Consider the following 144,179-nt stretch of genomic DNA (forward strand, 5'->3'; position numbering starts at 1 on the left):
ACTCTTTTCAGCAGTGTGTGGAGACAGGACAAGGGGGAACGGACAGAAACTGCAGCACAGGAGGTTCCGCACGAATGTGCACAAGAACTTCTTTACGGTGAGGGTGACGGAGCACTAGCACAGCTGCACAGGGGGGTTGTGGAGTCTCCTTCTCTGGAGATATTCAAGACCCGCCTGGACGCCTACCTGTGTGACCTGGTGTAGGGAACCTGCTTTGGCAGGGGGGTTGGACTCGATGATCTCTTGAGGTCCCTTCCAACCCCTGTGATTCTGATTCTGTGACTTTTATGCATTTCAGTTGCCTTTAGTCTGTTATTTTTTTCTAGCATCACAGGATTTGTCTTATGTTCATACACTGAAGGATCATCTGGCAATTTTTTTACATATGGTTTGGAAAAAAAAAAAGGTTGTGCTCATAGGGAAAGAACAAAATGAGGAGAAGAAGAAAGACCATCAAAAGGAAGTAAGTTGAAAGAAGATTCTGTTTGTGAATTTTATGAGAAGATAAACCAGTGCACATAATTAGAATGTTTTGATAAAATCCTAAGGTACCATTTTAATTTCTTAAATGAAATTAAAATCTTTGTAATTTAGTTGTTGCTTTTACCCTTGCACAATGAGAGAAGCATATGAGAGCTGCTCTGAAACAAATTCCTATCTTATTACGTTGGCCCATAACGACATCAGAGGCAGATGTTGGTGGTATGACAGTAGAAGCAGAACCATCCCACCAATATCCTACTGCATTTTGTTGCCATGCGACAGATGGCAGCAGAGAGGCAGTCTGACAGAATGGCATCTGATATAGAAGTGTGTATGAAAGTGTCCAGAGTGAGTGTGAGTACAAAGAGATGGTGGGTGGTATGTTTCAGCAGTGGCAACAGTGGATCACCTCTGCTGGTGCAGATTGCTATGAGTGTGGCATGCAGGCTCTTGTTTGTCTCTGATGAAAACGCACAGCTAATGTGGGTGTTTAATAGCTAAGAATTTTCTCTAACAAATAGTGTAATTGTGCTCTATGCACAACATTGTAGTTTCTATGGAAATAAATAGGAAGTACACCAAAAGTGGTGTGACCTATGTATATGGATTTGAACAAAACTACATTCAATGCATGTTGATCGTAATGAAATTATTCCAGAAAACTTTTTGTTTCTTCTTATGATTATTCTAGCAAATCAGCTCTCTTGCAGTATCTGTAGAAACAGATGAAGGAAAAAATTACTGGAAAGGTAAATTTAAGCCTAAATATTCACCCTAGAAACTTGATTGACTATATTCACCCAAGTAAGGGGCAGAAGTACAGTATGACTTATACAGATAATCCTCATCAACAGATCATATACTTCATGTAAATCCACTCAGATAAATACATCTAAAGAGACACTGCTCCATGCAGTTTCCTTTGCTGTTCCTGCAGAGAATTTGAATTTCCTGAGTATTAAGATCTTTGGTCTTTTTTTTTTGTCTTCTGGTCTTTGGTATCTTTAAGGTCTTTGCTTTGTTTGTAACTATTTATTCTGCAAAACTTTAAGTGCTTATGTAGAGAACTGAAAATAAGCCAGCATTGTAGTTACATCTGAAAATTAAACCGGAAGGCAGAATGGGTGTTCAGAAGCTCTGTTTAAACTTCCTTTATCAGTTATTGTTGTCATTCTTTTTTAACCTTAAAAAAAAAACAACACAAAAAACAACAGAAAAAAAAAAACCAAAACCATTGTACTTTTGCACCACTTCTGAACACAGCAGTTATTACATAGCTTTTGTATAATTCCTAGATTTCAATGACATTTAGCATTTCTTACAGATTGGCTTCCCTCACTTTTCCCCTCTGTACAGCTCCCAGGTATACGCAGCGTAATCATGGCAGCTTTGTCTGCTAATGATGGATCACTGTAGAGATGGATCAAAGCCTCTGCTGAAAGATGTTTTAGCCACATACATTTGCCCAAACTGGGACTTTTCTTTGTGCCTTTGTGGGATACAAAGTCTGCAAGAGTTTGGGGCGGGTGCTGACTTCCCAGAATTGTTTTGATCTCCATTGAGCCTCAGTGAAATTTCAAGAAACAAATGCCACAAGCCTGCATGTTCATAGCTCCGTACCTTGGATGCAGGGTGTGCAGCTTTACAAAGTACACACAGTCTGATCTTGCAAATATCTAAGCTGATCATGAAGTAGAAGGTGATTGAAGTAATGCCCCTGAAAAGCTGTTCTTTATGCCTCTTAGTCTTGTAATGCTCTGTGCATGTGAGGAAGGGAAATCTACTTAGATGCTGTGCTGGACAACTTACATGCATAGTGCCAAAACACTCCAGCAGCTTTCAAAGTACTTCACTTCCGCAACTGACAACATCTCCTGTGAGAAAGGTGGTATTTCTAGCAGCTCGGTGCTTTGTTCTGAAGTTGCATTAAGAGTGAGGTTGCCACAGCCCCAGTTCAGTTCTGCTAATTTTGGTGAACAAGAATAGGACAAGTGATAAAACACAATTTTGCCAGCATTTTCTGGCCATTAAAGAGGAACATGTTCACAACAATCACAGCTCCAGAGCAATGAAGAACATGTGCATCTTTTGCATCCCATAGGCACAGAAGAACCTTGTTTCTTCAGAGTAAGATGATCTCTCATTCTGTTTGCTTCATGCCAGAGGGCCATTGGGGAATGAGGATCTGCATGAGGAGTTGCTGTAGGTTATAAATGCATTATTTCACAACTTAAAGCCAAGACTCACACGTCTCTAAGATTTCAGCACATCATTTTCCTTTTAAATGCTCTGAAATTGTGTTACGTTTCATAATAAAGTACAGACCAGTAAGACTCTGGAATAGCAGAAAAAAAACTTTTTATTGCATTCAGTTCTTACTTTCCTTGTAAGCAAACCTCCGTCTATTGCTATATTTCTGCATGTTTACTCTCATCCTCACCTTCTTTCTTCTGGCATTGTCTAAGCAAGGTGCAAACAACACTGAACACAGGGAAGAATTCCTCTTGCACTTTATTTGTTTCAACTCTAATCTGTGAAATTCTGCACATGCCTGTTTATAGGAAGATATTTCCTATTTTTCATAATACCCAAGAATTTCCCGACAAAAATTATAAAAACAGCACCTTAAAAAAATAGATCAGACCTGAACAAATGTATAATTTGAGTATTTTTAGGAGCTTTGCAGCTTAACTTTACTGAAACATTTTTCCTATGAGTTTAAAATGGTTGATGGATTCTAAACAGGCTAAATTCAACTCAGCACACTGACAAAACACTTGCGTTTACTACAATTTCTCTAAAATGAAGCGTGTACATTGCCTGTTAAGAGACTGGAAGACCTACTGCCAGCATTCTCTAGTTTATGTCAGTCTGATGATTTCATTCACTTAAGCCTGATGACACTTTTGAGTGTCAGTGAATCTAACACTTCTTGCTAGTCCCTGAAAAACAGGTACTTGGATGGTCAAGATGACAGCTGAGTGACAGAAACTCAATTATCAAAACTGAGAATGTGCCTTTCCCCCTCTTCAATGTTCAGATCAGATTTTTGCCCACTTGGTCAGACAGAAACTATCCTTGCTTCCTACTTAATTTCTTCCACTTTCAGATGAATGTTCCTTTGCATCAGCCAGAACAATGACTAATTCATTTCGAAAGCTAAGGTAAGGAGGGAAAATTTAATATGCTATTTTGCATTCTTGCAGAGCTAGCTCTACATGTCAACTATTCCAGCTATAAGTATCCAAATTATTCCCTGATTAAGATAATGTAGTGATTTTCCAGCTGCGGCCAATAGACTTCTGGTGCTACAGGAAAAACTTAAAATTTGTATATGAAGAAAGGCTCGACCTAGTTACGTCTACAGCTTTTAAATCATGGTTTTTAAAACCCACACTCTCTTTTCCTAGTTATTTACATACAAGCTTGCTGTAGTAACATTACAAACGATACATAACAGTGGCAAGGTCCCTCTGCAAGGCCTTCAAACATTGAAGAACCCTCCCACAAAGAGAAACATTAAATCTTACATACATCTGGATTACTGCCAGAAGGCAGAAGGCTGAGCAGTTACAGAAAGGACTATGGTTAAACAGTACAGTTGCTAAGGAATAATTTTACATCATTAAAGAAGACAGAACATGAAGAGTAAAGTTAGATTTAATGATTAAATTATTACAGAACCCATCATTTCCTTTTCTTTCTCAATAGTTACACAAAGCATCAGGTTTCTATGTTTTGGTAATATATAGTATATATGAGCAAAAAAATATACGCATTGCACAAAGATACAAGGAACACTGAAATTCCAAAAATAAAAAATGTCACATAGGAAATAAAAATGGTGTATTAGTGGCAAAATGTAAGTTGGATTATTTTAGTAGTCAAAATAAATAAAATGCACACATTCATGACAAATTACCAAAACAAAGAACTTAGTATTCGGAAGAACCTTATCCAAATTTCCTTGCATCAAACATTGCTGAATTCAGTGGTTTAAGTATTATCAAATTGCTCTAAGCAATCACTGCTTAAGTTAATGCTGCAAAAAGTCATGATACTAAAACCATGTCCAATGAAAAGAAAATCTATTATACTAAACAAAGAATTTCCTACACCAAGGAGTCAAACCACAGTCATTGAAACACAGTTCACAAGAACTACTGCATAGCATACTGGTTACTGTACCAAAAGTGCATTTGTCAGTATTCAATGAACTGGGGAAAAAACAAAACAAAACATCTTTTCTTTGTATACACGTATATATCTGTATATTAAAAAATAAAAGAAAATCCCAAACCCCAAACAACCAGATGTTTGATAGTAGAAGAAAAAACACACTTTTTCTTTAGAAGTAAAATAGACTCCAAAGATCTTAAGAGCACCATAGGAGAGTTATCAAGTATAAAACTTTGCAGTAAGTAAAGAACAAATGAAATTATTGTATCACTCCATATTTAGAACACAACTGAAAATTTTAGTGTTGTTGCACTGTCCTATGGTCTAACAGATACATACTACGACCAGTGGCATTTTACTGACTTTTTGCTAAGCTCTGGAGGCAAATAAGACAAAGAAAAATGCTTTTCTATGTGGAGCAAAGGTATAGAAAGATTTAAACTGCTGATGTGCAAATGGAAACGTAGAAAATGTTAATACAAACAGATTTTTATGGCGGCAGTGCCTGGCTTATCCCATTAATCTTCCACTCAGTTATTTTGCTGACTCTTTGAAAGTAGCATTCCTGAAAATCCCTGACTTACAAATAATTTTTGAGTGTCATCTTCTCAATTTTAAATTTCTGCATTTAAAATTGTTCTCAGCCCATTATCCTTCAATCCCCATCCATCCCCCTCACATTTAAAAATTGCAGTTTTGTCACACAAGACATTACAGTGAGTTTTGCTTCTTGTTAAGCGATATGCAGTCAACATTTTTCTTTTTGAAAATACTGAAACCACCTTCCAGTTGGTTCATATATTAAACAACAATTGAAAATAGTACACCCCCTTACTCTACTGTGACATACTAAAGACTATTCACCATTTAATATACGTTCAATCTCTTCTAGTCTTTTCAAAGCAGCAACTCTCTTTTTCTCAATATCTTTGATTTCCTTTGCAGATTTTTTGGGAGTCTCTTTTTTTTCCATACTGTTTTTTTCTGCTTGTTTCTTATTTTTTGAACGTCCTCTGTTGTTAACAGCTGTTGTTTGGGAGGGTTTCTCCTTATTTTTTTGTTCTTTTGAATTCTGAAATGATTTTTTTTTTCCTTCTGCATCGGCAGTTGCAGTATCACCTGCTGGAACTGATGACTGCTCTGGTGCACTGAGTGATGCGATTTTACTTCTAACTATGTTCAGATGACGCTGAATATACTCTTCGTGAGGTGCCAGTGCTAGAGTTTCCACCAAACATTTTTCTGCTTTTATTAAGTCTCGTTCTTCAAAGTAAACTACACAAAGATTATGTTTCCCTTGCACATTGTTGGGATCCAGTTCCAAAATTTTTTCAAAACACTTTTTTGCTCCCACTATATCCTTCTTTTGGTTCATAAGGATATCTCCTTTCAAAATTAGACCTTTGGTATGATCAGGGTAGTATTTCAGCAAGTCTTCCAGTACAGGCAAAGCCATCAATTCTTTTGCTGTCTGAGAATAAAGCAGTGCCAAATTGAACAAAGCACTTCGAAAGTTTGGCTGTAACTTTATGGCTTTCTTCATCCATGCCTCTGCTTCCATATCTTTTTTGTCATCCATTGCCAGCATACCCAAATTGAAGTAACCATTTGCATCCTGTGGTTCTTCTTTCACATAATTTAACAGTCTTTGTTTAGCCTCAGGTCTAAGGTGTGCATTGCCTAAATGACAGAAAGTACATTTAAGTTTTACTCTTAACACTTTTAGGCCAGGCCTGTAAATTGCTAATTGCTATACAAATTAAAATGTAACATCTGTGAAAGGGAAAGGGTTTAAAATACTGCTTTTTATACGTGTTGTGTAACAGCAAACGTAAATGACAGTTACCTACTTTACAGAACAAAACTACTTACAACTGACTTGTAGCCAAAGTAAGCATCATTATCCTATTATCTTTTAAATTATACTTAGATTCAGTGCAACAGATACAGAAAGTGTCTCTACAAGATTAACAGCAGTTATTTTCATGTATGAATGAGCAACTGGAATGCAGATAAGTCAGTTCTAGCTAATCACTTTTAACAGAGGCAAACTTAGAATACATCCTATTTTGTTAAAGACACAGAATCAAAGAATCAGCAAGGTTGGAAAAGACCTCCAAGATCATCCACAGTCCAATTGTAAACCTACCATGAATATTTCCCATTAAACCATGTCCCTCAGTACAATATCTACATGTTTCTTGGACACCTCCATGGATGGTGACTCAAACACCTCCCTGGGTAGCCTATTCCAGCACCTGACCACGTATTGAGAAGAACTACATAGAGTGACATTAGACTCAGCCAGGCTACCACATATTCTCACTATTTCATATCAAAGATTAAAAAAAAAAATATTCTGTCTGATAAAAGCAGCAGTTCTAGCTTGTAGCCTATGGTATTCTTATGAATACTTCAGTGAACATATTCTCGTAAGGAATTCCAGGCACAGGCTTAATGAAGGATGGGGGAATAGGAAGCTGATTTTAACCATCTTCTTCCACCTCCTCAAACAGTTCTGTACCTTCCAGTAGGAGTAATGCAAAACTAGATAGCTAATACTTCTGCTCCTTGTACTACTTCAGACAAGAAACAAGGCGTTTCTTGTACTGCCTAACTTACTATGTGAAAAGAGATGAGGAATAATCCATTTGGATCAGCTCCAATCAATTCTATTATCTCGCTGGGATGGTAAATTACCCCTAAGAAAAAGGGAAACAAACCTTACTCATCACTTGCTAATTACTTTCAACAGCCTTTTTTATGTCAACAGTCACACATTCACTCATTAAGCTAGAAGCTGTACACATGAAAAGCAAAACTAATGAAACTCCAGCTTGATCCATAATAATTAAAAATACTGCAGAGGAAACTATGAAAATATTTCCCATGGCTAGATTTAAAACCCACAACAAACAGCTAGATTTTTCAGTCAATAAGGAATGGATGAAATAAAAAAAATGCAAAACATTAATGTTACACAATTCACTTTTTTTTTTTTTTAAGATTATACAGGAAAAAATTTTGAAGAAGAGTTTTGCGTAACACTGTTCTTTACAAGATGTTATAGAATAAAATAGTTTTCAAGGTGTTAATTAGAAGGTATGTACACTGTGCATATTCTGCATGCTAACAATTGATTACAAATATGACCACTACAACAAAATTTCCTTTATAATACTATGAATACTACTGCTTTTCAAAAACACTTCAATTAACTGAAATCTTACAAACACAAATACACAATAATTACTTAAGGAACAACTAACTTACCAGATTCCTGCATTAGCAGGGCTGAATTGAACAATGCCAGCTTATGCATTGGGTTGAGTTCTAGTGCTTGGTTAAAATTCTTCAGGGCTTCTGTTGGATCTTTCAGTTCAATGTAAACAATTGCCAAGTTGTACCACAGGTCTGCATTGGTTCTGTCTAGTTCTAGAGCCTTAAGGTAAGCTTCCTTAGCTTTCAGAGGCTTGTTCATTTTTAAAAGTAACTCTCCCCTGTTGAAGAATCAAATGTAACCTTCAGCAACTTTAACTGATAGAAGTACAAAAACAACTGACAGTGTTTATTTAGAAGTTAAAAAAAATAACACACAAAAGTCATCAAGGACTCCTGATATAGGCCCAGCAACAGCTACTGTCAAGGCATCTCAGAGAATCGTTTGAGTGACTTCAAGTCATTTAGTTCAAGTCCCCTGCAATGAGCAGGGACAGCTACAGCTTGATCAGGCAACTCAGAGCCCCCTTCAGCCTGACCTTGAATGTCCCCAAGGATGGGACATCCACCACCTCTCCAGGCAACTGGTTCCAGTGCTTCACTTCCTCTATCATAAAAAACTTTTTCCCTACATCCAATCTAAATCTTCCCTTTTTTAGTTTGAAACCATTTTCCTTTGATCTGTCACAAATGACCCTTTCTGACAGTTTGAGAGCTATACGAAAGACTCTGTCCCTTTCTTTATTATAGCCCCTTTTAGGTAATGAAAGGCTGCTATCAGGTCTTCTTGGAGTCCTCTCCGCTCCAGGCTGAGCAGTCTCAGCTCTCTCAGCCTGTCCTTGCAGAGGAAGTGTCCCATTTCTTGGATAATTTTTATGGCCCTCTTCCATTCTCCAACAGGTCCATGTCTTCTCTTGTACCAGGGACTCTCACATCTGGATGCAGTACTCCAGATGACATCTCAACCCAGCACAGTAGAGGTGCAAGATCACCTGCCTTGACCTGCTGGCCACATTTCTTTTGATGCAGGATGCAGTTGGTGTTCTGAGCTGCAAGAGCACACTGCTGGCTCACGTCCAGCGTACTACGCATGAGTACTCCCAAGTTCTTTTTGACAGGGTTGTGCCAAGTTTTTTCTTTGTATTGATAATGTGGCCTGCGGAACCCAGGTGCAAAACTTCACACTTGGATTTGCTGAACCTCATGAGGTTCACCTCCACTCACAGCTCAAACCTGAGGAGGTCTCTCTGGATGGCATCTCAACTCACTAAGTACCTCAGCACGTCACTAAGTCCTAGAGAGAATAATAATTAACAAAAAAGTGAACAAAAGCCTCAAAACCCACAGTCAAGTAACTTCTACTTAGCCTCCTATTTTCATGTTTCCCATTTCTTTAAGTCTTGCATTTTCTCAACTGTTTAAAAAATAAATAAAACTCTACAACTCAGACTAATCAAAATCATTTTAGTTCAAAAGTAAACAAGGAGATTAGAAATCTGAGTTTGAGATTCATGAAGAAATCTAATGGAAGCATCTTCCTATATAATGTTTGAAAACACAGTGTATGTGGAATACAGACACTATCTGAAACAGAAATTATAACAAAAGTTCTTGCCATAAATAATGGCTGCTCCAAATTTTTATCATCTTATTTGAAAATAAATCAATTCCGACCGCTACAGAAATTGTATGAACAAAATACTGTTCCTAGTACTGTAAATAAAACGTAAGTATATTCAAAAATACATATATCTGAAATTAGTAAAGATACCTGCTGATGTAAGCCTGCTTGAAATCTGGCCTCATACTAATTGCTTGTCGATACAATTGATCTGCTTCTTCGAGGCGAGATTCGTTTGCTCGAATTAAGTTTGCAAGATTGATATAAACATTCAGGTGGTTAGGAGCAACTCTTGCTGCGTATTTTTTACCTGGAATAATCTGTCAAAAAGAATATATGTTCCAAATAGCAATGAGTGAAAAATAGGAAAAAAAATCAGTACAGATCTAACACTCCAGTCTGCCACATTTCTTTCAGGGTACCATTAGAAATAATTTGTCAGACTCTTCTCTCCAGAGAAAAAATCATACAAACATCACACTATTACTTCTTAATTCTATAAGCACATACCATATCAAATTAAATTTGATACAGATGTTATCAGATAATTGATCTCTGCTATGTTGCGATGTGACTTTCACAAATGACCACTGACTTTTAATCGACCTGATCTTGGTCATACAAAGATCATCTCTGAAAGTCTAGGCTGATATTCTATGGAAGGGAAGGGAAAGGGAAAGAAGGAAAGGGAAAGAAGGGAAGGAGGAAGATTCACTAGCCACTGATACAGCAGATGAAAAATTTTCATGAGATATTAAAATGCTATGGCACTGTCAGTGATTTATTGTTTACCAGAATCTTCACATTGCAAATGTTTTAATGCCTTATTGTCTGCTCAAGAGATTGCTGATTTTCCTGTCAGTCTAATCTTGCCCTTAACTGCTGCTGCTTTCATACAAGATCCAAAATATTCCTCTCCTTTTCTCCTGAACAGCTAAAATAAGTAATAGATATTAGGTATCCTGACATATAATAAAGGTAACAGAGCACATGTTTATGAAAGCATGCTCAAGCAAAGGTTTTTTTTATTTTTGTTGCTGTTTCAACTGCCCTCTCCCATCTCCAATGCTGTTCTTAAGCCTTATCCTACAGGATCAAACACTAAACATCATCAGTGTATTGGCTGGATGTGAAAATAAAAAAAAGCTGTGATTAGAAATTTTTAATTTGCTTCTGTTTTTGTATCTTCAAAAATAAATAAATCCAGAACAGTATAAAAAGCAACAAAATATTTTTTTTAAACAAAGGAAGTCCAAGTTAGTATTTTATAAACAGTGATATAATGTAATAAGATCTCATTTAAGAGATTCAATCTTCAGTAATAAGGTTTACAGCAACAAGTATCTTTAACGATAAATACAAAAATTGTATGATGAATGTAGGTCTGAAAAATTTGCCCCTCTCCCCCATGGTGATTAAGTTATTAATTACCTGTGGCATCAATGATTTAGCAATCATATATGATTTCTCAGCTTCTTTAGTTTTGTTTAAGTTTTTGTAAGTTCTTCCAACATTCATGTGAGCACCAATGTCATCTTGATAAAGAAAAGAATGAAACTTCAAATTTTTCATGCACTGAGTAACACGAAAAAAATATATGTGCTTTGAGAGTAATGTTAAGAACAGGTTCTGCACAAAGATCAGCAAAAAAAAAAGCAATTCTAATTTATTTTTCACCTTAATTATGAAGCTAGTTATTTAACTATAAACCAAAGATGTATTCTAAATGCATTTGGCCAAAAATTAGTGGTCGTACTTTGATGTAACTGTCTGTGATCTTCCACTGTAGTAGAAGTACATTAAAGTTATTTATTAGATTTACAGAACGAAAGGCTCTCCAGCACCACCTAGAACTTCTTTTGCAACAGTATGCAAAAAAAGAGTAAATGTGCAATTTGATATATTGACTGCCTTTCCTTAGTATTAAATAAGAAAATTAAATAATAGTTAATCATACTTAAAAAGGAATTACAGGTGTGATAAAGGTTTTCTTGAACTAATTTCACTAACAGCTTAAAGTGGATAGTCTTCATTTTTGTATAGATAGAAATTTCTATTGAGAACTTTTTTTGGAGGTAAATTTATTATCTCTTAACAATAACTTTTATCATACTCAGAAACTATGGATTTGGGGCAGTTTGTTGTTCAACCACTGCAAAACAGAACATTAAGTAATCAAAGGAGCAGGGAAAAGCCATTCAGTGGCAGCTGTTCAAAGCTTCTACCTGGTTGTACTTGCGTGGCTTGTATGAAAAACTGCAAAGCTCTTTCAAAATTCTTTTCATTTTCTAATGCATGCCCCACATTATTCCATAGCTTTGCATTGTTCTTATTTACCTAAAAACAACAAAAAATATATAACTTTATAATGCATGAGCCCCAGTTATGTAACACTTGATTTTCTTCTAACTACATAGAATTACAGAATCAGAAAGGTTAGATCATCTAAGATCATCTAGTCCAACATCTCAAGGTTGGAAAAACACAACAACAAATCACAGATCAAGCTGCTGCATGTCAAGAATAACACCGTGTACAGAGCAATTGCATTTAACTTGTTGCTTGACACACATTTACCTTAGCTATTAGTGCCTAAAATTTTGCAGAATTTTAAAATTCATTATAGCTATAGAAAAATGAATAGATGGCTGTTCAAATTATCCTATCATGCCATATGCCCATAAGGAAAAAATAAAAACTATTTTATGGATTTTTTTTGTAGATTCTGTATTCAACCATATTGTGCAAGCATCTCAATAAAGAGAATACATTCAACTGTTTTAACACATCAAGAAAAAAATATCCTCTGTTTCTTGCACATGAATCACACTGCTGTTAAAGCATTCCCAAAAGCAAGTAATTGATTTAGATACTGTCAACACAGAAATCAAAGTGGCAGAACAAGCGTAATTTCTCTTCATTCTTATCATGCACTAACAGTCAACTTTTTTGTGAACAGCAACATAAATTTTCCTTTATCCTTTTTAATTAAGATACAATACCTTTAAAGCTGACATAAACAATGTGTACTCTGATTGCCAATCCCAGTTTCTGTGCAGTGTTTTCAAGGCATGAGTGAACAGTACCATAGCCAAACAAACCCAAGAAATTTTTCTTAACACACTATTAGAAAGAAAAAAAGCAACATAACAAAGAATTGTTAAAAGCACATAAACAATTCTAATTTACATTAAATGAAGTACCTTATATGCTAGAAGACAAACTATGAAACAAACAAAAAAATATATCATCTCATTCTTTTATTTAATATTCCATATATGTTACTTGCTAAACATGTTACTGATCTTTTCTAACTATAAAATACATCTTATCAGAGAGGTCTCCTGTAGAGGCCACTCAACACTCCATAAGCAAATAAAACTCTAATGAAAAGGGGAAAGATTTAACGTTTTAGCAACTTGCTCTTTATTATGAAAACTGCAAATCAGAATCATAGAATCTTCAACGTTTGAAAAGATCTCCAAGATCACCCAGTCCAACTGTCCAACTTACCTCCAGTATTTCCCCATTAAACCATGTCCCTTAATATAAGATCTAAACATTTCTCTAATTATTAGGAGCAGAAATCCTGCTCTGACCCAACTGTCAGTAATATCTTCTATATTGTATTTGCAGCTTATTTTCTGGAGTTAAAACATCATTTGGTTTAACCATACCAAATACAAAATAAACTTTAACAGATGGATCCAGATGAATCTAACTGATAACGTATACTAAATACCTAGCCTCCCCCGATTATGAACATCACTTTATTAATAAGCATTAAAAACCTAATTCTCAAGCAGCTATTCTGTTATTCACCCCTTACCAACTATTTCTTGGTCTTTTCAAAAGCTGTTCACAGTTTGGTGTACTTCATAGAGGCTTAATAAAAAGCACAAGGTTTTCCCCTCACACACAGAATGCTGTACATGTGTGCAAGACAGTGCTTGGCTGTATTGGTGTAATTTTGTTTTTTAAATAAATTAATACACAGAACAGCAGAATTATGAGAGTATTCCAACACTTAAGCAAAGCAATTAGTGAGAACTGACACATGCACTGATCCATATCCCCGCCAGGCTCATATGAATCCTTTTCTTTCCCCAATCGTATTTCTGAAGTGAGGTACCTGTTCCACATTGGAAGACTTTTTAGAGCACTGACTGCCTATACTTTCATAGTAAGCCACACTGCTGCCTAATTTTCTTCCCTGCCTGTTGCCTCCTGGATCCTTGTTTTCTGTCACACCACTTCTATTTTTGCCGCTTCATAGTGGGATTGTGATGATACTTTTCTCCTCACTCCCACAAGGTATCATGGATTTCTTCTTATCCAGTGCTGTCAGCTTTGGCAGAACCAATTAACACAAGATGTCCTGCAAGGCCTCACATCTAATGACAGCAGACAACATAGACTGGGAACTCCTGCCTTCCAGTTGTACAAACAAGCAGTAGGATGGCATTTGGTTAACAAGGTTAAAACATCCATGTCAAGGAGAAGCACTCACAGATCACTGTAGAAGACAGCAGAAAACTGAAGATACATTCAAAATATGAGCAGAATTTCCAAGGGAACAATTCTTATCTAAAACATTCTTTAGTTAAACAAATAGTGAACAGCTCTGATATTCATTCTTAGAACTTAACCCCTGAACATTTTATCAGTAACTAAGATGTTCCTTTACATAATAGAGATAACTAAGCAGTCCATTTTGTAGCAATGTGCAGCTTGCATTCTAAAATGTTTGGTACCAGAAGTATTTCAAACATGTATTTCCTTTTAAATTAACCTTGTAATAGCCTCAGAATAAAAACAACAATAGCTTGTCCTGGGGAGGAATCTCAGTATTTAGTATTTAGACTATTTTTCTTGAACAGATCAGTGCACTAGGGTACACTTTCTATGATCCTTGAATTCCTTCTGCACTTTATTCATTCGGTTTATGTAGTAAAACTACAAATACAAAAAATAATCAAATTTCTGAAAACTTTTCTTAAAATTTGGCTCTCTCTCCAAATCCAACCTCTAAAAATTTTTATCTAATTACTTCTGAATAATTACAAAAATCTCTATTTGGCAAAACTGTCTCACCAAGCATGGTGAGTTGCTATCCACTAAAATAAAAACATGCTAAAAAAGAAGATTAAAGGCCATGAACTCATGATAAAATCTCATTAATCAAGTTGCAAAAATTTCACAGAAAGCAATATACTTCATATGAAAAGTACTGATCTTCAGCAAAACCACTGACACGCCTGAAGGCTGTGCTGCCATTCAGCAAGACCTGGACAGCCTGGAGAGCTGGACAGTCAGAAACCGGATGAAATTTAACAAAAGCAAGTGTAGAGTCTTGCACCTAGGGAGGAGTAATTGCATGCACCAGTAAAGGCTGGGTGATGATGTGCTGGAGAGGAGCTCTGTAGCGAGGGACCTAGGTTTCCTGGTGGACGATAGGTTGACCATGAGCCAGCAGTGTGCTCTCGTGGCCAAGAGGGCCAATGGCATTCTGGGACGCATTAAAAAAAGTATGGCCAGCAGGTCAAGGTAGGTGACCCTCCCCCTATACTCTGCCCTGGTGAGGCCTCATCTGGAGTACTGTGTCCAGTTCTAGGCTCCCCAGTGTAAAAAAGACAGATCTCTTGGAAAGAGTCCAGCCAAACAGGGCCACAAAGATGGTGAGGGGCCTGGAGGATCTCCACTATGAAGAAAGGCTGAGTGGATTGGGCCTCTTAAGCCTTGAGAAAAGACGAAGCACTGGCACAGGCTGCACAGGGGTGTGGAGTCTCCTTCCCTGGAGATACTGAAGACCCGCCTGGATGCCTACCTGTGTGACCTGGTGTAGGGAACTGCTTTGGCAGGGGGGTTGGAATCGATGATCTCTTGAGGTCCCTTCCAACCCCTGTGATTCTATGATTTTGACAAAAAATCTAAATCTAAAAACTCAGTTGAATAACTGAATTAAATACATTATCCTCTCATTTTACAAGCTGTACATCACTGACATTTCACAAGCAAGAATGAGGCACAGGCTGAAAATATTGTGAATTTACCTGCTATGATACTATGGAATTAACCCACAGCACAGTAAAAAGTAACTTCTAATGTGTCTTCTTTGTAGCACTAAGCTCAACAACAGTTAATTATTAAATAAGTAACAGTATTTAATTAGAAGAATATCCTGAGAAGTCAAGCACCTGACTGCACATCCAACATGCATGTGGACAAATGCTACCAACATATCTGCTGATGTTGAAGCGTTTTTCCTAATAAACAGTCTAGCAAACATTTATCCCTTAAAGCAGCACTAAACTCTTCCACAGGGAAAACAGCTCATGTACCATTCTGAAAGCAATGTTAATGATGATGCATGTGTGCTTATAAATGAAAATATCCACTGGTCTGGTAAGTTCCTTGCTGTCATCTCTTAACATGACTGCCAAGCTGTCACTACTCTACATTCAATAATAAAAACTTGACAACACCAGTAGAAAGTCTACTGGGAATGCCAGTACTGATAAATTTGTTAAATTAAGGGTAAGACATGAATTAAACCAGTTATGAATAGATCTACCATACCTTTTATTTGATAATTTCTTCCATCCATGTGCTACTAAAATGCAGAATCCCATGCTAGGAACATATAACACTCGTTCTGCTACTACAAATCCAACAGGAAAAAAGAGGTTTGATGCAGGAATGAATGGCAGCACTATTAAGCAGAGTGCCTAGAAAAGAAATGCAAATGAATTAGTAAGCAATATTAGGTAGTGACAGTTTATGAAGCAATTACAAAAAAAAAAATCCAGAAAATCAGACATAGATGACAGATCTGTTTTGTTCTTTTAAATCTAGTATATTAGATTTACTAGATCTGCTTCACATCAAGACCATTCTGAAAATGGAAACTTATAACTTGCAAATGACACTCCTCCTTATTTAACAATCTATAAATGTATTTGGTTTGCTATACTACAGAATAGAGCAGCTGTGTAGCAAAACACTAGGATGAAACGATCGAGCACAAAACAGGGTTTTAATTAAGTTACACATACAAAAACATGTCAGTCCTACAATTTTGGACATAATCTTCTATAACAATGAAAATATCAACTTATACAATGTAAGAAAACGCTCTTACTTTTACAATTAATTCAATTTTCAGTTTCTCTTCAAAATATGAATAACAAAAATCACAATCTACCACTGCAGTAACATCTGTGTTAAGATACTGCACTATAGACACCCTAAAATATCTAAAATGACAGTGAACAAATCAACTTCCCTAACTGTAGCTTTTAGGTTGTGTAGATAGAAAACTATCAGCTGTGAATGAAGTGGATACAACCTTTTCCTTTAAGTTCTGAGTGACCAAGAGCTTTACAATCTCTGATATCATCAAAAGGTTTAAGTAGTTACTTCTAAATACCAGGTTACAACTAACAAAAACAAAAATATCTGAACTCCTACAGAAACTGAATATTTCTTTGAATAAAACAGTAGGAATTTTCTAGAAATCTGTAATTCACAGACTTGCTGTCATCTTCTGTCTAGGTAAGTATAATTCTAACAGCCTTCTCTATGCTACAATAGTCAATGTATCAGTTTGAAAGTCAATCTAGGATTTCATATACAAAATGCAATACTGATGTAAGGATTTATGTCACATTTCATAGGGCCAGGTGCGTGCATATGGGTCACTAACATGGAGCAGGTGATCCACCAGAATTCATGAAAGTAGAGGAAAAATAACTGAACCTTGAAGAAATTACAAGCACAATACTTAGACAATATGGTGATTACTTGGGGACAAAATTGTTTTTAAGGCCATTTCACATTCCTCTCCCTTCTTCCTTTACAGCATACTCTACCTAAAAAGCATCCCTCAACCTATCCTGTCAGCAAACAGAAGTCCCAAAATTGAACTCTAATACTGATTTTTGCAATCCACTCTAAAACACAGGAATCCATCATGGTGCCCCCAAGACAGTCTTCTGTTATCACTCTTTCATTCAGTTTCAGGAAATGCCTTCAAACTTTTTTGGGATGGAAATAAGGGTTAATATCATTCTATATTACATTGTTCTCAATAGCTAAAAACATGCAGTAGTACAAATGAAAATCTACAGAAATAATCTTCCAAGCATACTTTCACAAAAAAAAAAAAAGTGCTGTTTCGCCAATCTTTTAAAAATAAGTCATTCACAATGCAGTACACTTTACAGTGTATAAGACCTGTACGTTTGTTTAAATGAATTAACTCATTTTACAACACTGAGGAAGACATCTCTTAAGATTTTAAGGAGTTAGTTTTTCATTATTGCTATTTTTTTTTTCTTTAATACAGTAAGGACATTGGTCTCAAAGCCCCACGGTTAACAAATGTACAGAACAGTGAAATCCATGGTTTTCCAGTATGAAGGATCCTGCAGCTCACATAGCAAGTGCCTGGTAGCACTGAGTGCTTACAATCTAGGCACCTAATAAAAATAATTGTCCCTAGGTAACAAAGGTTTTTCCATGGTCTATTCCATTTAATTTTTCTGATGGAAATATGTTACACAATGTTTTGCTGAAATTCTCTTTCAGTCCTTTTGTATCTCCTTAGTATACTGTCCTTCAAATAGATTTTTGTAAGTGACAGGCTCAAATCTCCAGGGGACAAAGATGTCTTCTCTTCTGATCATTTACTCAATCAGTCTTTTCTTTCAGCAGGTGTAGAGGCTCAGTTGAAAAAAAACCACCACAAAATCTTCCAGTCAAGGCAACTGAAAAACCTAAAAGAGGCAGAAACATATAGAGTATGCAGAAAGCACAAAGGGCACGACAAAACTGAAATACAACATAAACTATGAAGAGAACTGCCAGATTATTTTTCACAAGGAAGTATTTCAAAGACTGAGATATAAGAAAGGAAGTAAGTAACAAATTTAAAATTACTGATGTCTTGATACATCACTTCCAAGTTCTAAAGACTTTCTCTAAGAACCCTAAGGATACCCACTCTGCTCCTGACATCTGCACAGTGAAAAGACAACAACTTTTTTGTCTGAGTACTGTCTAAACATAAGAGATGTATGAGAAACGATAATAAAGCATCTTTATTTGGAACACTTAACATTTATTAAGACATAAACTTTTATTAAATTTTGGTAGCTAACAAAGGCACAAATATATCCAAAATATCTCATTCATAAAATAAAAACCCTGACCACAGCTTGACTCTGAAATCTAGTGAGAAGGCACCAAAGTAATTCTAGATCTGTGCTATTTTTAGTACTAAACATTTTCAATACTCACACTGCAACTTATTTTAAAAGGTCACTCTGACAGTAAGTTATCAAACTGTTCACAGGGAGTAAGCAAACATCAAATTTAAGAGAATTTGGTTGCTCGTATATTGTTTCTAGTGCAGCAACCTTCATTAATATCAAAATGATTATTTCAAGCAGCGCAATGACATTAACATGACAAAGCATGAGTTCTGATTTCTTACACACCACCCCATTTTTTGTTAGCTTTATATTATCAGTTGATAAAATAAATTAGCTACTTTAAATAACCAATTTATCTGTTTGGATCTCTCCCAGTTCTGTTATTTTGAGAAGGCTATTTTAGGACTTAGTGCAAAAATAAAAACATGATAAAGGAAAATAGAATGCATTCACTTACCAGAGTTATTCTTCATGGAGATAACCGGTTTTAAACAGATGATGGTAGAAAATGGGTCCTTCAACTTTCACCTCTCTTGTTACTTCATCCTGTGAGAGTACTTGTAAAGAACTGTGGGATGACCACAGTCACTTGTGGAAGTAGAAGGAGGAATCCATTCTTTTGTCTTGTCTCGCAAAAATACAACAACCACATCCATAACCATACCAGCAATTACAGAAAGGCATGCTAAGACATAAGTGAGGTCTCCCTTCTGTCTTACACTCTGGTGAAAAGTAAAAATAAACAACTTTATTCTTCCAGGAGGCTTAAAGTCATACCATTTCCAAACTCATAAATGAAAGTTACTTGAGAATCTACCTTAGGTCAGGCTTTAGCATCCAACCTGAGAGTCTCATGGGGATAGCAGAAGAGACACGATATGCTAGAGACTGGTAAAGAAGTTCTCTACAAAGCCCTTTATAACTACATTAGAGTGAGACTCATTAAGGGTTCAAAATAATCAGTGTGAACAGTCACACTTTCAATTGTGTTGCACTGAAAGCACCTTTATGTCAGGAGGCATCCATGCAGACAATACACAGAACTTATACCTGCCAGAGAAGTAATTTATTTTGGCTAGCATAAATACAAGCTTGTATTGGAAGAACTGAGTGTCGAATAACAATTTAAAAACAAACAAACAAACAGTATTCCAACATAGTTATCTGGAAAAGGATAAATTGTGTAAGTTGGTTTCACTAAAGAAGATTCAATGTGCTCATTTTAAAGATGGTATTACAAATTTTCTAATAGGTAAAACTGAAAAGCCACAGGGAAGAAACTGTTCTCTCCCTTTCACCCTCCATGAGAGAAAATCCCGTCTACATCACAATATTAATGATTAACTGGAAGACAGTATGAATTTTGGATTGTATCGTTCTTTAAAGTTTGTTACTTCATAAGCTGTTTCCAAAGTCAGAACTACAAGCATCACCAGCATCATTTTCACCAGTTTTCTAGTGAAACAATTTGCCTCACTCCAGTGATGAAGCAAAGAAAAAAATATAACAGAACTGTGTTAGCTCATGATATGAATCAAAGTTTGCCTGCTGATTAGCAAAGAAATTCTTAGTGTTAAATTGTGCATAAAAATTCCCACTCATTTGAAACTTCTGTTGGCTAGTTACACATTACAAATAAAAGCACATTACTACTAAGGCAAGCTCAGATTATGCGTGCAGATCTGTAGCAAGCATAACTGCATCACTGACTTAAAGAACATGCTATCAGCTAATCGTTCACCTTGTAAGATTTTGCGGTGGCAGCAATCAAAATTGTGAGTTTTTACATGAAATTTTTTTTTCATTTGCTCCATTTCCTCCAAAATACTCTTTCCTGAGAACCTATTTAAATTTCAAGGTCATATATTTGCAAATCACTGGGAGTGATTTTACAGGTTGACAAAACTAGTTTTCCTATAGAAAACAGAATAAGGCTAAAGAGGTGTAGTTCTATTAATTCTGAAAACTCCAGTTTTCCATCCAACTTCTGAATATTTCAAAGCAGCCACAATGCAGCTGGCAAATAAATAAAAGCCGCATTTAATCCCATTTATTTCTCCCCATCTCATCCCTGACACAAAAATACACTTAACTGGAATTCAAAGGGCTTATTGCTAGAACAATTTTTCTCTTTTCTTATGTGTTCATTCCAGTCCAAGATACATCATAGTGTAACCAAAGATTAGGTAGGTGATCAAACATCCTGAGCCAGTCACACTAAGGAGGAAGTGGACAGGGGAGAGGGATAAAAAATTTATGAACACATCATTCATACCATGAGTACTGTCTTGGAGGAATCCCCAGGATATCGGAGACTGAAGACAATCAAGGATCCCAGAAAGCAAAAGAATGTAAGGGTGGCAATATTTCTGACGTCCAACAAAGACTCCACAAGTGGGATAGTCCCCATTGTCCAGTCACAGCATAACTCTGAGGGGTTGAGAAGAAGCCAAGCATTTACAGGCAGGAGGTAGTTGAAAGTCAGCTGCCTTGCAGGAGATGGACTTACGGCAGCTGGGTTATCAAACCTAAAGCAAAATAAAGGAGAGAAATAAGCCTTTAATGAAAGTAAATAACGATCTTCATTGATTTTACGACCAGAAGCAAGCAAACTCTAGATCACAACTAGAACTTCCAATTACAGTGACATAGTCAGGTCACTCTGAAAGTTATGTCTCCTATTTATTTCCATGGAAGATATAAACAGCACAAAAATACTGTTTGACAGAGTCAATTCTCAGCTACAAAACACTCTTTTTCAAAATCATCACCACCATCAGCCGATTTGCATGGATAAACTGATTAAGACACTCTTCATTTTCTCATGTAACAGTTGTGCATGGCCATCTGGAAGTGGCTTGTCTTAAAAACTGTTGTCACCACCACCTCACTACGCTCACATCCACTGTTTGATCTCTATAAAATGTTCAGTGAGTGCCATTTTTTCTGCATGGAGGAATTCAATGACACCTTTGCATCATATGCACTTCAATGTCAGATGCCATTTTGTCAGACTGCCCCTCTGCTGCTGTCTGTCACACGACAACAAAAAGTAATGAAATACTGGTGGGAAGGTTGAGTGCCTACTGCCATACTACCAACATTTGCCTCTGATATTGCAGACAATAGAAAAAAGAGGAAGACATTAGTTTCAGAGCAGCCTCTGTACAACAGCCTACTCTGTCTCCATTTCTAAGGTGTCTAATTTGGGGACTCATGCATGATGTTGCATCTTAGTGCTGCAGTACTCCTCTGAAGTGCTTACAGATCTGGGAATGTTTAGGATATAATCATTTTGTTTCAACAAACTGAATGATTGCTTAAGGAAACAAACTGTTTGCTGATTGATTGAATCAGCAAACAGTGATTTACAACTCACTTCCTAAGAGTTGTTTCATTTTTCATTTTAAGTTTTTGAAAGTTCTTTTAATGAAAATCATTACACTTTTACATTACTTCACATTTTCACAATAAATTACAGTTTTTCAGTTCATATACATTTACCCTAGATTCTGTGTTTGAAGTTATGCATATTTTCCCACAGTTCATAAAAAAATTATTCATTTGTAGATAAATAAATATTTGTTAAAAGTTCTGAAGTATCCAGCCAAAGTTCAGACACAAAGACAAAAATTCCATAATGAAACTTAATTTCTAGATCATTAGAGCTAATTATCAACCCAAACTTTTTTTTTTTAAATAATATCTCTTTAGAGACTCCAAGTAATGTATCTTCAGACACTTTATTCAGATATCAGTAAGTTTCATCTTATGTATCAGTACCTGTAAACAAGATGCACTTTCCATTACCTTGTAAACACTGGAAGTTGAGACTGGATAACCTGGACTCTGACAACAACAAGAAGCAGTGTACTAAACATCAGGACTATAAGCTTCAACAGTGTTTGGAGCATGGAGAAAGGAATACTGCCCTTTCCTCGAAGAATCTGAACAGCTGTATCCAACAGCACTGGCAAGGTATACTGCAAAGGAAAAGGTGCTTTTAATCAGTGTATTCATTAATGTAGCTAAATATGAACTACCTCATCTCATTTGACTTGCATGCTCCAAATACTTAATTCACGTTAGTATGCATTTCACATGCCCCTCCCCCTAAAACCAACATTCCAATAAAAATAATTCTACCTAGATATTATTGCTGTCACTATCACAGCAGAACTCACTCAGACAGGTGAAAAAACGTATACCAACTTCAAGCATAGAATTCATTAAACAAAGTATGACCATGAAATAAATTTGGAAATAGTTTTTTCTTTTTTTTTAATTTTTTTATTTTTAGCCCCTTTGAAAACTTGTCCCACGAACAAAATATCTGGGTACAGCAGAAATAATTTATATCTGATTAGTCTTGGCTTTCTATTTTATCCCTCTACTGCAGTAACCTACCTGTCCCTGACTCTTGTGCGTTACGATCTTGTACGTTATGTACCCTGATCTCTTCCCTGATTGCCAGCTTCCTTGCCTGTGCCTTCATGCCTTGTGCTAGGGACAACTGAAGTACAGACAATGCTCATGCTACACCTGTGCTCTCAGCAGAAGCCCTAGGTTAGATTTTCTATATTCTACTCAACTGGCTTGCACAAACTTGTTAAAAATTAAAAAAAATGCATTTAGATAAAAAGCTACTGTAAGAAAAGTAATGGTTTAAAAAGTACAGACATCTATAGGTCATTCCTCTAGAAATCCAGTTTGTAAATGACATGCTTATTCACTAGACACATAAAGCCAAATAGATACCAACACAAATTTCCTCTAGCAGAAAAATATATCATTTTAGCATTGAACACACCAAAGTAGACAATCTTTCTGCTTTTACAAAATAACAATTCATAATTTAAATAATTAAGGAATAGTAAATTTAAAATATATTTGTAGACTATTTAACTAATTTTCAACTGCTTTCAATTTGAGTATTAAAAAGCCAGTAATTCTTTCACTACAGGAAAAACATGTTTCTCTAAAGAAAAGTTACTATTAATGTATAGACTTAGTAATGTCTAGTAATCAGGATGAAACTGATTCAATTAGAAACTGAAGTTACTCTCAAAGCAATACTGACTCAAATAAGACTACTCCAAAACATCTGGTTACTCAAAAGAAATTCATCAAGTGCATTTTCAGATTTCATGTTCTCTACTTTTAACTAAAGGATTTAAAAAACAACTCTGCATCTTTAAGTATCTCAATACTTTAACCAAGACTGCTACATTTCAGTCTCTGCAAACCTTAATCAATTAAAACATGAGGTTTTCATTAACATATGTGATTCCTTCCTCAAGTAATATGGTAATATGTTTGCCACGTAAAAGACAACTTAGAAGTTTCATGAATACCTCTCCATGAAGAATGTATTTTAAGCATCAATTAAATAAAAAAGAACATCAAAAAATTTTAATAGAACTACAGACTTAACGACCTGACAAAAATCAGTAATGAAATATACTTTAAGTATTTAATATCTCTTCACAGAACTCTTGTGAACAATTTGAATTTCAACCACATCTTACCCCCTGAGCAATGAATACTTCATAGACACAGCATATCCCCACCACTGTAATTCCTTGTTCTTTACACAGTGTTGCAACAGCTACCAGAAACACAGTCAACGCAATTGGAGTCCACACTGCAAATCAAGAAGACACTATTGAAAATGTTTCATACTACAACACAAAAACTTAGTCAGTTAACCTGAGAGATTAAGGCTAATACTTTATGTCTGAACATGCTCTATACATTTATGCAAACTGTCATTTGTTATTAATGGCAACATTCCTAGTCTTATTCTACAGAAAATTACTTCCAAGTTACCAGTTTTAAAACCATCTCCCTTAAACTGAAAGAACTAATTAAAGGCAAAGGTTGTTTATTCTGATAAGAAAAAAAAAAAACAGTCATTTGTAACTCACCAGGATACCTTTTCAAATGTATGTTTTAAAGGCTGTCATAAAATTTTCATGAGGTCAAACTGACTTTGGAAAAGAGATAAGCCTCCTAAATCTCTACTGAAACTGTGCAGCTTATGTGGGGCCAATTGAAGCATCTCAGAATGCTTTCACATGCATTCACTGGAGTTGGTACAAGAATCTCCGTCATTAAAGAATTCAGGGTTTTACAAAACATCTTAAAAACTGCTTTAGACTTGAAAATGAAAAAAAAATTGTGACGAAAAGTACTGCTTAAGAGACATTATATGGCTGATGGTTTTTTGGTCATTTTTTGACATTTGAATATTTGAATAACCAGCTTATCAACATTGCTATTTTAAGAGCTCTATTATCACTAACACAGAAATTAAGTTACATATATTTATCAGTCATTTACCTATGGTATTATCTGGTCCTTTAGATTTAGTGTATGATAAAAACGCAGCTAGAAAAAAGATAGATGATAAAAGCTCTGCTCTGCCCACAACTCCAGTTACCTAAAAGAAAAAGAAGAATAAAAACAATATTCTAGTATTAGACTAATGCATACCAATATGCTACCTGGATATGAATAAATACAATCTCTAAAGTAGCAGAAAAGTCTAACAGAACAAAACTCCTTTCAGTTCAATCACTGCTGAAAACAAGCACACATGATATAGGCAGCCATCAGACACCTGATGTGCTTTTAAGTACCACAATAAATGAGATAACTGAGAAATGCTATATTGCCTTACCTTCAGTAATACCAGTCACAAATAGAATTTCGGGCAGAGGTTGAATAGAATAATGACTTTATTTGAAGTAGGACTTCAAACAAACTGGCTTTCATCAATAAAAACTGCAAAAAAGACCTTGTCACGTTCACTTACATACACACTCTGAAACAGTGGCATTTAGAAACTACAATTGTTATTTTTATCCATGCCTTTTTAAACTGACTGAATAGAGCTAAACCTGAAAGAAGTGCTCACCTAACAGGTGCTGTGGCAGCTCTAATCTGAGCAGTCAAAAGTTATCAATACACTGACGGCAAACTCTGAGCAGCGAAGTTAAAGAATGGCTCAGGCTTTACTTCAGGTTTGGCAATTTTCTGAATTATAATTTCATTGGCAATATTAATAGTACTGCCCTCTCTTGGTAGCTGAGGAAAAGATTCTATGAAAAATGTGGAGAACACTATTAGCATCTGCTGCAGTAGCCACTGTTCTAACTGCTGTACCATTTAGGACTGCCTTTCCTCCTAATTTGCCCTCTTCTGTAATGTTTTTCATTACACTTGGGTTCTTTTTGAGTTAACTGGCTGAAAGCATACTATAGTATACCACAGTAGACAGTCAAATTTGGCTATGAAAGTCTCATAGCTCACCATGTAATTATGATGATGCTCAAATATGACTCTCAGCCATTCATACTGCGCTTGAAATTTTTATTCCTAGGCACATTCCTAGTCAAGCACGATTGAGCCAGCACAGCATTAAAGAGAAAGTAATTCAAATATCCAAGGTCACGATGTTCAAAAATTAGTCATAACTGAATTTGAGATCATTCTCAAATGATCTCAACTGCTTCTGTTGGCAGTACAGTTTATCAAGTTTAAATTTACCAAAGGATTCACAGAAATATGCACAGTCACAAAGCACATTTCAAAACTGATATGGCATCAGTGACTGTGTTAACATTTTGAGTAGAAAAAAATGTATCTGTTTCAAAACTGTTTGGTCTCAGAGGTTTCAAAGATCTGCACCACAAAATTATCCAGCATGAAGTAGAATTAGATCTGCTGAAAGAGATCATAGGAAAAGCAAGTGTGCTGGTACACCTCCACAATCCTGAGCCAACAAAAGAGACTATTTCTGGATACAAAGGTGACTTATGAGAAGACTCCAGCATTTACAAGGTTACTTGACACTCCATTAGCTCAATGGCTGGTCAAAAGGCTTCTGGCCCAAATGGTAGCAAGCTAGGTAGAATGTCTGAACTGGAACTCCAGAGACGAGGACAAGTGAGATACATTACATCTTTCAATCATTTTTCCTCAGAAAATGATATACTACTTTCTCAACAGCCCATTCTCCCTGTGAAATCAAATAGGATTTTTCCCCCTCTATTTATGCTGTTCCATTACATTTTTCCAAAAGAAATCCATTTGTAGACAGGTAAACATCTGAGATTTGCATGTGTTATATCTCCTATTTCAGACTGTTCTGTAAAATAGTGAGACTAACTTGAAGGAATTAACTTCAGATACATTTCAAATATCAAAAGAAACAAGGTATCATCAAATGATACAAAAACTAGGAATGCAAGCTTTCTGGAGTTCTTATTAGAGTCCAAATAAGCCATTTGACACTCAAGTCCAAGATTCTAAAATACAGTTAGTTATAACCTCATTTCTTTATGCACACGTACAAACTACAACTTTCAAATATAAGAATTTTTTCTTAGTTGCAGGTTACATTTTATTCTTCATGTATTCTCCATGAAAACACTTGAAAGAAAAAAATACACTATGTCAGAAAATAAGAAGGCTTAAATTTAAATGTGGGGAGGAAGAAATTACTTTTCTGTTGAGTACCTACATACAACAGCAGGGGAATCTCAAGAGTATATAAAGGTACACCACTAAGTCCTAGTAATTGTGTGGTCTTAAGGTGCCCTCCTGTGGCTAATATCTAATACTGCACACATTACTATATTATTTTGCTTAATAACTGCACTTCGTAACTTTGTAATATAGAATAAACTTTCATGGCTTTACAGGCTTTATTCAACTCTGGTAATTTTATTGCAAGGTATTAAAAGCAGTTAACTGTGTTACAGTTACCTCATAAAGGATCTGACAGTTCAAGCAAGATAAATAGTAACGGATTCATATAATCATAAAATGAAAGAAGTGAAAAATTTATTAATTAAACACAAATCAGTAATCTAAGTCAGTAACAACTTGTAATCCTCCTATAAAGATGTTTTTTTTGCTAAAAAAAAACATTTGCTATAAACAAGCAAAGCCAAACTTTGAAACTTAAAGTATGTTTTTTTCAAAGAAACAGATAAGCAAGCAGAACTAACAAATAGTTTAACCCTTGCTTTCCCCAAGAATTTATTTTGTAGGTAATTTAACTTTTTTTAATTTTAAAAATGCCACTGTCTTCTTAAAGGAAGGACACAGTAGTAGCCATTTATAAACACTATGAACTTACTTCCTGTAAAGATTTGCTCAAAAACCATAGATGCAGGCTTCTGAATTTCTACTGAGAGATTTCTGACTTAACAAGAAACAAAGATTAGAACTCTGGGAGAACACCTTCAGAAACAGGAACTTGTGTTAAAAAATGGCAAACCAAGGGACAAGAACAGATGTCCACGTTGTTTCTATGCTGTAATAATTACAGGATTATTATCTTTATGAGATATTCACTCTTCACCAAGAAGGAAAGCCACAAAGGACAAGTTTCCTTGCTTGTGCTCTAGAAAAATTCATTCGAGAAGTACAGGCTGTCCAACCTGGAACCCAAAATTGCATCCACACCTTTGAATGGTGATGGGCACAGCGGTCATAGGTGAGTAGTTGGACTTGATGATCTTAGAGGTCATTTCCAATCTTAATGAGTTTATGCTTGTAATATTTTCAGTTTTTTGAAAATTACGTAAGAACACGATAGAAAAACAGTTTTGGAATATGACTTTGCAATCATTGAGAAATGAAATCTAAGTAAGCCAACCTACATGATATGGAAGTTACAGTAGACAATTCTACTTATCTGCTTTATTACCATTTTTTCTGGAAACCTGATGAATCACATGATGAATTACTTCAAAATACTGCAAGAAGACCGGTAAATATCAAATAGCATATAATCAGGCAGTTTGCATAAATAATGCTTTTCACAGCAACAACAACAATGTTCCTAAAGAATCAATTGAAAGGTAAATAAGACAGTCACCTGTATTTCTTCATTCTGATATTGGTTCAAAGAAAGAAAGTAAGTTAGAAGTAGCATAGCAGTAGCAACACTAGCAAGCGTCTTGCCGGGATATACCAGCATAAAACCAACAGAACAGGTTCTGTGATTAGCTTTAAGTAATTGCTTAGCAAATGAATAGAATTCATGAAAATGAATTAAGAGGTATTGTTAGTATTCATAAAATGCTATGTGAAACATCACAAAACACAAAAAATTATGCAAGCTAAAGTAGTCATCATTATAAAACTGAAGAGACTCAAATCTAAACGAATCTCTATTGAATTATTTCTCAGTAGCTGCATGGAATGTCAAACAACTCTGAGCATCGGTCATCTCCATCACAATTTTCAAACAGCTAAGTATACAATAAAGAAAAAAAATCACACACCTTTTGGATTTAAAATATATAACTATTTATATAAAATATAACATCTAAGCTCAAAAATGCAGTTTGAACAGATCAAGCAAATAGCAGATTTACCTACCGCTTCAGTATGTATTGGGTGCACTGCAAAGAGCAGGGATGCAACTATGCTGCTCTGGTTGTCCAGGAAAAGCTTACAGACTTTGAGAAAAACTACACAAACCACTCCATGAAAGATAAGATTTAGGAAGTGGTAAGAAACTGCATTTAACTCGCTGAACAAGTAGTTCAAGCGAAATGTGAGAACTGTGAGGGGTCGATAAGATTTATGACTCCGCTCCTGAAAGGAAATAAAAAAAAGCAGTCACCAACATTTTATAACAGTATATTTATTCCAAAATATCTTTTTCACAATCTGTGCTTTCAAGATTTCCCTCCACTATTCTCAGACATCTACCTAAAAAAAAAATAAAGACATGTAAACTAGTAATACTAACAATGAAGTATAGTGAATGAAAAGTAAATTGAAAATACAGGTGTCCAAATGGAGGAGTTAACTCCTATTATTTTTTCCAACTTCCTCATACTTTCGATGTATTATTCAAAGTGCTCTGATCAATCTGACATTTCATATTTTTAGAAAATAAGAATTCTAGTGCACTCAGATAAATGTATTGTCTACCAGGTCAATGTGCTCATATTAGAGGTTATTCTCCCTCCAGAAGCTTTTTTAAAACTAACACCTTCATTCTGTGTGGGACAAGAAAAAAAGTATTTATTAGCCTATAGCTTACTGATCTTTTGTTGATCATGTCTGTATAACAAAAGTAAAAAAAAATCTAAGAAAAAATGGGAGATGGAGGGAGAAATTGCACACATACATGAAAAGTACTGAAACTGCAGAAGACGTGGAAAGTAATTCAAAAGTCATGAACATTCAAATTAATCTGAGTTGTGTTCTTATGTACTCAATGTCTGAAAAGGTCTGGAAGCTTTCCTTATTCAAAAATTATGTATCAAAGTCTATTTGTAGATCTAACAATTATTATTTGAGAATAAACTTGCTGTGTATTACAGAGACAAAAAGGTGAAGTTTTCAAGGCAGAATGTCTTTTAGGCAAAAGGCCTATGACAGTCATTTCTTTTTTTCCCTTTTGTCAGCAATCGTACCATATGTGACTTCCTAAAATTTATGTATATCCCTCAAATACTGCTGTTTAAAGATGTTTATTGACACCTTTAATTCCAGTGCAGCTTTTCAAATAAAAATTTAGTGAGTCAATATAGGCTACTAACCAAAAACTCTCAATTCACATCAAGACACTTACACAGATGAGCTTAATAGATTAAATCCCTATTCTCCAAATCCTAGATGCGTTGTTTCGGTGTTATTTTTCTTTCCAGATAGGCATTAGAAGTAAATACTACTTTACGTGAATATATGTAGCTTTTGTGGGCGAAGGGAAAACTGTCAGACTTCACAAATTTTTGTACTAAAATTAGGTAACACAGAATCTTGAAGCATTTGCTGACAAGCTCTTTTACTAAACAAAAGGAAAAAATACAAGCAACATCTACTCCTAATCTGATAGTTCAAAATATAAACATCATCAAATTCCATCCAATTGTTTTGTTAAAACCGCATTAGGGAAAACCGCATTAGTAAAAATGGTCTGTATTTTTTTTCCCTCCAATTTCCTCAAAGATTTCCACAAACAGTTTACCTCAGACATTGGAGTCCCCCAGAAGTCATTCTGAAAGAGATTTTTTAATGGAGTAGAAGGATGCAAATCTTTGTTGTCCAAGATCGCTGAAACATCATCAAAAACAAAGCCACAGAAGAGACTGTTCCAGTAGCAGGCTGCCACCACACCAACTATTAGTGCCACTTCCTTTAGGCTTATTTCAGCCATCTTCTCTACGAGCTTTCATGGACAAAAGCTGAAATATACAGACAGATAAATGGGTAATTTCACTGATAAACACAATATTTGGTAAATAGAATCAAATTAATAGTTTCAGTATTTTATAAGTTAATTATGTTATACACCTAAAAATCACTAACAGATTTTTTTCTCAAGTCTCATTCACTTTACATAATTCAGTGTTCAAAATAAATATTTTAATTAGAGTCCCACCTCCTAAAAGCCCTCACACAAACTTGATATTTGTATTTCACATCAATACTACTGAATTTCACATTATATTAGTAAGAAGTAAAACTGTAGGTGACTCATGATGTAATTTGTAGCAGAATGCTGTGCAACTGAAGTGAATGCTGGAGAAGTGAAAATGAGGTGCTTTAGAACCCTGAGTAAATTAACATACTGATGCTCACAATATCAAAAGGGCAGACAATGTGTTGGTAATTTCTGTTTTTTTACTTTAAAAGATGTTTCTCACAAAATGTTTCAAATGTAATTAAAAAACAAATTACAAACATTCTGAAAGACAGGAAATCTGTTGAGTGTAATAAATAAAGGCATTTAAAAACTGGTACAGAGTAACAATAATAATAAAATGTTAATCTTACCATTGAAGATCTCACCTAGCTCTTTTGCACATTCTGTAGAAGCTCATGAAAATGTCATTTTTTCCTCAACTGTGCCAACTTCTCTGACTTCAACAAATGTTCATGAGAGTTCTGTCTTAAAGAAAAATAGCACAAAGAAAACATTACAAATTAATATTCTCTCATCTTGCACAAACCTCCTAATCCCTTAAAATTTAATTAAATAGCAATATTATGACTACTTCATACGTAATACATAATTAGCCAGGTCAAAAGCTGAACTTGCTATTCGTCAGGTTGTTTGAAAACAATAGCACGGCAACCATTAAATGATGGTTCTGTATTCTTGGTGGTCTGAAAGGGGGTCAGCAAAATTGCTATCTTGAACTTCCAGAGGGCAGAATTTGGGCTGTTTAGAACATTGGGAGGGACAGACACTTGGGAGAAAGTCCTGTAGGGCAAAGGGGTCCAGGAAGGCTGGACGTTCCCCAAAAAGGCAATATTAAAGGTGGAGGAGCAGGCCGGCCCTATGTCCCATAAGACAAGACAGCGTGAAAGAAGACTGTATGGCAAAACAGAGAGATTTTGCTGAGACTGGGGAAAAAAAGAGTTTACCATCTTTGAAAGAAGCAGTAGGCAAGTCGAGAAGAATACAAGGATGTTGCAGAGGGAAAATTAGAACAGTAAGAGCACAGCTAGAACTTAGGTTTGCCACCATTGTAAAAGGTGAGAGAAAAGTGTTTTTACAAATACGTTAACAATAAAAGGAGGGCCAAGGAGAATCTCCACCCCTTACTGGATGCAGTAGGGAACAAAATAAAAAAAGTGTTAAGTACTCAATGCCTTCTTTCTTTCTGTCTATATGTAATACTTAGAACACTTGTCCTCAGGGTATTAGCTCTCTGAGCTGCAAGACAGAGGATGGGGAACAGAATAAAACTTCCACAATTTAGAAGGAAACTGTTAGTGATTGCTACTCCACCCAGAGAGTCACTAGTCCACAGACCCAGATGATATCCCCTTGAGGGTACTGAGGGAGCAGGCAAAAGTGATTGCTAAGCCATTTTCTGTCATCCATCAGCAGTTCTGGTGAAACTGAGGTCCCAGATGGCCAGAGATCTGCCAATAAGATGCCCATTCACAAGAAGGGTTGGAAGGAGAGAATCTGGGCAACTACTGACCTGACTGTTTGACCATGACATCAGAGGCGGCTATGGAACAGATCATCTTGAGTGTGATCACACCACATGTGCAGGACATCCAGGGGATCACACCAAGCCAGCATTCAGGAAAGGCAGGTCCTGTTTGATCAACCTGATCTCCTATAACTGGATGACCCGCTTGGTGAATGAGATAAAGGCTATGGATGCAGTCTACCCAGACTCCAGACTTTGATAGCATCACCTCCCACAGTATTCTCCTAAAGAAGCTGGCAGCTCATTACTGGGACATGTGTACTCTTCACTGGGTAAAAACCTGGCTGGATGGCAGGCCCAGAGTTTAACTGCAAACAATGGTGGTGAAAAATATAAATCCACATTTCTGAAATATGATGTTTCAAAAATTAGACAAAATAATACTGACATGCAGAACCAACATTACAAATTATTTAAATTTATCACTTAAGAAAATCCATCTCGAGGTGAGCTGTTTCTGAGACTTCTTTATTAACAACACAAGTTTACTGTCTGGTTGAGCAGCAAGACCTTGTATATAATGCTTCTGAGTCTCAAAAAGTCAAACTGAGGTAATTCTTAAACAGCCTTATTTCAGAAACATACACTGCTACTCAACTGGGAAGAAGGTGAGATAGATTCTTAAGAAATCTCAGTCTAAAGGGATAACTTTACCCAATCAATTGTGAGCTCAACTGCTTTTTGAAGGTTTTTACTTTTCTGTACATAGAATATATGTTAACACAGCTACTTTACTCATGCCTTAATCTTATGCAATTCTAGTGCTTTTAAAAGCCTTTAGTTTTGCTCCGAACTTCTATTATATTATTTCTGCCATTTATTTACACTACTACTGATCACACCATTCCTGACTGCTACACTGACCTGCATGCAAACTACAGAGAAAATACTGCTGTTTTCATCTGGATGAAATAGTACTCTTAGGCATAGGGAGGTTAAGATTTTAGCTGCATCCCAAGTCTGGCTCAAGTGGCATTCCCATCATCAGAAAGATCTGGTATAGAATTCTAAAAAACATTTAAAATCAGTATTTTCTTTTTGATGCTTGCCCTTCCCTATACCTGCACTTTTCAAATGTCGCTAGTGCAAGTATGTGGTATGATTTGTTGTTTCTAGACAAGTATTTGAGCCATAGACACTCCCAGACAATTCTTAACTAGATTAACCATAAGAAGTAAACACAACCAAATACACGTTAGCAACAAGTCACGCAGCACAGGGCTTCAGCTGCTGATAGCTTGGTAGCCTCAAACTTTTGCAGTGAGCAGAAGCACCCTTGGCAGCAAGAGCTCATCACAAATCTGGAAGACCCCTCAATTTTCCAGCTTCTAGGGCAGTTAAGAGAAAAATGGGAAATGCAAGGTGATGACAGAATCTGTAGATTGCACCAAAAAATCCAGCACAACTACTCACTTGTACTCTGATGTTCCAACATTATATTCCTGGAATCTATGCTAGAAAAAAATTAAATTAGGAAAATTACCACCTAGTCTGACTACACGGTAGTGTAACATCCTTGCTGAATTAAAGCTTAAGTGTGGAAAAGATGTTTTTGTAATTAAGCATGTCAAGTATAGTAAGACTCCACATCAGAAACAGTACTTTTATCTACTCTACAACTGGGCCCACAACCAAAGTCTGAATACTCAACAAGTTGAGAATGCAAGACTATAACAGAGGGAGGCTTATGAAAGTTCGTCTATACTTGTTAAGTCAGACAAAAGCACGCCTGCCATTAATCTGAGAATAAAATAGTAATAACTATCTGGCAGCCAACACTCTCCATGCCAATTAATCTGTTGCCATTTGACATTGGAAAGTAAGAAGCCATATAAGGAGTATAAGCGACCAAGAAACTCATGGATCGCAGATGTGCATAAGGTTGCTGAAGCTTTGGTATGACTGGGCTGCTCAAGTGAGTCATGGTGAGTGGATAGATTCCCTTTCTCACTCAACAGGCATGTTGAAATTTGGTAGCAACCCAAGTACGGACTTGCAAGTGTCAGTATTTCACCATTGTCAGTGATGGATGTATTGATAAATATCTGTAAAACATTCTGCTCAGCAACTTGTTTGTTAACACAGACTTGCAGTGAGGGAAAATTCCCTGGTTTCAGTTGGGATAGAGTTAATTTTCTTCCTAGCAGCTGATACGGTACTGCATTTTGGATTCAGAATGAGAATAACATTAAGAACACTAGCACACTGACATTTCAGACATTGTTGAACAGTGCTTACAGTAAGTCAAGGACGTTTCAGCTTATCATGCTACCCTGCCAGCCAGAAGCAGATGGAGAGGGTTGGGGGGGCACAAGGAGCTGGAAGGATACAGAAACAGGACAACTGACCCTAATTGGCCAAAGGGATGTCCCATATCACATCCAGTTGTGCTGAAAAACAAAGGCTCAGGGGGAAGCTGCCACTGCTTGAAGACTAGCTGGGCACCAGCCAGCTGCCACGAGCGTCCAACCTTTAGGCTTGCTTGGGCTGCATTGAGTGAACAGGAATTATCTTGAGCAGCAAAACAAAGGTTGATACAAAAGTAATGCCTCCTATTCATTTCCCCAGAAACTACAACAGCTATAAATAACATGCTAACACTATTTGATAGAGCAAAATCTCATCTACAAAACACTACTTTCAACAGTCACTGCCATTAACTGCACACTTTTCCCAGCTATGCACAAGAGCCAGCGTGCTGCACTCAAAAATCTGCACCAGTGGAGGTGACCCGCTGTATATTAGTAGTGACAATATTCCAAAAATATTTGAAATACTTTTTCTCTTTCTTGAAATACAACATATTTCAACAACCAGACTTTCTGTATTCACTAAATAACAGAATATACTATATTTTACTTGTTATGTATTCCTTCACTACCTTAACAAGTTCTTTAGAGACTAAGTGACTAAGATTAACTTTTCACATCCACATGAAGGCAGAACTATAAATCATATTTAGAAAAAATCAAAATTACAATCAAATAGAAATACATAATTATCCATTTATTCTTGACTCACACTTACTTTTTAACTTTTACTACCATTATAACATACATAGGTCACTCCAAAAGTAATGCTCTCTATTTGTTTACATGGAAACTACAACAGATACAAAGAGCACAATAACGTTATTTGATAGAACACATTCTAGCTACTAAGCACTATTTTTTAACATAGTCACCACCATCAGCTACACATTTTCATCAGTGATGAACAAGAATCTGCATGCCCCACTCATAAAAAGCTGCTCTGATGTTTGGCACGTGGCTTGCCTTTCACTTCACTGTTGCCACTGCTGAAATGCACCACCCACAGCCTCACTGTGTTGACATACAGTTTGGTCTCCATAAACGTTCAGGAAGTGTCAATGAATGTTGATGGGTGCCATCTTTTCCTGCACAGAGAAATTCAACGACACACCTTCACTTCTTACACCCTTTCATGTCAACATCATTTTGTCTGAGTGTCCCTCTGCTGCCATACATCACATGGCAAGAAAATGTAATGGAATATTGATGGGGATGTTCAGCCCCTACTGTCATACCACCAACATCCATCTCTGACAACATGCTTTAAAATAAAACTTACTTTAATCTTTAACAATTTTTGTTGAAACAAAAAGAAAGAGAGCAGGAAAAACAGAGAACTAGTGGGATATTTGACTTTGTTTTTATCAAACATATCAACCTGGTTTGAGTGAGTTTGTCAGAGATTGTTGATGAAATTTTGTTTTTTCTGCACTTCATCATTGAAAATAGTTATTCACAATGTACGTACCGCCAAAAATTGATGACATGAATAAAGCACAATTGTGAAGTGAGGAAAGTTTTTCTCTACTAAGATGGGGCTTATTAAAGTAAAGAGACGTGGTCAGATTTCTGAGTTGAACATCTGATTATAACTCTAAGCACACCGTTTGAACAAAATGGAAAGCGAGGCATCATGTTCTTTGCTGTTCAAAGGACTCTGTTTAGCTGATAAATCAAAATACACACAGTTATTTGCCATAACTTGAGTTAGCACTGCACTCAACTCCCTGTGCCTTTGTTCCAGCTCAGACAGTGTTAATAGTGCACCTATGCTTGTCTGTTGCAGAGCGATGGGTGTACTTCCAAGGCCAGGCAAGTCCACAGTGTCAGCTGTGCCATGCTTCAATGGTTCTGGGTCAGGGGGCAGTGACTGAATGCATCGTGCATCACCAGTTCTGTATATTCTTTTATCGTTATTACTAATATTCCTTCCTCTTCCATCCTACAGTCCTTCTATCAGTGCACATTCCCCTCTATGGGATGAGAGAGAGAAGTGAACAAAAGTCTGTGTGGTGCTGAGCTGCCTGTGGGTCAAACCACAACAGAAAAACATCACTGACAGGACCAACATATGTAAACAGGCTGACTGTCCCTTTGGGGGCTGTTTTTAACCTCACCCACCTTTAACATCCACAGCTGTACATCTGATACCTAAATCAGCCCTTGGGCTGTACTACTATCAATCTGTGATCTAAAACATCCACATCGTCCCCATTTGACTGGATGAAATCAGGACTGGCAAGTGCTTCATTTCAAAGATGTCTGCTGATGCTTTAATTTGCAACGATATCTAAACACGTCAAAAAGAATATACAACTACAAACAATAAGCAGCAAGTTATACTGCATGATCATGAGAGCTAATTACAGAAAAACAGAATGCCAAAGCTGTGCACAATACCTGCTTGTTAGTCTAATTTTCTCAAGCTGTATGGCACAGAAATACGTGTTTTGCACTGTGCTATTTTCATGCACGTACAGAGATGTGAAGTGAAAAGGACAAACAAGAACCAGAGTTCTCCAGCAGGCTTATAAGGCATGCAACATTTCTCCAACTTGCTGAGAGTCTTCTACAAGTTTATTCAATCCTTTTCAGGAATTACAAACAATAGTAAGATATTACACAAAAGCCAAAACACGAAGTAGGAGAACAAGAATATGTTTCTCTCCAGTCACTACAAAATCCATGACACCATAGACATAAGAGGACAGCACACTGCAAAATAACAGTCTGTATGCAAAGCACAGAAACACTAAACTGAGATGCTCTGCATCCTCACTTTGGAAATCTGGAAGGGTGGAAACTACACACAGAATTGCAGGGGTTGGAAGGGACCTTTAAAGATCATCTAGTCCAACCCCAAACTAAGATGTATTTAGGCAAGAGTGCAGCTGCAGTACCTAGATATGCAACAGCTGTTTAACACTCCATCATAAGCTAACAGCTAATTAACATGTTATTTGCCACATTATATCAACAGTGATTTCAGGAGCCAGTATGTTTATGTTGATCAGATAAATCCTATGTCTAGTTTTAAGAATTTATACATACATTTCCAATTTCTCTTCTTTTGGGTAATAGTATTTGCTTGTTTTATCCTCTCAAGGGCATTAATAACTGTCTTTTTTTTTTATTAGGTCTACTAAAAAGCAAAACTCTAAGTCATCTTTTTCTTCTCTTGGAAGGAAAAAAAATTAAATCTGTGGCACTTCATTAAAATTCATCTCAAACAGCTGTCACAACTGCAAAGTTTTTATCTGTTCCAATTTCTGTGTGATAGCTCCTGAAAATACACAGCATTAAGGACACCTTGTTGTTATTTGCAGCTTATGATAGTATTTTACAAGTCAGCTCAAGCTGTCAGAAAATTAAGAAAACAAAACCAACCGAAAAATACATCATCTTATTTACTGTCCATAACAGAACACTGCAGGTATATGCTGAAGATCCAGTTTTATTATTCACATATTCTGCGAATGATTTAATTCATGCTGTATTAAATGCTCATTTATATTAAAAAAACACATGGCATTTCTCAGTCATACCAAAATGTCAGCATTTTCAACCTTCACAAAAAAAAACCCATGGGTTTCCCACTCTCCAATTGGAGTTCCAAAAGCCACAAAGAGACAGATATACATGGACAAGTTGACAAATAACAGTTGTGTTATTTAATAACTCTGAAGAAATTAACAGTAATAATAACCGAGGCCTCAAACTATTTAAAACATATTTACAGGATGCACAGACAAATGAGTTCAATCATCAGAAGTGTAAGAAAACAAAGAACTGTTAAAGCTGCTTTACTTATTTATTTATTTTAATTTATTCTTCCAAGTGAGCAACAAGTTAATCCAAAACCTGGTGGCTGAACTGATGAACACCACCAATCACAGGATAACAGAACTGTAGGGGTTGGAAGGGATCTCTAGAGATCACTGAGTCCAACACCCATACCAAAGCAGGCTCCCTAGACCAGGTTGCACAGGTAGGCATACAAGACTGCCAAAACCTGTAGCTTTGCCACTTTAAAACTTAATTAAGTACCTGAAGTCCCAATACTGTTCTCACTTGTCTTGCCAACACACTTTCTCTTTTTGCAGTTTGAGTTGTCTAAATCTAATACTTTTTCTAACTTTATATCCATGTTTAATAATGAAAAGATATCAACATTTCCTTTCCACTGTTCCCTTCCAAAACAACCATCAACTTATCTTAAAAATGTCTCTCCAAAGTAGAACTCCAGTTTTAACCAAATTAGACAGCTGAGGTTTTCATGACTGGCTTGGATCACATAGGGGAGAATAAAAAAAAGTATTAGGAACTCAGGACAAACTCAAAACATGCATGAAATCTCTTTTATCTTCTTGAAGCCCCAGAGCAGAACAAATACAAGAGATGTTTTAATGTAGCAACCTTCTGCAAATAGTACACAATTAAGAGCAACAGGACTAATCTGAAGTACTTTTTTATTTCCTAGGAAGGAAACAGCCTCCAGCCTTCTCTCAGCAAAGCTCTGAAATATCAACTAGATGAGAAGAGAAATGGCAGTTCTGATTTGGAGTAAGAACATGTGCTCAACATCAGAGGAAAGATTTCCCACAGGGCAGACAGGAGATTGTTAACAATCAATATGTTAAATCACCAACCAGACATATTAGGTTATTCTGGTACAAACAAGGATCAAATTATAAAGCAATCTGAACATGAATAAGAGATACTGGCTTAACTGGTGTTTGTTTTCAGTTTGTTTCAACAATCAGCTGAAATACAAATACCTGGAATGCACAAGTAGAATAATATATACCTTAATAATGATTAACAAGAAAAAAAGACTACAACTTTTCCTCTCCCACCCTCCCCAACTCCTTTTTGAGGGGGGAAGGCTACCAAGCCATTTATTCAAACAATAACAAAATGTTTTATATTTACACTAAAAAACATTACCTGTTTTTCCATAGGACAGTGATGCAAAAATAGCTTCTCTAAAATAATGCTCAAACTGGATAACACTGTGCTCCAGAAATATAAACAGTATAAAGAGCACATTCATTAACTCTAAAGAATAGAGGAACAAAAGCTACATGTGTGGCATACACTGAAGAGACTCTGCTATGCATGTCCTTATTTAGTATGCTTGGTCTGTATATGATGACTTCTATTTGTTTTTGTTTTGAAATGACATTCCATTTGAATTTCCATAATGCAGTTTCTGCACTGGCTTTATGAAACAGCATACTGATATCAGAAACATGGCTTAATATGGATGCCTCTCTCTTCCATCAGGATAAGTCAAGCTGTGTACTAAGGAGCTAAAACGTTTTCTGGCTCCTGCAAGAGAGCGTTCTCATCAGAAGGGAAATTGCTTATATAAACTTCATCACACGATTACATGTTGAGGCAGAACAAAAGAAATATTACTTCACTTGTTCTAAGACATTCTGTATTTTAAACATTGTCATTCTTTATATGACTAATATTTCCATTTTTTCTTATTTCATTTTCAGTTTTCATGTCTACCTTAAAGTCTGCAGTAGTTCCACATCAATCTTCTCTATTAGCTGTACATCGTAATTACAAATCTAGATGTGGGTACACCACTGGAATACATAATGTTGTATTTTCTGTTGATTTTGTAACATAAGACCACAAAAAACCTTCCAAAAAGTCAAGTACATTATCAGCTTGCTATCATAAAGAGAATTAAAAACAAGATATATATATATGTGTGTGTGTGTGTGTGCATATTTTTATTTAAAAGCATCTTATGATGGAATTATAGAACGGTTTGGTAGGGACCTTAAAAACCATCCAGTTTCAGCATCTTTCTTGGCAGGGACACCTCCCACTAGACTGCTGATCAAAGTCATAACAAACCTGGCCTTCAGTGTCTCAAAGGATGAAGAAATCTGTTCCAGTGCCTCATCACCTTCATGACAAGGAATTATTTCATTAAATTTAAATCTCCCCTCTTCTGGTTCAAACACATGCCACCTTGTCCTATCACCAGACTCCCCTACAAAGATTTCCTCTCCACCTTTCCTTTTTATATATCAGAAGACCTCTGTAAGGTTGCCCTAGAACCCTCTTTTCTGCAAGCTGAATAACCCCAGCTCTCTCAGCTTCTCTTTGTGGGAGAGGTGCTCCAGTCCTCTGATAATCCTTGTGGCCTCCTCAGAAATCACCAAAATAGCTCCATGTCCTTCCTGTGCTGGGAATCTCAGGCCTGGTTTCAGTATTCTGGGGCCTCAGAAGTGGACAATCACCTCCCACACCCTGCTGGCCATCTCTGTTTTGATACAGCCCAGGATACAGTTGGCTTTCTAGGCTGCAAGTGTACACTGCCAGCTCACAGTGAGTTTCTCATCAACAAATAACACAAAATCCTTCTCCTTGTGTATGCTTTCAACTTATTCTGGTCAACCTGTAATTTTGCTTTGGAATACCCGAACCCAAGTGTAGGGCCTTGCACTTGACCTTGCAAAACTTCATTAACATCATCAATGGATTACTTTACTCTCTAGGTCACATAGGGATAAAGATCCACTTCCTAGAGACTCATCATACAGCAAAGCAGCTTTATACTCTGTAGACCACGTGCCCCACCTATGAAGCAATTCCTGCCAAGAATTCTTTTTTCTCACTTCTTTTTTTATCATTTAATCATGAAAAATCTTATTTTTAGTAACGGTTTCCATCCTAGAAATACAATCCAGTCTCTCTTCCCCTGTACTAACCACATAGGGTATTATCTTACCAGCAGAGAGGTGTAACTAACCAACCCTGAGCTAAGATATAAAGTCTTTACCTTCAGTCAAGAGTTAAGACTTATGACACAGCTGGAACAAGTTACGTAACTACCAGGTGTGCCAAAGGCCTCGTGTCTTGTCAGCCCTCCTTAATTATCTACACCGATAAAGAGATAGCAAACATGAATAAATCAGAAAAAAAAAAGTAAATACAAAAGATGACCACCTCTGCCTTTTAGTTCAGATGGTGTAAAAGCACACACAGTTCCAGCTCTTGACACAGCTACTGAATGAACACATTGGATATAACGCACTTCACGTGGGTACTGGTTTTCCTCCGATTTGAGAAGATGTGGTCGTGTCCATGCAGGCGAAGCTCTCCAACTTTTTAGGCTACCCATGCTCAGGTTCCTCGCCGGCCAGCAGTACGCAATGGACGCGGGTAGTTCATACAGCCATCCCCTCCCGTGTTACCCCGCAAACTGTCCCTTGGGGCTGATTACCGATACTTACACACCGAAAGGAACACGCAGCCCGCGGCGCGGCAGTACAGGGCCGGATAGGAACAGCGGGGGCCGACGGGAGGGTGAGAAAGGAAGGGGGCTGCCAGGAAGCGTAAGGAAGTGAGAGGGCCGAGCCGGGGCACGAAGCACGGTCGGGACCGAGGCCGCACGGCAGCAGCAGAAACAACTCATCCCAGCGGAACACCGAGCCCGGCCCCCATATCCCGTCAGCAGAAGGACGGCCCCGACACGCCAGCGCCCGCCCGCTCACCCTACCTGAGCCCGCCGCGGAAGCGCTCCCGCCGCTGCCCAGGGCTCGCGCCGGAGCCCCCACCGCAATGCGCATGCGCAGACCGCCCCCTGCGCGCTGCCGCCCCCTCCGGCTGGCGGAAGCTGTCGGGAGAACGCCCAGCTCGGGGCCCCTGGCTCCAAGGCATGCTGGGAGCTGTGGTCCTGGAGGGACCGCACGGCATGCTGGGGTTCGCCGCGGGAGCGCGGGGAGGCGGCTCTGATCCGCTCCCGAGGTGGGCAGCCCTGGTCTGCGGCGCTCCGGTTCCGTGCCTGTGACGACCCACTGTGTGGCCCATGGTAGTGCGTTTTTCCCCGCCTCTACGCCTGCCCGTCTTCCTCAGAGCGGAACCGGCGGGAGAGTTTGACGGCGTTGCCTAGCAGCGGCCTTTGCCGCCATCGGCGTCCCGGCGGAGCGGTGAGATCGGGGCGGCAGCGGAGCTGCTCAGAGGAGGGCGGTCCTCGGCGGGGCGGCCCGCGGAGCCGGGCTGCGGGAGGGGGCCTCTGGTGCCGGGCAGAAGAGTCCGGGCAGTTGCGCCTCACACCGCTGCCTCTGTGCCTCTCGAACTTCAGCCGTTCCCCCTTAGGAAGGCTGATGCAAAGTAAGGCAATTTCCTGTTTTAACAAATGTGAAGCAGCATCCTGGAGGGATTGTGGTCGTGTCCTTGCCAGGAACCCTGCGCAAGAGCGTGTTTTAGCTGTTAGTAGACAAGATGTTAGTGTTCTGTAGGAATACTACAGCAGAACACATCTCCCATGTGTCTGTGCTATTTCATGATGTATATTGTCACTCGAGTGTGTGTACAACTCAGTTACATGTTATGTGCACTTTATGGAAGAAGAACTGCCGTTGGTACTGGTGCTTGATTTCACTGTGATGAAATCTGTGTCACTACGTGGATCACCTGTCAAAAGCACGTATTCTACTGATGAAAAGAGATAATCTGCATTTTATGAAGAAGTGATATCATATTTATTGTACTTAAATATATATGTACAGTACAACATTCTGTATATTCAGGTTGTGCCGCCTATGTCTTGGAAGCTGATGTCCCAATAATTAGGACTACTTTATTTATATACATCTCTCTCTCCCCTTAGATATCATTTCGGGACTGATGCTTTTGTAAAGAAGTTGCTCTGTAAGTCAGGAAGAGAAGAGAAATGAAAGAAGGAAGGTAGGAAAATTCAACAATAGTAAGGTTGTGAATTTTATCCATGTTTTATACACCTCACTGATTAAAAAAAATTAAAATGATAAGAAAACAAGGATCATGGAATCAAGTAGTATTGGATTAACTGAAGTAGTGACAATTCCAAAATCAGTTATATTCCTGCATGTGACTTTCTTGTATTTTCTGTTATTTACAAGGAAGCAGAAAAGCAAAAATATGTATATATGTTTTTCATCATTACCAGGTCACGGATTATATAGAGTGCATGTTTCCTTAAACATTTAACAAACACTGAAGAGCTGGTCAATACTCTGTAGTACTTCACATGTTCAAAGAAGATGATGGAAAAATGATTTTTGTCCTGTTAGAAATAAAGCTGTATATCAAAGGTTTAAAACTGTTCTTTCAGATTGCTCAGGTAATGGGAAAATAATACCTGTTCAGTCTTTCATTAAGGAAATTTCAGTTTTTTAGTCTTTAGATGAAGGCCAGTGAATGAGGTCTAAATTTTTGTTACTGCTATTGACTGAGCTTGATTTTTTCCCCAGAAAATGTCCCCACTATATCATTAGTTATTGAATAATAATGAATTAAATGTCCTGCTTGTTTTTATTTCTTTCTTAATTTTCTTAACCATTTTTATTGTTTTAACAACTTTGGGTGGTATGTGAGTTTAAATAACATTTTTTAAAACTTGGTAGAATCAAACCTTTTAAGAATTGACAATATAGGTCAGAAATAACTCCAGAAAATGTTAAGGATCAAAGAATCATACACTGGCTTGGGTGTGAAGAAGCCTCAAGGATCATCAAGTTCAAATGCCCTGCCACAGACAGGGTTGCCAACTACTACATCAGGTACTAGATCAGGTTCTCCAGGGCCTCATCCATCCTGGTCTTAAATACCTCCAGGGACAGAATATCCACAGCCTCTTTGGGCAACGTGTTCCAGCACCTAACCACTGTCTCAATAAAAAAAGACTTACTAACATTATGATTTACAAACAGTTCTTTCTTTTTCAGGTACTTTATTGTCTTCTGGGTGTATGAGAAGTCATTGTGACCCTCAGCAGCCATCAGGTAATCTGTAGAGCAAAGATTTGCATTAATTCACATTAGATTTTTGTCAGTAACTGGGTGGCCTGCTGTCCTGTCAATTCAATTATTCTAGTCATTAGGAAAGGATGCTTCATACAAGAGTTTAGTATCATAGAGATGACTACAAAAAGTGGATAACGTAGCATTAAATGAAAACATTGGTTGCTTAAATACAACAAATAAGGATTTTATGACTATATGGAAATTGTATTGTACAAGGGCTAGTTCAAGGGGCAGGAGAAGTTGGGAAAAAACAAAGAAAATTTAGAAGTGAAAACTGAAATTTCTCATGTGTCCAGATATATAGTTTTTGAATTTCAAATTATTTGATTGTTTATGATCTACTTTTTTGTGCAAAGAAAAAATAGTTTTACTGTAGTCTCCTTGTTTACAGTATGCTAAAATGTAAACAGAACATTAATCAGTACTAAAAATTCCATACGGTTGTTAATATCATTTTGTGCTTCATTGGCCAGCCTACTTTAAATTGACTGATTGGCAGCAGCAGTGTCTGATAATTGTTACTTCTATTTTTTGTTCCAGGAAAAGTACTATAAAATCAATATGGCACCCATTCTAGATTGGAAGAAGCTTATGAAAGTAGATCCAGATGCTCTGCCTCGTCGAGAAGAGCTGGCAGACAGATTGCTTGAGACCCTGTCCAAGGTGCTCAAGGGGAAAATAGGACATACAAGTTTTGCTATGCATTCTTCCCTAATCCGTCCTTGCTTTTACCCATGCACAAATTATTTATTTTGTGAATTTCAGTGATATTTCTATAAGAAAACCACTGTTATCTCTTCAGGTTGATGGCAAAGACTTGAAAAATGAAGCTCCTGAGCAATTGATACATCTGTTTAAAATTACTCAGTCTCTGTTGAAGGTTTGTGTTAATTCTCACTTTTCTCCAATTCTGTAGATACATTTGCTTTTTTTTAAATTAATTATTAATTTTAATTCTTTAAATGAAAGCATGATTACACCTTTTTTTTTTCTTCTTGTGCATTGAACATAACTGGTTATTCTTGAGATCATTTCACCAAAGGAAAGGGAAGTGAACAGGACAACCATTATTATGTGGTTACAGAATCTTAATTTCAAATGTGGAAAATGCGATCTCAGGAATTAGATTCGTACTGAGTTATTCATAATGGCTTTAACTTTAAGCAATTGACTGTAGTAGGTTGATGTTTTGGAGTAGTTTCAAAAGTGTCCATATGAATGGAAGAAACTACCCTAAAACTGATCATATAAATCTCTCACAGTGTCACACTGAGAAGTGTGCTGAAAACACGAAATAAGACCTGCACAGCTCAACATGTTGCTTCTAATGAAGCTTTTTTACCACTTCTTATTTTCACCTGTATGCTTTTGAATGTTTAGAAAAGTTTCATTGTAATAAATTACTAAGGTAGGTATTTCAGCAATCGGAAGATCTAAATTGTTAGTGTAGGGAAAAATAAAAGAAGTTTCCTTTTTTTGAAGAACAATACAGTGTTCTTTTGTAATGTTTTCATAATCCTAAGCATGAGGTATGGGGGATGCTCTCTAAGTTTGCGTTAGTATCAATCCCTTTCCTTTGCTTATGATTTTTTTTCCCAGATGAAAGCTCAAGAGGTAGAGTTGGCACTAGAAGAAGTAGAAAAAGCTGGGGAAGAGCAAGCCAAATGTGGTAAGCAAATCTTGTTACATTCTTCATAAATGATGTGTTAAGGTTATTTAAGTTTGCTTGTTGTTTCTTTAAATTTAGAAAAATGAATAAAATACCAACTCATCTGTAGTCATTTGCTTCAGTAAATATTTAATGGTTTAAGTTCATCATTGTTGCTTTGGGTACCTTGGTGGATAACTCACTGTATGTGTTCTATTTTAACAGAAAATCTGTTTAAAACAAAGCTGATGAAGCTGGAAAGTGAATTAGAGGTACATTTTAAAAGGGTTTTGGTTTACAGAATGCTGGGAGTGTGGTTCTTGATTATAATTTTTTGTTTTGTTTTGAAACACTACAGTTTTAACCAGTTAAGAGAGATAATGATCTTAAGTTCGTGTAATACATTTTTTATTTACTTTTGAGTATTCACCAGCCGTATTTTACAAAGAACTGAATGAACATTACAATGAAATGTGTTTTAGCAAGTCCCATTTATCTTTAGTGACTTTTATTTATCGATTTATGTATTTTTTGTTGAAGGAAGCTAGCAAGGCCTTTCTGTTGTATTTCCTGAGCATTAGCTGTAGTATCTTTTTTTTTCTTTTTTTTTTCCCAAATATTTCTATTTTGAAGAACTATTTGTTATGTCACTTTTATATTCCTAAGATGGCACAAAGTTCAGCTGGTGTTCGTGATACTCGTTTTTTGCGTGATGAGATTCGCCGACTGGAGAAACAGGTAGAACAGAAGGAGAGACAAATAACAGATATAGAAAAGGAACTGGAAAAAGAGAAGAAAGTGAATGAACAGGTAAGAAAGGCTTCAGCTTGATATCTCTAAAGCAGTTCAGAAGCAACATTTAAAAGTTAGACATTCTGAGAAGAGCCTCTGAAATATAAAACACTGATGGAACAGGGCCACTGTACTTTCATTACTTGTTTTGTTTCTGGTGTTCTTGGCTTTCTGTAGTCTGTGATGGTAGCATTATATATTTGTATGCGTATATGTATGTGAATATATGTATCTACATATATGATAAAGATTTTGTTATCTTATTCTAGCTTGCTCTTCGAAATGAAGATGCAGAAAATGAAAACATCAAATTAAGGAGAGAGGTTAGTAAAGAATGACTGCTTATTTACTTAGTAGGTTTTATATTTTTAGTCTTCTGTACACTGCTTTATGTGATATGGTATTTAATTCTGGTCTAAAACATTTCCTAGGTATTGATACAAAGAAGTTTGGAATGTTTAATCAGTTTTCATAGATCTGTCATAGATCTGTTCTGGAGAAATTTAGCTCATTGAGATCAGGGTCTGTGCTTGAATTTACAAAGTCCTATGACTTTGGTTATTTGAGTTTTTAGTATTTTTCTTAAATACTATTGACAAATGTCTTAGATCAGTAGCAGTCAGGATTCAGTTTATGCTTGCTGCTTTTGCTAGTAAGTTTTTTTAACAAAGAGTCAGTACTTAATACAAGAATAAATTAAGGATTACCATTAAGGGTTAATATAAAAATAACATTAAGGGTTAGTTTTTTCTTGAGTCATGCTTTTAAAAAGATTTAGAAACTGTTTTTATAACTTTAATGTCTGTAATCTTGCAATGGACGGTAACGGTTAAAATTAATGTTCCGATACAAACTTGAAAGTCATTCCTCAGGCCGTTTTATCCATATACTTGTATGTACATATGCACAGGTACACAGGGAATTCTATTTTGGTTTGCTTTTACATTGATTCCTACTTAGTCTGTAGAAAGCAAAGATACTTTCTAATATTTTTCATGCTTTGTTCTCTTGCTCTTGTTCTCTCATTTTTAATCAGAAGAAAAAACAAATGAAGAGAAAGGTGAGGCGTCTAAGTTTTTAAAAGCAGACTGTAGGTGTTTAGATGGCTTTGACTGTGTTAGCTCTTTGTATTAGCTTGCTAGAAAAACAGCTTTGTTTTCAGCCCTTCAAAATAGATTCATTTTTGGATTACTTTCTCTACAGAATGAACAATTGCGTCAGGATGTAGTTGACTATCAGAGGCAAATAGATTCTCATAAAGAAACAGTTCTGTCACGAAGAGGTGATGATATTGATTACAGATCTCAGTTGTCCAAAAAGAACTTTGAGCTTGTCCAGTATTTGGATGAAATTCAGGTAAAATGGATGCTGCTGAGTATTTAATAGACAGACAATAGAATTTTTTAGAAAGCTGTGCCAAATTACAGGCCAAATCATGTGGATTGAGGGAATTTCAAATGCATTTGGGTTCTGGGATGTATATATTCTCCATCTGTGAATGTTTGAAGTAACAAAGTTTAATAAAGTTACTGACACTGGGAGATGTTTAGTGCTTAGCCAGTAGGATTTGTTTAATTTGAGGATCCAGAGGTCAAATACTCTATTCTGGGGTAATTTATGCTTTAAAGTATTAAATTTAAGGTAGTTTTAAATTTCTGGTTATTCAGGTATTAAAATGCACACTTTTTAAAAGCAGCGGATTCTTAAATTTTGCAGATTTTGACTGAAACTAATGAGAAATTAGACATTCAAAACCAAGAAATGAGAAAGAATCTTGAGGAATCTGTGCAAGAAATGGAGAGGATGACGGATGAGTATAATAAAATGAAACTAATTGTGCAACAATCTGATGCTGTTATGGATCAGTTAAGAAAGGAGAAAGAACAGTACAAATTTCAAGTAAGATCTAATGTTTGTATTATTGAGTGTATTTTTGTAATTTGTTTTGCTTTTATGTTGCATGCCATATTTTAGCTTAATTTAAAAAACATTAAACATATCCAGTTAAAAACACATACTCTGCTAGAATAACACTTTCTGGAAATAAGATGATCTTTAAACTTGATACAAATATCAAAACTTGACTGCATATTGCAAAATACTTTCATACAGTTTTAGTCAACCCATTCTTAGAGCCAGAATTCTACCTTACTTCTTTATTGCCCTTCCGCTAAGTTGTGTGTGTTTGATGTAGTGTTTTTGAACATACATGTTTGGTAAGTGAAACGTGTTTTTTTTAATATCAGATTGATCCAAATTGCATTTCTAGGTTCAGGAGCTTTCAGACCAGCTGAAAGCAAAGAATGAGGAAGATGATCCACTCATGGCAGCTATAAATGCAAAAGTTGAAGAATGGAAGGTACTTTTAATACCTTTATTTATTATTTTAAAGATTACTTCAGGCATTCTGATGGTATTTTATCTACCTTTTTAGAAAATCCTGGCTTCGAAAGACAGTGAACTCATAGAATATCAACAAATGTTGTTTAACATGAAAGAGGAAATGAAAATGGCCCGACTTGATGTAAATAGAAACAGTATACTGGCCCTTCAGCAGGTACTGTCTATGTAATAAATTACGTGCATAGAGATTGCTGTTTAATAGGTAAACTACTGTCCAAATAGTTTAGCCTTTCACAGTTTGCAAGTACCAGAATATGGTGTTACTCACCTTTGAGAATTATGAGGCAGATTGATTTCTTCCACCACAAAATTAGCTTAATGTACACAAAGGACGTCTTTTTCTTTATGTGCTGAGCTTTTGGTAGCCAGTTCTGTTGCTTTTATATTTAACTTATCTAACTATACTCAGAAGGATTACTTTAACATCTGAGCATCCAGAACTTAAAGCTGATAAATTAGAATTTAGTTTATATTCTAAATCTGTCAAGGAAGAAACTTTTCCTAGGGATTTTACCTTCTGTGTTCCTTTGTCTTCTCTTGTGCCATACTGTTGAAGCCTATGGTTTAGCACATGAAAGCAGCTAAATTTAAGGACCGCTTTTATTAGTTTAAAATTAGATAATCATTATGATTTTGAATTTTTTCATTTTCTTGACAAACTTGAAAACATTCTGTCACAGTTTTTCTGCATCACCCATCAAGTGGACTCAGTCCCCTGAGCAAAAACAGTTCCATGGACAGATTTTCCCTTTTCCAGAAGCTGGAGGGACCCAGACCGCTTTTCCCGACATGCTCTTTAAATATACTACAGGGACCTTATCTCCCTCTACAGTATGAAGGAAGCTGGATTGGATAGGACCATCTTTATTGATAGTTCCTCGAGTGCTGACCACCCTGGTGGCTGCTGCGAAATGCTTCTCCCAGTGCTTTATTCCTCCACCCATTGCTTTCAACAGTTCTTAACAACCCTTTGTGTCCTTCGATTTTACCAGAAGCTGGTGCATGATAGGGGATATTATAAATCCTCTCAATGCCATGATCTTTGGCCCAAGTATTTACAAGAGAATTTTTGAAATGAGTCCCATTATCTGACTCAGTTCTTTCTGGAGTGCCATGTTGCTGTAGGACTTGTTTCTTGAGACGTAAGATGATGTTTCAGGTGTCACCATGGGATAGTGCATATGTTTCAAGCCACCCAGTGGTTGCTTCCACCATGGTCAGCACATAACGCTTACCATTGTGGGTTTGTGGCAAGGTGGTATAATCAGCCTGCCACACCTCCCCATATTTATACTTTTGCCATCGCCCTTCCCCCTGAGAGAGGTTTCATCCTCTTGGCTTGTTTAATTGCAGTGCATGTTTCAGAGTCACGAATAACCTGTGCAGTAGCGTCCGTAGTTAAGTCCACCCCTCAGTCTGTAGCCCACTTATATGTTGCATCTCTTCCTTCGTTGCCTGAGGTCTCATGAGCCCATCAAGCTAGAAATAATTCACCCTTGTCATTGAGTCACCTCAATTTTGGCCGCTCAGTCTACCTGATGGTTATTTTGTTGTTCTTCAGTAGCCTGAATCTTGGGCACATGAGCAACTACATGACACCTTTGAACAATATTCTTTATTCAGACAGCAATGTCTTTCCACAGTTCAGCAGCCCAAATAAATTTACTCCTTCATTGCCAGTTGTTCTGTTCCAACTGCTGTAACCACCCCCATAAAGCATTTGCCACTATCCATGAGTCAGTGTAGAGATAAAGCACTGGCCACCTCTCTCATTCAGCAGTATTGACTTAATTCTACTTTTCCTTCAGTGGCCTCTGCAACTTGTTGTGTAGGGCTCCACACAGCAGATTTCCATCTGCAATGCTTCCCTGCAGTATGACACAATCCATCTGCGAACAGGGTATATTTATTTATTTATTTCTGTTAATTAATTGTATGGTGGGGCCTCTTTAGCACTTGATTCTCTTCTCCTGGTAACATTTCAAACTTTTTAGATTCAGATCAGTCTATGATCACCTCTAGGATGGTGGCAAAAAAAAAATCTCACATCCCTTTAAGAACCCTGGGACATACGTTATGGGCATTTTTAGACTGAGCAGTATTATGAGGTATAATTATGCAGTCTTACAGGACCAGGAACTGATAAAAAACAGTGTACAATTTAGCCTCTGAAGATCAGAAGATGGAAGCAGATGAGAAAATCTTTGATGAGCAGTTATACAGTCTGTTTTTAAGCTGACCAGATGGCTGTAGAATTTGGTTTTCAATGACAGTCACTAGCATGTTATTTTGAACAGTTTTGTGGAAATATATTTTAAATAGAGCATTTAAAAAATAAGTTAATACATTGTGTTGTAACTCAAAATGGACCAGGCCCGTTGCAGTTCAGTGTATGTGCACATTTTAAAGGGTTATGGTTAGTTTTTTACAACTTTGCTAAGCATGTGATTGTATTTTTCCTCTAAACAAGCCTGATATTTTGTTTTTCATAAATTTGGTATTAAGTAAGGTAAGCAACTCTTGAGATTTTTATTTTATGTAATTTATTTCTAACTCTTTTTTCTTTTTTTTTTTTAATCACACCAGAAATAAAACTGAGCTTTCTGTGATATTTCTAAAGTTCATGTAAAAGCATAGAACTAATATATTAATGGACACTTTCACAGTCTGTGTCTGCCTACGGATATGTATTGCATGTAAAGCAAGATTTGGTTTGAATTATTAAAAGTTGAATGATTAGTTGAAAGTCAGTCTGCAAAATAGACATTAGGTATGATGGATTATTAGTCTTCCCAGTCTAGAATATACGATTCAGTTCCTACCACGTGTTAATGAGGAGATAGTAAGAAGTCTGTTTGATCTAAAACTTTTTATCATGCATTATTATCTTAACTCTTAGAGAGCTGTTCCATGTGAAATTGATACAATAATGCTTCAGTGTGTTTGTGTTACTTGAACGCTTTATTTTTACTTTCTTTTGTTTTCCCTGCTTTGCCTTTAAATATGCTACTTCTAGCTAATATCTGAACTCTATGCTGTAAGTATAGTATATTTGCTTGTTGTGTAATTGATTTTTATTATCATAGCTGCTTTTCATTTATTATGTACTTGGAAGAAATGTGATGTTCTGTACCAGTAGTATCTGTGTCAATAAAGAAGACTTTCTTTAATAGAGTTTCTCTTTTTGTGTTGTTTGTTTGGGTTTTTTTTGAGTGTACAGGAGTGAGATAAACAGTAAAAAATAATTTCTTTAATTTTTTCTTTTTGTAGAGTGTGCAAGAGCGAGATGCTCAGATAAGACTGCTGACTGAGCAAGTCGAACAGTATACCAAAGAAATGGAACAAAATGCGTTTCTTATTGAGGAATTAAAAAATGATCTCCAAAAAGATAAAGGTAAGCTGAATGTGTTATTTTAAGATATATTAAAAAGAAATTAAGAAGCAGTAAATTTCATATAATCATTTCAGGTGGAAGGGGCCTTTAGAAATCATCTGTACAACTCTCCTACAATGAGCAGAGACAGCTACAGCTAGATCATGTACTTTGGGAGAAAGCTTTAAGAGTCTGCACTCATTCTACTTTCCTTGTGGTCTGTTAATATCGAAGATTTGTTCCATCACAACAGACTCTTGTCTGTTTTCTTCTTTCTTACAGTCTCCCTGTAGATAATGAAAGGCCACTATCAGGTGTCTTTGGAGCCTTCTCTTCTCTAAGCTGAACAGCCCCAGTTCTCTCAGTCTGTCTTCACAGGGGAGGTGTATTCTTCAGAAATACCGAAAAAAATATTTGAAATATTTAAGTATTCATCTTTTGAATTTTTTGTTAATGTCCATTTATCATACAAACAAAAGTGGTTTAAATTTATTCACAGTACTTCAGTGGGCTTTAGATATAACACCAAAAAATAAATAACATTTATTTTGCTTTATTTATTAATAAAACTAAACCTGATCTTTGTAGGTTAGTGTGTGATATACAAGGACTCAGCTCTGTAAAGACTTGCAATTGATTGATTACATACAATTTAAAATAATTTCTGATGTCTTTTATATGCATACTTCTTATAAGGGTTGTTTGAAGGAACAATTGAAAAAAAAAAGCTCTAGTATGTAGCCTTTTGTAATTATTTGCTTAAAAGAGCAGATAATGAAGGTCTCCTTTATAATTTTATCTGAAGTGTTTCTTGATTAGGTAGAAATATTAACTGCATTGTCACCAGATAATTGTTTTTCTTTCCAGGTCTCTCATCTCTTGCTCAGCAGAATTGTCTAGGAGATATGCAAGAAAAGTTAAAACTGCTAGAAGAAAAAACAAAGGAGGCTGAGAAATCAGCAGAACTAGCAGAAGCAGATGCCAGAGAAAAGGACAAAGAACTTGTTGAGACTCTGAAACGAATGAAAGACTACGAACTGGTAAGCAGTTTGTTCAAGTTGATAGATTAGTTCATCATAGTTTTAGCAGAACATTTTCTCCTTGCACTTTATTTATTGTGTTCTACATTAGAAATTAAATGAATGTCTTCCAATGCTATTTTTTTTCTTTTAGTGGTCAGTGATTGCATTCAATTTGTTAGCTGTACATAAAAACTTTTTCAAGGTGACAGTATTAGCATATGAACGTAGTTTAAGTGTGAGTGAAACCCATTGAACGTTAATTGAAGAGTCATAAAATGATGGCATCATTTGACCTTCCTTTGTCCTGTGATGCCATTACTCCCTCGTAGAAGTCCACCAGATTGTTCAGGTATGTTATACCCTTGGTGAAGCTGTGCTTGACTGTCTTTGATCACAGTCAAGATAGAATCTTCAAATAATCCTATAATAAATGGGACCAGTTTTGAAATGTGTAGAAGCTGCTCTATAGTTAGACAGATTTATAGGATTTGCTTTTATTTGGCATCATGCTTTAGAAAGCACAGTGTAGAAGAGTGATTATAACTGAGAAAGATTTTCTTGTTAAGTATTTAATATTTGATGTAAGAAGTATATATATTAAAAAAATTAGATTCCTCAAAAATTATACTGAAACTCAGATAGCATGCAGAAAAGTGGCACTCTTTTGGTACAATTTTTATACCCAGAGAATGTTTTTCAAAGATATTTTGAAATTAATCAACACTGAAAGTTTTGGTATCCTTTAATGCAATGATGAAAAATCACAAATGCAATCATTCTTGAAAATGTTTGCATGAAAGAAATTGGCAATTCAGTTAGAAATTTACTATATGGTCAGCATTTACTTTAGTGGACACTGAGTCAGCCCCTCAAGAGGATGAACTCACTTCATCCTTGTGGTGTTCTGGAGGGATTTCTTCACTTATTGTCTTTCTTTCACTTACCTCAGGTCCCATATGATTTTTAGTGCAAGTTCTGAATCATAGCAGTTTCTTCTTGTTTTGTTTTCAAATAGTGTCATTGGCTTTGTAACAGTGAAACACAGATTTGTAATTTTTCCTCTGTGTACTGTTAGAGGCTTTGTTTATAATTCCCATTTGGATTCTTACAGGGAGTGTATGGTTTGGAAGAGGCTGTTGCTGAAATAAAGGATTTAAAAAAGCAAATCAAAATACGAGATCACGAGATTGAAATGTTAATTAAGGAAGTCAATAAACTTGAACTTAAAATAAATGATTTTCTTGATGAAAACGAGGAGCTTAGAGAGCGCTTAGGTATGTTACATTCAATACATTTTACATTTTCAGTTATTGATGGTGTGAGAATGTCAGAGTATACTAAGTAACTACTTGGAAATACTTACTTATATTTTGCTAATAGTTCCAAATAGCTTTAGTTAGGACAAGATGAATGAGTGTCATTTCTAAATTTGGCTTACAGGCTGCTTTGTCTGAAGAAAGCAGGAGAATATATTTTGGATTGCTTTTTAGGTTTTGATTCCTTCTTGATTGTAGATGCTTAATTGGCTTCGTAATTTAGTATTTGGAAAACAAAGCATATTGAAATAGTAATGCTAGATTGAAAAATAGTTAAAAAAATGGACAGGCTTATTTTATACGTGTGTATCAAAAACATAAGTACAGTGAATTTTAGGTGGTATATTATTGCTGTTTTTTGAGTAACTAAAGCAGAATTGTGTTTTCTTCTGGTATTTTTACACAGAGCATAATGTTTAGAAATACGAATATATTTAACCATCAACTTACTAGTTTTTTATTCTACCTGACTGATTATGTTGTTATTTAAGTGGTCTATCTTCTGATGACCATTAATATTAATACTCGTTCTTAATATATGATTGCACATTTTATGTTTATACTGTGTTTCAGGTCTTGAGCCAAAGGCAATGATTGATTTAAATGAATTCAGAAACAGCAAAACACTGAAACAGCAGCAATATAGATCTGAAAACCAGATTCTTTTGAAAGAGGCAAGTGATAAATTGTATTTTTATGTAACTATTAATTATAATACTGTGAACAGGTTGAAGTACTGATTTGTTAATAATATGCAGATTGAGAGACTAGAAGAGGAAAGAATTGAACTGAAAAAACAAGTTCGTAAATTGGCTCAGGAGAAGGGAAGAAGAATTGCCACAAGAGGTAGGATATTTTTTGTTACAAACTCTGTCTTGCACGAACATTGTCTATAGTTATCATTGCAGCTCTGTTCAATGTATTGTGATTAAACTAAAAGTTAAAATACTTTTCGCTGAATCTGTAGGAAGATGTGAGTGGTTTCATGTTTTTGTAGTCTTATAGCCCAATAGATTATTGATTTGATGACTAGTGATGCATCACTGTCACTGTTTTGGACTTTTTAGATATAAGATGATATCACCATGATTTCCAGTAAACCTTCATAATAAATGCATTTCAGAAATCTTAAAAATTTCTACTCTGTGCTACCTAGGCAAAAATACTCTGTTTGAATTTAAAGATATACAGCTCCTTACGCTGCAAGTAGAAAAACAGAGCTGAGATATACTAACTGGAATATATTTTCTTGTTTGAAGACCAAAAAAAATGTCATAACCATTTATCTCTTGTACATTTACTTTCAATTAGCACTGGAGGTTGGTGCTGTGGAGGTAACAGACAGCTTCATAGAAGAGAAGCAAATGAGGAAGAGAGAATTTGATTTCTTGAACACACACAATATTGCTGAAGTAAAGGCAAAGGTAGGTTTACAAAGCAAGCTCATGAGCATTTACTATATTTCTGCTTCAAAATAGCAATTATATTACTTTGCAAATATCTGTATAAATATTTTCTAGAAACTTCTACTAACTACATTCAAAAATTTCCAAGTTACTATTTTTTTTCTAATAATAATGAGTGTTTTTTATTTTCTGTGAGTACAGGCTAGTAACACATGTAACATGGAAATGAGAAGCATACTTTCATATAGAGTGGCATCAGTTAGCCTTTTGAGCTCAGTGAAAGACACAGCTGAAAAGAGTGAGGCTGTGGAAAATCTATCTAGAAGAACTACTTGCATATTTGAGAATTTAGGTCACTTGGAAAAAACTAGAAATACTTCTTTGCTTCATTTAGATTCAAAATATGTGACAGAGTTGCAAATATTTAATGACAGCTGTAGTTCAGAAACTCTGAGCATAAGAGAACTTTATGTATCACCGGAGCTATAGTTTACATCAGCATCAGGGATATTACACTGAAGATATAACAGGGATATTATAACACTGAAGATATATATTATACACTGAAGATATATCAGGGATATTATAACACTGAAGAGGGAATATATTTTTTTTTCAAAATCTGACTTATTTTCATCTGAATCACTTATTAATGCATTTAACTTTGCATTTCTTACAATTGTTGGAACTGTAAATTGAGCAACACAGTTTGAGGACAATTATTTTAAAATTGCTTTAATTACACAGAGAAATATCACAGTGGTAGTTTGCAAATATTAGTTGAATGAAGTAGGGGCTGATTCTGTCCTTTGAAGTGAAATCAGATGGTGAGATTTCTGCTAAAAATTAAAAAAATAAACTAAAAATTTCCCGAGTTATTTCTGATATCTTTTTAGCCATTTCACCACCAACCTAGCATCTTATCAGTTCTTGGAAAAACCGCAAATATTTCCAATTAAAAACTCAATTTATTGAAAATAGCTTCAATGATAAATTATTTTATGTTCTTGAAAGGATTTTTGAAACCTTTTAAGAATCATTAGAAGGACAGCTCGATTGCAGGATGCTTACTGTGTTCTATTTGCATGATAAATCATAACAAAATTATTCTCTGGTATTGCTATTAAAGATTCTGTGTTAGCACAGGAGTTTTGGGGTACCAGGCAGAGATATAGGACATGAATCAAGCCAATAGTCTCATAAAGGTACCTGCAGACAGTTGTTCCATCTGCTGCATGTCCAAGAATATGTGTATCTCTGGACAGTGTTACATGGGATACACCTTGTGTAATTCTTCCAGTAAATCCATCTTTATTTTCTGTTGCATTTCAGGAGGCTTGTATGTGGGCAGGTTTTCATAAAATAATAATACGAAGTGATGAAAAAGCTGGGACTAGTATATTAAAACTAAACTGAAACTATATTTTGAATGGATATAGAGAATATATCTCTTGTTTATCTGGGTTTTGATAAGGGAAAATAATGATTAGAGTAAATAGGATCAGCACACAGGTCTTTCCTGAAATGTTTTTGAAGATAGAATTTCTGTTGAGCGTGGCTTAGCTGTGTAATTGTTAAGCATATAAGTAAGTGTCCAAAGAATTAAGTCTGTGTGTATTAAGCATTTTCCAACTTTATATCAGCTTTTCCATGCTGTGGGAACATGCTTTTCTGCTGAGGTTTCTCTTATTCCGTTAACTAAGCTGCAGCATAAATAATGCCTATTCTTTTCATTCTGATAGAAAATAATATTTTTTTTTTTTGTATTTTAGAAGACTCGGGAATATAAACCTTTATATATAAATGGAAATAGAATCATATATTAATAAGGCACTGTTCTTCTTTTAAAATTAGCAGATAACCAGAAATCTGTTGAGGGTATGCTAAGTAATTATTCTGAATTACAGCTAGAAAAATGCAGAAGCCAGGCAAAGCAGGTAATACATTGTGGGCTATTTTTAATTAAACAACAAAAAAGAGAAAGGGTATTTATATGAAGTTTATTTATAGTTTAAGTAGTTTTTTCTTTATGATTTTGTTGCTGACAGACTATTTCTTTAATGTTTGCCCATGATGTAACCCCTCATTTTGGTTCACATACTATATAATTTCACTGTTGAATGTAATGGAATGGCAATATTTTCAAATGTTTCATTCTCATTTGACATTCTGTAACCACAGACTCTTAATCAGAATTTTACTGCTAATATTCCTGATTTGCAATTTTTAATCTTTTTTCGTTTCTTTAGAATGAGTATCTTGCAAATGAGCTGAGCGAGAGAGAGAGAGATTTGGAAAAGAGTAGGACTATAATAGTAAAATTTCAATCTAAATGTAAGTTGGAACTATGTATTTCAAAAACTACAGTGTTATCAGGTACCTGCAGATTGCTTGTTTGTTTATTTGCTCTATATTTTGTGATTGTGTCCAGAAATGTTCAGCTTTGCAGTTTCTTTTCAATGCAGTTTAGTTTGGTAACTTTCGCAATGATTGAATTTGCAGTGTGCATAGAATATTTTTATGCAATTATTTAGATACCCTTCTGTGTCAGTTATGTTTCTGAAATGTAATTGCAAACATAAATAGCATTTATCAAATTAAAATTTCTTGAATTGTCCTTAATGCCATTTTAAAACAAAAATTTGTGTTTATTTTTGTATGTGTATGTTTTGTCTGTTAATGCATATATGTTTCCTATTTTAAAATTAAATTAATGTTAACACAAGAAACATAGCTTATTCATACTAATTACATTAAACTAGGATTTCTCCTTAAGAGCTGGGCTTAAGAAAATCTTTTAAGTCTGTGGGAGGTCTCTTTTATTATAACCTTGCATTTTCCTTGCTTAATTATACTTTGCTTCTCTGAATTCTTCTGAATTTCACTTGAGAGACAAATACTGGCAGGAAAACTGTATGATTTGAGAGTCCTTATTATACCCAAAGAATTTAAAATTTAAAATTTTTCAATTTTACCATTCTGTTCCAGGAATTCAAGCCATCCCTATATTGATAATTGTTACACACAAATATTTCCAAGATAGCTATGTTTCTGCATCTGTGAGAACGGATCAGATGTGCTACTAAAAAGTCTAAAAAGTGTTGGGAAACATGGAAAGTTCAGTAAAGTCCAATGATTTCCCGTGAAGGATTTCTCTATTGTTTTGTTGGTATTTCTCCAAGCAAAAATTTTCTGAGTTGAATTTATCTGTATGTAATATGAACATTATATATCAAATCAAGAGATATTATGATGAAATATTCTAGTGAGTCAATCATGTTATAGTGCTTTCAGACACATTAACTATTTATTGCAGTAAAAGAATTATCAGAAGAGAACAAACAACTTGAACAAGGAATGAAAGAAATATTGCAAGCTGTGAAGGAAGTGCAGAAGGATCCTAGTGTGAAGGGAGGAGAAACATCCTTAATTATCCCTAGTTTGGATCGTTTAGTTAATGTAAGCTTACTCTCTTATTATTTGTCCTCACAGGATTTTAAGACTATTTTTTTTTGTCCTTGGTTATTGTATAATGAAATAGGAGTTGCTATATATTTACTTACTTATAATTAAAAGTGGGATTACATAATGTGACTCCTCTAAAAATAAATAAATAAATATGTAACAAGAAGAGATAGGAAGGAAAGGGGAAAAAAATGAAAGAGAGGGAAAAAAATAAATAAATAGATTATGAAACTGACTTGGGTAAGTTCACTGTCCTAGGCATAAAACTTAAGATAAAAGTTAATTTGCCTGTGTTATATCTATGCAGAATCTACAGGAAATGCCAAAGAAATATTCTTTCTTTATACATTGTACTGAAAAATTAGTGTTTTAACAGGAAAATATGATCATTTATATCACAGTATGTGGTGCATATAGCATCAGCAAACAGATGAGCAGATTTTTAAAAGCTAAAATTTATTTTTTTCTAATTTTTTTTCCGTGCTTTTTCTCTGTTGTGTGAATTAAATGTTCACTATATTAGGCAATTGAGTCAAAGAACACAGAAGGAATCTTTGATGCTAGTGTGCACTTGAAAGCTCAGGTTGATCAGCTTACAGGACGAAATGAAGAATTAAGACAGGAACTGAAACAGACTCAAAAGGAGGCAACACATTTCTCTAATCAGCTGGCAAAGGCAAATGAAAAGGTATACAGTTTACATTACATAATTTTTTTTCTACTTTAGTAATAGAAAAAGATTTCCCAGCAACTAATATTGTAGAATAATGTTTTGTGTACTATTAGACTAGAGAACTGGAGAGCCTTTTAAGAAGTGAAAGAGCAAAGATTTGTTTAGAATAGGCCATCAGATAACCACTGCAATAGTTATGTCCTAAACTTCATCTTTTAGAAGTTACAAAAGCATGCAATATTTTAAACGGTTCTAAATGAAACTAACAGATATGTGAATCTACCCTGATTCTTGGAGTCACTTGATCTGTTTAGCTCAAGATGTTATGCATTTAATAATGTATGAAATCACATTATTTTTTAAGTTTCCTTTCTAAGAGTGCTTTAGAATGTATGTGGAACTGAATTAGATTGTTAATAAGAACTGTCTTAAAAATATTGGAGAGCCAGTATGTTGTCCATCAACTGGATATTTTTAAATTGTATAAAGTTACTTTGTTGTTTTGTTTCTTTTCTTTAGATTGCACAATTGAATAATGAAATTTGCATATTACGTCAATCAGAATGTGCTAATATTATCTTCAAAACAGTGAATCTTCCAGAAGGGATGATTCCTTCAAGTGTTAATATGATTAATTCTTTGAATGAATATTTAATACGTCTTATACAGGTAACACGTTTAGCTTTTGATATTGAGAATATATGTAACATATAGCTCATTCCACCAAAATCTATTGCCATATCACACATAGACATGGGAGAGTGCTCCAAAATTGTTTTGAAGTTTGACATCTGTAAACTCTTGGGACTATACTGGTTTTGTTTTGCTTAGTTTTTTTCTACCAAGCTTTCAATGTTTTCCTGTGCTGTAAACTCAAAAGATTGTAACTATATATTTGACAACAGTTTGGATTTATTGTGTTGAAAATCTGAATTTTGATCTAAAAATCTACTTCACAGTTCAGCAGTTTTTCTGTGAGAAATGCTTTCACTACTGACTGGATTTCACAGCTGGATATGTACATGGAAACCCTATTGTGATCATTTTTTTTCTTTTCTTATTTAAGTACAACAGAAGTCTGTATTTACCATGTGAATTTTCTTTCAATTATGTCAAAAATAAGTGAACATGTGAAAATGGGATTAAGTACATTGAAACCAAAAGCGATGTTTCCCAGAGAACAGTTAAATAGTAAATAACTGATTGACTTTTTATTATTACTGTCTTTGATAACTTTACTTTTACTTTTTTATTATTTTTATTTTTTTATTATTTAAATTCTTTAATTTCATATGGTAAAGTTAATATTTATTTAGGAATATGAGAAGAGCATGACTCTCCATGAACATTTTCAATTAGTATTCTTTGTGGACTACATATGTAGACTAACAACATCAACAGAACAATTTTGCACCTGGTAATACATATACCAATATTTACTGGACTAATTTTTTCTCCTGTTACTTCTAAAGAAAGACATTTACTTTCTGCAATTCACAGAATTCGTAACAGAAATATCTAACATAAAAAGTAAAACAAAAACCTGCAATTCTGACTAATGCTTTTATGTTTAAAGCCTGTAATAATGACTTCAATTTTGTTTTTATTTGGAAAATAATCATTAGGAACTGGAAAATAAAGAACGGTTACTTAAACAATTAGAAGATGCAGTAGAGGACTATAAACGAAAATTTGCAGTAATTCGTCATCAACAAGGCTTGCTCTATAAGGAATACCAAAGGTATTGTTCTCTGAATTCTTCAGTTCAAATATCTACATGTTTAATAACTTTGAATCAAGATTTACAGCTACATTGGAATGGTTCTTTGGTTAGTGCCATAAACATCACTGCTCTTAGAGCTGGACATCCTATATATTCTTTAGTCTTGAAAAAACTTAGAAAACTCTTACATAAAACGTCTTCTACTGCATCTTTTTTTCTGCATAATTTAAAATGAGAATTGCATTGTACCTTCTACATCTGATTTTTTATTAGAATCTCACGTTACTGGCTTTTGCATTCCATACCAATTTAGCAGTTTCTCTGAGGGAGAAAAAAAAAATAGGAAATTGTTATCCAAAGAGAGTCAGACATCTCTTTTTCAGGTCTTCAGATGCTTCTTTCTTGTCTCTCTCAATTCCTTCGTATGTTTAATTGAATCTAATTTCTAAGTTCTTCTTATGGTCAAAATAAAGTTTCTTAATGTGCTAAAGGCATAGAGGTCAGTCTGCTGATTTGGGTTCTTAACAGACTGCTAAGTTGTATCTGTTGTATCCTTTCTGTTTTGGAGTGGGAACAAGCAGTGACTGGATGACTTTTGGAGTAATAAATTATATGAGCTTCTTTTGTTCTTTGAATTAGTTAAGATTTCACAGATAAAGTTCTCTTTTAAGTATTAAAGGCTACAGTACATTGCCTCATGTACAACTTGATTATGTACCTCAATCACAGGGATAAGATGATAATTCAAGGCTCCTACTCCAAATGTGTCACAGGCTAAAGTAAAAGGAGAAGATTCTTTGATAGAGGAGTGTATCTTGGGCCACAGCAAAGCTTAATGGTTTTGTTTTTATATTTTTAACTGAAATTGAGAAAATAGGGCAGGAAATGATGTTGTGTGTGCCCCTGAAATGAATGCCATGGAAGGAAAGACTTAAAAAATCATTGAAAGTTTGAGTTAATGTTACAGCCATTGCTTGCCTTTTCTTTTGGAATTTGGACCTCTAATGCTGATGTTGGATATGAGGAATCTGAGTTGAATTTGTGTATTTCCTGAGGGAAATTGTTATTCTAGCTGAAACCCAGAGGAGATAAGTTTTCAATTATCTATCTATAATTATAATATCTTCTACAAATTACATTATTGCTTTAAAAAATATATCTTTGTTTGCAGTGTTTCAGAGTTACTGGCTTAGTTACAGTTTTGAAAATCACAAAGTGCTTCACGATTATAAATTAATCTTTTTAATTCCTTTTTTAGAGATAAGGAAAGCTGGCAGAAAGAGTCAGAAGAAATGAAGGAAGAAAAGAAGAAGCTGGAGGAGCAAAAAGAACAAGATGCTACAAAAATAAAGGAATACTCTGTGAGTACTTTTGTTGCTTCCACTATAAAAACATATTACTAAGTAGAGGCTAATAAAGAGTGATTATAAAACAGTACTATAATTTATTAGAGTAGGAAAATGTTGCATGGGTAAAATCTGCTCAGTTCAAATCTAATAAGAAGGGAAGTTATTTATTAATTTATTATCGGAATGTAATTAACTGTCAGAGAGCTGTACACACAGTATCAAGAATACAAAAAGTAAAACATACTATTACTGTTATGATATCTACAGCATTTTACTGTAGGCCTAAAAGGAGAAGGCATGCTAGTTGTTAAAGCACTAGATTTTTTAACCACTTCAGGCTTCCAGGAGTCTGGTGTTTTTTCTAGCCACAAGACTATTCTTTCTCATTAGGTTCAGAGAAATCTAGGATTTTTACAGCTCCAATCCCTTTTCTCTATCTCCTTGGCATGTTGATCTGTGCAACAGCAAAACTAAAGCTCATGTTTCTTCTGTGACCTGAGTCACTATAGTTTCTTTCCACAACTCCTTCAGGATTTATACGTGTGTATAAACGTGTGCACATGAGTGCAGCTTTGAGAGTGTAGAGATCATGTGTTATTTAACAAATCTTATTGTCAAAATATGAACCTAGAAGTAGGACATTATTAGTGATTGTTAGGTACCATGCTCATTCTATTTAGTCTAGAAGATAATTCAAATAAATTTTGTTATGGTTATAAATGTATGTGAGGCTACTATAAGAATGAAATCTGATAAATATGTAGAGAATTATTTTAATTCTAAGTTTTGAAACTATTCTCCAGAAATTAATGGCTTTAAACATTTAGATTTTTTCTTTCCTTGTATGTTTATCCGTGTATTTAGTCTGCATATGTATTTTATTATGAAAAATAAATTATTTCTGCTTAATGGAATGATGACAACGTATTTCAACAAGAGAAACTTGTCAACATCAATGTAGTTCAATTTAACATATTTCTGTACAAGATTCTTGTTAAGAAAAGTACTTTTACAGAATTTACTCAGTGCACTTGAGCTGGATCCTGATGAAACCAAAAAATGGCTTGCAGAAAATAATAGAAAAATAACTGTCTTACAAGTTAATGAAAGGTCATTAACAAGGCAGTATACCACTCTGCTTGAGATGGAACGATACCTTAGAAAAGAAAATGAGAAATTGAAGAGTGAAATAACACATATGGAGACTGCAGTTGCAGGGAAGATCGGACATTTACAACGATTCAAGGTATAGTTAATAGTAGTAATAATAAACATCTTTATTTTTACAATTTGGCAGTAAATATACTTTAAAAAAAACCCAGCAGTACGAGTTTGTTGGATGCTTTGTGTAATGTTTGCTCAGTGGTATTTTATCAAAGTATTCTTCGTACTTAAGTGAGTATCATAATACAAACTCTGTTTTCTTCAACAAGTTATTTTATTGGAAGTTTCATATGAAACAATATCACACATTTTGGCCCTTCAGGTTGATAGGGCTTGCATTAATTTAACTATACCTAATACCTTTTTGACTGTCAGATATAGAGGTTATTGATGATAGAATGATCTAGACAGTTCAACAGCAGCAAAATTTTGTCAATGCTTTTGCAAATAGTGCAGAAAGATGTATGTTGATGTAGTAAGATAAAACAGTATCATATTCTAAACATCATAAGAACTACTACTGTCTTTCTTTGGAGCAGTTTTTCGCTAGTAAATCTTGTTAACCCATTGTATTGATTATTTTTATAGGAAATGGCTAGCTTTAAGATTGCAGCTCTACAGAAAGTGTTGGATGGTAGCGTCCCACTGTCTGAACTAGAACTGGCTAATAAGCAGTATAATGCATTAACTGCTAAATACAGAGATATGTTACAAAAAGATAATTTGCTCGTCCAACGGATAACAAACATGGAACACATGGAGGTAATGTCTGTGTTACCTTTGAGCCTTAAGGCTCAAAACTACACGTCATTGTACATTCATTCTGCTTTTTATTTTCTACTCAGTTAATAGAAAGATGACACTTCTCTTCTGTACTGTTGAAAGTCCTAACACTAAAACTAGTAGTTAAAACATCTCTGTGACGAGTATGAGATATTGGAGCAAGTCTTATTGTTGTTATCAAATCTTAATTTGCTTACCTGGTAATTTGTCAGTGTGTTAAGAAACACGAAAAGTCCCAACTCTCATTCCATGTTTAAAAGCTTTCTGTTTAAGTTTTTGTTGGTATTGTGTTGGGTTTTTTTTTCTTTTTCTTTGGATTTTAAGTTGAGATGTGGATACATTTCTTTTGTGGTGCTTTGATTACTAAAACCAGGCTGGCAAATGCAATGTTAGAGATCATAAGAAAAGTGAGATGAGTGCAGATACCCTCAAGGCTTTCTCCCAAAGAAAGTACTTTTAACTCAGTCTTGAATTACAAGAATGTAGCAGTTCCAAAGGGCAGTATCTGTAAGTGTGAAATGAATAAATACATCACCAAAGGATGTTTGTAATGTTTTTACAGCATGAAATAGGAGCTGAAAATAAATAAGTATTCCTTAAATTGAAAGGTTATTCATAGAGGGCTGTGAAACTAATTTAAAAGATGAGTTTCTACCTTCTGCCCTGCATTCATGTCAGAAGTAATGGTCCACAAAAGTATGAATAGGTAACATAAGTTCAATTATCTTGTCTTTTGGGTTGTTAGTGGTTGACAAGGGCTGAATATATGTGACGGGTAAGCTTTCTGTACAGTTAAATTTGTCTGTGTGTGGAATCCTGTTTGATACTTAAAAGATATCTAAAGGAAGCCTATGGTCAACCTAAAATGTACTTTGGTGTAAGATGAAATATCCTCTAGAAGTACTTTCTCCCTTCCCGTTGGAAATGGTATGCCTAGTACGATGAATTTAGACCATCTAGAATTAGATGAAATCTTGGAACCAAAGTCACTGTGATGATAAATACTCATGGCAATAGTAGTTTGAAAGTGGAATGCAACAGAAGAGGCTTATGAGGCAACTTAAGCTATTCTGCTCCAAATCATAAATTGGTTGTACTTATGCAAAATGTGTTAATATAAGATTTTATAGATAATAAACATCAAGTCTGCTAGAGTTTAATAGTTTGCTGTTATGTTGCAACTTTTCTGTCATGTAGCATGAAAATGAATCCTTAAAAGCGCAGATAAATTTCTTGAATAAGGAACTGGAAATCACAAAAGAGAAACTTCATACTATAGAACAGGCTTGGGAACAAATGACTAAACTGGGTAAGTATGGAGGTTGAATTGCAACATTAAAAAGCAAATGGTACATCCTGTGTTAAAACAGTCTTTTATAATGTTTTAAAATTCATGTATCTGTTTAAAAAAAAAGTCAAAATTATTTTGAATCTTGCATTCATAGTCTTAATTTATGTGTGCTTTTGTTTTCTTCTGGAAACTATTCGTCATTGACTTTTGGATTGTAGGGTCAAGGGTTTAAAAGCCAGAACTTGCAAAGCTACATCCAGTGATTTTATTTTATTTATTTTTTGATGACTCAGTTGTCAGTCAAAGTACTTCATTGCTGGTCAGAAAAATGATCTCTTTTTCGTGGATTCAAAACAAAATATTTTTTCCTGGTATTTGGGGCTACCTTCTTTACATTTTACATACGTTCTCATTATTCATGAAGAACTCATCCGGTTATTTTTCTTTTAATTTTTAATTAAATTTCTTGAAGATTTACCAGCTGGAAAAGGACAAAGTAAATATGAAAGCAATTATTTCTCTAACCACGGTTGCAGATACACCCATTTAAAATTGATAAGATTTTAATCTGATCAGACATTTTTTAAATGTAATACTTTTTAAATATCTGTGCCTCCAGTTAAAAAAAAAAAATACCAAAATAGTATTTAGCATAGAATCATTCACAAGATAGTAGAATGGCTTGGCTTGGAAGAGACCTCAAGGGTCATCAAAGTTCCAACCCCCCTACTAGAGGCTCGGTTACCAAGTGCTGGATAATTACTAGATCAGGTTGCCCAGTACACCAACATGGTCTTAAACACCTCCAGGGACGGAGTATCCACAACCTCTATGGGCAACCTGTTCCAGTACCTCACCACTCTCTTAGTAAAACATTTCCTTGACATCTAATCTGCCATATGTTTAGATAAAGTTTATATAACTTTATATAACTTTAAGGGTAAAGGAAGACTCCTTCAAGGTGTAAATAATTTTCATAGTTGAATCAGCCTGTGTATTCCTCAGTGTAAATATTTTTTAACATAGGGGATGACAGTGCCATGGACAAAGCTACAAAAGCAATAACCAACAGTGAGATTTTGTCAATTTCTAAGAAAATTGCCATGTTGGAAATGAAGGAACTAAATGAAAGACAGAGAGCAGAGCACTCTCAACATATGTATGAACATTTAAGAAATACTTTAAAGCAAGTAGAAGAACGCAATTTTGAACTGGAAACAAAGTTTGCTGAGGTAAGTGTGATGCGAATTAACAACACAATTTGACAAATATTAGAAGCACATTCTGGAGTTTTCCAAAAAGCATTTTCAGTTATGTATCATTATGACTGACAAATTTATGATGCAAGATACAGATGCCGTTTCTGAGCTGCAAATTTGCATGACTGGACATCTGTTTAAAAAAAATGCTGACACTATTTCAGATAACATTTGTTCACTGTAGAACACACAAACAACTTGACATAGTTTATTTCCTAAAGAGTTTGCAGTTTTACTATTTTGTTCTTGTTTTAGTTTAAAAGCAAGTTCTTTGCTGGAATGAATTTAAGAAAATTGAGTAATTAAAATAGGATTTAGTTTAGGATTCTGTTCCATGCTGATCTGTGTATCTCTTCCTATATGCATGCAATGCTGTGGACAAAAATATGTTTAAGCAGAGAGGAAATAAACTACTTTTCAAATATGGCTGAACAATGTTTTGTTATAACTTTAAAAGAAGTTACTTTGGGCACTTTTCTTTGCAAGTTTTGGAGCAGTTGTGCACTTATGATATCATTCTCTTTTTTTGATTCTGTTTTTAAGCTCACCAAAATCAATCTTGAGGCACAAAAAGTAGAACAGGAATTAAGAGATGAATTGTCAAACAGTGTAAGTAAGGCAGTGAGTGATGCAGACAGACGGCAAATCATGGACCTAGAGAAGCGTGAAATGGAGCTCAAGACTGAAGTGTCAAAGTAAGTGTTGAGGTAACAAATTCATAATGCAGTGTATATGGAGGTGTTCAAACAAAAATCAATACTGGCTCAAATACTTGCATATAACACTTTTCATTGCTTGACTTCTTGGCATTCATATATGCCAAATATGGAAATGAAATGAAGTGTTTAATTCAGTTGTTTGCTTCATTGCGATTTGAACAAGGAATTATACGCTGGCATGGATAGACTGTCATAAGCATGTGCTAAAATATTAATTGCTAGCACGTTTGAACAAATTAAAAAAGATTTTTTTCTACGTCTGTGGCACAACAAACCAAAACTAATGATGTCATCCTGCTATGTTTCTAAATTAGCAAAGTCTGTGGATATGTAGAGTGATTTTCATGCTGAAAATGGGGCATTAGACTTGGGGAAGCAGAGAATAAAGAATTAATCCTGTTGCTCATTTATGGGAGAGAGATAGAGGAGAAAGTACTTACTTCTAGTAAAACATCATGTTTTACTTGAGGAGATTACTGGTAGCAAACTTAAAGGAAAAATCCATCACAGTGAGAAGCAATATAAAATAATTTTTCTAACAAGATTGCTGAGCAGTAAAGAAGAATGCTGAAAAGAATATTCTATGATTCCATAAATATTTGATATGAGGAGACAAAATAAGCATCTTTTCTTAGCATGTTCTGTGTAGAAAAGCTTAAGAACTTACTCAATAGTTTGAAGTGACACAGAGCTCTTGTTTTTCCTGCATAGATTGAGGGAACTGTCTGACATAGCAAAAATGCAAGTTGAAGCTCTAGAGGCACGCCAGCAATGCAGAGAGAAGGAAGTGGAGTCTCTTAGAATGCAAGTTTTAGACTATCAGGTATGGTAAGATTAACATTTATTAGCACTCCACTTTGATTTTTCTTTTTTTTTCCTCAGAGCAAGGAAGAAATGAAATAATTTTGCAGTAAATGAGGAACCTGTAATAGTATTTCAGAAGGACGTTACCAAACCGAGCCTTTGTTCATACCCATTCAAGAATTCTGTATTTCTTCAATAATTATATATATAATTTTTTCAATTTCTAATTGAACAGCTATTAAGAAAAAAAAATCCTGATCTTATTTCCATGTTATTCAGATGTATTCCTACATAAGGAATATAGTAAGGTTGATTTTTAAGCAGATAATCAAGAGTGTTGGTAGTGATTTTTTATGTTTTTATGAGACAAGCTTTGACTTGTGGCACTTGAAGATAAAGCTCACTATCTTGTTCTATTACTAACTAAAACAATTACTTGGGATTGTCTCCATCTTCTAGAATAGGTTCAATCCTTGGATAAAACACTTCTGCCAGCTTTTATATTACTATATTTGATATGTTTGGGTTTGCTTTTCTTCCCCATTTCCTGGTATTTTGGAAATAAACAGTTTTCAAGATTGGTATCTAAAAAGGTCTATTTCAAACATATGGCTGTATTAACAAATTGGAAAGATAAAAAGTTTTTCTTAAAGGCTTGTATCTGTGCAATAAAATGCATGCAATATATAAAATACAAAAGTTAATAGCTGCATTAATACACTGCATCAACATACTCAAAAAATAATTTTGCTGTATAATTTTTTTCATAGGCACAGTCTGATGAAAAAGCAGTTATTGCAAAACTGCATCAGCATATCCTAGCCCTTCAAGGCAGTGAATCCATTGCGATAGGCAAGTTGGAGACTCTAAAACTGAAACTACAGAAGGTGGAAATCCACAATCTACATTTAGAGCAGAAACTTGATGACAGAGAGCACGCCTTATATTTTGCCCGACTGGAAGGAAGGAATAGAGCAAGACATCTACGACAGACAGTTCAGTCTTTGAGGAGACAGTTTAGTGGGGCTCTACCTTTAGCACAACAAGAAAAATTCTCTAGAACTTTGATTCAGCTACAGAGTGACAAACTGAAAATCCTAGAAGAAGTTCAGCGTGCCCAGCAGGACCGTCAGAATGCAGAAAGCAGAGCAATGGAGATGGAGTTGAAGCTGAAAGGCTTAGAAGAATTATTAACTGCATTGAAGGATACGAGAGGAGCTCAAAAGGTTTGCTTCCTTACAACTTTGAACAGCTCTCTGAATCTAATTTAGCATTTATGCTAAATTTCATTTCAGTGTTTCCTGAACCTCTGTTTAATGTTTTGCTTCAAGAACTCTAAATGTACTGTGTCGGAATATGACAGCTATCCATTTTTAGTTTTCCTATTTTAAAAAAGGAACAACATGTTAGTTATTTGCTGTGTAAAAGTCAGCACAGTCAGAATTATTAATTTTCTTTTTCTAATTAAGTGGCATAGGAAATAGGCTCTTATTGGGAATTGAATTGGATTAAATTTGATTAAATTATGAATTAAATTAAATTAAATACAGAGTAATATTCTGAAGTTCTGTTGCATGAGCTTGTATTGAAATCTTTGCTACAAGTTTCTGTCTTTTAAATAGATCCAAGGGAAGCATGGTCAGAAATGTGATTATACCCATGTAATTCTACTTTGCCATATTTTGCTACTGTAAAAATACTGCTTTGCAATTTGAATAAGGCATTCTCACTTCTCTTCCAGATCCCAGTGTAGTTGGTTAGGTCATTTGAAAATTATTTACAGAGAAATTTCTTTTGACAGTGTGGGGGAAACAGTTTGTCTCTTCAGTTGTTTTCTGTGCTTCTATAATTCCTTTTGCAGTTCATAATCTTGTCATGCTGCCTCATTCAAGGAAAGAAAAAGGCAGAATCTTTCTCTTCCTTGGCTAGTGCTGCCCTTCCTCAAAGCTGGAGTGTGACTGCATCTATGTGGCTTGTATGCTTGGAAAATTATAACACTGTTTATCATTCATTATTAGGTAATAGAATGGCATATGAAGATGGAGGAACTCCATCTGCAGGAACTTAAACTCAATCGAGAATTAGTCAAGCAAAAGGAAGAGATGAAGTATTTGCATAACATAATTTCAGAATACGAATGCACAATCAGTAATTTGGAAGAAGAAGTTGTGCAGCAGAACAAGGTATGCATTTCTGCATACTGCTAGAAAAACAGCAGATTCTTTACTTTGTTAAGTGATTTCAAAGTGATCCTCACTAAGATTTGTAACGTGTTTGCGTCATGATTCTGTAATACTTTCTAATAGCACTTGGGCTATTAGAATAGCTCTTTATCTTTTTTCTGTTTAAGTTGGTTATAAAATCTCCATTGCCATTAAGAAATAAAATGCCTTTATCAAACGTATATTACAGTTTCATGAAGAAAGGCAAATGGCATGGGACCAGAGGGAATTAGAACTGCAGCGCCAATTAGACATATATGATCAGCAACAGAATGAAATACTCAGTACTGCTCTAAAGGTACGTGCACCGAATTAACTGCACATACAGTGAGAGGCACACTTTTCAGAGCTGTTGTATAATGTGAATATGAACTTTTCTGTACAGTGTGAAGAGGCCACAGGATCAGTTCCAGACCCTAGTTTGCCCCTCCCACAACAACTTGAGCTGGCTTTGAGGAAGATTCAGGAGCATATTCGAATAATTGTGGAAACAAGGGCAACCTGCAAATTACTAGAGGAGGTAGTTAAACTTATAACTTACTCTAAAAAGATAAAGGTTTTAGTTCTATGTTCACGATTATTTTTCTCTAACAGATACCTTTCATGAATGTCCATCAAATATGTCGATTCCTTCAGAAGTATTTTAACCCAGAAAAAATGTAAATAATATATTTAATTGTACTTATGTAGTTCTTTCAATTAGAGCAGGTTATTGGGGAACATTTTTGATTAATTTAGATAATATCTTCACTAGGGTAGGATGTTCTTGTATGAAATTCAGTTTACTAATCTCAAAAATACCGCCACCTTAGTTTTGATAGCTCAAAGTGGGTTGCATAAGTGTGTAAGCAGAAGATACCCTCGGGCTTTTTTGATCTAATAGCAATTCCATACAGCCAAAACTGACTGTAGAAAGCCTTTTGAATATAAACCCATTTAGACAAATCTTTCTGTTAGATTTTTTTTTTAAAGTAAGCTCTTTTTTGGAGCATTTGAGTTCTGTGAATTCAATAATTGCTTTTTGTTGTAGAAACTAAAAGAAAAGGAAGCTGCTCTGTGGAAAGCTGAACAAAATGTTTTATCCAGAGACAAAGTTATAAATGAACTAAGACTTCGGTTGCCTTCAACATCAGAAAAAGAGAAAATAATAGCTGAATTAGGCAAAAAAGAAGATGATCCAGAGTACAGTCGTGCAATAAAAATTGCTCATCAAACTATTGCAAATATGCAAGCACGATTAAATCAGAAGGAGGAAATGTTAAAAAAATACCAAGATCTGCTTGCTAAAGCAAGAGAGGTATTTATGTTTTGCATAAACTTTTTTCCATTTGTATGGTTTTATTTGCTCCTTTGTTAACTTCAGATGTAGTCTTAAGAATGAACCTACTGTGCTTTGTCTGCTAGTAGACATTCCACCCATAGAATCACATTAAAGTTAGTCCAAAGTAAGCAGCCCGGATAACTACATAGTATGGATATCACTACCCACAGAGAGGCATGGGGAAGAGGAGCACTAATGCTGCTCGTTTGCTTTCTAGCTCCTTTTGCAGTACACTACTTGCAAAATATGTTGAAAAGTGGGGGAAAAAAAAGGTAAAATCATTAACAAAATGAAAAGTCTTTTGAAAAACAGAAGAATTAGAGGAAAAATTGAGAAACAATACTGAGCAGTAACTGAAGAATCTGTGTGGAGGGAACTTCAGTTCCATGTGCATCAAGTAGAATTGCGTTTTTATTTTGAACTAACAGGAACAAGAGGAAATAGCAAAGAAACATGAAGAAGACATTAGAGTTCTACACCAGAAGCTAGATTTGTGTACTGAGAATTCTCTTAATAAATTGAAACAGACTGCTTTGGTGAGTTATGTGTATCTGTGGGATTAGTGAAATTGTTCCTGTATTTTGAAACAGGTTACTCAAAAGGACAATTTTGTAGTCAAAAATAAGTAGTAAATGATGATGAAGAATAAACGGTCCATACAGAAAGAACTTCAGAAATTCTTGAATTTGAGATAGATGAATTACAGGACAAGTGTAAAACACAAAGTGTCTGCTTTAGATTATAACATAATTCTTCATATTCTAATCTGTAGACTTATAGGGAAGAAGGGAGGTTTATTTTTTCTCTATTCTTTTCAATCAGTTGCTCTAAGTCCATTATAATGCAGATTTACCTTTGATGATGATAAGGTGACACCTATATGTAATTGGTTATTCTGCAGAGTGTTCCATGTGCAAAGCTCTTTTCAAAGCAGTATAAGAATGGTATCTCAGTAGATAAATATGATAGATAATAATGTTTGGTTAGAACTGAGTTTAAAATTCATCACTAACCTTGCATTTAAAGCATAAGATGTTTACCACACGCGTTTGTTCTGTTTTACAGGAGTTAATGGAAAAGCCTTCTTTATCACTTAACAGCAGCAAACACTTCCTCAGTTTAGCTGAAATGGAGCAAACTGTAGTAGAACAGGACAATTCTCTTGCTTCACTTGTTGGTAAATTAAAGAAAACGTCATCTGATTTGGAGAAACAAAAACAGATTACTGTAATGAAAATCAAAGAGTTTGAGACGATCAGAGCCCAGTAAGTTTTGATTCTATTAGTGTAAGTTTCAGTTGGTCAGCTATGCACTGCTGTTACTGAAGTAGTCTGTTGATTTGAGCACAATTTAGCTGATACTTAGGTTTGCCTGAAGAAAATAAAAGTTGTTATAGTTGTTAAACATAAACTATTTTTGCTTCAAAGCTCTTCATTAAGGCTGATATTGAAAAATGTGGCTTGGGAAAATGTATTTCTGTTATAAACTTTGTGCCATCCAATCAAAACAGAAGTATTTAATGAGTCTTGATATGAGACCAAGCTATTGTGATACTTGCTCTGTGCTCACTACCACCCATTTGAACTTGCTGCCTGAGAAGTTTGAATACGTGAAAGTTTAAGCCCTGTTTAAAAGAAGAAAGGATGATGGTTTCCTTATTAGTTGAGGACAGGAATTAAACTAGAACATTGTTCTAGAATTACTTGTCAATTATTCTTGAGTAATTTCCTTATTAAGTGGAGACATTCTTTGCTTAGGTGACCTTTTTTTCTTTTTTTCTTGATATTCTCAAATCTGTATACCATTTCGTTACTCATGAGATGGTAAGGCACTGGAACAGGTTGCCCAGAGGATGGATGCCCTATCCCCAGATGCATCCAAAGCCAGACTAATTGGGGCCTTGGGCAGCCTGATCTAGTGAGAGGTGTTGCTGCCCATGACAAGTGGGTTGGAACTAGATGAGCCTTAAAGTCCCTTTCAACCCAGCCCATTCTGTCTTCCTGTGATGATATACTTTAACAGCAAAAAATGCAACTTTGTTTTATTTGAAGTTTGCTTGCTAATAATTAACCAGTGTGCCCTATTAATGCTTATTTTACATTAGACTTCAGGAAAAGCACACAGTTGATGTGGAACAACTGAAAGATGAAGCAAATGGATTGAAGAAATTGCTATCTCACACGGAGAAGGAATTAGCCAATGTAAAAGCTGAACTAGCGGCTCAAAAAGAAGCAAATAATAGAGCACCTACAGCAACAATGAAGAGCCTAGTGGAACAGCTGAAGAACCAGTTGGCCCTAAAAGAGAAGCAGCAGAAAGTCAGTCAACGAAAATTATGTACCTGGGTCACAAATAAAAATGAATACTTAATGTGGCTTAATGTTTTAAGAGTTCTATATATGGTACACTAAGAGGTGAAATACAGTTGTGTAATTTAACACAAAATAGAGTTGCATTTTGTTGTTTTCTAATGTTCATGTTAGCAGCTTCTTCTCATATTAGAACCTGCATTTTTTATTTTCAGGCTTTGAGTAAAGCACTTCTGGAACTGCGAGCAGAAATGACTGCTAATGCTGAACAGCAAGTTATTTCTGCAGCATCACAAAAAGAGGCATATATGAATGTTCAGGAGATTGTTGACAGAGAAACAAAGAGGCTCACGGTGAGTACAAGATAATGTCTTTGTATTCTATTTTTATGTTGCTGGTATATCTTGATTTCTTTTTTTTTATGTACTTTTTTTCTTTAGACGCAGATAGAGGAACTAAATAATCAGATTTCAAAACTTACAGATAACCTTAAACTAAGTAAAAACAGGGAGAGTGCTTTGTTAAATGAAATGGATGAGCTGAACCAAGAACTCCAGAGGAAACAAAAGACATTTTCTAAAATGATGAGAGAAAAAAATGAAGTTGAAATGGAAAATGAAGAACTGAAGAAACGGATCAGGAGGCTAACCAGTGGTATTCAGGTAGAACTGATTTTTAAAAACGTGTTTCATTTTGGTCAAGCTTTTAAACTGGATGGGCTGACTTGATGGAGGATTTGACAGGCGTTGAGGCAAATACTCAATTTGAAACAGTATGTTTGCTGTCAGCTGGGTTACATATGAGCTGTTAGTTTTTCCTATTTAAAGTATGTCTCGAATGCACTGAACAGACTAAAAAATACTTTTTCCTTCTAATAAATTTAGAATCTGAAGAGTTCAGTTGCCACTTCTAAAGCTGTTAAAAATGCCTAGCTTGAATTTTGTGATCTTCCTGTCTGCCCTCGCTACTCTGTTCAGAACTACCTAAACTTGTTTTTTAATTCAACTGCTTAACTACTGAACTAATTTTTGAATGCAGAGTTAAATTGTTGAAGTAAAGAAAATTTTAAGAGGATAATTTAGGTTGTAAGCTAATTCTACCAATTGGAATTAAACTATTTTTTCAGGGGAGAAAAATATTAGAGATTCAATATTAGAGATAAATATTAGATTAAATATTAGATTAAATATTAGAGATTAAATATTATTAATATTAGAGAAAAATAGGTAGTGGTCGTTTAAGTTGAAAGTTTGTAATTTTTCAGAACAAAGCTGGTGAGCAAAATCTGATAGATGAACTTCAGAAAAAAGTTAAGAAGTTGGAAAATGAACTTGAGAAGAAGTGTGAAGAAACAGAAAAAAAAAGTGCAAAAGAAGACAAGGTATATGATAACTAAAAATACTGTGGCTTTACATCTTAAGTGTAGGCAGTTCAGCTCTTTCCACTGCCTCCTAAAACAACTGTGAACCAGCAAACTTGATCAAATCAAAAGCAGTTTCATGTCAGTCACTTTTTTGTGTTCTGTGTAGTCTTAGTTACTGCTTGTTGCTTAGTAATAAGTGCTTGTATATCAATACTTTTTGTATTAAAAGGTCCACAGGTTGTAGGAAACTAAGATTTTGTAGATAGCAGTGGAATTGATTAAGTGTAGTTTAGATACTTGCGGGGATACAAATTTGAAGTACTTGAGGAGAAAAAGGTGTGAATCGATTATGTGTCTGAAAGTAGATATTCTTCACAAAAGCAGTCTCCACTTCCAGGAAGTTCTGATCTTTTGGAGAGGTGTCCATTTTACAGTTGTTGGTTTTTCTGCTTGTTATCTTTCAATCTCAGTAACTAATTACTGGTTTGTTACAGTAATCATTAATATTCTTTATGGTATAAATATGATGCTTTTTTTCCTTTTTGCAAGAATTTATTTTCCATCTGTCTTCTAGTAACTGTAACTTTAGAGTGAAGACAGAAAAGTACAGAGATGAAATGAAGCAAAAGTCCAAAAGCAGAATAAAAAGGTTGTTTACAGGATGATTTTTCAGGCCCTTCTTTATCTTCTTTACAAACCTCCTGTGATTTAAAATAGAAGGATATATTTCACAAGCACATCTAAGTGTTTAAAATCTCTCACTTTCTTTTTTTAAGTGAACATAAAAATGTGAAGATGAATTTGATAATAACATCAAATTGCATCAGCCTTTTGTGCCAGTTATTGCAGCATGTTTAGAGTATCCAGCTTGGACTGCTTTTTACCTAATTATGGCTTGATGTTTCAAATTTAGAAATGTAAAGTATTCCGTGCTTCATTTTCTAATGTGGTTTTTTTTTTAAGAAAGTAGCTTGAACAAAGAAATACATAATTTGTGTGCTTCACAGACCTCTAAAGAGGAAATAATTAGATGGGAAGAAAGTAAAAAGTGGCAAATGAGAATGGAAGGGATGAGGAACAAACTTAAAGAGAAGGAAAAGGAAACCGATACTTTAACCAAACAGTTCAGTACACTGAAGGAACTTTATTCCAGGTGAGTTGTTTTCACTGTATTCTGCTACAATGTGATGGCATAGGAGAAATGCAAATATTTTTGCCACATAATCATTAACAGCTCATTACAAGATCAGTGTTTACATTTGGTACTGATATTAAAAGAATTAGTTACTTTTCAGGCTGCAGACTACTCCTGTAGTATCCTTTCTATACTTGTAGAAGAAACTGTCTCTGAATAAAACTAATGAGTGTCCCATATTATGCTTCTTGTATATGATGTTCTTTTGTTTCCCTGAAACAAACAAAAGTCTCAGCAAGACAGACAGATTCTCACCTCAATGATTCTGAATCAGACTGTTAGAACTGTATACTGTATCACTGTTGTGTTATGCTACTTCAGTACTGATAGTTCTAGCATGGTGAGACAGAAAGATACTTTTTAAACAAAACATAACCAAAAAAAAAGCAACCATGCAGTGATGATGGTTGGTCATTTGGATGACCTCCAAATAATGATAGTAATGATAATAGTTGTAACTGTGGTTAGATTGTGGTTGAAATTGCTTCAGAATGGCATTTGTCTGAGATTAGAGCAAATCTCTCAGAAATTTAATATAAAACACAAGCAAGATCAACAAATGACTTGCGACTAGTATGCTAACTTCATTCTTGCTATTTTTTCCAGTATTTGTGATTTATTTATATATATATAGTGGCTGTCTGCATGGTAACATTAATTAATGAAAAGGGTGGTGCAGTACAGTGAGAAAATAAATTACAAGAATTCTTTCAGAGAGGAAAATATTTTCTTCTAAAGAAAGCAAGTCAGCAAAAACAAAGTTTTAGCTGCAAATATACTGCATGTTGCAGGGCTGAAAAAGAGAAAATTACTCTTCAGAAGAAACTGAAAAATACTGGTGTTACTGTTGACCGTGTTGTTGGAGTAAGAGCCTCAGAGACTGAAACAGAACTGGAAGAACTGAGAAAACGGAACCTATATTTAGAAAATGAAGTTGCTCACATGAGGTAAGAGGCATTTCAAGAAAATCTGTAAAAAAATATGAAATCAAAATGAGAAAAAACATCTGTTTAAAGGTCTAGTGATAGAATAAAAAGCAACAAAACAAACCAAGTTGCAAAAGCCTATGAGTCTGTGATGAGCTAACTCAAAGCTTCCAGGGAGCAACTGTGGGTGTAGAGACATTATACAACATTGGTTCATTATTTTAAAAGTGCATCAGTATAACAAACATATGGCTCCTTTTGTGTAAAATTGTAATAATTTCAAGTTGATGAAAGTTTCTGGAACTGAGGTGTTACAGTTAAGGAGCATATTCCTAATCATTGTATCCATTATCAGTGTGGAAGGTGTACACATCTCAAAATAGCAGATTCCTTTTCCCAAAGTAGGTACTCTTGATTAATGGGGATTAGCTGAAATAGTATGTATGGATAACATAGATTTAGTATGACTAGTCCGTTAAAACTAGAAGTTACAATCCAGTAATCCAGAAGTTCATGTTTGTTTTACATAAATGTATGCTGTTCTGTATTAATAGCCATTTTTTTTTATTTTGGCTTGCTTTGCTTTTGTATTTAGAACACAGCAAGCAATCCCACGTGATTCTGTTGTAGAAGAGTTGCATTTAAAAAATCAGTACCTCCAGGAAAAGCTTAATGCATTGCAGAGACAGTGTTCAAGAGAGACATATTCTAGGCCCTTGGTAAGTTAATAATATGACCCTATCACCTCTGCACCTACTTAACAAAAATATTTATTATCCTTTACTGTTCCTGTATCATTTGGCAAATTTTATTTCAAATGATTGTTGTTGTATAACAGAATATGAAATACTCTATTTCTTGACTAGAGAAAAAATAACTAGTTTCTGAGTTCCACAGGTAGAAGCTGAAATATCCCATTTCCTATAGTGGAGAAATAAGGGATATATTTTGTCAAAAATGTGAGTCTGCAGCTGAGTCACTACTTCATGGAAAAATGTGGCACAAAGGATTTGGGGGGATTTTTAGCTGCATTTCATTAACATTAGATGTGGTTTGTTCTGCTCTGATTTGTACAAAGTTGACTGTATTGTGAACACTGAGTTGCTACATTATCTTAATTCTTCAAGAAATGGATTCAGCAGTGCAGTCTGTTTCTTTATTTCTTCTTTTTTTTTCTACTGTCTTCCTGTCTTCTGCTTTTCTTTCATGCTTCATTCTGTATTCATCTTCAATTAGAGTACATATTATCAAACTGAATTGAACAAGTCTCTTTCTGTCAGTATCGGTAAAGAGAATTTGAATTGCCTTCAGAAGAAATCTGTTTCAAGTAGGGATGAAGTCAAATATCAGACTGATCTTAGCACTTTTGGTAACAATGAAATAGATGAGGAAGCAAGCATACAGAGTGCCACTGTGCATAATGAAGGCCATGAGGCTACCAGACATGCAGGCACAGAAGTCAGTCCTGAGCAGCACCATCCTGAAGATGGTGCAAAATGCGAGGACAGAGATATTTCTTGGGAAGGACTGAGAAACAACAATACAGCTGAAGATGGTGGAGGGAATTGCAGTGATAAAGAAGAAAATATAACCCAACCTGAAAATGGAAAAACTAATGAGGAATTTGAAGAGGAGGAAAGAAAACAAGAAATATGCAAGCCACCTAATGTTGATGAAGAAGAAAGTGTACAAGAGCCTTATACTGACAGAATGAGCTGCAATAACTCTTATTCAGGAGAACCTTCTAGTGAAGTTAATGATGATGAAGCACAAAAAAAGAGTGTGAGTAATGAAATGAAGCAACACACTGCAGAGAATAAATGTGAAACTTACCGAAGCAATACAGAGGGAGTTGAAACAACCACAGAACTCTGTGAAATGCCTGAGGTTTGACACTGTAGCAGTCCTCTAGCATTTTTTCTGTAGAAGTGATGTAGAATAGTTTTTGTGTGTAGTTATATTGAGGTCATTACCAAATGGTCCATAAAAATAATTCTTACACTTTCACAGTTCACTTGTATGTCAGCTCACAACTAAGTTGTCAATTCTATAGTTTTAATGCAAAAAGCTGAGAAATAATCACAATGATGCATGCAGCTAGGTGATCATTCTTTAGGGACTTACGGTGTGATGTTACACACGTTTAGAAAAAATGTACTGTACTGAAACATTATTCCTTTAATTCTTAGTGGTGCATTAATGGATCATATGGTTACTTCCATAATTACATAAATAAAACCTACAGATTATTGTACCATTAAAAGGATCTCGTTTTTACTAATATAGGGTAATAATTTTTCATATACATACAATTGCAATTGGCATGCAAAGTACTTTTTATGTCGTTAAAGTCTTAACATATAGGAACTGATTTGGTCTGTGATCTATTTGACTTTACCTAAATTCTAAATGCTGTATGAAGTATTTCATAAACATTTCAGAATATGTCCTTAAAATTAGATTTTTTAGATTCCAAGGTAGTGTCACAGCTTTCTGTTCTCAGTAGATTTTCTGTCTTTTTGACTTTGAACTGCATTTGTAACCAGTAGTTTGATAGTTACGTTTTAGCATTTTTGTTAACGAGTTTATGCTCATTTGTAAGCTTTCTGTAAAGGCTGGTCATGTTTAGAAAATATAAGAAAAGTAGTTAAAATCACGGAATCATCAAATCATTAAGGTTGGAAAAGACCTCTAAGATCATCTAGTCCAACTGTTCATCCATTGTCACCATGCCCGCTAAACCATGTTTCTAAGACAGATCTTGTTATTTGGTAATACATCTCTGATCAGTTATATGTCACAAAATTTCTGTAATGAAAAAAATCCAAAAAGAAAGATAAAAAGCATTTTGTTTTCATCTTTTTTTTCAGTTAAAAAATACATATTATCATCTGTTGCTGTTACCAGCTACAGCTATGATTTTAAATCCTATGATTTAATAATAGTTTACTTTTTTCCTCTGTTTTCTGAAGACATCAGGAGTAGGATCAGATGATCAATATCGAAGAGAACAAGAGGTTCTAAAGGAAAATCTAAGATTATCATCTGAAAATGTTGAGCTGAGATTCCAGCTAGAGCAAGCCAACAGAGATTTGCCAAGACTAAAGGTAACATCTCCTTTACCATCTGTCCTCTTTAACCTGGCAAAGTTAGTGGATTTCTTAAAAAGAAAGTAATGTTTGTATATATTGCACATTTTACATGTTCTTATGTGAGACAAAAGGCTTGGTAGGAATTATTAAAAATGTCATTGTAATGGGAATTGGTTTCTTTTTAATAAAACCAACTGTAACTTTGTTACTGTTCATCTCAATTTGAAATCTAAAGAAGTAAGTACCTTGTTCTATATTCTCTTATTGAACTTTGTTCTCTTAGGACCAAGTGAGTGACTTAAAAGAAATGTGTGAACTTCTCAAAAAGGAGAAAGCAGAGGTTGAAAGAAAACTGGGCAGTGTTAGAGGGGTGAGTATTGCAACAGCATATTTCATCACAATTACGTTATATGAAAAAAGTACTTTATTTAAGGTAAATTATTTTGAATCAACTGAAAGCAAACAGTGCATGTATTGTTTATTTTACTGTTGAAGTGTTACAATTAATTAATAAAATTCAGTCAATAGGACCACTAGAATGAATAGAGCTACTATATTAAGACTTCGCAGTACCAAAGCTTTGTTCTGTTTTCATTAAACCTGTCTTCAGAAACATGTTTGTACCAAAGAGGAGTTACAGCCTTTATAATAAAAATTACATTTGTAACAGCTTTTTTGTTTTATTAAAAAAGAAAGGCTAGGATTTTGATTTGATGCAGTTGTTAATGTACCTTGTTAGTGAGGCTGCTTTACTATGCAAGACTACACAAATGTTACTCTAGCCATTGTCAGCTGCTTTAATAGAGCAACACTTGAGAAGTTAGAGGAAAAAAAAGGTTTCAGCAATGCTGAGTGTTTCATTTTGCTGACTTCTCAAATTTATTTGTGTGAAGCAGAAATGAAGCAGAATTAAGCAAGAGCCTTGAATTATACAGTGAGAATGAATTCTGCTTTGGGGTACCTGGAAAGAATAGTTTCTTATGCCGTTGTAGCTTTTGGATAAGGCAGTTCAGTCTGTAAACAGCTTCTTTCAAAGATTCTGAGGAGGCAGCAAATTCTGAAACTTCCTTTTCTGACACAAAGATCTGTTAGGGTTTTTTTCTCTAGTTCTGCTGTGTACAACCACAAAACTTCTAATCCCTTCAGTGCTTCCAGACAAGAAGTAATTCTCACCTCCAAAATTTGCTCACTGTACATTTTTATGTAAGTCTCCTAGAATCTTACTCATTTTCTGCTCTACAGTGGTCCTTTCCTCTGTGGAAAGGAGATACTTCGGGAAACAGCAACATTTTTAAATCATTATTGCCGAGGAAGTCCATTGCCGCAAATAATACGAGAAAATAAAGGCATTTGAACACTCTTTTTAAATACTTTTCTACCTCATAAAAAGAATGGTTGAAGAAAAAAAAAAAAGAAAGGCCCTTTTTTAGTTATTTAAGCTCCCAGGCTGTTGTGACTTTTCCCCTTTAGACAGTGCTAGTATTCATGCAGCTGTGTGGTCAGTTGGATCAGGAAACTGCTCTACAAGAAAAACATAATGGAAAAAAAACACAAAAACCAACTAAATAAAAAACAACAAAATAGAACCTAGTACTTTGATTTATTGTTATAATGTTTTACTTTAAAAAATACATACAGTTTTGAGGTTTAACTGCAGCTTTCTTTGGTAACAAGTTGAAGGAGCTGATAAGTTGACTGGATTTGAATATATCACTTGACCTTTTGGAAAGCTAAGTGTGCAAGACTCCTGAGGATTCTAAACTTTAAAAACTTTAGAATAAACATAAAACAATGGAAAATACGCCATAAAAATAAGAATTTGTGTATCTAAGAAGGTTGTGTTCTATTTTTTCTTTCTCTCCTGCACAGGCTGGCAGAAGTGGAAAGACAGTCCCAGAATTGGAAAAAACTATTGGTTTGATGAAAAAGGTTGTAGAGAGAGTCCAGAGAGAAAACGAAGATCTGAAAAAAGCTCCAGCTGTGGTTTCTAATGAGAAATTACTTGGCCTTGAACAGGAAAATGAGAGGTTAAAGGTACTGATTGTTGTTAAATAGTATATTTAGATAGGAGTTTATATAGAATTTAGTCAGAAAATTGAACAGCAGGCCAGTTGTTGATGCTGATTAGTACAGAAGTGCACAAAAGCTGAACTTCATTGTAGCATAACAGATTGCATGATTTCTGGAATGATACTTCGTATGTTAAGATACCTTTAAATATGTGATGAAATGTTCAGTCTGCTAGGTAACACTGCTGTGCTTCAAAAAGGAAATTTGAAGTAACATTAATATGTTTTAACAAACTATTTATTATTTAGTCTGAAATGAAAAAAATGAAACTTCATCTTGGGGACCAGCTGAGTATGCATTATGAATCTAAAACCAAAGGGATGGAAAAAGTCATTACTGAAAACGAGAGGCTACGTAAAGAGCTGAAAAAGGTATGATCATTGTAAAGCACCTCCTTTTTTCCTTTAGCTACTTGTTGTGCTAAGTTTCTTTTTTCTATTTTAAATTCTCCATGTGGAGAGGATACTTTTCCAAGTATTGTTATTGCTATTGCAGAGCTTTTAATTACATTTGGGGTGGAGACATCTTAGAAACAGGCCATGACAGAATTTGAAAGTTGCAGTGCTAGTGGTCTGGGATACGTAAGTCTAGGATACATTATCACCACTGTCTCGCCACCTTTTTAGATAATGCACTGCAACATACAAAGTAATTTTTGTTTTTTTCTACTGAACAATAGGAAGCTGACAGTGGAGAGAAGCTACGAATAGCAAAGAATAATTTGGAGATATTAAATGAGAAATTAACTATACAGCTAGAGGAAGCCATTAAGAGGCTAAATTTGGCTGAGAGCACAGGCCCTCTGCTTGATGAAGCTAACAGGAAAATCTGGAAATCAGTTGCTGTAACAAGGTATGGATTAAAACCATTCTTCATTCCTCAAATATTATCAAAAGAATACATACTTTCATTTTCATAATTTTTCTTTCTTTCCTCTTTTGAAGTTGTTATAACATGCTTGTTGTCCGATATTAGTTTGTAGAATCAGTATAAAAATCTCTGATATGAATCCACCAGAGATCTGCCATCCTTAACTATTGACCTTGGTAGCTGGTTCTCTAGAGAAGCTGTTATTCCTTCTTCAGTTCAGCTCTGGACTCCTGGATAGCTTCAATAGAGGAACTACTTTGTTTTCCTTGCTACTTAAGTGTACTGAATGTGTGCTTTGTGGAATAACCTCAGTTTCAGCTGAACATAGAAAGCATGTATTTTAGTATCTTACCCAAAGGTCAGCAATATGAGAGGGGTGGGAGAAAAAGATAGAAAAAACAGAGACCCAGAACCTGCGTTTTCCTGGTTGTGTTTGTGTACCTACATAACCATATGAACATGCGCAGGTTGTTATTAAGCCCACTGAGATTTCTGTGCTCTTTAGGACACGTACTCATAGGTGCTCAGGAAGCCCTGCAAGAAGAGGAATGTGCAGTAAAGATGGCAGGCCCTTTCAGGCTGGTGTTATCAGCTTAATGTTTGAATCCAGTTTCTCTTTTAGTTATTCACCTTCTTGAAAACCATTTACACTAACTTCTCTTTTAGTTGATATAGGTAGTTGTGTGTTAATATGTATTTCTATATATGTACATGTGTATGTGTGACAGCTGCTCCAAAAGTAACACCTCCTTTTGTTCATCAGTGGGAAAAAAAATGCACAGCTAATATTGCTGACTATGTTGAAAAGTAGTCTTTTGCATAAGAAATTCTCAGCTATCAAATAGCATTACTGTGCTCTCTGCTTTCCATGGAAAACCTGGTGTACATGTGCAAAACCATAGAGGATTCCAGTAACTCCTTGTTAAAGTACAAACACAAAGTAAGGTCAGCAATGGTGGAACTTTTGGAAGAACCTTTATTCTAAAATAATACAAAAATGTTTCATTGATTTCTATTTTTGGAAAGATGTTAGCTTTTCCTCTTCTCTTTTTCTCTTTAATTGCTAATAATAATTTTATTAGCAGGATGCACAAAACAAAGATGAAAGAATTGGATATTGCTAAAAAAGACCAAAGCATTACTGACCTTAAACAGCTGCTTCAGGAGGCAACAGAACATGAACACAATGCTGATAAAAACTTAGAGGATCTGAAAGAACAAGTGAGTAAAAATCTAAGCCAGACGACTCTAAGAATAGATGGATTAATATTGGTTTTATTCTGATGTTCATACTGACAGAGTTTATTTTTCTATAATCTGTGTTGTTTTGTTTTTGTTTGGTTTTTTTTTACATTTTCTTTCAAGATGGAACTTCTCAACCACTTTCCTGAAGGTACAAGGACAGAGAAAGGCCTCCTCAGGGAGCTCCAGCTTTTAAGGTACAGTATTCCTTAGCCAACACAGGAGAATGATTAACAAAAAGCCACTGCAATTTTTAATGATGTATTTCATATTCTAAAACATGAGAATATTTAAAATGATTATTAAATTGTTTTATATTCCAGATCAACTAATAGTCGATTAAAGGAAGAAAAAGCAGAACTAGCACGCCAGATAGAAGACTTTAAGCACGGCATACACACGTTCACAAGTGAAGCTCCTGCAGCTGGTAATCATTTCCAATGCCTAAAGATTTTTGTGTAGTTTGGGCCTAATAATATAATCCAAATATTTCTATGGCTTTATTAATGCCAATGTACGTTAAAACTGAAGCAAATTAAGGTCCTTGACGTTAGAGAATTAACAAGATATTTTTAAGAAAGTATTAGTAAAAATTATTTTGAGCACAAGGCTGGAATCTTTGCAATATTTCCCTTTCCAAGAAGATGAGTATTTTGTGTTTTACAAATATCAAATACTGCTTGTAAGACTTCAGTCATTCATTGAAACCCTCCTTCTTACTCCTCTTGCACTGCATTCCAGAATGCCAGAAAACAAGTGTCTGTTTCAGGATACCAGCCCTGTGAATGGCTTAAGATTAGCAGCTGTAAGAATGAGCCACAGCAAAAGGAAAGGAGAGTGCTATAGTGCAAGAATTATACACTATTACCTAATTTGTGGAAGAACCAAATAGTAGCCAAGAGGATTTGAAATTTTGGTGTTTTCTGATTGCAACTGAGTTTGCACATTGCATCTCTTTACAGCTGAAACAGTTGGAAGTATTGTTGTAACAGATTTGTTCATGCAATCAGTTATACTTACCCGAAATTTCTTATCAAGTCAATAATTTTTGCAGGAAATAACGAAGTTGCAAAGAAGGATAAAAATGATCAGTTAATGACAGAAATAGCTGACCTCCAGGCACAGCTGAAAGCCTCAGAGCTGGAGAAAGAGCAGTTAAAGGTGAGTTACAGTGATTTTTGGCAAGATAATGAGCACAACTATAGTCAGCTAGAACGTATTTAGTACCCAAACTAACAATAAAACAACAGTCAATTTCTAAGCATTAGGCCTATGAAGCTGATTTTGTTATTGAATTTTCTCTTCTTGAGTAAATTTGTCTGTAGAACGTATGTTCTCTAATACTTCTGCCTCTGAAAAAAAAAGCTGTTGACAACATGTATCTCCCAAGTGTTGGTTATAGCTGGTACCCCTTTGTTCTTCATAATAGGAAGAAACAAAGAAGTTGAGAGAAGAACTGGAGAACTTCAATCCTTCCTTCTTTGAAGAAATTGAAGATCTGAAATACAACTATAATGAGGAATTAAAAAAGAATATTATTTTAGAAGAAAGATTAAAGAAGCTGTCTGAAGGGTTTGGCATTCCAGTGGATAGCCCAGCAGATACCTCTGTTGGTTAGCTGTTAGTTTCCTCAGCACTGATATGGAAAATAAACTCTAGGGCAGTTACCTAATACTGACATGTCTGTCATTCCAGGACAAAAAAAAAAAAAAAAAAAATTGAAGTCATAATGATTTGGCATGTTTTGTAACTTCCTGAATTCCCTTAGCCAATGGGTTTGTGGTCAGTATTTATATACACCATTATATAAACGAGTCACAATGAAAAACAGTTATACCTCCCCCATCTACTATGCAATATTGCTCAAAACAGTAATTGCAGTTATAGACATTCTTAAGAAAAAGTCCAAGTTTTCAACTCTGACAAGTCCAGAAACTCTGAAAGCACCTTATGAATGGTGAACTCCCGATCACTGATACTGTAATGTATTGTTGCAGTCGTGCATCTCAACAGCATACAGTGCTGTGCTCGTCTCTGCTCTTACACGTTAGTTATTTGTACCTCAGCTGTAGAAAATTCAAGAAGAAAGAATGGAAAACATACCTGCAGTACACCAGCCAGGCTAGAAGTATTTTTGGAGATAAATGTACAGCTACTAGGTGAAATTTTTCAGTATGTATACTTTATATCAGTGGATGTACACTTTCACAGCACAAATAAAATAAAGCCCACACAAATCACCATCCGTTCTTACTTTAATATTTATGCCGTCTTTTTTCCAATACTTAAGATGCTATTGATAAATTCAGATGCAGTCTTACAAAGGCTACTACAAAGCCAAGTCAAATCTCTTTCTACTCACAAAGAATCATCACAAACAGAATATTTCCTATTGCTTCCTCTGACCTTTGCCCAAAAATAGTGGAAATAGAGGTAGGATGTAGCTTCATTAGTTTTTTTGGGTACTAGGATAACACTGCAGCTTCTCAGTTAAATAATACCATAAGAAGTTTTCACCCATGAAAAGCATAAATGTTTTAAGAAATCTTCACACTTCAGACATGACTGTGGTCCCAGACATCTGTTCTGCACTGATAAGAAAAAGATCCTGAAGGTGAATTCTACATGTTATTCTACATGTTACAGTGTTAGAGTAATTGTATTCAGAAAAGAAGTGCAACCTAGGGAACTGTTAGAGTTTAATGCATTCCTTAGCTAAGCTAAGTATCAGACAGTGTAAGACAACGTTCTGCTTCACTGTTAGCAGTTCCAGAAATGAGTTCCCAAGTTAAGGATTTTTCAGAAATGAGATAAACGTGCTGAAAGCTAGATTCTGTTCTGGATGTCACATACGTTATTACATACAGTAAGTCACTTAAGATAAACTTCAAACTGTAGAGTACAGAGCTTGCTGCTTAGGCAGGAGGATTCCTTGTTTTGTAGGGAGTTCTGAGATGGAAATAAGCAGAATGCACGACATACAGCTATTAACTTAAAAGAGAAAAATAACTTCAGTCATCAAACTTGATATCTTTGAGTCTGTCAAATCTTTGACCATCTAGGTTCGAAAACTGGTGGAACAAACTCTTTGGTCCAAAGTCACAGTCATAGTCTTGTCTATTCAAAGAAATAACAACAGGTTGAGAATTCAAGTATGTCTCTGCAAGTGGCCAGCATAAACCAAGATGATGGCGATGGAGCTAAAAAAGAAGAAACAGATTCATTCTGAGATTCTGATATAGCAGCCCAACAGTTCCCAATCTGAGGGGGAAGGGGGCTTCAGTTCCAGGGTCCTCAGCACTACATCAATTCTGATAAACATTAATTAGGTATTTGTTGTTAGGATGACATGACTAAGTGAAGCACAGAATGCAAGCAAGTACCACTGTGTCCTCTAAAGCATCAGAAATAAAAATTAACTTGCTAATTAATCAAAGATCACATTAACAATCCTTGCTCCCTCAGTCAACGTTACAAGAAATAAAGTTTTTGAATAAAGTTTTAAAATGTTGACCAAATCCTGTGTGGACAGAAAAATTATTTTATATTCTCAATTACTATAAACATAATGTAGGTAATAAAAAATTTTAATAAACTGTCAGCTGTAGTGAATTCTGTTCAGTGGCTTGCTTCATTCTACCGTAACCAAATTTGCTAGGATTACTAATAAAGAATTTGAAAAGCAAGGTAAAAAGTGAACAATAACCCACATTGCCTCAGAAACTAAAAATTGTTATAGATGTGTAGAAAGCACAGTCAAGATATTTACCTTGATTAAACTTCCATCACGGCAGTGCCAAACAATTCCTTCAACTTTACCTTCACTGCAGCCTTCAAACCACGACACTATGTCATTTTGTTTCAAAGCAGGTGGATTCTTTATTTCAAATGCTCCATGTGGTACAAGAAGATGTATAGGTTGCTTTTTGCTTCCCAATCCTGTGTTAAAAGGAACAAAATCAAAGAATCACAGAATTGTAGGGCTTGGAAGGGACCTCTAGAGATCACTGAGTCCAGCCCCCTGCCAAAGCAGCTCCCTAGCCCAGGTTGCACAGGTAGGCGTCCAGGCGGGTCTGGAACGTCTCCAGAGAAGGAGACTCTACCACCTCTCTGTGCAGCTGTGCCACTGCTCCGGCACTGCACTGGGAAGAAGTGGAACTTTCTGTGTGGAAATTCCTATGCATCAGTTTGTGGCCCTCTCTCCTTGTCCTAATCTTTCTGGAGTTACACGTTCTAACATTCTCCTCACTTTTGTTACAGACATCTACAAAGTGCTCTATAAAGGCAGATTTCTATTAGATTCTACTGCAATGTACTGTCTTTAGAAGACTAATCACACGTAAATGTCAAATGTAGCCATCTTCTCCTCATGCAACTTTTATTTATAGAATATAAATTAAGATGCCACAGATGCTACAGTGTTCAGTTTCATGCTCATGTTCACCTCCTCAGTAACCACAGTCACTACATTCTTCATGCTTTGGATCACAATCCATATCACAAATATCTTACTTTGTGAAATGCCATATTTTCTCATGAATGCAGAATTACATTTAGGCAAGGCTGTTTAATACCAAGAAATGAAAGAATCACTGTCTCTTCAGTGACTGAATATTTCCACTGAAAACTAAGACCAAAACAATAAAAAATTTTTGTTCCTGCTTCTTTAAATTCTAACATAATTCCTAGACTATGTACTACTATTCTTCCTGTCCTTCCTCAGCAATCACCATAACAGCCAAGAAAGTAAGTTAAAATTCATTGGTGCTCATGCTTAATTGTGCTTTCTGTTAACAGGCTTTGAAAGGGAGAAGTCACAGGCAAAATCTAGCTTTAAAATTACATTTCCCTAAGAAGATATGCACAGTATTTAATAATTTTAAAACTGCAATTCATGACTAATTCTAGGGACTAAAAAAGTATCTATAGCTGAACACAGTTTTCTGTTTTAACGAACTAGGCAGCATCAAGAAGACAATCACCATCAAGCAACCTTAAGGTATTTTAAGATCTAACATTTAAAACAATTTTTTTGGTTAGTGTATTCTTCTTTTCTGGGATGTTATTATTAAAAATGAGATGGTACACCTTAACAGCCTGAAACCAGCAAAAAGCAGTCGTTAAAACCTACATCTTGACTACTGAAAAACCAGCGTTCTTCAAAAGCACAGCCGTTTTTCCCTTTCAGATTTCACACAGCTCTGCATCAATATAGCAGAAACCTCAGTTTTAGGTATACTATGAATTGCTTCCTATAAATAGGTATGTGCAATAGGTATATATTTTTTTAAATCAGTTATGTTCATGCAGAAGTTTTGTGGTCCTCAGCATGAATAAAACTGCTTCCTCCTGTTGAAATGCTACAGCAAAGCACTTTCACATGAACTCCTGAAGAACATGTATGCAGAAAGAAGTTTTAACAGACAGGCTTGTAAGAATTTGACATTCTGAGCTGAGTGTTTTTTGGATACCAACCTGTGAGTATTCCTGAAGCTAGCCCTTTCCTTCCTTTCTAGTAAATGTTACTATTTACGCATGCCTTTTCATTTCTTTTACATGAAGATGAAAAAAAACCAACATTATACAATGAAAATTAATGCATTTGCAGATAAAACATCAGTGAATAAAGTATTTTTACCCATACAAACTTACCATATGGATTTGCATTAATATGTGTGCCAATAAGCTCCAGTGTTTGTTCTAGAAGTTCTGACAGTGATACTGGTCTAATTTCCAAGAGCCCAGGGTCAGCATGGTGTTTCAATACAAGTGCCATTTCAGCCTCATAATTTACAACAGATGAGTGCCAGCAATACTGCTTACTGTTTTTCTCCACAGGCACCCAACCTACAAAAAAGACATTGCATTTCACCAAGGTTAGTATCTAAATTTATCAAATGCCAATTTAAAGTATATACGCAATAAAACCAAACCAAACCAACAACAGTTACCCTAGCTAAAATCAGAGTAACTAGAGAAACAGTTATATCTCTAAGGAACGTTAACAGGAATACAAACATGCCAATTTTCTAGTATGGACAGACAGAGCTCCAGCTGAAGGCAAACTAATTATTTCCAGTATGGCAGAATAAAGCCTTTCAGGACAATGAACAAATAATATTTTGTTTGTTTTCTGCATATGTTAGATACATTTTGGAACTCTGGAACGAATTCTGATGCACCTTAAAACAGTATTTTGTCACCCTTTCACCACGTGTACCTGGCATATGTCCATTTTCATCAGGCAAAGGATTGCCATTAGAGAACTCTATTTCCTTGGCTGGGATCCAGGTATCTGGAACAGGCTTGAAATCCTCTTCAATGTTCCAAATAAATTCTAGACGTATAAATGCAGCATTCAGAATTTGGCAAACGGTTAGACAGAATTACATTTTGATCTTCTGTCAATGCAAGAGTTAAAATAATGTGACCTAAACCTTCTTTGAAAGACAGTAGCACACATCACTTTGTAAAAGCATCAACATTTCATTTACAGTCTAGAATCAGGAGGTCTAAAGTAACATATTAGCCTTTAAGTAGTTAAGATTAAGAAATAGCTATGTGAATAGCCAGTAATACATTTAAACTAGGACAAGAGAAGAAAAGACATGAAAAAAAATGGAGAAGGGTAAGTGATACTTCCTGCATCAGATGAGAGGTGAAGCATCCAGCAGAAAAAACACAACACCAGAGCAGGAAAAAATTCTTTACTGACCTTTGCAATCTTCAACGGAATATAAGAATCGTTTGAACCTTTTCTCAGCTTGTTTGTTGGGCCTTCTGTCCAGCCTGGCCCACAGGCATGGTTGCCCTACAGATCCCAGAAGTAAAAAAACAGTGGTTTACTTAGGTAACCATACCCTGCACAGTACAGAAATCAAGTGCATAAAAGTTAAAAGCATGAAGATGTCACTCATTTGTCACTAAAAACTTTTACACACGAAGAACTGGTTTAATTAATGAGTTTGTTATTGTATACAAATCTGAAAATCTACCTGTAGAATTTTGCCTAGTTTACTACAGTTTTTTCTTGCAATTTCAGGGAAAGGCAGGAACCCCAGTAAAACAATGAACCAATCTTCAGATTTTCTCCCAAACCCCAACAATTTGAACCTTCTCAAGGAAATTAAACATCCTCCATATAAATTCCAGTGTGCAAAGTACTTTTACCAAAAATAATTTTTAAAATGAGGCACAGTAACTTAAACACAGTAACTTACTACTTAAGAGAGTAAAATCTCTTAAGAACTTTACGGACATCTTAATATGCTTATAGAAACTATTACTTTATGGCCAACTAAAACAGGGCACTAGTCAGCATGAAAAACTTGCATATGGATCTTCCTTATTACCTTTATAGGTCGCTACATAACAGCAGGTTCCATCCACCTTTTCAGTAGGAAATGCGTTGTATATATCTGCCTCTAATGCTTTTTCATTTAGGGTTTCAGTTGCCAAAACTTTAAATGGCTGAAAAGAAGACAGGTATTTTAAATCCTAAGCACTGCTACGTTACTGTGTTGTTTTCAGAAGTTCTTGCTCTGTACTGCTGGCCTCTGTAAGTCTGACACTCTACATTGTATTTATGAATTTCTAATACTATCAAAATGAACCATCACTTCTGTAAGACAAGTTTGAAAAATGCTATAAGACAAAAAAAAAAAACCAGAAAAACAAACAAACAAAAAAAACAAAAAGGCCAACTATTTCTGAACTCTGACCCTCCCATACATTCCTGATTAGTATCTAGGGATTATATTGCCTTCCACTATAAATAGTGTGTGGAATCTACATGGGTTCCAGTCCAACGTGACAGAATTTTGAGATAAACTTTCCTGTATTATTATGCTAACAGAAATCCAGCATGACTGCCTGCTCCTAAGTTCTGGGTTGGAACAGAATGTCAATTGCACCATCATCAATTCACGATACATACTACTGACTTGCAAAGTGCCAAAACACTGCTACATAATACTTAGGACCAGTGTTGTTAACAAAATAATTTTCCACAGGGAATACAGAAAGAAGCCATTCTGTGATCTGAAATAATATCCAGCCACGGTCAGTTAACGTTTCTACGAGGCACCATTCGTGGTACTTCTGTAACAGTTTTAGTGAAAGCGTGCTAACGTCGGTGCTTCTCTGGGCAGCCTATGCCAGTGCCTCACAGCCCTCCGAGTAAACATTTTCCACCTTACATCCAAAGGAAGTCTTTCCTCTCTACTTTACAGCGGTTCCCCCACGCCACGAATAAAGCAGCCATACCCCAGTGCCATCCTTGCCCTCACACCTAAGCCCAACTGCTTTTCCTCTATGAAGGAATAGCAACTTAGGGGAGGACCCCAACACGGCAGGGCGCAGGTACGGAAAGGTTAGCCCCGGCCACTGCCAGCAAACTTCAAGGGGAGCAAATCACACAGACGGATCCCAGCTGTTTTCCACTGAGGCAGGACAACAGGAAGCGTTAAAGCCTGCAGCCGCACAGACGGGTGCCATTCCGCTCTTGCCCCATTGCAGCCGCGCCGGGCTCCACTCGAGCGCCGCCGCCGCCGCCGCCGCCTCCCGGCCTCGCCCCGCGCACCTGGCGCTCCCGCTTGGCCGACGGCTCCTCCTTCACCTCGGTCACGAACAAGCACGGCACCTTGCGCTGCACCGCACCCCTGCGGCTCATGGCGCCGCCCGCCCTCTCCCGACGCCGGCCCCGCGAGCAGGCGGAAGCGCGCCCGCACCGCGCTGCGCTATGGGAGACGTAGTCCGGCGGCGCCGCCTCCGCCTCTCGCGTGTGAGGCCCGAGCGGCGGCGCGGGGCTCGCGGTGGGGCTGAGGCGAAGGCCGTTGCTTCTTACTTCAGCCCCCGCCGTCGCTCGGTACTCTTCCGTCCGTCCCTACACGGGCGCGGAAGCGGTGTCCCCAAAGAGTGGGGTCTTCTCAGTGTCAGCTTGTACGTGGGCTGCGACAGCTGCCTCCCCAGCTTCTCTGCGCTCTCAGGACGCTGCTCGGCCGCGGTTACAGTGCGCGCTGCTGCCCGCATCACGCAGTGTAGTACATCTCATCCCACGCTGCAGGGGTAACTGCACATCTGAGCGCTTTCCAGGGTTAAAAAACTCATTTCACCCCTACTTGCTTTTTGCACAGAGGCAACCCGAGACTTGAGTGTTAATCGGTGACACAAGCATATGCTGTTCCCTGCTTTAGCTGTGGCAGTGAACATCATGGGAGAGAGAGGACACGTGTAGCAGAAACAGCACAGGCCCTCAGCACATCAGAGCGTACTCTCAGTAAGCGGCAAGTGTATCAGCCCAGAGAGAGATACGGTAAGAAACACAATGAGTACAAGAACTTTGCTTAAAAATGCAGGCATCAGTTTTGTATCAGAGGTTTGGTTAGAAGACCCTAACTTCTACAGTGAGAAATAGGGACTATGTTCAAGCGTGGAAGGTTAGATGATGTCATCTGATGATGTCACAATGTCTGCAGGAGCAGTGGACATGTTATGTAACAATGCTATGTAATTGCCAGGTAACGCTCCTTTTACCCCAGAAACCAACTTTGGCCCTTAGCAGGCAGGCCACCTCCTCAGCTCAGCTGTACTGAGCTTTAGCTAGGCCATCAGTTGGAGATTTGTTCCAAAACAGATGCAGAGCTGAAGTTCTGAAAACACCTTCTTGTAAAGAAAACTACTGTTTTCGGGACAAATTTAAGATTTGCTTGTACACTGGTGTCTTTTAACGTGTGCTCTGCTGGAATAAAAGGAGTAGAATAAGTACAAAATAAGTGACAATGGATCAAGATGGGAATGACCACAGTTATTCTCCTCCACATGCACAGGTAAATGCTATAGATTCTAGAGTGGTCAGCATCCTTGATGATACGTGCATAGTTAGAGGGAGATTTATTATCGAACGTTAGAAGTTGGTATGCATCTATCATGGCATACATAAATCAATGATTTAATTTTCTGAAGTGAGAGGAGCTAATTGTCCTAATTTCTCCTGGGGCTAAGGCTCAGATACTCAGGGAGCACAGACATTAAAAATCCCTCATAATTCATCTCTCTTATTCTGTCAAAGTTATAGTAAATCTGAATTAATAGACCGTGTTTACAAGTTCTGCTTACACTGACTACCTGAGTTTCTTCAAGACCTGTTCCAGAAAAGGAAGCCATTCAGAACTTCCAAGAAATGTTTCTGTTGTAGTTGGTAAAAATCCAGGGGTGGATTGGTTCTTGGTTATTGCATCTCTGAGCATCGATGGTTTAGGCATTGGTGCTTCAGAGACAGGCTTCGACTCCTAATGCCAGCTGAGTAAGACTCGTCTCTCCAGAACCAATGGGAACATTCCCACTTACTTCAGGGAGAATTCAGACGTTTTTCAAGTGTGACTTTGTTTTCCTTAAAGAAAAATAAGGGAGAGAATTTTGAGTGAAGAAAGGGGCTTTCACTGGAAATGTGCTGGTTGTGCACTTTTGTGGACAGATGTAATCTGGAAAAATCTCGATCAGTATTATCCCAGCACTGGGACTGTATGTAGAAGTGAAGCAGCAATAATTGGATGACCAACTTGTTTTTCCCCATTAAGCTTCTGTGTGTCATGTGAAAAAACAGCTGGCAGGTGGCCTAAGCAGTGTAATGGTAGTAGTTTCTGAACATCAAATCCTGCATAATTTTGGTGATTTGTAAATATTTTTCATCACATTTTTATACTTGGCTGCTGCATGGTCTCTCACATTAATGACAAGGAGTTTTATTGGAGGACATTCACAGTTTAAAGCAGCCACTTGTACGCTGTGTATGGGGATTTAGTCTGTCAACCTCAGAATCATTCTGTGCATTAGTGTTTCAAGTGAAGAGTCTGTCACTGCGAGAAACTTCTGAGCTCTGATATCTTGTGAACGTGATGGAGACAAGGGAAGCGTTCACATAAAGGTAGAAAGGAGTGAGTTCCTTCAAGCACAATTTTAATTCTAACATCAAAAGTGACTTCCTCCTGCCAACGTGGTTTTGAAAGAGAAATGAAACAAATTTCTTTTGTAATCCACGTCTGACAAGTCTGTACAAGTTCCTAAATTTGTATGATTTCAGGGGGTTTTTTAGGTATCTTCAGCAAATTTTGTTTGAGATGGGTCTGGTAAACTTATTCTGTAGAAGAGGAAACCCAGGCACACATAAATTAAATGAATACTGTGTAAAAAAGAAAGATTTTTTTCTTCCCAACATCTGTAAAATGTCTGCAGTGGAGAATGTATCTCCCTTACGTAGGTGTAGTTACCTTTAAACATTCTGACAGAGCACTGTGTGGTCCTGCAAAGTGTTAGTCCTCCGTTCATCACAGTACACTGTAACCATGTCTGAAAATGTTTTGTCTCCCAGCAAAAGTACAGCAACACCTTGTGTTTCTGGGAAACAAAGCCGTTAGGCTGTGTGAGGATCGATTGCAGCTTCCAGCATAGCAAACCTCGTCTTATAAACGGACTGTTTCTGCCGCCTACTGTCAGTAAGTAGAAGTGTTTTCTCAACCATTTGTCCACTAAGTAACTAAACACTGAAACATATCCTTAAACTTCCACTGCTTGCATAGTGCACGTTAACATCAAAAAAGTGCACCGCTGCAAATGAATCAGGAGTGACCAGCTATCACATCAAGTTCAGAGTGAACCAAGGAGTTGTACTGATCAGTGGGTGGGTTGCTATGTTAATTTATACATGTACGTGCAGTGTTACAAGTCTTCATAGTTGCTAGTTATATATAAGATGAATTAGTAGATGCCACTTTAGATTTCTGAGATCCACGGAGCACAAACTTTATATTAGCTTTTCATCTGTGCTATATTATTGGAGTAGGAAGGCATTTATCTATGTAAATATTTTGTCCCGGCTTAGAACATACGAGTCAGATTTAGTCTGAAGATTTTGTTTCATAGGAAATCATTAATCTCTTAGCTTCTGAACTGATAGGGTCTTTTCTGGCCTCACTCGAAAGCATCACTCAGGGACTTTTTTTATTCCCGTTTTCTAAAAAGTATCTGAAATTGTCCATTTTCTCCAAGGAAATGATTAATGTAGTTTATTGCCAGCTACTAACAGACTGGAGAAGTGAGAAACAAAAAGCAAACTAAAACCACCTTCCCCTAATCCACTCCTACCTCCTCCCCTAGGGAGGGAATGGGGGGAATGCATTGAGGGGAATGGGGTGACTGCAGTCAGACCTTAACGATTCATCTCTGCTGTTCCCTTGTGGTCACTCTTTGCCCAGCGTGGTGTCACTCTGGTGAGATGCCATCCTTCCTGAACTGATCCCACGTGGCCTTCCAAGCGCTGCCCCAGCACAGCTCGGTACCACAGGGCCCACCCTTCAGGTGGTTCCCACACTCATACTCTAATGCTCAGCCTCTGCCAGACAGAGCTGCTGTAAACTCAATTACACTTTTGGTTATGGTGTGAACTCGAGAAGATGCCCAACAGACATTCTTTCTAGGAGTAATGCCCGAAACTCAGAACTAGGAAACGGCCCCAAACTGTTTCATTTTACTGGCATACCTGTAACTCCACAGTCTGGGTGCTCACCATAACATTGCACATGCTGTAATTATTTATTTATTTCCAGGCTTAAAACTCGTGTTGAAGTTTGATTTGGCTTAGTGCTTAACAGTGCTAAATTCTTCCAAACTGATGCCCTGTGGAGCAACCCAGGCCTGCCTGCTACTCAGCATGCTTACTCTATTTCCACAAGCAGAGTCCTGGAAGCAATGCACTTCAGCCAAGATGTTATTAATCCTTTATTTCCCTGTGTTGTAAACTACCTACAAAGAGATTGGAAGAAAGAAAGTTACTTAGTTTGTCTGTCTACTAGCAGGAAGAGATATACAGCCTTTTTTGAACAGTATAGAAGCTTCTCTTTTCTGCAGGCTATAGTCAGCAGTGTGTTGTCTTTCCCATCAGAGGGGCTACTACACATACATTCTATTTCTTCATGTGTTTGGAGTGTGTTCATTTGCCTGCCTCTCTAGAAGATACTTGATATAAGGCTCAGTTCATCTATTTGCACACAGTTTACATATGATAATTACTTTGAAAGTTTACCTGTTGGTCTCAATACTTCAGATTGCAGTTCCCTCTTGAAAAAAAATCGGTCTCTGGTTCTTTTCTGCAGATACTGTAGTTCAACAGCAAGGCCAAGAAGGGATTCTGATTTCAGCCAATAGTCAAGAACTCTACAAAATTCAGGGGAATATTTTAATACCAATTCACCCTCAAGTGATTGTAGACCTCAGCAATGAAGACGATGAAGACGAGGATGAAGAGGAGGACGAAGACAATAGTAATAGTAAATAAGTTTTCCATTTCCTCTTAGAAGGAACTAGAATAAAGGTTTTTCACCTGATGCAATGTGGTTCACAACTGATGTATTCCCATGACTGTTAACATTTTTAGGAAAGAGCTGTTGTCAAGTTTTTGAAACTGTTTCCCAGCAAAGATGTTAGACAGCAGACGCATGAGTAAACCATAGTTTCTAACTCCTGCAAAGCATCTAGTTTTGTATTTTGATGCTGGCGTAATTCCCATATTCCATTTTTCATCAAATAGAGTTTAAAATATTCAGATGACTGTCAAATACTATCATATAACAAGCATTTGGCATTTTCTCATGTAGAATGACATTTTTATTATCTTCCTGTTCTCACCAATCTTAATCATCTTAACAATTAATATTAATATTTAATACTACGTGTTGACTGAGGACTTGCTAAAGAAAATTCATGCAATATGCTTCACTGGTTTACTAACACATATATATATGAAAAAATATATGTGAAAAAGAAAACAAAAATCAACAACCAGCACACCTGTAGTTAAGCAATGGAACATGTCTCACTTAGAGATTAGTCTTACAAATGTTAACTGGAACACATAAGGAGCACTCACAAAAGAGTGTTACTTAAGAGTTGCAGGCACTACAAGTTAACAACATTAAGAAGAGGCTTTGTGACAAGAAAACATGGATGACATGTTCACTGAGATTTCCTTTTGAGAATATATATAATAATTTACAGATGAATACTGAAAATATTTTTTTAAATCACTCTAAATCAGCAGTTACTTTAAGAGCTGCTGTAGCTGAAATTCCATTGCACTGGGAAAAAACCTAATGTTAACAAATAGTCATGGCAAAAATGAAATTCATCGTGTTATTTGATAGTTAAGAAACATTAATGGTCTTGGTATGGCATGACAAGATATCTAGTAATCTTTATAAAATGTTTCCTACAGCTATTTCTGTTACACGGGAAAAGACTGCTGAAGACATTGAAGAAGAAAGAGCAATAAAGGAAGTGTGCTATAAATCTGGTGAGTATGACATGGGTGACCCTTTTATGAACAGCACCATTGCCAGTATAGTAAAGGTGTTTGAGGTTTTTTTTTTCACTTTTTGCTGTTTGTTTAGGGGAATATTATAGGATTCAGTACCCTCAGGTTCTCCAGTCAAGAGAAATTGCTCCTCCATCTCCAGGTTTGGGAAGTGAGAAATTAGCAATGGACACCGTTGAGCAAGATTCAGGGACAGGTAGGTATTTTTATTTTTGTAGTCAGTATATACCATGTCTTCTTAAATGTGAGTGTCATGGCACTTCCTTAGAAAATTCAGATGTTATACATGAGTGCTTAAGTTTCACAATGCACAGTTGAAATGACTAATAACAGAGAAAGAAGAATATAAAGCAAGCAGGTCAAGGAAATTGCTTGGAGCTAATTACTAATTCATAGATGTGGAGGGAAGAGAATGACATTTTCATTCATTGTGGCTATACGCAGGGAGCTAACGTGTTCCTTCTGTTGCCTTTCCAGGTGACAGTAATATGAAAAGAGAGAGAGAGACTTCAGGAATGGAAGTATCAGTGAAGCAATTTAGCAGAACAGATGACAAATCCTGTGAAAATAAAGGTAATTCATATTGGCTTCTCAATGCTGAACACTGTGTTGTAAAGAAAACTGCCTAAAGTCAATATGCCTGGTACAAACTCCACCCTTTAAATATAAATTAATATATGAAATACCTAGGTTTTTTTGTTACACATTTTGTACATTCCTTTTCATACTACACCATCAATTGTAGGGATTGAAAATATCAGTTATTATTCAGCATGTTTGACGATTTTAGTAAATATAAAAAACCTTTATGGTCATTACATTGGACTTTTTCCTGCTTATTTTGGTCAGAGAAATGGCTTGTGAAGTTAAAAAAAATTAGTGGAGGAATGCCTACAGGAGGCATTACTTTCAGACCAATCTATGTTTGTTTGCTTAACAGCATTTGCTTTTTTTTCCTTCAGAAATATAAAATACTGGTAAGAATAATAAGAATTTCAGTATTATTCCTTTTTCTCCCCTTTGTTTGTCAATGCAAAATAATTCATGACCATGCTAGGGATGCTTGGTCTAGCTGTCAGCAAAGTGCTGTGCATCTTCTAGCTTCAGATGGGTATGAAACAGCATACAGGTCTCTTTCATATTATCACAGAACCATAGAGTGGCTTGGGTTGAAAAGGACCTCAAAGATCATCTAGTTGGTCTCTACAGCTCCAAGTATTTTCATTCCGTGAGATTATCTAATGTTATGGGTGACTTATTCTTTGCAAATTTAGGAGTTACTTCTTTGTATGGGAAACGGATTTCTGAACAGGAATTGATGCTTTTCACCATCATTACTGAAGGTTTGTCTACCAAAGACACTTGTGTATCTTCAGCTCAAACGATTTGTTCAGTCTGATTAATTAAACTGACCGACATTCAGTTGGCAGTCTCATTTTATAACAAACACAGTTATTCTTAAATCTGGTCAAGAGAGCTTATGCAGTATGCTTCACTGGTTTACACGTATGGATATATTTCAAAACACATATTTTAGAAACCAAAAAACAACACACCTGTAATTAAGCAATTGAACGTGTCTCACTTCGAGGTTAGTCTTACTAGTCTTAACTGTGACAGATAAGGAGCACTCACTTCATCACCTGTGACAGCAGACATAGCAGGTTAACATCATTGGGTAGAGGCTTTGTGACAAGAAAACATGGATGACATGTTCACTGAGATTTCCTTTTGAGAATATATATAATATTTTACAGATGAATACTGAAAATATTTTTTTACATCGCTCTAAATCAGCAGTTACTTTAAGAGCTGCTGTAGCTGAAATTCCATTGCACTGGGAAAAAACCTAATGTTAACAAATAGTCATGGCAAAAATGAAATTCATCGTGTTATTTGATAGTTAAGAAACATTAATGGTCTTGGTATGGCATGACAAGACATCTAGTAATCTTTATAAAATGTTTCCTACAGCTATTTCTGTTACACCGGAAAAGACTGCTGCAGACATTGAAGAAGAAAGAGCAATGAAGGAAGTGTGCTATAAATCTGGTGAGTATGACATGGGTGACCCTTTTATGAACAGCACCATTGCCAGTATAGTAAAGGTGTTTGAGGTTTTTTTTTCACTTTTTGCTGTATGTTTAGGAGAATATTATAGGGTTCAGTACCCTCAGGTTCTCCAGTCAGGAGAAATTGCTCCTCCATCTCCAGGTTTGGGAAGTGAGAAATTAGCAACGGACACCGTTGAGCAAGATTCAGGGACAGGTAGGTATTTTTATTTTTGTAGTCAGTATATACCATGTCTTCTTTAATGTGAGTGTCATGGCACTTCCTTAGAAAATTCAGATGTTATACATGAGTGCTTAAGTTTCACAATGCACAGTTGAAATGACTAATAACAGAGAAAGAAGAATATAAAGCAAGCAGGTCAAGGAAATTGCTTGGAGCTAATTACTAATTCATAGATGTGGAGGGAAGAGAATGACATTTTCATTCATTGTGGCTATATGCAGGGAGCTAACGTGTTCCTTCTGTTGCCTTTCCAGGTGACAGTAATATGAAAAGAGAGAGAGAGACTTCAGGAATGAAAGTATCAGTGAAGCAATTTAGGAGATCAGGTGATAAATCCTATGAAAATAAAGGTAATTAATTTTGGCTTCCTGATGCATCTACAAGCAAAATGAGCCCAATTCCCTCATCTCATCTTCATAGGATAGGTGCTCCAGCCTTCCTGTGATCTTAGTGGCCCTCCTCTAGTCTTATTCCAAGAGCTCTGTGTTTGTCATGTACTGGGGTCCCCAGGCCTGGATGCAGTACTGCAGATGGTTCCTCACAAGAGCTGCACACATGGGGACAATCACCTACCCCTGCCTGCCGAGAAGGAATTCTGTAATTAAATCATTCCCCTGTGTATTTAAAGCTTTTAAATGTTTCTCTTAATTTTCTATTTTTTGGGGGGCCGAGGTTGCTTAATGAATTGTCTATTTGGTTTTATTATATTTTTTTTTATTGATTTCACTCAGAATGTAATTATAAAATGGTTCACATTTTATTGTTCAGAATGTTCTTTAAAATTGAGGATTTCCTTCATCTTTTCTTCATTTTCTCTAGGAGGTTATTATTTTGCACCACAGAGAAACAAATATTTTAATGGGAAACGAAGTGAGCCAGTATATTTTGAAAAAACTCCATCTGCATCAAAGCATTCAAATGAAAAAGGTACTTATTTAATGTTTGGGGATGACCTGCTGGAGAGATGCTCTGTGAATAGGGACTTCTTTCTGAAAAATAATGACAGGACGAGAGGGAATGGCCACAAGTTGTACCGAGGAAGATTAAGATTAGATTTGAGGAAACATTTTTTCTCTGAAAGAGTGGTCAGGCACTGGAATGGCCTGCCTAGGGAGGTGGTTGAGGCACCATCCCTAGCACTGTTCAAGAAGCGTTTAGATGAGGTGCTAAGGGATTTGATTTAGAAGTTCAGTGGGTAGGGATGGTGATAGGAGGATGGTTGGACTAGATGATCTTGTAGGTTCTTTCCAACCTAATGTACCTATGAACATATGAAACTATAAAGGAAATTGGTTTGAGCTAATTAATAATTTATAGATGTGGAAGGAAGAGAATGACATTTTCATTAATTGTAGCTATATGCAGGGAGCTAACGTGTTCCTTCTGTTGCTTTTTCAGGTGACAATAATATGAAAAGAGAGAGAGAGACTTCAGGAATGAAAGTATCAGTGAAGCAATTTAGGAGATCAGGTGATAAATCCTGTGAAAATAAAGGTAATTCATATTGGCTTCTCAATGCTGAACACTGTGTTGTAAAGAAAACTGCCTAAAGTCAATATGCCTGGTACAAACTCCACCCTTTAAATATAAATTAATATCTGAAATACCTAGGTTTTTTTGTTACACATTTTGTACATTCCTTTTCATACTACACCATCAATTGTAGGGATTGAAAATATCAGTTATTATTCAGCATGTTTGACGATTTTAATAAATATAAAAAACCTTTATGGTCATTACATTGGACTTTTTCCTGCTTATTTTGGTCAGAGAAATGGCTTGTGAAGTTAAAAAAAATTAGTGGAGGAATGCCTACAGGAGGCATTACTTTCAGACCAATCTATGTTTGTTTGCTTAACAGCATTTGCTTTTTTTTCCTTCAGAAATATAAAATACTGGTAAGAATAATAAGAATTTCAGTATTATTCCTTTTTCTCCCCTTTGTTTGTCAATGCAAAATAATTCATGACCATGCTAGGGATGCTTGGTCTAGCTGTCAGCAAAGTGCTGTGCATCTTCTAGCTTCAGATGGGTATGAAACAGCATACAGGTCTCTTTCATATTATCACAGAACCATAGAGTGGCTTGGGTTGAAAAGGACCTCAAAGATCATCTAGTTGGTCTCTACAGCTCCAAGTATTTTCATTCCGTGAGATTATCTAATGTTATGGGTGACTTATTCTTTGCAAATTTAGGAGTTACTTCTTTGTATGGGAAACGGATTTCTGAACAGGAATTGATGCTTTTCACCATCATTACTGAAGGTTTGTCTACCAAAGACACTTGTGTATCTTCAGCTCAAATTATTTGTTCGACCTGATTAATTAAACTGACTGACATTCAGTTGGCAGTCTCATTTTATAACAAACACAGTTATTCTTAAATCTGGTCAAGAGAGCTTATGCAGTATGCTTCACTGGTTTACACGTATGGATATATTTCAAAACAAAATAATAGAGAAAGAAGAATATAAAGCAAGCAGGTCAAGGAAATTGCTTGGAGCTACTTACTAATTCATTGATGTGGAGGGAAGAGAATGACATTTTCATTCATTGTGGCTATATGCAGGGAGCTAACGTGTTCCTTCTGTTTCCTTTCCAGGTGACAATAATATGAAAAGAGAGAGAGAGACTTCAGGAATGAAAGTACCATCGAAATGTTTTAACAGAGCGGATGATAAATCCTATGAAAATAAAGGTATTTAATTTTGGCTTCCTGATACATCTACAAGCTAAACGAGCCCAATTCCCTCATCTCATCTTCATAGGAGAGGTGTTCCAGCCTTCCTGTGATCGTAGAGGCCCTCCTCTAGTCTCATTCCAAGAGCTCTGTGTTTGTCATGTACTGGGGTCCCCAGGCCTGGATGCAGTACTGCAGATGGGTCCTCAAAAGAGCTGCACACATAGGGACAATCACCTCCCCCTGCCTGCCGAGAAGGAATTCTGTAATTAAATCATTCCCCTGTGTATTTAAAGCTTTTAAATTTTTGTCTTAATTTTTTTTATTCGGGTGGGCGTTGATTAATGAATTGTCTATTAGGTTTTATTATATTTTTTTCTTTTTTATTAATTTCACTCAGAATGTAATTATAAAATGGTTCACATTTAATTGTTCAGAATGTTCTTTAAAATTGAAGTTTTCCTTCTCTTTTCTTCATTTTCTCTAGGTCGTGATTATTTTGTACCACAGAGAAAAAAATATTTTAATTGGAAACAAAGTGAGCCAGTATATTTTGAAAAAACACCAACTGCATCAAAGCATTCAAATGAAAAAGGTACTTATTTATGGTATGGGGATGACCTGCTGGAGAGGTGCTTTGTGAATAGGGACTTCTTTCTGAAAAATAATGACAGGACGAGAGGGAATGGCCACAAGTTGTACTGAGGAAGATTTAGATTAGATTTGAGGAAGCATTTTTTCTCTGAAAGGGTGGTCAGGCACTGGAATGGCCTGCCTAGGGAGGTGGTTGAGGCACCATCCCTAGCGCTGTTCAAGAAGCGTTTAGATGAGGTGCTAAGGGATTTGATTTAGAAGTTCAGTAGGTAGGGATGGAGATAGGAGGATGGTTGGACTAGATGATCTTGTAGGTCCTTTCCATCCTAGTGTACCTATGAAAATATGAAAGTGTAAAGGAAATTGGTTTGAGCTAATTACAAATTTATAGATGTGGAAGGAAGAGAATGACACTTTCATTCATTGTGGCTATATGCTGGGAGCTAACGTGTTCCTTCTGTTGCTTTTTCAGGTGACAATAATATGAAAAGAGAAAGAGAGACTTCAGGAATGAAAGTATCAGTGAAGCAATATAGGAGATCTGGTGATAAATCCTATGAAAATAAAGGTAATTAATTTTGGCTTCCTGATACATCTACAAGCTAAACGAGCCCAATTCCCTCATCTCATCTTCATAGGAGAGGTTTTCCAGCCTTCCTGTGATCTTAGAGGCCCTCCTCTAGTCTCATTCCAAGAGCTCTGTGTTTGTCATGTACTGGGGTCCCCAGGCCTGGATGCAGTACTGCAGATGGGTCCTCACAAGAGCTGCACACATGGGGACAATCACCTACCCCTGCCTGCCGAGAAGGAATTCTGTAATTAAATCATTCCCCTGTGTATTTAAAGCTTTTAAATGTTTCTCTTAATTTTCTATTTTTTGGGGGGCCGAGGTTGCTTAATGAATTGTCTATTTGGTTTTATTATATTTTTTTTATTGATTTCACTCAGAATGTAATTATAAAATGGTTCACATTTTATTGTTCAGAATGTTCTTTAAAATTGAGGATTTCTTTCATCTTTTCTTCATTTTCTCTAGGAGGTGATCATTTTGCACCACAGAGAAAAAAATATTTTAATGGGAAACGAAGTGAGCCAGTATATTTTGAAAGAACACCAACTGCATCAAAGCATTCAAATGAAAAAGGTACTTATTTAAAATTTGGGGATGACCTGCTGGAGAGTAGGGACTTCTACCTGAAAAATAATGACAGGACGAGAGGGAATGGCCACAAGTTGTACCGAGGAAGATTTTCATTAGACCTGAGGAAACATTTTTTCTCTGAAAGGGTGGTCAGGCACTGGAATGGCCTGCCTAGGGAGGTGGTTGAGGCACCATCCCTAGCGCTGTTCAAGAAGCTTTTAGATGAGGTGCTAAGGGATTTGATTTAGAAATTCAGTGGGTAGGGATGGTGTTAGGAGGATGGTTGGACTAGATGATCTTGTATGTCCTTTCCAACCTAATATACCTATGAACATATGAAAGTATAAAGGAAATTGGTTTGAGCTAATTACTAATTCATAGATGTGGAAGGAAGAGAATGACATTTTCATTCATTGTGGCTATATGCTGGGAGCTAACGTGTTCCTTTTGTTGCCTTTCCAGGTGACAGTAATATGAAAAGAGAGAGAGAGACTTCAGGAATGGAAGTATCAGTGAAGCAATTTAGCAGAACAGATGACAAATCCTGTGAAAATAAAGGTAATTCATATTGGCTTCTCAATGCTGAACACTGTGTTGTAAAGAAAACTGCCTAAAGTCAATATGCCTGGTACAAACTCCACCCTTTAAATATAAATTAATATCTGAAATACCTAGGTTTTTTTGTTACACATTTTGTACACTCCTTTTCATACTACACCATCAATTGTAGGGATTGAAAATATCAGTTATTATTCAGCATGTTTGACGATTTTAGTAAATATAAAAAACCTTTATGGTCATTACATTGGACTTTTTCCTGCTTATTTTGGTCAGAGAAATGGCTTGTGAAGTTAAAAAAAATTAGTGGAGGAATGCCTACAGGAGGCATTACTTTCAGACCAATCTATGTTTGTTTGCTTAACAGCATTTGCTTTTTTTTCCTTCAGAAATATAAAATACTGGTAAGAATAATAAGAATTTCAGTATTATTCCTTTTTCTCCCCTTTGTTTGTCAATGCAAAATAATTCATGACCGTGCTAGGGATGCTTGGTCTAGCTGTCAGCAAAGTGCTGTGCATCTTCTAGCTTCAGATGGGTATGAAACAGCATACAGGTCTCTTTCATATTATCACAGAACCATAGAGTGGCTTGGGTTGAAAAGGACCTCAAAGATCATCTAGTTGGTCTCTACAGCTCCAAGTATTTTCATTCTGTGAGATTATCTAATGTTATGGGTGACTTATTCTTTGCAAATTTAGGAGTTACTTCTTTGTATGGGAAACGGATTTCTGAACAGGAATTGATGCTTTTCACCATCATTACTGAAGGTTTGTCTACCAAAGACACTTGTGTATCTTCAGCTCAAACGATTTGTTCAGTCTGATTAATTAAACTGACCGACATTCAGTTGGCAGTCTCATTTTATAACAAACACAGTTATTCTTAAATCTGGTCAAGAGAGCTTATGCAGTATGCTTCACTGGTTTACACGTATGGATATATTTCAAAACACATATTTTAGAAACCAAAAAACAACACACCTGTAATTAAGCAATTGAACGTGTCTCACTTCGAGGTTAGTCTTACTAGTCTTAACTGTGACAGATAAGGAGCACTCACTTCATCACCTGTGACAGCAGGCATAGCAGGTTAACATCATTGGGTAGAGGCTTTGTGACAAGAAAACATGGATGACATGTTCACTGAGATTTCCTTTTGAGAATATATATAATATTTTACAGATGAATACTGAAAATATTTTTTTACATCGCTCTAAATCAGCAGTTACTTTAAGAGCTGCTGTAGCTGAAATTCCATTGCACTGGGAAAAAACCTAATGTTAACAAATAGTCATGGCAAAAATGAAATTCATCGTGTTATTTGATAGTTAAGAAACATTAATGGTCTTGGTATGGCATGACAAGACATCTAGTAATCTTTATAAAATGTTTCCTACAGCTATTTCTGTTACACCGGAAAAGACTGCTGCAGACATTGAAGAAGAAAGAGCAATGAAGGAAGTGTGCTATAAATCTGGTGAGTATGACATGGGTGACCCTTTTATGAACAGCACCATTGCCAGTATAGTAAAGGTGTTTGAGGTTTTTTTTTTCACTTTTTGCTGTATGTTTAGGAGAATATTATAGGGTTCAGTACCCTCAGGTTCTCCAGTCAGGAGAAATTGCTCCTCCATCTCCAGGTTTGGGAAGTGAGAAATTAGCAATGGACACCGTTGAGCAAGATTCAGGGACAGGTAGGTATTTTTATTTTTGTAGTCAGTATATACCATGTCTTCTTTAATGTGAGTGTCATGGCACTTCCTTAGAAAATTCAGATGTTATACATGAGTGCTTAAGTTTCACAATGCACAGTTGAAATGACTAATAACAGAGAAAGAAGAATATAAAGCAAGCAGGTCAAGGAAATTGCTTGGAGCTAATTACTAATTCATAGATGTGGAGGGAAGAGAATGACATTTTCATTCATTGTGGCTATACGCAGGGAGCTAACGTGTTCCTTCTGTTGCCTTTCCAGGTGACAGTAATATGAAAAGAGAGAGAGAGACTTCAGGAATGGAAGTATCAGTGAAGCAATTTAGCAGAACAGATGACAAATCCTGTGAAAATAAAGGTAATTCATATTGGCTTCTCAATGCTGAACATTGTGTTGTAAAGAAAACTGCCTAAAGTCAATATGCCTGGTACAAACTCCACCCTTTAAATATAAATTAATATCTGAAATACCTAGGTTTTTTTGTTACACATTTTGTACACTCCTTTTCATACTACACCATCAATTGTAGGGATTGAAAATATCAGTTATTATTCAGCATGTTTGACGATTTTAGTAAATATAAAAAACCTTTATGGTCATTACATTGGACTTTTTCCTGCTTATTTTGGTCAGAGAAATGGCTTGTGAAGTTAAAAAAAATTAGTGGAGGAATGCCTACAGGAGGCATTACTTTCAGACCAATCTATGTTTGTTTGCTTAACAGCATTTGCTTTTTTTTCCTTCAGAAATATAAAATACTGGTAAGAATAATAAGAATTTCAGTATTATTCCTTTTTCTCCCCTTTGTTTGTCAATGCAAAATAATTCATGACCATGCTAGGGATGCTTGGTCTAGCTGTCAGCAAAGTGCTGTGCATCTTCTAGCTTCAGATGGGTATGAAACAGCATACAGGTCTCTTTCATATTATCACAGAACCATAGAGTGGCTTGGGTTGAAAAGGACCTCAAAGATCATCTAGTTGGTCTCTACAGCTCCAAGTATTTTCATTCTGTGAGATTATCTAATGTTATGGGTGACTTATTCTTTGCAAATTTAGGAGTTACTTCTTTGTATGGGAAACGGATTTCTGAACAGGAATTGATGCTTTTCACCATCATTACTGAAGGTTTGTCTACCAAAGACACTTGTGTATCTTCAGCTCAAACGATTTGTTCAGTCTGATTAATTAAACTGACCGACATTCAGTTGGCAGTCTCATTTTATAACAAACACAGTTACTCTTAAATCTGGTCAAGAGAGCTTATGCAGTATGCTTCACTGGTTTACACGTATGGATATATTTCAAAACAAAATAATAGAGAAAGGAGAATATAAAGCAAGCAGGTCAAGGAAATTGCTTGGAGCTAATGACTAATTCATAGATGTGGAAGGAAGAGAATGACATTTTCATTCATTGTGGCTATATGCAGGGAGCTAACGTGTTCCTTCTGTTGCCTTTCCAGGTGACAATAATATGAAAAGAGAGAGAGAGACTTCAGGAATGAAAGTACCATTGAAATGTTTTAACAGAGCGGATGATAAATTCTATTTAAATAAAGGTAATTAATTTTGGCTTCCTGATACATCTACAAGCTAAACGAGCCCAATTCCCTCATATCATCTTCATAGTAGAGCTGTTCCAGCCTTCCTGTGATCTTAGTGGCCCTCCTCTAGTCTCATTCCAAGAGCTCTGTGTTTGTCATGTACTGGGGTCCCCAGGCCTGGATGCAGTACTGCAGATGGGTCCTCACAAGAGCTGCACACTTGGGGACAATCACCTCCCCCTGCCTGCCGAGAAGAAATTCTGTACTTAATCATACCCATGTGTACTTAAAGCTTTTAAATGTTTATCTTATTTTTTTTTGGGTGGAAGTTGCTTAATGAATTGTCTATTTGGTTTTATTTTATTTTATTCATTAATTTCATTCATAATGTAATTATAAAATTGTTCACCATTAATTTTTCAGAATGTTCTTTAATATTTTTCTCCATCTTTTCTTCATATTCTCTAGGAGGTGGTTATTTTGCACCACAGAGGAACCAATATTTTAATTGGAAACAAAATGAGCCAGTATATTTTGAAAAAACACCAACTACATCCAAATATTCAAATGGAAAAGGTACTTATTTAAGGTTTGGGGATGACCTTCTGGAGAGTGTCTCTGTGAATAGGGACTTCTATCTGATAAATAATGACAGGATGAGAGGGAATGGCCACAAGTTGTGCCGGGGAAGATTTACATTAGATTTGAGGAAACAATTTTTCTCTGAAAGAGTGGTCAGGCACTGGAATGGCCTGCCTAGGGAGGCAGTGCTGTTCAAGAAGCGTTTAGATGAGGTGCTAAGGGATTTGATTTAATAGTTGGGTAGGGATAGTGTTAGGAGGATGGTTGGACTAGATGATCTGGTAGGTTCTTTCGAACCTAATGTACCTATGAACATATTAAACTATAAAGGTAATTGCTTTGATCTAATTACTAATTTATAGATGTGGAAGGAAGAGAATGACATTTTCATTCATTGTGGCTATATGCAGGGAGCTAACGTGTTCCTTCTGTTGCTTTTTCAGGTGACAATAATATGAAAAGAGAGAGAGAGACTTCAGGAATGAAAGTATCAGTGAAGCAATATAGGAGATCAGGTGATAAATCCTATGAAAATAAAGGTAATTAATTTTGGCTTCCTGATACATCTACAAGCTAAACGAGCCCAATTCCCTCATATCATCTTCATAGTAGAGCTGTTCCAGCCTTCCTGTGATCTTAGTGGCCCTCCTCTAGTCTCATTCCAAGAGCTCTGTGTTTGTCATGTACTGGGGTCCCCAGGCCTGGATGCAGTACTGCAGATGGGTCCTCACAAGAGCTGCACACATGGGGACAATCACCTCCCCCTGCCTGCCGAGAAGGAATTCTGTAATTAAATCATACCCCTGTGTATTTAAAGCTTTTAAATGTTTATCTTATTTTTTTTTTGGGTGGAAGTTGCTTAATGAATTGTCTATTTGGTTTTATTATATTTTTTTCTTTTTTGTTAATTTCACTCAGAATGTAATTATAAAATGGTTCACATTTTATTGTTCAGAATGTTCTTTAAAATTGAGGATTTCCTTCATCTTTTCTTCATATTCTCTAGGAGGTGGTTATTTTGCACCACAGAGGAACAAATATTTTAATGGGAAACAAAGTGAGCCAGTATATTTTGAAAAAGCACCAACTACATCCAAATATTCAAACGAAAAATGTACTTATTTAAGGTTTGGGGATGACCTGCTGGAGAGGTGCTCTGTGAATAGGGACTTCTATCTGATAAATAATGACAGGACGAGAGGGAATGGCCACAATTTGTGCCAAGGAAGATTTAGATTACATTTGAGGAAACATTTTTTCTCTGAAAGAGTGGTCAGGCACTGGAATGGCCTGCCTAGGGAGGTGGTTGGGGCACAATCCCTAGTGCTGTTCAAGAAGCGTTTAGTTGAGTTGCTAAGGGATTTGATTTAGCAGTTCAGTGAGTAGTGATGGTGTAAGGAGGATGGTTGGACTAGATGATCTTGTAGGTCCTTTCCAACCTATAAATCTATGAACCTATGAACTTGGGGTTCCTGATGATGATAGGCTGGCCCTGAGGCAGCAGGGTGCCCTGGTGGCCAAGAAGGCCAATAGTATCCTGGGCTGCATTAAAAAGAGCATGGCCAGCAGGTCAAGGGACCTGATCCTCCCCCTCTACTCTGCCCTGGTGAGGCCTCACCTGGACTCCTGTGTCCAGTTCTGGGCTCTTCGGTACAAAATAGACAGGGATCTCCTTGAAAGGCTTCAGTGGAGGGCTACAAAGATATTAATGGGCATGGAACACCTCTCTTATGAGGAAAGGCTGAGAGACCAGGGTCTGTTCAGCCTTGAGAAAAGGAGATGCAGAGGGAATTTAATCCATGTCCATAAGTACCTAAAGAGTGGGAGGCAAAAGGATGAGGCTGGACTCTGTGCGGTGCATGGTGATAGAACCAAGGGAAAATGGCCACAAACTGAAGTGCAGGAAGTTCAGCACAAATGTGTGTGGGAACTTCTTCCCAGTGCAGTGCCGGAGCAGTGGCACAGCTGCACAGAGAGGTGGTGGAGTCTCCTTCTCTGGAGACGTTCCAGACCCGCCTGGACGCCTACCTGTGCAACCTGGGCTAGGGAGCTGCTTTGGCAGGGGGCATACAGTTCTGTGATTCTTTGCTTTTCAGTGAGATTCTATTTCTTACATTATTATTGAAGTTTTTCTGATTCCTAATGGGAAACGTTCAGAGACAGAATCAAAGTAATTGTTTGTTTCAAACTTGTTCAAAGTACTGTTGGACTGTTATTGTTAAATTTTGAGTTTGTCCTCAAGATTTTGAGACCTTGAACTGTGCTAATGGAAATGTAGCAACTTTTTTTTCATTTTGTGAGATGATTCTTTCAAAATATTTAAAGAGGAAGATAGTGTTCCTTACCTAAGGAGACCTGTGTATGAAGTGGAAGATGAGTTTTTCAATTCATCATAGCATTTCTTGATAAGAAAATGTGTGCTTTTTGAAAGGTAAATCTGTGCAATTAAATCCTTCAGCAACAGACAGCGCTGAATGTGTGAGGAAATACCACTTCAAGGGGGTAAAGAAGAATAACTGTATTTCTGAGGAGCAAAGAAACTCACCTAATGCAGGAACAGGCAAAGGTATTTTTATAAAACAGTTGGCTTACTCATTCCTAAAAACTAAACTATTAGATGATTTAGCACTACCTTGTTCCGTTCTATGTGTCGCATATGGACAATCTCTATTTTGAGTGGACTGTCTGTACAGAACATTCTTTTAAATTTTGTCTTCTTTGAGTAATATCGCAACATTACTTTATACATTTGTTTTTCCAATTTTAGGAACTCCCACTTCATACTCAAAAGTTAAACCAAATTACCAACAAAATTATCGTAGAAGGGATGATGGAACTACTTCTTCTATTGGTTCTGTGAGACAAACTGAAAGAAACATTTATTTCAACTCTCCAGAACCTAAAAGATCAGCATATGTGTCCTACCGTGGTGGCAGAGTCATACAGGAACCAATGTACAATGGATATACACGTGAGTTCCTGCTTACATGGAATTCTTAAAATGACTCTTAAAATACCTGACTGTATTCTGCTGCTTTCACGTTTGTCACTGGAAGTGAATATGTAGGTTTTTATATCTAAATATGAATACCTATTTAGGTACTTACACCTAAGTGTGGGCAAGAGGCCATTTAATCCAGCTTGATTTTCATCATTACACTACAGTAATTTCCATAGAGATGTAAACACATTTAAACTTTGTGCTGATTCCCACTTCTGAATCATCTTGTAGGTAATTTTCTTCTTTTGAAAGATAACGTTTGACCATTTTAATTTATCATTCTACTCTGAATATCAATAGTAATAGCAGTAGAAGTAGTCTTCCAGTATCATTTTAGTTTGCTCTCAAGAAATATTTATTGTTCCACTTTTTTTCTGGAAGAGGATGAAGGAATGACCTTTTTTTTTTTTTTGGTCTATGTCTTTGCAAATAGTATTTCACTGAAATTCTACTTAGGGTTTTTGATTGTTTTCGTTATTGATGATTTTATTTTTGTAGTAAAGAGCAGTTGACTCTTTCAAAATGTTTTCAGCACAGGAACATTCATTTTGAAGAAACTGAGCATTGTGGAATTGGTGAAAGATTACAAATGTTTTAATATACTAAAAGTAAAGTAAAGTCTACATTTAATAATAGCTTGCATTCATTTCAGTGGTGATGTATGATTCTTCTGATCCATCGATTCAGTAAATCTTACTTTTAAACCACATAGCAGATTGAGATCATCTTTTCTGAAATTGTGACTGAAATTAAGATTTTGTTTTTCATTTTTTCTTCAGCAGACAAATATTATTCAGCATCTTACAGTGCTCCAACTTGGAAGAAAAGAAATCCACACGCGAAGACATTCTTTTAGTTTAAAACAACCGTTCAGGTAAATCTGTTGTAGAAATATTTGTAATTCAGTTTTTTATCAGAAGTGTGTCTCCTTGTTGAGAAAATGTATCTCTTGAAACCTCTTAAAACCACACCAGAGATTGTAAGATCCTTAGCAACGTTGAATAATCTGAAAGAATTTTTAGTAGTTTCATATGTGGACGTGTAATTTTCTCTGTATAATTAACACATTATTTCTGATCGTCTAAAATGTTCTGACATGACAACAAAATATGTCCCTGCTTTTTAAGTGAGGAGATTTCATGAAGTGGGTTTTGGCTTCTAGCACTGGAGAAAGCAAGAGAGAACGTGTATGTGGACAATCTCTCTCTCTCTCTAATTGAGTGCACATTAAGTATCTGTAATAGCTGCCGTGCCTGGTTGCTTCATGTGAGTACTACATTGTTCTTAAACATGTGCACTGAAGGGTTTTGGTGGAAAAAGGATGCAACATTTTCAAAATAGATTAATTTTATTAGTTTGGAATATTTTCATTTCCATTGCCCCTACGATTGTTGAAAGTTTAATTCTTAAGATCTCTCTGAAGGATCATACAGTTTTACTCGAATTGTACACAAAATGTTCACTGTATCTCTTTTGACCACAGAGCCAAGATATGGAGATGAAGAGAAAAGAAAAGGACTTAGAGGCAGCAAAAAGATATGAAGCCAATATTTCAACTTTGAATAAAAATTCCAGTTAAACAACAAAATAAGATATTGCACATTTGGTCATCAAAACCACAAAACAAGATGCAGAAAATACATTCTAACCATTCAAAAACCATAAAAATGTACACTAAAGTATGTTCTGTGTGAGCACCTATAGAGGTTTGTCATGGTTTTATGATTTTTGGTACTGGTATTCCACATCATAACATCATGTAGTACATTTAAAGAGTTAATGTTCCAGCTCCATGGATCATCGATAGTTCCAGGTATGCCTGTCTCAGAAGAGAAGAAGAACTCCATTCCCCAGAGGACTTTGCGATGCTTTGCATTCTTACGTGTTTACGCTCAGAGGGAAAGATAAAAACTGTCTGCAGTCACGGGACTCTCTCTTCCCTTCGGGACCGAGCTCGGCAGTGGGTGTTTGTTGCAGCCGTCCGCCTTCAGCATTAGCGTAAGGCCTTCGGTTTATCGGACACTCTCTCTCTTGCTCATTTTATTTGATTCATTTGCCTCAATTCCAATTATATTATATTATATTGTGTTATTTTCCTTTCTGATATCTTATTTAGTAAATTAGCTTTCCTCCTCAGATCGTTGCCACTGTTTTGTTCCTAGGCCCATCTCCCTTCTCCTTTTTCCCTTTTTCCCCCCTCCCCCTTCCCCGGGTTGTGGGCCCGTGGTTCCCCTGCCTCAATTGTCACGGTACCGGGTCAAACTGTCCCGGTTCTTCTGGGATATTTGCAAACTTTTCGGGTGCTGCCGGCTTGTTTGAGTAAAAGAAAAAAAAACGTTTTTACTGTTTCTGTTAAAACTGCCCTTACAGGGGGTCTGAGGAGCGCTACACTCCAACTGAGAAAGAGATCTTAGCCGCGTACGAGGGGGTTCAATCTGCTTCTCGACTGCCAGTGCTGATGTTCAAAGGAACAGCTCCCTCTACCCATCATGCTACTGATGCCACTTGGAGTAAGTGGACTGCACTGATTACACAGCGAGCTCGGATGGGGAACCTCAACCGTCCAGGAATCCTGGAGGTGATCATGGACTGGCCTGAAGGTAAAACGTTTGGAACAACGCCAGCTGAGGAGGTGTCACGTGCTAAAGAAGCCCCACCATATAATGAACTACCAGACAATGAAAAGAGATATGCCCTGTTCACAGATGGATCGTGTTGCATTGTGGGTAAGCACTGCAGATGGAAATCTGCTGTGTGGAGCCCCACACGACGAGTTGCAGAGGCCACTGAAGGAGAAGGACAATCAAGTCAATTTGCAGAGGTAAAGGCTGTCCAGCTGGCCTTAGATATTGCTGAACGAGAGAGGTGGCCAGTGCTTTATCTTTACACTGACTCATGGATGGTGGCAAATGCTTTATGGGGGTGGTTACAGCAGTGGGAACAAAATGGTTGGCAACGGAGAGGTAAACCTATTTGGGCTGCTGAACTGTGGAAAAACATTGCTGCCCGAATAAAGAATATGTTTGTAAAGGTGCGCCATGTAGATGCTCATGTTCCTAAGAGCCAGGCAACTGAAGAGCAGCAAAATAACCATCAGGTGGATCGAGCTGCCAAAGTTAAGGTGGCTCAAGTAGACTTGGACTGGCAACACAAAAGTGAATTATTTCTAGCTCGGTGGGCCCATGAGACCTCGGGCCATCAAGGAAGAGATGCAACATATAAGTGGGCTAGAGACTGAGGGGTGGACTTAACTATGGATGTTATTGCACAGGTTATCCATGACTGTGACACATGCACCACAATTAAACAGGCAAAGAGGATGAAACCTCTTTGGGAGGAAGGGCGATGGCAAAAGTATAAATATGGGGAGGCGTGGCAGGTTGATTATATCACCTTACCACGATCTCGCAGTGGTAAGCATTATGTGCTCACCATGGTAGAGGCAACTACTGGGTGGCTTGAAACATATGCAGTACCCCATGCTACTGCCCGGAACACCATCTTAGGGCTCGAGAAACAAGTCCTATGGCGACATGGCACTCCAGAGAGAATTGAGTCAGATAATGGAACTCATTTCAAAAATTCTCTTGTAAATACTTGGGCCAAAGATCATGGCATCAAGTGGATTTATCATCTCCCCTATCATGCACCAGCTTCTGGTAAAATTGAAAGGTACAATGGGTTGTTAAAAACAATGTTGAAAGCAATGGGTGGTGGAACATTTAAGCACTGGGAGAAGAATTTGTCAGAAGCCACCTGGTTGGTCAACACCAGAGGATCCATCAATCGCGATGGTCCTGCCCAATCCAGCTCTCTACCTACTGTAGAAGGAGATAAGGTCCCTGTAGTACATGTGAAGAACATGTTGGGAAAAGCGGTTTGGGTTCTTCCAGCTTCTGGAGAGGGCAAACCTCTCCGTGGAACTGTTTTTGCTCAGGGACCTGGGTCTACCTGGTGGGTGATGCAGAAGAATGGGGATGTTCAGTGTGTACCACAAGGGAATTTGATGTGGGGAGAGCGCCCTCAGTAATTCTATTACTATGTATATATGTATATATGTATATATGTATATATGTATATTTGTATGTTGTATGTGTTTGTATTTAATGCTTGTTAATCATTGTTTCTTTATGTATATATATATATTAAGCATGATGTAATGATGTTGAATAAGGAGTGGAATGTCATGGTTTTATGATTTTTGGTACTGGTATTCCACATCATAACATCATGTAGTGCATTTAGAGTTAAAGAGTTAATGCTCCAGCTCCGTGGATCATCGATAGTTCCAGGTATACCTGTCTCAGAAGAGAAGAAGAACTCCATTCCCCAGAGGACTTTGCGATGCTTTGCGTTCTTACGTGTTTACGCTCAGAGGGAAAGATAAAAACTGTCTGCGGTCACGGGACACTCTCTTCCCTTCGGGACCGAGCTCGGCAGTGGGTGTTTGTTGCAGCCGTCCGCCTTCAGCGTTAGCGTAAGGCCTTCGGTTTACCGGACACTCTCTCTCTTGCTCATTTTATTTGATTCATTTGCCTCAATTCCAATTATATTATATTATATTGTGTTATTTTCCTTTCTGATATCTTATTTAGTAAATTAGCTTTCCTCCTCAGATCGTTGCCGCTGTTTTGTTCCTAGGCCCATCTCTCTTCTCCTTTTTCCTTTTCCCCCCTACCCCTTCCCCGGGTTGTGGGCCCGTGGGTCCCCTGCCTCAATTGTCACGGTACCAGGTCAAACTGTCCCGCAAACCGCTGACAAGGTTTTCAGTCTGCTCACAAAATTTCATCTGCTGTGAAAATTTGCAGTATACAGACAAAATGATGTTTTACAGGCTTTGTCCGTATACTGCAAAGCTGACAATAAAAGATCCTTGAACAGTCTTCCCCCTTTTTGTCTGACAGATGCTTTAATGCATAATTCTTAATCTGAATAGGTATTATTAGCTGTACTTAGCAGTTTCATAGGATTTTGAACGTAAGCAGCAGTACCGATGCCTTCCAGAAAATGTCTGTGTTGATGTGGAAGCCAGATTCATCCATGATGTAATTGTAATCTTTAGAAGATAAAGAGCTGTTTGAGCTGAGATGCAGAAAAATGTGAAAGACACAAAACATCTTTTTAAAATCAATTACTAAGCATACTGAATGTCTCTCTCTCTCTAATTAAACACTGGATTTTCAAACTGGAGCACAGAGTGCCTTGCAGCAGCATTCTGTATGTTGTCTGCCTTTTATTTAATTCTTTTATTCTCATTTTGCCATGTTATCTAAATCTTACCTTTAGTGTTTGTTTAGTGTTAGTCTGTACTTTACGGTATTATACTGAGCAGGACAATAAATTGAGCGGAGCTCCATTATCATTATGGTCTGTTCTTACTCCTGCATTTATTTAAAAAGGATTTCAATATTTAACTTTTGCAGCTTTGCATTTTTATTTTCCGTTTGGTTTTGAGAGTTCTAGGAGTATAGTTAATACTGTTTGTTTGTTCAGGTGTTAAGACTATTGATTTTCCTTATTGATGTACCTGCACAAAAAGCTGAATTTTGGGGAGTTATTGCAATTAGCAACAATCTGTTTGCCAGAGACTTACTTAAGGAAATGAGTCTTAGCCCTGTTTTCCTTTTCCCGGGCGTAGAAACAATGAGTGACCAAATGGCAAACAGGTTAGAGTCTAACGGCGAGCCACTTGGAGCAGAGACTGTGCTTGGATGCATAGCATTGTTACTGTAGTATGTCTAAAACACGATGTTTGCATATTCATAAGTGTCAAATAAATGCACCTAATAAAAATGAATTGGGTATGGAATTTCTAACATCTACAATATTTACTTTGCTAATAACAGCGCTGTAATTAATTAGAGTCAAATGAATTGCACTGAGGTTTGACTGCAGTGAGTTGACAAGCACAAAGGTGTGCCTCTATGTTCCCTTGTGGTCACTCTTTGCCCAGCGTGGTGTCACTCTGGTGAGATGCCATCCTTCCTGAACTGATCCCACGTGGCCTTCCAAGCGCTGCCCCAACACAGCTCGGTACCACAGGGCCCACCCTTCAGGTGGTGCCCCACACTCATACTCTAATGCTCAGCCTCTGCCAGACAGAGCTGCTGTAAACTCAATTACACTTTTGGTTATGGTGTGAACTCGAGAAGATGCCCAACAGACATTCTTTCTAGGAGTAATGCCCGAAACTCAGAACTAGGAAACGGCCCCAAACTGTTTCATTTTACTGGCATACCTGTAACTCCACAGTCTGGGTGCTCACCATAACATTGCACATGCTGTAATTATTTATTTATTTCCAGGCTTAAAACTCGTGTTGAAGTTTGATTTGGCTTAGTGCTTAACAGTGCTAAATTCTTCCAAATTGATGCCCTGTGGAGCAACCCAGGCCTGCCTGCTACTCAGCATGCTTACTCTATTTCCACAAGCAGAGTCCTGGAAGCGATGCACTTCAGCCAAGATGTTATTAATCCTTTATTTCCCTGTGTTGTAAACTACCTACAAAGAGATTGGAAGAAAGAAAGTTACTTAGTTTGTCTGTCTACTAGCAGGAAGAGATATACAGCCTATATATATTATCATATAATAGTATATAATATATTATGTATTGTACAAGTTCTCAATTTGAGGATGATCTGAATAGTTGGCCTTTTCTCATGTAGAAAGACATTTTTATTATCTTCCTGGTCTCACCAATATTCTTAATATTTAATACTATGTGTTCACTGAGGACTTGCTAAAGAAAATTCATGCAATATGCTTCACTGGTTTACAAACACATACATACATCAAAAAACATATCTGAAAAAGAAAACAAAAATCAACAACCAGCACACCTGTAGTTAAGCAACTGAACGTGTCTCACTTAGACATTAGTCTTACTAGTCTTAACTGGGACAGATAAGGAGCACTCACTTCACCAGCTGTGCCAGCAGACACAGCAGGTTAACAACATTGGACAGAGGCTTTGTGACAACAAATCCCGGATGACATGTTCACTGAGATTACTTTCTGAGTGTATTTACATTATATACACCAGTCAAAATGAAAAACAGTTATACCTCCCCCATCTACTATGCAATATTGCTCAAAACAGTAATTGCAGTTATAGACATTCTTAAGAAAAAGTCCAAGTTTTCAACTCTGACAAGTCCAGAAACTCTGAAAGCACCTTATGGATGGTGAACTCCCGATCACTGATACTGTAATGTATTGTTGCAGTCGTGCATCTCAACAGCATACAGTGCTGTGCTCGTCTCTGCTCTTACACGTTAGTTATTTGTACCTCAGCTGTAGAAAATTCAAGAAGAAAGAATGGAAAACATACCTGCAGTACACCAGCCAGGCTAGAAGTATTTTTGGAGATAAATGTACAGCTACTAGGTGAAATTTTTCAGTATGTATACTTTATATCAGTGGATGTACACTTTCACAGCACAAATAAAATAAAGCCCACACAAATCACCATCCGTTCTTACTTTAATATTTATGCCGTCTTTTTTCCAATACTTAAGATGCTATTGATAAATTCAGATGCAGTCTTACAAAGGCTACTACAAAGCCAAGTCAAATCTCTTTCTACTCACAAAGAATCATCACAAACAGAATATTTCCTATTGCTTCCTCTGACCTTTGCCCAAAAATAGTGGAAGTAGGGGTAGGATGTAGCTTCATTAGTTTTTTCAGGTACTTCAGAGAAAGAAGCCATTCTGTGATCTGAAATAATATCCAGCCACGGTTAGTTAACGTTTCTACGAGGCACCATTCGTGGTACTTCTGTAACAGTTTTAGTGAAAGCGTGCTAACGTCGGTGCTTCTCTGGGCAGCCTATGCCAGTGCCTCACAGCCCTCTGAGTAAACATTTTCCACCTTACATCTGTCATAAACGCTCAGAGTCCAATCTGAGTTTTTAGAATATTTTATTATAATCAAAAGGTGAAAAGCAATAAGCAAGCAGCGCTGGGTGTGCCGGGGAGTCTCGCTCCACCAACGACACACCGCAAAGAAAGTAAGAATACCTATTTAAAAGTATAGTTCATACATATTCATCACATTCCAAACTCTGATTTATAGAGAGGATTACACTTAAGGGTTGATTTTGACGTAAATCTTCAAACCTTGAAGGGGAAGAGCCCCTCACTGGTATTTTGTTAGGAGGGGTAGCGATAAGCTTAACACAGCTGGTCCAACAGATAAATCAGTAAGGGAGTAGCACCTTTGGCGCCATGTGGTCCTTTTCCAGGGATTAGCTTCCCCAAGCTAAGTACCCCGAAAAGGGCCACTGGCATCTCTGGGTGCATTCCAGGCTAATCTTCCAAGGTCTGTGTTAGTTTCACCCCTTGGTGTGAGGAATACGCTTTTTGTTACACAAGACTGGTGTTTGAAATGTAGATAAAGTTCTATCCTTCCATGTCTCACAAGGACATTTTACTCCTTTAAGTAACTTTGTATACCAATTGGAATTAATGCCAGTCTGAAGGTATTGTGTCAGCAGCTTTGACTTTTTATCTTTGACACGAATCACCTTTACATGTTTCACAATCCCCCATTTCCTTTTTGATCGCCATCAGTGATTCGTGTCCGGTATTCTAAATTCAATCCTGCTTTCCTAGCAGCTTGCAAAAATGGAGCCGCTTCAGTTTTTACTATCATCAATTTGTGGGTCCTTCCAGACTTTGCTTCTTCTGGATCTATTGGCATTGCAGAAATCTGCATTCCTTGTATCATGGAAGGTATTATCCGAATGAGGCATGGAATTACACAAGATATAAATATTAGTCCAATCATCCCACACAATATCATGAAACCCAGTCGTTTCCACCACGCGCCCCCAAATAACTGATTCCACCAATCATCGTTTAGAATTGAATTCCACCTCTGGACCGGAACATGGGCAATTCTTTTTATCTCTTCTGCAATATTTGTTATGGCTTGTCCGCTATCGTCTATTTCGAGACAGCATTCGGAGGTGTTGAACCTTCCACAGACCCCTCCTTCCTCCGCCAGTAAGTAATCTAGAGCTAACCAATTTTGATATACTGCTGCCCTGGTTTGTGAGAGTTGTCGGGCTATTAATTTTAAGGCCTCTGCTGTTTGGTTTGTTACTAATTCTACCACGGCTTGTAACCTAATAATTTGATTCAGCATATAGATGGGAGTTCTATATCCCCAACTAACATCTTGGGCCCACAGAGCTGGGTCGTAGTATTCTATTATTCTCTGTGGAAGCCATTCATCATCCTTCCAGGTTTGAGTCCCTCCTATTCTTAATTCTCGTATTTGTCTAGCCAGAGTTTCGTATAGTGGCACTCCCAGAGTTTTCCCCCGTTGTCTAGGTAATAGGAAAAAGGCTGGTTGTATTATCCCAATAGTACAAGTGCCTTTCCAGTCTTTTGGCAATTTATTAAATGCCCGTCTTCCACAGATCCAAAATAGTCCGTCAGGAGATCTCCAATCTGAGACATTCCTTCCCGGCTCTTCCCAAAATTCCTTTAAGGCTTCTATTTCCCTGAAGGGATTTTCATTGCTCTCATTCTTCCAACATAGGGAGTGCTTAGTAAGAGATGTACAATTATTTGTCCAATATCCCTGGGGAGAGCCGGGCCACCAATGTCCCGGTCCCTCCGTGGAGTTTGTGGTTAATACCATTTTGCAGGGGGTAACTCCCAAATATCGTTTAAATTGCCTTCCTTCCCTTGATATACAGATTTGTCCAATAACTTCATGACTAAGTATCCATCCCTCTGGTCTCATTTCAGTTGACCTGTGAGTATGATTCCAATTTAGTAATTGCCATGGTTCTAGTCCCTCCCCTCTCCAGGGCCATTGTTCTGTCATCTGAGACCCCCCGCATATCCAACATGAGGATATATTTAATTCAGTGGCAATTTCTTGCGTAAGGTTAATGAACGGGTTAACCCCCTTGGTAGGTCCAGATTCCCCTAGGATTTTTCTCACCTCATCATAGAGGGGTGACTGTTTGTTTTCCTGCATTTTGTTCTTCTGTATTTTGTTTTCCTGCATTTTTTGCTTGACCTGCAGTTGCTTGGTAACATTTCTCACTAGCTCTTCCTTGTATTGATCTTGGACCCCCCCCGCCATCAGAATATCCCCACATCCCTGATTTAGTGAAACAGATGTTCTCCTCTCCCTTTGGACAAGCACGGCCATTTACAAATCCACTTTTTCCTTTGTTAGCTGCCACCCAGAGGTCATGCCTAGCAATTATAATGCGTTCCTATCATAACAGGCCGCGTTTATGTGGGTATGGAATGATAATGCCCATTCCGTGGTTCGACCGTATTTAACATATTGGTAGCACTTTGAGCATGGGTTTGCAGTTCCACTGCCAGGATAGCTCAGTATGGTTAAGAGCATCACTATACCCCACCGTTCTCTCATCCCTCTGCCTCCTCCGCCTACCGGGTTGCATCCGGCAGCGGGGTAAACCATCTTCTCGGCAGCAAGGATAGTCTTCAGGGGCTCCATATGAGCAGTCATATCCTGCGCACCCCTGCCCAAAATTTCCCAATTTGTATTCTCACAAGTCGAACACTACAGGGCACCCGGTTTTGTTGGTAGTCTTCTATTCTTTATATTTTCTGCTCCCTGTTCCTTGGTCCTGTGAATGAAGAACTCTCACCCTCTCTGTCAGGAGCCTGAGTTCCCTGAGCAGTTAACTCCCTCCCTATATATATATAATCGTCCTACCTTCAATTACTCATTGCAAATTTTCCCCTTTTGCAGACACCCCCCCCCTGCGGTGGTATTACCACTTCTCCTTACAATAATAACACATACAAGTCATGCAAGAAGGTAACATCCACACTTATCCTTAAAGGGGGCAATTTAGTCTCTTGCATGAACGTTATCGTTGAATTCGTATTTTCAGTTCTCCTGGAGACGATGTAACCTTCCAGTCCTTAGTGTCGATGGGGCCTTTTACACGGGAGGCGTGAGTCCAGCCCTTCTCTGCCGTGCGCACACTGTTTCTGTAGTTAAGAGAACGAGAAAAGGTCCCTCCCAACATGGGGTTAACGAAGTTTCTTTCCAGGTTTTTATTAACGCTTTATCTCCTGGCTTTATCTTGTGTGTTGTAAATTCTAAGGGGGTACTTTGAGCTAACAGGCCCTTTTCCCTTAGTTCTTCCAAGTTCTTAGTCAGAGTTATTATATACTGCTGTACAGAACTCTCTCCAAATCTGGGATAATCAATGGGTATTCCCTGAATATAAGGCATTCCATATAGCATCTCATAGGGGGATATCCCATGTTCTGAATTGGGCATACTCCTAATATTAAGTAAGGCTAAAGGTAAGCATTTTATCCAAGACATCTTAGTTTCTAACATTAACTTAGTTAACTGGGCCTTTAAGGTACCATTCATCCTTTCTACCCGCCCCGAACTTTGTGGATGCCATGGGGTGTGATATTCCCACCTTACCCCCAGGGCTTCTGCCAGGCCTTTCAAAATTCGGGAGGTAAAATGAGTTCCTTGATCTGAGTCAATAACCCCTATTAAACCATACCTGGGGATAATATCTTCCAAGAGATGTTTGGCCACTGTTTGAGCAGTGGCCCTAGTTGTGGGAAATGCCTCTACCCAATGAGTTAATTGGTCTACTATTACTAGTAAATACTTATACTTTCCTGCCTTTGGTAATTCAATAAAATCTATCTGTACTCGTTCAAAAGGTCTGTGTGCCAATGGCCTTCCCCCTGAAGGTGTTTGTCGTAGATTTCGTTTGTTAACCTTTTGGCAAATTAAGCAACCTCTTGTTTCTTGCTTTGCTACTTCAAATATCCCTATGCACCCATATAATTTTAAGAAACAATCTGCCAATGCCCTACTTCCCCAGTGGGTTCTCTGCTGCATTTGCTGCACAATTCTTTGGGCAAAGTTCTTGGGTAATAATTCCCGGCCATCGGGCAAAATCCACTTATTATCAATCCATTTTACTCCTAATTTCTCAAAGCTCTCTCTTTCTTTTTGAGAATAGATTTTTGGTGTTACCTTTTTGTCATCTTGGGTTCTTATTTCCTCTAATTAGCCTGCCCCTTTTGCCTCCTCATCTGCCCAATTAACTCAGTTTCTATTAAAGGATGCAATTGAGCTGGGGGGGCTTCTAATTTTTCTAGCCTTGCTTTTATTCCTTCCAGTCCTTCTAGAGGATACCTTTTTTTTTTTTTTCTTTCTTTTGGTACTCTATGTATAAAAGTATCACTGGTATCCATACAATTTCCCTTCAGAGCCTCTAGTAAGAGATCTGCATTATGTTTTTCATTTTCTAATTGTCCTTTGAGTTCATCTATCTATTTCTGCAGAGTTTTAACCAATTCCTGAAGTGACCCTGTAGTTTGGCTTTCTGATTTCAACTGCTGGTCACGGAATTCTATGGCTGCAACCGGAGCCGAATCTAATACTGCATAAATAATTACCTTCCCTTTTCCGGCTCGGGTACGACCGTTTTTCTGCAGGATACCGTCTGAAACACTGCAAATTATGCCAGTTCTGCCGTGCCCAGTCTACCTCGGTTAATGAGGGTCTGGCACCACGCCTTTCTAAGAGGTCGAATAATACCTCTTCACTTTTCATTGTGACTGCACTGTCGCTCATTTCTCTGTACTCAGAAAAGGTCTACACTGAGGGAGAGGACATACTCAAAAGCTCAATTAACACCTCATCACCCCCCATCCAGGAAGGCATAACACAGCTATTAAGCAAATGTAAATACTGTTCCAATCACTCCTCCCTCTTGCTGAGGGGAGCACACAAAAAGACGAAAGCTAAAGACAACACTTTCATAAGCTACAGTAAATAAACTTCTTGGAGAGCTACACAGTTCCTCACTTCCCCAAGCTTAACGCTTATGGGTGGAATTCCCAGTTTTCCTGTGGTTCCTTTCGGATGCCACCGCTGGGGATTGATTTCTTCCTCATCTTTTTGCGTGAGAACACACAGTCTTGAAACTATCTCTCCTTCATTTATGGCAAGGTTTATTCCTAATACCACTATTAAATCCCTCCCCAGTAAGTTATGTTCTGCCTCGGGGACCACTAATAAATTCCCTAAACAAGTTTTTGTTTCAGCTTCAATCGTTACACCTTTTTATTTTCATTTTTATTATTTTTTTTTTTCCTTTTTTCCAATTGGGACCCATAAGGGTTCATGTTTCGCCCTGACTACCAGGCTTTTATCCTTGCTCACTATACACCCTTTAGGTAGTTTCTGTATTGTGGACCTTTCAGCTCCTGTATCTATTAAGAATATAATTTCTTCCACCTGGGGACCTACTTTTAACCTTATCATGGTGTTATAGATAGATTCAACGGACTAGGAATCAAAAATTCAACTATTGAATTTTATTAATCAAATTGAGCAAAGAGCAAAAAGGCAATGCAGCGCTGGGCGACAGGGGACTCTGCGTTCCACCAACTGTCGCAACACTTGAACCGATACTCGATCCTTTTATACAGTCCATCTTTCGTATACGTGTCCTTTTTACTTCCTCATTGTGGTGTACTCTGCGCATGATCCTGGTGGTCGCATGAGTTGAAGTAAGTAGTCTTTCTCCATATCTCCTTCTTGACCCCTTCTGGTGGTTTTTCCTTTCATGGTACGTTGTTCATATGAACAAATCTCATTAGTTACTTACACAGTCACTAACCCTTAACCACGTTTGAGCGAGTTCCCGGTTTGCACAAGCTTTCAGCAAGGTAGGTTTGCACAAGCTTTTGCATGCTAAGCTTATTCACTCTGGACAAACATTCCTATCTCTTTGACAATTTCCCCCCTTTTTCTTTTACCGTTGAATGTTTGTCCTTACAATTCTCCTTCCCTGATTGTGCTCATAGGTCGGAATATCACACTTTCTCCATTTATAATTGCTCCATCTCTCTCTGTGAAGTTATTTGCGTTAAGATTAACAATTTTGCGGTGTCAAATCGCTTCTTTACCAGTTGCAATAACCATTTAATTATGCATGGTCCAAATATTAATCCCAGGATGATTGTAATCAAGGGTCCAGCCAGAGCAGACAGCAAAGAGGTAAGCCATGGTGATACGTTAAACCAACCCTCATACCAGGACCTTCCAATTTCTCTATCCCTTTTCCGTTGTTCCAATCTCTTACGAAGTTCAGCCATGGTGTCCTTAACTATCCCGGTGTGATCAACAAATGAGCAACATTCTTCTTGGAGTGCTACGCATAGTCCCCCTTCCTTTAGGAATAGGAGGTCTAATCCTCTTCGATTCTGTAATACCACCTCTGATAACGATTTGACTGAAGTTGCCAATTCATCAATTGATTGTTCTATTCTGTCTAGATCTGCATCCACAGCTTGTTGTAAACTTTGTACCTCGTTACTTTTGACAAGTGAGGCTATGCCAGTTCCGGCACCCACACCTCCGGCAATCAAGAGGGTTGCTAAAGTAATTGCTGTTATAGGCTCTCTTTTCTGTCTGCTGAGGCTCCCTTCAAGTTGATACACAACCTCTTCATCAGAGTGATACATTAATCGTGGGATAATTACTACTTGTACACAAAATTCAGATCTATCAAATACCTCTAATGATATACATGGTGTCATTCCGACATCTGAACATACCCATTTTGCACCTGCTGTGGGGATTAGCCATTTAAATTTTGCATTTGTCTTGTTCATTATTCTATCTTTAGATATTGTGCTATTACAAAGACTCTTATATTGTTTTGGTATGGTTCCAACACACGTTCCTTTCCTGGTTACATGCTGGATTGTCAACCCCTGGGTGTGATTATTACCCCATGGGCATTCAACGGGATTCATTCCATTATTCCATATGGCTTTGCTTGGCTCTCCTACTGCCTCGTAATAAGGTGGTCGAACACTATAGCACAACCAGCACTCGTTAGTTAAGTTTGGTTGTGTTTTATTCAGGGCGGCATATGCAGCTTGCATAATTCCCCATAGGGGATCGCTGAGGGTAGGTGGTGGTGTCCTATACATTTGACCTGTACGGTTTGGGGTAACTGTCGGTGTGGGGGCAACAGATGGCGGGGTTCTTTTGTCAGGAGAGGGCAGTGCCAAAACTATATTTGGGCCTATAGGCAATGGGGGATCATGTGGCATACTTCTCTTTTTTATTTTAAATATACCACCCCTGTCTGTGCCTGGTTCCCAAAATCTGATTCCCCACATTCTTCCAATTAACCAACTATCGTTCGTAGGCTTCTGGACCTTTATATTAATCCCCATGCAATTATAACGCCAATTAGCCTCACAATGTCCCCAAACATGTCCATCTGTTCCTATGGCGGGTCGTGTGCAGCCAGAAGGGACCCATTCTATCTGTATATCTGGGTCCTTAATAGATGGGGACCAGTCGGATGCCCATGTCTCACATCCCCAATAACCACAGTAGTAGTGATATGGTAAATTACAATAATTTCTCCCCCTATTTGAAGCGGGACAAATGTAAAATCCCATACAATCATCTGCCCTATCTCCTCGGTGTCCCGTAATTGACTCCCTTAAAGAAACAGTAAAATTTACATGGGTTTGATTTCTACAGCTTTTCAAGGGTTGGTCAGGTTGTTGCATGTTGAATAATTCCCATATCACGGGCTCGTGTGGATTATTAGCCCGTACCCCCGGGAGTAAAATAGATGCACAGACAAAAATGATTGTCTTCGGGGTCAGGTACCTCACCTCCACCCGAGATCCTTCTCTGCCTCGCCTGTCAACTGGGTTGCAGCCAGCTACAGGGGTTTTTATCTTCTCGGCAGCAGAAGATCCACTCGAAGGTGAACTTTTCCCCATCATGGTCTGTTATAATCCCTGGGGGTAAAACTGGGCACTTATCCACAGAGTGTCTCACGAGTTTTGTTTTTTGGAGCTTTCTCAACAATCGGCCAACCCTTACAGCCGTATACCAGTTGTATTCAGGGCAGACTTGGCAGGCTGACCTCACCTAATGTTCTATTGGAGCATTTGACCAGTTCATTCTTCAAGGTCTTAATAAATGATTCTCATTCTCCTCTATACATAAACACAAATTCCTTTCCCACACTTAACGACTTTCCATAAGAAATATACAATTAGTGACAAGATTAATGCTGTCACAAACCCTATTAAACACTGTACAGCAAAGGGTAGGTGTTCAAACCATGCCCCAATCATTTGGCTTCTTCAGGTAGGTTGAGATTTCTTTACGCACGGGATTATATTGGTTTTCTCCGGTTGTTCACAGAAGTCCCTGTGGTGAAACACATTTCCCCAAATTAAGTTCTTTTTATCGCGATTTTCTGGACAACCTCATCTTCAGATCCCCCGCTGGGCTAGTGACTTCCCACTCATTGTTGTCTACTGGACCTTTAATACGGCTGGCGTGTGTCCATCCTTTTTCTGCAGTTCGAACTGCCGTATTAGTGGTTAAGAGTACTAAATAGGGTCCCTCCCAACGGGGTTGTAGAGTGGCTTCTTTCCATGATTTTATAAGAACCCAATCTCCTGGCTTAATCTGATGTAGTCTAATATCAAGAGGAGGTCTTTGGGTTATTTGACCTCTTTCCCACAACTCCTGTCTATATTTCATTAATTCACTGATATAGGTATTAATGGTTTTATCTGTGATATTTGGATGATCAATGGGAACTCCTGCATCGTAGGGCATTCCATATAACATTTCGAAAGGAGATATTCCAATATCGGCCCTGGGTTGTGCCCTAATATTTAACAATGCTAAAGGGATACATTTTATCCATGAAAGTTTAGTTTCTAGTGTTAGTTTCGCCAATTGCTTTTTCAGCTCTCCATTCATTCGTTCCACACGTCCCGAGCTTTGGGGATGCCAAGGAGTGTGTTCTTCCCACTTTATTCCCAAGGCTTCCGTCAAGTTCTTTATAATTTTAGATGTAAAGTGGGGACCTTGATCAGAGTCAATGACCTCAGCGACCCCGTATCTAGGGATTATCTGCTCTAAAAGGATCTTCGCCACAGTTTGAGCAGTCGCTCTAGAGGTAGGGAAGGCCTCAATAAAATGAGTGAGGTGGTCTATAATAACTAAAACATATTTGTAGCGTCCTACTTTGGGAAGTTCTGTAAAGTCAATTTGGACTCGAGAAAATGGTCTTACTGCTAGGGGTCTTCCTCCCATAGGTACCCGTCTTTGTACAGCTCTATTGATCTTCAGGCATGTAGGGCATCCTTGGGTAATTTTCTTTGCTAAGTCGTGGAGACCTATAGCCATATATTTGGTGGCGAAGTGGTCTACCAGACCCTGGCTTCCCCAGTGAGTTTGTTTATGTAAGTTAGTTAAGATATTAAAGGCTATCGATTTTGGTAGAACTTCTCTTCCATCTGACAGATACCATTTCCCTTCCTCACTCTTAGTTACTTCCATTTGAGTAAGTTTCTGTTCTTCCTTAGGAGTGAACACAGGAGGTGCTATTCTCGATTCTGTATGTTGCGGTTTATCTTTTGTCAGTACTAATACGCGTAATGCAGCTTGTTTAGCCTCTTGGTCTGCCATGTTATTTCCCCGCGTCTTATAGTCAATTCCTTTTTGATGCCCCCTTAAATGTACTACAGCTATTTTAAGCGGTCCTCTTAACGCTTGCAAAACTTCCCTTATTAGTTCCTGGTGTACTAAGTCCTTTCCCTGGGAGTTAATTAGTCCCCTTTCTTCCCAGATTTTTCCAAAAGTATGTATTACTCCATAACTATATTTAGAATCAGTGTATACTGTTCCTGATCTTCCCTCCAATCTTCTCAAGGCCTGTAGGACTGCATATAGCTCACAAGCTTGTGCTGACCAAGAGGGGCTCAACGGTCCAGATTCTAGTACCCTTAACGTTTTTCCGTCTATTAGTGCATATCCTGATTTCCTCTTCCCGTCAATCACCCTAGAAGACCCATCTACAAAGATTCTTTCTCCCTCATCTAATTCTTCCTCCTCTAAGTCCAGCCTAATTTTTGTCTGGTTCTCAATAGTTTGAAGGCAATTGTGTAATAATTGCGATTCCTCGGGTTCACCATATAGAAATTGTGCAGGATTTTGCAGACTAGTAGTTTCTAAGGTTAATTTTGGTGCTTCTAGTAAAATACCCTCATATTTCAGCAATCAAGAATCTGAGATCCACTTTTCAGCTTTCTGTTGTAAAACACTTTGGATATTATGGGGAGACAACACCCTTATGTCGCTGTTAAAGGTAATTTTTCTGGCCTCTTCTACCAATAAGGCACATCCTACTATTGCCTGCAGACAAGTGGGCCATCCTCTGCTCACTGGATCCAGTAATTTTGAAAAGTACCCTATAGGCTTTTTCTTTCCAGCCCACTCCTGAGTCAAGACTCCATATGCTGTACCATCGTCTATGTTGACAAACAAATAGAAAGGTCTCTTAAGGTCAGGGAGGCTTAAAACCGGGGCATTGACTAAATCTTCTTGTAATGCCTGCCACTTTCTTTCATCATCTTTACCCCAAGTTATCCGTCCCTCGGGGGTTAATTTTTGATATAAAAATTTTACTTTCTTACTATAATTCTCAGTCCATTGCCTACAATATCCTACTAGCCCTAAAATTTGCCTTATTTGTCTTTTACTCTGGGGGGGTGGCAGGGACAACATCCCCCCCACTCTGTCTGGATCTACCTTCTTTTCCCCTTTAGTAATATAGTGGCCTAAGTACCTGACTTCTTCTTCCACAAACTGTAACTTTGTCTTTGAGACTTTGAGACCTTTTAACCCTAGAAAATTAAGGAGTTTAATGCTCTCTTCCCTAACCTGTTCCTCCTCTTTTCCCGCGATCAACAGATCATCAACATACTGGATAAGGGTGATTTCTGGAGCTGGTTGATATTCTTGCAAAATCTGTTCTAGGGCCTGCCCGAACAGATTTGGGGATTCGGTAAAGCCCTGTGGTAGTACTGTCCACCTCAGCTGTTGTTTTCTCCCTGTGTCCGGGTCTTCCCATTCAAAGGCGAAATAATCTTGGCAAGACTCATCTAGAGGGCAAGCCCAAAACGCATCTTTCAAATCAATTACACTATACCATAGGTTTTCAGGGCCTAATTTACTCAATAAGGTGTAAGGATTAGCAACTACAGGAAAGCGAGATATTGTCCTCTTATTTATTTCCCGTAAATCATGTACCAAACGATAGGTACCATTAGGTTTCCTTACCGGCAATATGGGAGTGTTGAATGGGGACATGCAAGGTTCCAGTAACCCCTGCTTTATAAGTCTCTCTATTTCTGGCTTTAGGCCTCTCCTTCCCTCCAATGAAATGGGGTACTGTTTTATTTTTATAGGAATTTCAGGGTCTTTAAGTTTAACTGAAAAAGGAGGTATTTCCAGACGTCCTACACTTTCGATTGTATACCATACTTCAGGGTCAATCCTTTCTTCATCCTCCACCCTTAAAGGGCAAAGTTTAATCTTTATTTCCCTGTTCTCTACTTCCAAGCTTATCCCCAGTTCTATAATTAAGTCTCGTCCTAACAAATTGAATTCAGCTTCTGGTACAATTAGAAAATCTCCCAATCCTAGTTTAGATTCTGTTTCTATTTTTACATTTTTAATGACCTCTACCTTAAAGGGTTCTCCCTTAGCTCCTACTACTAGGGCTGTTTCCCTGGACAATTTACATCCAGAAGGTAGTTGTTGCATGGTGGATCTCTCAGCCCCCGAGTCCACTAAAAATTCTATTTCTTCTTGTTGGGGACCTATCTTTAATTTTATCAAGGACTCACGGTGTTTCTGGGTCCCCAAAAGGTAAAGCCCCTGACCTCCCTAATCTTCTTTAAACACCTTTTCATCTTGCATCCTACTTCTACAGTTTTTCTTTAGGTGGCCTTTCTTCCCACAGTAGAAACAAGTCCGTTCTTCCTTTCTTTCTCTTGCTCCCTTGCTCTTCCCCTGATTAGAGGGAGGCTTTTGTAATGTTCGCCTTTCCTGCTTGTCTAGTTCCCGGCTCTCTCTAACCGCGGCCACCATCATCCTAACTTGCCTCTTCTGGCTCTCATCGTCCCTGCGAACATACACCTTCTGAGCTTCCCTTAATAATTCATCCATTCCTCTGTCCTGCCAATTCTCAATTTTTTCGAGTTTCTTTCGTATATCGTCCCAGGCCTTGGCCACAAACTGTGTTTTCAACAAAGCTTGTCCTAACGGGGTTTCAGTATCTAACCCGGAGTACATTTGTAAATTCTTTCGTAACCGCTCCAGCCAGTCATTAGGGGATTCCTCTTTCTTCTGTCTTTCATTGAATGCCTTATTGATATTCTGGCCTCTAGGGACTGCTTCCCTAATTCCTTGGATAACTATACTCCGTAAATCTTGCATATGTATCCGATGATTTGGGTCTTGGTGGTCCCATTGTGGCCTTTGTAAGGGCCATTTTACATCTGCCTGGGGTCCCTGGGCATGCTGGGCGTCCCAAACCCTCATTCCTGCAGTCCTAATCATATGTTTTTCTTCAGTTGTAAATAAGATGCCTAGGATGGACTGTAACTCATCCCACGTATATGTACTGGGGCCTAGAAATTGGTCTACCCTTTCCGCAACCCCTAATGGATCTTCCAAAAGTTTACCCATCTCTTTCTTAAATTCCCTAACATCTCCCGAATTTAAAGGTACTGAGATGAACCCCATTTGTGGATTGGGACCCCCCATGGGTACCTCTCGTAATGGATATAGATTCTGTTGACGTGTCCGACTCCTAGTTTGAGGGCCCAAATTAGGGTCCATTTCCTGATTATCTAAATTGTCCTGATTGTTTATTTCAGGCTGTGGAGAAGGAGGAGCTATCGGCTGTGGTGGGACATATGGTGGAGGTCCCATGGGGATATCCTCCTCTTTCCGAGGCTTCTGTTTTTCAGTCCTTTTATCTACTTCAGACAATTTGAAGATCGGGATTCCTGGTCCCCCTGGGTGTGTAACCCAAACAGCCGCATATTCGCTCTCTTCCTGACTAAAGGGAGTCTTAGAGTTAACCCAAAAATTTAACCGTTGTTGTACCCAATCTTCACTAGATCCAAATTTTGGCCAGCAAACAGCAGGGCCAATCTTTTGATCTCCTCACACTTCTACACAATAATGGATCATCTTGGTTTTACTCTTATTTCCTGTCCCGGGATAGTACCTCCACATTTCTAACATGAATGCTAGAGGAGAATCCTTTGGGACTGGAGGACGTTTCATGGCTACAGGGGCCTTGCTTTTTCCCTGTCCCATCTTCCAGAGTGCCTTCACTCAGTGTGTATGCGTTCCACTCACTTCCCCTCGTTCGTGGCTCACACCTTCGCAGGCAATGAGAACCGCACTACTAGAGGGTCCACACTCGCTTGGGTTAGTCCGAGCTACCGGCCCCCTCTCACACACACACCACTCGTCGCACTCCGGGAAACCCGACCCCGACCGAACGGAAAACCCCTGCCAAAACAGCAGTCACTTACGCATCCCGCGTCTTCGTCCGGACTTCTGTGCACAAAATTTAAGGGGTCGACCGGTCCTTTATTGCCTTTTTGCTCTTAAATTTCGGATCGTCGGTAGGAGTGAGGCAGGGAATCAAGAGTGGGGCCACCAGTTCTGGCGGGGCACCTCCTCAACCCTCAGAACACGGCAACTACTCCTATCCGAGTCACGGCACCAATTGTTATAGATAGATTCAACGGACTAGGAATCAAAAATTCAACTATTGAATTTTATTAATCAAATTGAGCAAAGAGCAAAAAGGCAATGCAGCGCTGGGAGACAGGGGACTCTGCGTTCCACCAACTGTCGCAACACTTGAACCGATACTCGATCCTTTTATACAGTCCATCTTTCGTATACGTGTCCTTTTTACTTCCTCATTGTGGTGTACTCTGCGCATGATCCTGGTGGTCGCATGAGTTGAAGTAAGTAGTCTTTCTCCATATCTCCTTCTTGACCCCTTCTGGTGGTTTTTCCTTTCATGGTACGTTGTTCATATGAGCAAATCTCATTAGTTACTTACACAGTCACTAACCCTTAACCACGTTTGAGCGAGTTCCCGGTTTGCACAAGCTTTCAGCAAGGTAGGTTTGCACAAGCTTTTGCATGCTAAGCTTATTCACTCTGGACAAACATTCCTATCTCTTTGACAATGGGCTCTTTAGTTGGTCTCGTCCCCCGGATGTATATAGCCCCAACACCCCTATTCTTTAAATGCATCCATCCTGTTGTGTTTATCTATTCATTTATTTATTTTAAATTTCGATTCAGTGTCCTTTCTTCCCACAATAATAACATTCTATTCCTCGTTCGGATCCCTTTTGCAGAGGCTTTCCAATGCTCTTAGTATTCCTAAGGTTTTCTCTTTTCTTAGGAATTTCCTCCTTTTTTCACCTCTCACAGCCGCGACAAATATTCGGGCCTTTGCTTTTTGTTTCTCCTCATCCCACCTTACATATACTTTCTGTGCTTCTCTCAGTAATTCATCTAGTCCCTGTTTCCTGCCAGTCTTCTAACTTTTCCAATTTCTTTCTAATGTCCGTCCAAGACCTGGCCACAAAATGGGTTATTGCCTGCCCACTGGAGTATCAGGGTCTCCTTAACCCTTTTGCCCACAATCCATACCCTCAATTACACTTTCGTATACCGTTAACAATTGCACTTCTATATGCTACCTTATCCCGTTTCCCTTCTCGCCTAAGAAACAATGTTAGTTGATTGCACTCTACCACTTCCTGAAGGGGGGTTGTGGTGAGGAGGGGGTAGGCTTCTTCTCCCTGATAAGTAATGACAGGACGAGAGGGAATGGCCACAAGTTGCGCCAGGGAAGATTTAGATTAGACCTCAGGAAGCATTTCTTTTCTGAAAGAGTGGTCAGGCACTGGAATGGCCTGCCTACGGAGGTGGTTGAGGCACCATCCCTAGCGCTGTTCAAGAAGCGTTTAGATGAGGTGCTAAAGGACTTAATTTAGTAGTTGGGTAGAGATAGTGATAGGAGGATGGTTGGACTAGATGATCTTATAGGTCCTTTCCAACCTTATGAACTTATGAACTTATGAACTTATGAACTTATGAACTTATGAACTTATGATCTTATAGCTTAAAGTCCCATTTAGGGCTATGGACACCTTTCCTCTATTGGTCTGCCCTCCTCATTTAAAAGACAGAAACTCCCATCCTTTACACCTATGACATACATATAGACAAAAGACAAGTGGTGTACACACAAAGAGAACAATGACAGTTGTTGTCGCTCGCTTCGTCCGTCTCCGGCCGCTTCCCTCTCTGGAGGACGGAACCGCGGATCGGGACTCCGCACTCGCTCCGCAGCGATTCTGCGTCTCACGTATCCAGCACACTCATTCACGACTCACAAACATTGGCCAATGCACCCGATCAGGTCTTCTTTGTTTTCCACCCGACATTTCAACAATTTCAACAGATTCACAATAATGGACCATCAATTTTTGTTTTGTTTTTCCCTTTCTGGGATGGCCCATTTCCCCAGTATTTTACCATTAACCCCAGCGGACTGTCTGGGGGTATTTCAAGCAATTTGCTCCCTTTCTTATCCTTGGGGCCTCTCTGTGGGTCCCTCCTGGGGTCAGCAGATTTCAACTTTCTCTGCCCCATGTCCCCAGTATTTTATCATTAACCCCAGCAGACTGTCTGGGGGCATTTCGAGTAATTTGCTCCCTTCCTTATCCTTGGGGCCTTTCTGTGGGTCCCTCCTGGGGTCAGCAGACTTAGACTTTCTCTGCCCCATATTCTTATTCCGGGGTTTCCTTCTTTAAGCTATTTCCCCTCCTAATTCTAGGTGATCTATTCCCTTCCTCTGGGCCTCTCTGTGGGTCCCTGGGAATTTCTAACCACCCTCTCGAGAGGCTTTCCTCAACTTAATTCTCTCCACCCCGGAACTCGCCCTCCCAACCAAGCGATACTCACAGTCCGATGTTCTCGGTTGGATCTTCGTGCACAAGAATTACCGGATATTTACTGCAGTTTTTCCAAGGGAGCTCTTTTCCTTGCTTATTGCTTTTCCAAGTTCGTGTGATGCGAAAGGTCGGGCAAGGACTTTTCTCCCGAAGAGAGAGAACCTTTCCAACCTTCCCAAGAACCTTTTCTCCCGAGGCTACCAAAAAGGTAGGGCGCCTCCCCGGGAGTCAGGATGTCCCGCTCGAGTCCAGTCGCATCACGTCGGGGTCACCAATTTGTCATAAACGCTCAGAGTCCAATCTGAGTTTTTAGAATATTTTATTATAATCAAAAGGTGAAAAGTAATAAGCAAGCAGCGCTGGGTGTGCCGGGAAGTCTCGCTCCACCAACAAAGACACAACGCAAAGAAAGTAAGAATACCTATTTAAAAGTATAGTTCATACATATTCATCACATTCCAACCTCTGATTTATAGAGAGGATTACACTTAAGGGTTGATTTTGATGTAAATCTTCAAACCTTGAAGGGGAAGAGCCCCTCACTGGTATTTTGTTAGGAGGGGTAGCGATAAGCTTAACACAGCTGTGTTATAAATAGATTCAATGGACTAGGAATCAAAAATTCAACTATTGAATTTTATTAATCAAATTGAGCAAGGAGCAAAGAGGCAATGCAGCGCTGGGCGACAGGGGACTCTGCGTTCCACCAACTGTCGCAACAGTTGAACCGATACTCGATCCTTTTATACAGTCCATCTTTTGTATACGTGTCCTTTTTACTTCCTCATTGTGGTGTACTCTGCGCATGATCCAGTTGTTGCTAGGGGGTCTTCTTCTGCCTCCCGGTGGTCGTATGGGTTGAAGTAAGTAGTCTTCCTCCATATCTTCCTCTTGACCCTTTCTGGTGGTTTTTCCTTTTATGGTATGTTATTCATATGAACAAATCTCATTGGTTAATTGCATAATCACTAGTCCTTGAGTGTGTTTAGGCTAGCTCGCGGTTTTGCGCAAGTTTTGTGTTTTCGCAAGCTAAGCTTTCTTATAGTAGTGTCTATCCTTTGTGGCAAGTGTTTTCGCAAGCTAAGCTTCCTTATATTAGTGTCTATCCTTTGCGGCCTTTTTGATTGTTTAAGCGGAATGTTCATCTACGTTACATGCTAAATCACAAACTACAGTTACTTATTTACAGGTTCCTTCCCTCTTACCGCGAACAAAAAGATTACTTTCTCACAATTCCCTCCTTTTTCTTTTATTACTATTTTTGTTCGTGGTATCCCTGTACCTCTCTTTCATTAAGCTCCAGATAATCCCTTGTCCCTGTTTCATGGAGGGGCTCATATTTGGCCCTCAAGAGCATCAAATGGAAAGCCTCCAATCTCCCTTTCACTATAGAGATTAGTTTATTGAAAATACAAGGCCCAAAGGTTAACACTAGGATCAGTAGTATTAAAGGACCCACTATAGTGGACAAAAGGGTTGTCATCCATGGGGAGCTATTGAACCAAGATTCATACCAACTTTGTTGCTCTTCTCGTTCCCTTCTCCTCTGTTCTAGTTGTTTTCGTAACTCTGTCATGGTGTCAATTACTACCCCAGTATGATCTGCATAAGTGCAACACTCTTCCCTTAGAGCTACACACAGTCCTCCTTGTTGTAAGAACTGAAGATCCAGTCCTCTACGATTTTGGAGTACTACCTCTGATAAGGACCTGACTGATTTCACTAATCCATCTATTGCCTTCTCAATTCGGCTTAGATCATCTACTGTGTGTCTCAAGTCCTTGAATCCCTGTTGTTGGGTTACTAGAGACGCTACCCCAGTTCCCATCCCTGCTTCCCCAACACCTAATAGCACCGCTATTGTCAGTGCGGTGAATGGTTCTCTTTTTATTAGATGGTATTCCAGGGTAATCTGATGCTCATATACATAATCCTTAGGATGATATGATATTCGGGGAAGAATTAAAACTTGTATGCAATATTCTGATGTCTCGTTAAAATTATCAATCGACAGGCATGGAGTAACTCCCAGGTTATTACAAATTCATCTTGTGTTAACTGTAGGAATGAGCCATTTGGCTGGCTTTTTCGGGTCTGAGATGGACACCTTTACTTGGCAGAGGTGTTTTCTTTTTTCGGGTATACTTCCTACACACATTCCTTTGCCTTTCACCTGCGCCATTGATAATCCAGGAGTGTTTTCTTTTCCCTTTCTCCAAACACATTCCCTGGGGTTTGTTCCATTACTTCATCCTGGCTTAGCAGGGGATCCTACGGCTTCATAAAAGGGCGGTCTCGCTATATAGCATAACCAGCATCCCTCAGTTAGATTTAGGTGAGTCTCATTTAGGACTTTAAATGTGGCCTGCATTATTTTCCATAGTGCGTTATATTCTTGAGTGGACTGATCATCTGGCCAATTAGTGGATTCGTTTTCACTCTGGGTCTCTTTTACTCCTGGGGTTATATTATTAGGACGCTTTGTTGTGCTTGTCTGACTTTCAACGTTAGCAACTGGATTGGGTCCTATAGGTACTGGGTCATGTGAGACTGGTTCCTTTTTTATGAGGAAGTATCCTCCCCGGTCTTTTCCAGATTCCCATAACCTGGCGCCCCAAAGTTTTCCCGTTAACCATACTGGATCATTAAGTTGATCCCTGATAACATCGATTTGTATTGCCTGGCAATTACCAATGCTTACTGAAACAATGAAACACAATGAAACACAATGAGTACAAGAACTTTGCTTAAAAATGCAGGCATCCGTTTTGTATCAGAGGTTTGGTTAGAAGACCCTAACTTCTACAGTGAGAAATAGGGACTATGTTCAAGCGTGGAAGGTTAGATGATGTCATCTGATGATGTCACAATGTCTGCAGGAGCAGTGGACCTATAACTGCCAGGTAACATTCTGTTTACCCCAGAAACCAACTTTGGCCCTTAGCAGGCAGGCCACCTCCTCAGCTCAGCTGTACTGAGCTTTAGCTAGGCCATCAGTTGGAGATTTGTTCCAAAACAGATGCAGACCTGAAGTTCTGAAAACACCTTCTTGTAAAGAAAACTACTGGTTTTGGGACAAATTTAAGATTTGCTTGTACACTGGTTTCTTTTAATGTGTGCTCTGCTGGAATAAAAGGAGTAGAATAAGTACAAAATAAGTGACAATGGATCAAGATGGGAATGACCACAGTTATTCTCCTCCACATGCACAGGTAAATGCTATAGATTCTAGAGTGGTCAGCATCCTTGATGATACGTGCATAGTTAGAGGGAGATTTATTATCGAACGTTAGAAGTTGGTATGCGTCTATCATGGCATACATAAATCAATGATTTAATTTTCTGAAGTGAGAGGAGCTAATTGTCCTAATTTCTCCTGGGGCTAAGGCTCAGATACTCAGGGAGCACAGACATTAAAAATCCCTCATAATTCATCTCTCTTATTCTGTCAAAGTTATAGTAAATCTGAATTAATAGACCGTGTTTACAAGTTCTGCTTACACTGACTACCTGAGTTTCTTCAAGACCTGTTCCAGAAAAGGAAGCCATTCAGAACTTCCAAGAAATGTTTCTGTTGTAGTTGGTAAAAATCCAGGGGTGGATTGGTTCTTGGTTATTGCATCTGTTTGAGCATCGGTGGTTTAGGCATTGGTGCTTCAGAGACAGGCTTCGACTCCTAATGCCAGCTGAGTAAGACTCGTCTCTCCAGAACCAATGGGAACATTCCCACTTACTTCAGGGAGAATTCAGACGTTTTTCAAGTGTGACTTTGTTTTCCTTAAAGAAAAATAAGGGAGAGAATTTTGAGTGAAGAAAGGGGCTTTCACTGGAAATGTGCTGGTTGTGCACTTTTGTGGACAGATGTAATCTGGAAAAATCTCGATCAGTATTATCCCAGCACTGGGACTGTATGTAGAAGTGAAGCAGCAATAATTGGATGACCAACTTGTTTTTCCCCATTAAGCTTCTGTGTGTCATGTGAAAAAACAGCTGGCAGGTGGCCTAAGCAGTGTAATGGTAGTAGTTTCTGAACATCAAATCCTGCATAATTTTGGTGATTTGTAAATATTTTTCATCACATTTTTATACTTGGCTGCTGCATGGTCTCTCACATTAATGACAAGGAGTTTTATTGGAGGACATTCACAGTTTAAAGCAGCCACTTGTACGCTGTGTATGGGGATTTAGTCTGTCAACCTCAGAATCATTCTGTGCATTAGTGTTTCAAGTGAAGAGTCTGTCACTGCGAGAAACTTCTGAGCTCTGATATCTTGTGAACGTGATGGAGACAAGGGAAGCGTTCACATAAAGGTAGAAAGGAGTGGGTTTCTTCAAGCACAATTTTAATTCTAACATCAAAAGTGACTTCCTCCTGCCAACGTGGTTTTGAAAGAGAAATGAAACAAATTTCTTTTGTAATCCACGTCTGACAAGTCTGTACAAGTTCCTAAATTTGTATGATTTCAGGGGGTTTTTTAGGCATCTTCAGCAAATTTTGTTTGAGATGGGTCTGGTAAACTTATTCTGTAGAAGAGGAAACCCAGGCACACATAAATTAAATGAATACTGTGTAAAAAAGAAAGATTTTTTTCTTCCCAACATCTGTAAAATGTCTGCAGTGGAGAATGTATCTCCCTTACGTAGGTGTAGTTACCTTTAAACATTCTGACAGAGCACTGTGTGGTCCTGCAAAGTGTTAGTCCTCCGTTCATCACAGTACACTGTAACCATGTCTGAAAATGTTTTGTCTCCCAGCAAAAGTACAGCAACACCTTGTGTTTCTGGGAAACAAAGCCGTTAGGCTGTGTGAGGATCAATTGCAGCTTCCAGCATAGCAAACCTCGTCGTATAAACAGACTGTTTCTGCCGCCTACTGTCAGTAAGTAGAAGTGTTTTCTCAACCATTTGTCCACTAAGTAACTAAACACTGAAACATATCCTTAAACTTCCACTGCTTGCATAGTGCACGTTAACATCAAAAAAGTGCACCGCTGCAAATGAATCAGGAGTGACCAGCTATCACATCAAGTTCAGAGTGAACCAAGGAGTTGTACTGATCAGTGGGTGGGTTGCTATGTTAATTTATACATGTACGTGCAGTGTTGCAAGTCTTCATAGTTGCTAGTTATATATAAGATGAATTAGTAGATGCCACTTTAGATTTCTGAGATCCACGGAGC

General features: G+C 37.3%; 6 protein-coding genes across 8 annotated transcripts in view; 4 read left to right on the forward strand and 2 right to left on the reverse strand.

The window, feature by feature from the left end:
• Positions 1–5,067: 5,067 nt before the first annotated feature.
• TMTC3 (transmembrane O-mannosyltransferase targeting cadherins 3) lies at positions 5,068–42,564 on the reverse strand. 2 transcript variants are annotated; one of them, XM_065743205.1, is made up of 15 exons: positions 42,543–42,564; positions 31,543–31,638; positions 30,719–30,935; positions 29,116–29,334; positions 25,060–25,159; positions 24,246–24,361; positions 22,528–22,700; positions 20,993–21,245; positions 16,082–16,230; positions 12,505–12,625; positions 11,728–11,839; positions 10,934–11,037; positions 9,653–9,822; positions 7,936–8,162; positions 5,068–6,342 (listed from the first exon to the last, which is right to left on the reverse strand). In XM_065743205.1, the coding sequence occupies exons 3-15, from the start codon at positions 30,905–30,907 to the stop codon at positions 5,519–5,521; spliced, it is 2,757 nt and encodes a 918-aa protein (XP_065599277.1). In that variant the 5' UTR covers positions 30,908–30,935; positions 31,543–31,638; positions 42,543–42,564; the 3' UTR covers positions 5,068–5,518. The 2 variants fall into 2 exon arrangements, with proteins under 2 accessions (XP_065599277.1, XP_065599276.1); XM_065743204.1 differs by having other exon boundaries at positions 31,528–31,638.
• Positions 42,565–44,722: 2,158 nt separating this feature from the next.
• Positions 44,723–88,384, forward strand: CEP290 (centrosomal protein 290). Its single transcript, XM_065743203.1, has 53 exons — positions 44,723–44,808; positions 45,370–45,492; positions 45,632–45,709; positions 46,429–46,498; positions 46,703–46,749; positions 47,144–47,287; positions 47,539–47,592; positions 48,473–48,625; positions 48,986–49,168; positions 49,539–49,628; positions 49,704–49,826; positions 52,943–53,066; positions 53,913–54,085; positions 55,179–55,341; positions 55,957–56,057; positions 56,142–56,229; positions 56,695–56,807; positions 59,039–59,123; positions 60,106–60,248; positions 60,778–60,942; positions 61,447–61,596; positions 62,553–62,668; positions 63,909–64,011; positions 65,015–65,245; positions 65,752–65,925; positions 67,144–67,255; positions 68,264–68,469; positions 69,040–69,191; positions 69,927–70,038; positions 70,790–71,245; positions 72,038–72,202; positions 72,432–72,539; positions 72,627–72,761; positions 73,272–73,538; positions 73,991–74,098; positions 74,628–74,827; positions 75,667–75,880; positions 76,087–76,224; positions 76,312–76,533; positions 77,136–77,252; positions 78,242–78,387; positions 79,221–79,376; positions 79,951–80,074; positions 82,328–82,462; positions 82,731–82,817; positions 84,317–84,481; positions 84,766–84,888; positions 85,197–85,369; positions 86,473–86,608; positions 86,753–86,826; positions 86,953–87,056; positions 87,684–87,790; positions 88,059–88,384. Exons 2-53 carry the CDS (start codon positions 45,391–45,393, stop codon positions 88,245–88,247), a joined length of 7,404 nt encoding a protein of 2,467 aa, XP_065599275.1. The 5' UTR covers positions 44,723–44,808; positions 45,370–45,390; the 3' UTR covers positions 88,248–88,384.
• On the forward strand, positions 80,350–81,248 carry LOC136052965 (uncharacterized). The gene is made up of 2 exons (XM_065743465.1): positions 80,350–80,406; positions 80,592–81,248. The coding sequence occupies exons 1-2, from the start codon at positions 80,350–80,352 to the stop codon at positions 81,246–81,248; spliced, it is 714 nt and encodes a 237-aa protein (XP_065599537.1).
• A 931-nt stretch (positions 88,385–89,315) lies between the features above and the next one.
• On the reverse strand, positions 89,316–95,326 carry RLIG1 (RNA 5'-phosphate and 3'-OH ligase 1). 2 transcript variants are annotated; one of them, XM_065741334.1, is made up of 7 exons: positions 95,211–95,326; positions 93,982–94,099; positions 93,345–93,440; positions 92,850–92,966; positions 92,282–92,476; positions 90,399–90,568; positions 89,316–89,829 (listed from the first exon to the last, which is right to left on the reverse strand). In XM_065741334.1, exons 1-7 carry the CDS (start codon positions 95,298–95,300, stop codon positions 89,641–89,643), a joined length of 975 nt encoding a protein of 324 aa, XP_065597406.1. In that variant the 5' UTR covers positions 95,301–95,326; the 3' UTR covers positions 89,316–89,640. The 2 variants fall into 2 exon arrangements, with proteins under 2 accessions (XP_065597406.1, XP_065597407.1); XM_065741335.1 differs by lacking the exon at positions 92,850–92,966.
• Positions 95,327–96,408: 1,082 nt separating this feature from the next.
• Positions 96,409–115,961, forward strand: LOC136051758 (uncharacterized protein C12orf50 homolog). The gene is made up of 10 exons (XM_065741336.1): positions 96,409–96,456; positions 97,998–98,121; positions 99,778–99,951; positions 100,896–100,973; positions 101,071–101,190; positions 101,472–101,567; positions 104,109–104,216; positions 114,563–114,670; positions 114,872–115,075; positions 115,888–115,961. The coding sequence occupies exons 1-10, from the start codon at positions 96,409–96,411 to the stop codon at positions 115,959–115,961; spliced, it is 1,134 nt and encodes a 377-aa protein (XP_065597408.1).
• A 26,202-nt stretch (positions 115,962–142,163) lies between these two features.
• The window catches only part of LOC136051456 (uncharacterized protein C12orf50 homolog), a 12,150-nt gene continuing 10,134 nt past the window's right edge, over positions 142,164–144,179 (forward strand). Inside the window, exons 1-2 of the mRNA XM_065740895.1 lie at positions 142,164–142,211; positions 143,755–143,878. Coding sequence (XP_065596967.1) covers positions 142,164–142,211; positions 143,755–143,878 — 172 coding nt within the window. The remainder of the gene's footprint in view (positions 142,212–143,754; positions 143,879–144,179) is intronic.

The sequence above is a fragment of the Cyrtonyx montezumae genome, unplaced genomic scaffold (genome assembly GCF_038088225.1).
Source record: "Cyrtonyx montezumae isolate F1298 unplaced genomic scaffold, pur_monq_1.0 scaffold_3, whole genome shotgun sequence".
Classification (NCBI taxonomy): Eukaryota; Metazoa; Chordata; class Aves; order Galliformes; family Odontophoridae; genus Cyrtonyx; species Cyrtonyx montezumae.

Coding starts and splice junctions, on each gene's coding strand:
- TMTC3 (XM_065743205.1), bottom strand. CDS start 30,907: ATGGCTGAAATAAGCCTAAAGGAAGTGGCACTAATAGTTGGTGTGGTG. Junction 25,160..29,115: donor ACCCAATACATACTGAAGCG/GTAGGTAAATCT, acceptor TTTTTCTTTTAG/GTAACTGGAGTTGTGGGCAG. Junction 21,246..22,527: donor CAACTTCCAGTGTTTACAAG/GTAATGGAAAGT, acceptor ATTTTGCTTTAG/GTTTGATAACCCAGCTGCCG.
- CEP290 (XM_065743203.1), top strand. CDS start 45,391: ATGGCACCCATTCTAGATTGGAAGAAGCTTATGAAAGTAGATCCAGAT. Junction 74,828..75,666: donor TTTGAGACGATCAGAGCCCA/GTAAGTTTTGAT, acceptor ATTTTACATTAG/ACTTCAGGAAAAGCACACAG. Junction 82,818..84,316: donor AACTGGGCAGTGTTAGAGGG/GTGAGTATTGCA, acceptor TCTCCTGCACAG/GCTGGCAGAAGTGGAAAGAC.
- RLIG1 (XM_065741334.1), bottom strand. CDS start 95,300: ATGAGCCGCAGGGGTGCGGTGCAGCGCAAGGTGCCGTGCTTGTTCGTG. Junction 92,967..93,344: donor TTCCGTTGAAGATTGCAAAG/GTCAGTAAAGAA, acceptor TTATACGTCTAG/AATTTATTTGGAACATTGAA. Junction 92,477..92,849: donor TGAAAATGGACATATGCCAG/GTACACGTGGTG, acceptor TCTTTTTTGTAG/GTTGGGTGCCTGTGGAGAAA.
- LOC136052965 (XM_065743465.1), top strand. CDS start 80,350: ATGTGGCACAAAGGATTTGGGGGGATTTTTAGCTGCATTTCATTAACA. Junction 80,407..80,591: donor TTTCATTAACATTAGATGTG/GTTTGTTCTGCT, acceptor ATCTTCAATTAG/AGTACATATTATCAAACTGA.
- LOC136051758 (XM_065741336.1), top strand. CDS start 96,409: ATGGATCAAGATGGGAATGACCACAGTTATTCTCCTCCACATGCACAG. Junction 96,457..97,997: donor ATTCTCCTCCACATGCACAG/GTAAATGCTATA, acceptor TTTGTCTCCCAG/CAAAAGTACAGCAACACCTT. Junction 115,076..115,887: donor AATGTACAATGGATATACAC/GTGAGTTCCTGC, acceptor TTTCTTCAGCAG/ACAAATATTATTCAGCATCT.